Source organism: Vulpes lagopus, chromosome 5 (assembly GCF_018345385.1).
Source record: "Vulpes lagopus strain Blue_001 chromosome 5, ASM1834538v1, whole genome shotgun sequence".
Taxonomy (NCBI): domain Eukaryota; kingdom Metazoa; phylum Chordata; class Mammalia; order Carnivora; family Canidae; genus Vulpes; species Vulpes lagopus.
The window spans coordinates 40640689-40784867 of NC_054828.1; the positions used below are offsets into that span (position 1 = coordinate 40640689).

Consider the following 144179-nt stretch of genomic DNA (forward strand, 5'->3'; position numbering starts at 1 on the left):
ACAATTTAACAGACTGAATAGCAGAAAAAATTATTTTGAATTGTAATTCAAAAATGTATAGCTAAATTGATCCTTGCCCCCGATAATGAACCCACAGTGTGAAGAACTATTTTGGTGAAAGCAGAAGGAGTTTTCTCTTCTACCAATGTCCAATGCTTCCCAACAGCCACTGCATAAAAGGAATGCTCAGATGCTTTAAAAAATTTGGCAAATTGAGCTACCTTATCTCTCAATGTAGCCCAGGGTTAGGGATTAGTTACAGTCATTAAAATTGGAAAAACTCCTTATTTCAATATCTCAGTTTTATGGATAAAGAAACCAAGGGCCTCAAAAGCTAAGTCTCACAGTGGTTAAGGTTAGAAATGGTTCATTTATTCTACATTAAATTCTTAAGTGCTGGAAAGGATTACCATAGAAGTTGCTCAATAAATGTTTGCTGCTGAATAAAAATGACTCTGAAGATGAATTTGTCTTGTAATTCCCATCTTTGGGAGCTGGTTTAAATCAGTGATTCTCATAGAGGAGGGGAGGAGGGAGTCATGTGTAGTTCGGAAACAAAGCAGGTCTTTGTCTTACTGCTTTGGTTTGTTTTTAGTGAAGATGTTTACTTTATTTTGAATTTCAAATTACATTAAAAAGAGAACAGGAGATTTTTATGTTTACTGAGGATGGTTGTACCTGTAAGGGAACTCATGTGTAAGCTTCCCAAAGTTCTTTCCAGGATTTTGCTTCTGTGAATGAAAAAAAAAATTTTTTTTATCACTTGCTATTTTTTTTTTTAGTTAAAAATGAAACTAAAAATGAGTGATTTAGGCTCATTTTTAGTGGATGAATTGAATCAATGTCCTTTTTGATGGGTAAGCCAAAAAGGAATTACAGGTGGAAACAACATATCAAATTATGTCTCTCAATGCATGAATGTGGGACAGGGAAACTGAAGGACTCCATAAAAAATCTGCTTTTTGCCCCTTTTCCTGCTTCTATTCTTATTAGGACCTACACCTCTATTTACATATGCCTCGAATGCAAATAGTATATAGCAGTTGATGATTTCTTTAGATAACATCTAAAGAAGGACCACGTGAGAATGACCAAATGAAGCCATCATATGCATATTACAGACCACCATTGTAGCTAGATATCTCAACACCAAGACCCCCTGCTTCCAAGGAATGACACCTTGGCCCTTGTCTTTGTTCTAACTGGTTCCTGGATGCCTGAGAGGACACATACACCAAACCACAATCCTTAATAAAAACCACCAAACTCCAAGCAAAGACCAGACTCCCTCCTTTCCTAAGTCTCCAAGACACTCCATGTATATCTGCTCTGAATCTTCAGTAAACTCTGCTCTCACTTCCTGCTGGCTCATGTTTGATTTCCATCCTGTGCAAAGCCAAAGACCCTCTTGGCTGGTTCTGCAGGACCTCTTCTGGGTCCTTGTACTCCACCTGCCAGCATCAAATGGATAAAGTGTGATATGTTTACAATATGGAATATTATTCAGTCATAAAAGGAAGTGAAGTACTGATCCATGCTACTACATGGCTGAACCTTGAAAATATCATGCTAAGTGAAAGAAGCCAGATACAAAAGGGTACCTATCATATGACTCTATTTATATGAAATGTCCAGAATAGGAAAATCCAGATACAGAAACTAAATTAGTGGTAACTCCTGTAAGGGCTTGTGGGTTGGGGTATGAGGAGTTGATACTAATGGATATGGGGTTTATAATGGGTATGGGACTAGATAGTGTTGATACTTGCATACAAGTATTCATGTGGACAGAGTGATAGGAATGTACTCAACAGTCCAGCTGTGTCGTGGCTGGCTGTTTTCTCTGCTTCCTTGTGTGACTCTTGATTAGATCTGTTGCCTCATTATGTTTCAATGCTCCTTTAACAAAAGCCCATCCTCTGTTCACACAAGAAGTTTGTGTTTTGTTTCTTGATTTCTTCTGAGCTTTCTTTTTGATAATTGCTGAACATTTAGTCAACTCTTTGAGAAACACTTGTTTCAGGGTCGAAGGTGCCTGGGTGTCAGAAGTTATTTCTATGTGCTTTTAAACTTGACGTAAGAGAAAATTGGCTGCACACCTTTTTGTGGCATGATTTTGGCAGGTTTTTGTTTCCTTTTCTCCTAGATTATCTATTAGAAAAAAATCAAATGGTCATTCTTGCTCTGGCAGCTATAACTAATTTTTTCCCAGAAAGAATTATATTGGCTGTTATTGGTTACACTTAAAAAAACTTCCAAAGATAGAGTGATCCTCTAAAAGAATATTTTTATTTAAAAATATAACACATCAAAGTGAAGCAGTTACAGTTTAAACAAATAAGACATAAAACCTTTTCTTTGAATTCAGAGGGAGGGCAACTTGCTTTAGTTCACAGTCACTCTGGATGCCAAGAATAAGAACTGTTCCCATTTTTTTCCTCTGTGAGCATCAGTTATTAAGATGAGAAATTTTAGTTATAAGTGAAGTTTTAGAGTTTTAATTTTATTCAGTAACTAAAGCTTTTTCAGTACAATACCTTTTCTTCATTTTGTTCTGCATCTTGAGGAAGACCTGAATTCAGTGATGTTCTTACCTTTACTGAGTGTTATAGACTGAATGTCTGTGTCCTTCCCAAATTCAAATTCATATGCTGAAATCCTGACTTCCAATGTGGTAGCATTATGGAGTTGAGGCCTTTGAGAGGTAATTATATCATGTGGATGGAGTCCTCATGAATGAGATAGTGCTCTTATAAAAGGGACTGACTCCAAGAGAGCTCTCTCACGCTCTCTCTACCATGTGAAGATATGAGTCTGCAACCCAGAGGACAGCTCTCACCAGAATGTGACCATGCTGGCACTTTGATCTAAGACTTCCAGCCTCCAAGATGTAAGAAATAAATTTCTGTTGCTTATAAGCCACCTTGTCTATGGTACTTTATTATAGCAGCTTGAACTGATGAAGACACTGAATTTGCTTCTTCAGGTCAACTCCAATATAGTTTAAAAAGAATTTGTTTTCTCATCTCCTCTCTGTAGATTTCTCAATATAAGAATCACTCTATGGATACCTTATTCACTTTGGGAATTTTGCTTACTTTTTTGTTTACATTCATAATAAAAAATTTCAGACAAAATTTAAAATATTCAACAGAAACCAGCATATTATACAATAATTATTTATTACTAAGTAATAAACAACTGTGTTAAGACTGCTTATGAAAATAAAACCAACACAAATATGGTAGATCCTCATTTTCTAAAGAAATATATCTTTATTGACTTTTTCCATTTTCTTACAAAGCAGTTAAAAAATTCATTCTTGAACTTGCATGCTGTTCAATGTTATGATGGTTGCCTCCTTATAAGACTGCCAGTGGAGCTGTAGTAAGTTTCCTTAAGCACCACAGAAGATAATCATTGCTTTGTCCCACTTTTACAGAAAAGAATCCAAGTTTCATTGGATAGAGTATGCTTAGCTCTCTTGAAGAAAACCAGTTTAGTGGATTAATGTCTAATTTACATACAGTAATAAAGACAAACTTTGAATCTTTACAGATTAAATGCCCACTTTATACCATGGTGTAACTGTTTGAATTACTGATGAGTGTACAGCATATAGATGTAGATGTACTAGATACGTCTATAAATAAAATAGTGCTTTATGGTAACAATATTCTTTGGCTGATTTAAATGCCTATACTGGACTCTTTTAAAAGACTAAAATGCAAATGGCCCCACTATTATTGTCAATCTTAACACTGAGCTTGTGCGGAAGGTTCCTATACTGTTGACTGTTAGCATCTCCAGGTCCACGATATATTCTCTTGGTCCTGATAGCGATTTCACAAGCACAAGCATTGCACTTACAGGACTTGTTTGCTAAAATAAAAGAAAAAAAGAGGGAGGGAGAGAATAATTTTCCTTGAATTGGAGTTTCTATTATTTGTGAGTATACCTAGTCTTATAAGAATTAGGGGAAGAATTTTGAGGGTAGGATAAAAGTCACTACTTAATTCCTTCTTGGTTTCAACCTTTCTTGGTTCTTTTCCCTTTGTGCAAACATAGTCATTAGTTCCAAGTTACAGAGACCTGCTTTTTTGATAGTTCTGTGTTTTCGGTTCATCCCTCTCTGTTAATGTTTCTCTTCACTTTTACTGAGTAGTACCAGCCTTTACAGAGACTGTAGTTCAGGTGAGAATTTGATAATTTTTGAACTGGTAAACAAAGTTATCATCTTTCACTTCTTCTTAGCATTATGCATTTGTTTACATTCTAGTACATGAAGAGACAATGTGAATAGTTCATTTCAATGGAACACAGCAAACGCTAAGATACATGAGGTTATGTAGTGTATGTACAAAGATACATAAGGGTGAAAAATATGGGGAAAAAGAAGAGGGACCTTGAAGCATTGAGGGGAGGCTTTGGATTTCTGAGGAGAGTCACCAAAGATGACTGGAAGTTTTGTAAAGAAGTATGTTCAGAACTGGATGTAGTTTCATTTTGATGAAGAATGTTATGGGTGCTGGAGAGTAGAGGAAAATGAGTTGGAGGGGCAGGTTAGGAGATGTGTGAATCTGAATGCCAGAGGAAAGCAGGGGGTAGAGACAGTGGGTTAGGATTTAGCAATCACTTCAGTGGGTGGACATTAAACCAAGGGAGAGAATGTATATGTGATAAGACTGGATTTGGGAGAGGCTAATATCTAAGGAGTGGGCAGAGGAGAAGCCATTGAGGGAAGATGAGAAGAAACAGATGATTAATTGGGAAACAGAATGGCCAGCAGTATCCAATGGCATAGTGAGGCTGAGAGAGACTGGAAATGAAAAATGCCCTCTGGATTTAGCAGTATAGATGTCATTGCCTTTTCAGAGCAACTCCAGTAGGGTAATGGGAACAGAAGATAGAAGGGTGACTAGGAAGTGAGAAAGCAGAGATTGTGTTTATAGGCTGTGCTTTAAGAACATTGGGTTGGGAGAAGAGAGAGAGAGCAACATCTAGAAGGAGGCAAGTTGAATACCTAAGAGGTAGATACAAGTTTGATGAAACAAGGTTCTAGAAGAGATGGATGGAAGGATATAGGTGGTAGATTAGCTTTGATTGACAGAAGTAAAACCTCATCTTTGGAAAAACTCAAGGGAGAAGGTAAGAAGGAGGATACATGAACTTAAATTTGTAGGGGGTGAGTGGGAAGTTCAGGTAATTCATGTCTGTTGGCTTCAGTGGTTTCAGAAGAGACCCTACTGAAAAAGAAGGGTCCAAATTGAAAAGATCTCCAAACTGAACTTAACTTCCTCTCTACACTGGCTCTATCTTCCCCATATTAATTAATGGCACCACCACCATTTACTGTTGCTCAAGAGAGACACTTATCTTTGGTGCCTCCTCGTCCTCCATTTCCCCATAGCAAATAACTCACCAAGTCATGTAGTTCTTCCTGTATCTTCATCAATTTGTCTGCTGTTTTTGGACTCACTGCTACTAGTGTAATACCACATTCTCTTGAACTACTAACTGGTCTTTTCATTTCCATTCCTGTCCCACTCTTATCCAGGCTCTGCAGTATACCAGGCACTCTCATTTTAACATGAAAATCTAATAGCAACTCCTCTACCTGAAACCTTAATATCTCTGTAAGGCATTCTGTGATCTAGGCCCTGCTCATCTCTCTAGGTTCCTCTCAAGCCACTTCACTGGCAGCACTTGGAGTTTCAGACCAACTGGACTGCTTTTTATTCCTTCTATTTGCTGGTCTTTAATTGTTAGTCTTCAGCTTAAGTTCACTTCTTTCAGAGGCTTCTAGATCACTCCTATCTTCTTAGCAGCTGACTTGGTAGGCACTCATGAGCACTTGCAACTCTCTATTGTAATATTCAGCATACTTGTGAGCACTTGCTTAGTGCCTTGACCATGAGCTCCACTGGGGCAGGAATTGGCTTGGGTTTTTTTTTTTTTTTAATTTTTACTTATTTATGATAGTCACACACAGAGAGAGAGAGAGAGGCAGAGATACAGGCAGAGGGAGAAGCAGGCTCCATGCACCGGGAGCCCGACGTGGGATTCGATCCCGGGTCTCCGGGATCGCGCCCTGGGCCAAAAGCAGGCGCCAAACCGCTGCGCCACCCAGGGATCCCTTGGCTTGGTTTTATTCACTGCTGTGTCTCCAGGACCCAGCATGGTGCTTGTCCCTTGAAGGTAATAGTAATCCCTTGAAGGCATTAGTTGAATTCATTCATTCATTTAAAAAATATTTTTTGAGCATCTGCTAGGTGCCAGGTATATTCCTTTTGCTGAGCATAGAAGAGTGGACAGACAGGTAAAGTCTGCTTTCATTACACCTGCACTGTAGACCACACATATAGACAAATGAATACTACGCAAAGTGGTGATAAGGGCTATTAAGAAAATAGCCTCAATAAAGTATAGGTATTGGGTGGCATGGGTGGGGAGAATGGTATTCTACCTACAATTTTATGCACTACTTCTATTACAATATGCCCTCTTTTCTAAGGATGAAAGTTTTCTCAGTATTCTCCCAAAAGGAATATAAATAAAAACCTGTATGCTACAGATCCTTCAAAGATCAGGTCCAGTATCATGACCATCAAGAAACATTAGAGTTTATTTATTTATTCATGAGAGACGTAGAGAGAGAGAGAGAGAGAGAGGCAGAGACATAGAGGGGCTCCCCTGGGGAGCCTGGTGTAGAACTCAATCATAGGATCTTGGGATCACAACCTGAGCCAAAGGCAGATGCTCAACCACTGAGCCACCCAGGTGCCCAAGATACATTCTTTAACTGTTCCAGTCAACATTAATTCTTTGATGTCTTGTATCATGGAATTGAATATAAAATTGCTTCTCTTTTCCCTTCCTAGGTGTTAACTTTTGCCACATGTAATATTTCAAGCCTTTAAAATAAGGAAGTATGTATTACATGCACCTGGTATGGGGCTGAGCATACAGTAGGTGCAATATTAAGGCCTGATGACTGATTCTTATGCATCAAATGTCCTCTACAAAAATGGATTTTTCAGTAGAGAAATTTTGTAGGATTCAACCTAATTACTTCTTGAATTATATGATAAGAAGTAATCTTAAAATGACTTTTTATTGGGCACTGGGTGGCTCAGTTGCTTAAGCAACTGCCTTCACCTCAGGTCATGATCCCAGGGTCCTAGGATTCAGCCCCACATCAGGCTCTCTGCTTCTCCTTCTCCCCTGCTGTGCTCTCTCTCTCTCTCTCTCTCTCTCACTATTTCTCTCTTGAATAAATAAATAAAATCTTTAAAAAAATGACTTTATTTCAAATAGTTTTTGTTTCAAATAATTTAATAATCAACTCTGGGATTATAAAAATTGCTAATGTTTTATATCATTCATGGAAAAAAGAGATTTTACTTGAGAAAAACACTGAGAATTTATATTTGAAAATATCAAGTCGATAAATGTACTGATATGAATCATAAAACTTTTAAAGTGCTATGTTTATTGCAAGGAAAATAACATGCTGGAACTTTGCTTAACTCTTGATTATGTTAGAAATTTTATTTTCTTAAATTATAGCTAAAAGATCAAAGTGGAAAACTATTTTTAAGAAAGATTTTGAGATGAACCTATTTTATTGCCATGGGTTACAAATAATGTTATTTATTTGGGCTAGAATGATTAAATTGGTATTATCTTAACTGTGTGAAATGCATTTAGAGTAAACTTCTTACAAATATCTAGCATATCTCAAATTTGAAGCATCTAATGTTAGAGAAGTTTATTCTTAGCTATTAGAAAAAAAGAACAATAATAGATTTTGGGTTGGATTTCTCTCTTCAGAAGTCGGTCATGAGAAATTAATCATTTCTAATTTATTGGCAAAGAAACAGAATCACAAAATTCTGGAGTTGGAAGGGAACTTAATATATCAAAGAATGGGATAAACATGTAAACATTAAAAATCTGTAAACTTTACCACAAGGATGAATTTCCCAATTTACTTTTCATGTTCTTAAAATGAAATACTGACTTTAAAATCTGATTAAAAATGGAGAGTGCCCAAAGGAGTTTTGAGAAAATTGTAACTGGATGAATAACATCCTTAGCGTGAAACAGTTACCGGAACCCTGCAAACTGCTTGGTGGGGTGCCATCATTTGCACATGAAGTGGTGAGCCTTATTTAAAATATGTCAGAATTTTCACCTAAAATGAACTTGCTGAGATTTTGCCTGGAAGGCTGAGGCACCAAAGTTAGGGAGATCTGCTTGGAAGCCCTTGGGGGGATGAGGGGCTACTAAGAGCCAGTTTAAAGGAAGAGAAGCAGGGGCACAGGGAAGCAAAGACTACCATAAGAAAGGAGAAACCATGAAGAAAGAAATAGCAGAATTCAGAGAAAGATTTCAATATCGGCATGAAAGAAATGGAAAACATAAAGATGACCTCACACTGTCTGCCTGGAAGTTTGCAAGAATGGTACAACTACTGGCCCTTTTGGTGCAAAAAGATGGGGGCCCTTTAGGGACTTCCGGGTTTCAGTTTTGGTGTGAATGTAAATGATCTTGCAGATGTACCAACAAGGAATTTATGGTTCTTGAAAAGCTCTCCAGGAATTATTTTTTCTATGTACAATCAAGTAACCAGCACTGATTTGTGGTATCTATTTGGAGTGTGTGTAAGCTTTTGTTTTGCTGGTCACACATGGTCACACACAACTGCATTAGTCTTCAACTTGGTATCTGAGTGACTTTAGAGAAGCTACTAAATCTGAGTCTCACTGTTCCGTATAAATGGAGATGAAATAGTAGTATCTTTCTGACAATGCTACCAAGAAGATTAAATGAGATAATGCACTCAGGAAGACTTACACAATGCTTGCCCATAAAAACTCCTTAAATGTTAGCTTTCCTTCTAAGTGAATACTGCCAAACCACAGCAAACTTGCGCCTGTCCCAACAGCTACAGCTGCCCACAGGGTACTACTCACTCTTAGGTAGAACTCTCCATTTTCATTTCCAGATTTAATCCGAAAAGTATTGATAGTATTGGCATAAATGGTTGTGGCCTGTATCTGGAAGATGTCTGATGGCACAGACCTATCAGATCGGATGCTCATGTACTTGTAGACTATAGACTGGGGAAGTTCTCGGCACACCGCACTTGAGACTGGGCAAACACATCGGCTGCAGAGAAAAACAAAAGTATTTCCCAGTTTATCGTGGTAAGACCAGAAAGTTCTCACTTTCAAAAGCTCTGATTTTTTCTTACTTCTCTGATGTTAAGACATAGGGATCTTGACAAGGATTTCGTGGGTAACAACGGAAGCCGCCATGATAATTCCAACACATTTCATCTTCCCGACATTCATTTGTGGTCTCACACTCATTTATATCTGTAAACACATAGGGTCAAAGAATTTACTGATCTGAGCAAATCATATAACACTTCATAGCTTCACTTCTGCTGTGCTTCCTCTGGACAGTGTAATCTACTCCCAGGGGATCAAGTCTCCACTTGCATGCCGTGCTTACCAAAACCATACCTGTAGGCTGTAACTCTCTTGGAAGCTCCCCAGCCAGAGTCAAATGCTCCCCGCATTGGTTTTGCTTGCTGCTTTCCCAGCCTAGAAGACCCTCACGACCCAACCATGAAAATCCCATCCCAACCACAAAAATCCCATCTAATCAGCACACTTCAAGGCCAATTGAGATTCTTCTTCCTTCCTGCAGGCTTCTAACCCTCTAGGCAGAATTAATTCTGCTTCTAATCTTCTAGTGCACGTATCCATCTCTTATTTAATTCCATTTTATTTTATAATTAACTGTTGCCATATCTATATTCTTAACTAAATTACAACTCCCCAAGGGCAAGGATTGGTGTCTTTCATGTTTATATAAGCACAGTCAATGGCTAACATTTGGCTTTGAATTCAACAGATGAACAATAGGTGGTTGATAAAAATATCATGAAATGACACATACTAATAATCTGTCTGGAATGACTCAGCTACATCTGTCCTCAATTAAATGCAATGAACTTAGGTCCTACTCAGTTTTGTGTCTAAAAGCACATTTAACTTAGCCCAGATCCCTATATGCCTCTTACCTTGCAAATTTGAATCTGCCTGAATCTGTTCCACCTTGGATGGCATAGCTATTTAGAAATAGTGTGGAAGAAGGGGAACTGAAGAAGGGGAATTAAAGAAGGGGCTGTGGTGAGAGGCAAGCCAGGAAAAGGCAGTGCAAGGAAGCCAAAAGGGGAGAGAGTCCCAGAAAACGAGGGCTGTGCTGGACAAGGACTGATTTTGGATCTGGGAATAATGAGCCTCCAGATGACATCTGAGAGAACACTTTCACTAGAGAGCCATTATATTTACTACTAGAACAAACAATGAAAATTATATTAAGATTCACATCCCTAGCTATGTCTACCTCCCTTTACATTTGAACAATGATTTAGATTTTATCCATTATAACCGTTTCCTGAATCCTTCTACCTAATAACCAGACATTTTCATTCATTAATTTACTCATTCCAGTTTATTTTAACCCTTCTATTAGCTTATAAACCCCTTGAGGGCAGGACTATAGTATCCATCTTTAAATCCCTTTATCACCTAGCATTAATACACTTGGGGGCACCTGGCTTTTAAGAAATATTAAAATGAACTAAGTTGCTTTTCACATAAATCATGCAGACATGGACAAGAAAGATTATCTCTGCTTGACATGGAGGAAAAACAAGTAAGGGTTAAGTAAGTGGCCCAAGTTCATACAGGTAGTCATAGGCATCTTTCCACTGTGAGGTACTACATCCCCTAAATGAGAATACTTTTATGCCTTGTCTTTGGAGGAAAAAATTTTTATTTTAGATTCCAAACTGGCCAAAGCCATCTGGAACCCAAGAGGAGACTAGAGAAGTTTCCAAGAGTTTCCAAGAGTCAGTTATACGAAGTGTCTTCTTTTGGACTGGCTATGGCTAAAGAACGAATTTAGATTTCTTAGAAGAAATCATAATTGACTTGTCCTTTCAATATTCTTCTCTTTTCTGAAAAATAAATATGCTGTTTAGCTACAAGGAAAACTAGGACTGGTTTGTTATATGGAGACCAAGAATGACAACAGGAAACTTTATGTAATAATTTCATTTATTACTTTCATTAATTTAGAGCCTAATGTAATCAACACCTTAATCATTCTGGAATGTTTTTCAGGAATTATTAATAGTATTAAAATATTTGATGAATGTGTGTATGTATATTCTCTCTCTCTGTTTCTCTGTCTCTTTCCTACTCTCTAGCCTCCCCCACCCCACTCAAACACAGAGAGTTTTCATTTTTGCAAGGTTGTGGAAATGAGAACAGTTATTTCATCCCGAAAATAAGCCTTTGATTAATAAGCCTTACTCCAAACTCTTTCAGTTTTACTTTAGTCTATATGGACAAGGTTGGGAAGAGATAGTTTTAGTGGAGAAAACTAATTGCTTTGTACTTTAAAAGAATGCTAAGCCTCTCTCTTAAAAAATGTTTTGGCTTAACCAAACATTCTGGAGCTGCATATCTTCAAGATATAACACTCTTGATTTTTCAAGAGTGCAATACTAGTATATTTGCAATACTAGTATATTTTTCACCTTAAATTGTAACAGATATATTTCCATACAAATAGAGTAGGTAGGTAAACTCTCCCTGTATGTTAATTTGCCTCTGTCTTTTGCTGAGCACCAAATATATTTATGATAAAAAACACAGACACATTTATTTGAAGGACTCCAGGGAAATTAGTTAAGATATCCCACTGGCTAACATTTTCCTCCATGTAATATTCATGTTAAAAGTCTCAGGCTTCAGAAAGTAAAATCATTGGAATGCAATGTTTTTCCACAATTAATATTAGAGTCTCTAGTAACTTTCCTGGAAAGGGGTATAAAGGTGTTCATTGTGCAATGAATGGCATTCTGATTATGTTCATACTTAGTGGTTGGAATCTAGTTGAATGATCATATGCATACCGTAAAAATCCCAGGTCCTGGGTGTTCCTCTGAGTTAATATTCTATAAAATCATGATATAGACTGAGAAGCCCTACTGTATCCTTGCCCTGATCTTTTTCCTTTCTCAAAGGATTTTACTGCCCTTGTATGTCCTTTCTTAGTTCTGATTAAAGAGGACTCTTTAGAGCAGATTTGCTACTAGTCACTTATATTGCTAAGTAAATTTTATGAAAACATCTTGGATAGTAAGGCTTTATTGTTTACAAGTAATTTTTATGTATGTTATCAATTTCATGCTCACAACTCCCTTTTCCAAATGAGAAAGCTGAAGTTTAGAGATGTTTGATATTATTTAAGACTGTAGAGATAGAAGGCAGTACAACCCAAACAAATTTTCTGTCTTCAAGTTCAGTCATTTTTTCCCACTCACTGTTTTATGCAAAGGCAAGTATCTATACTAGCTTTTCGAGGATTATGTATACTTTTGGCTTTATCTGAACAGACTTCTCTGTTAAAGAAATTTGAAACTACATGTAGCATTGGAGATGTGTAAGTATGAAGATCACCTGAATGTTTATTTTAAAACTGGACCCTAGGATATTAGCTATTTTTGTTTTTTTTCTGCTTAAGAATTCAAGCACATTTTAATATACTTGAGGCTGATTTTTCTCAGCACATTTAGGTTTATAATCTTGGTATTTTAGAGGATATGAGACTGATTTGAGGTTTGCCTACCCCACATGTTAAGTTTATTCCCTAGACTCAAACTCATGGTGAAATATTTTAATAATTGAATCTTTGGGGCAGGTGATTAGAAGATGTACATCATAGAGATTGAGTAGGCTATATAGAAGATATCAATATTTTATTAAAATTATTTACATCTTAAGAGCAAAAATTACTTTCAATCTAAAAAAAGTCAGTGCTAACTGAATAATACCTTTTTTATGAGATGAGCATATTACATGATGAACAAGGGAAAAAGGAGCTCAAATTATATATTTAAGAGGGAAAAATGAAAGTCCACGGTAGAGAATCCTGTAACTTTCTCCCTGCTTTTCCTGGTTAAAAACAAACACTTAACAGATATGAAAACAATAAACTTACCCTGACATGTTCTACTTCTCACCACTTGGTATCCCTGGGGGCACATACACGAGAACTTCCCAGGTTCATTGACACACTGATACTGACACAGGTAGCTTGAGGTTCTGCATTCATCAATGTCTGTTCAATCAGACAAGAGTAGGTACACAGAGTTGAAAAACTTACAGGTCACTACTTTGACAATATTTCTGAAGATAAGGTAAAAGGGTAAAAATACTGCAAACTCTAAACCAGAAATATAGGGTGCTTGGTGGCTCAGTTGGTTAAGCATCTGCCATCGGCTCAGGTCATGATCTCAGGGTTCTGGGATCTGAGCCTCCAGTCCAGGCTTCCTGCTCAGTGAGGAGTATGCTTCTCCCTCTTCATCTGCCCCTCCCCCTTACGTGTGCTCTCACTCTTTCTCTCCCCATCTCAAATAAATAAATAAAAAAACCTTAAACAAAATAAAACAGAAATATAAAACTTTGTAAGAACCTGGAGGGAAAATTCTACAATATCAGCTCATTTCCTCCAGAACTCCACCACACAGTTTTTCTGACTATCAGTTTTACTCAATGATTGCTGAGAGTCTGGAGAATCTTGGACTTAACCATACTGACTGAGCAGACTGAATGAATTGGGAGTTCAGGGAAAGAATGCTTTGCATTTCTCAATGGTGATGTCCTTATAGTTTGCTCAGAAGAACAGAGGTAGCTGTCCAGAACCAGCCCCTTTTGGTTTTGAGCACAGTGGCATGATATGAGGCCTCTCTGGGTGGGGTATGACCTTTGTGGCTTTAAGTAAAGCTGGAAAGAAGTCAGAGACATCAAGTGTCAATGGCATTCCCCTCAGGATGTCGTATGCCTTAGAATTGCACAGTGGAACATGCACAGGCAATGGACTCTGAAGGTCATCCTTCCAATTAAGTGGCCCTCTTTTTACTCATGTGGAAAGTGAAACGCAGGCAACTTAAAGAAATGTGTCCAAGTCACACAGTGGCGGGAATGAGACTAGAGGACAGGTCTCTTGGTTTATATTCTAATGTTTCTGACATGTGATTAGCTCTTTCCAAATTTAAATGTGCATACCAGTCACCTGGGATTCTTGTTAAATGCAGCATCTGACTCAGTAGGTCTGGTCTGGGGCCTGAGATCTGTATTTCTCACAAGTAGAGACAAGGATGTGTCAACGCTGCTGGCCATCACATCACTTTGAGAAGCAAGACACTAGAACACCCCTTCTAATTATTATACCCAGCCTACATCTACTATTTCAGTTATTTTGTTCCTTCTCCTTTCTCTTGATAACATACTAAAAAGAAAATACTATAATTGAACTTAATTAACTGTATTTTAAAATAGAATTTGCATGGAGAAAAAAATTGTTTTCATAAACAGGTACGTAATTGGATAAAGCAACAGTAATTATACAGATTGAACTGTTGTTACAAATTATTTGGAAAATATTTTACCTTCACAGTTGAGCCTGTCACTGCTCAGCTCATATCCTTGATTGCACTGACAGATAAATGAACCGAGAATGTTGTAGCATTGCTGAGCACATTGATTGCTAGCATCACATTCATTTATATCTGAAAGGAAATATTATATACATTTATATATCTATGTCTTTAAACATATCCTTGCTCCTTTGTACCTATGCCATTTAATGATAAGTGAATAATTCCTGGGTTGGATTCTTCGCCCTGCAGAAGCTCACTGGAGAACATCCATTCAGGTTTCATATTTATTGGAGTGACTTCAAACATCTGTCATGCACTTCTTTTAGAAATACCAGAATATTTCTTTCTGGGAATGACAGTTAGTTTTGTGTTTGATGAATCTTTCCAAAAGAATTTAATGATTCTAATAAATATACATTCCAGTATCTATTTTCTTTTATTGTTGTTCAGATGCAAAGTGCCAAGTCTATAAATAATTGATATAAGACATTCATACTGATACGGTCTCTCAGCATGCTGTGGTGAAGATTTATCTGTGCTATTTATTACTTTTTAAATGGGTTCTGTTAAATTCCATTACAATTATAACATAAGCCGTTGAGACCCATACAGAGTTTTGCAATGCTCTAAGGCACTGAAAATATTGTGAAAAGGCATTTTTCCCGCACTAGATTCTTTCCATGTCATGCCAATCTTAAAATTGTGGGCCGTGACACTGCATTCTGAAAGGGGAGAAGAAGCATGTAAAAATCAGATGCACTCTCAGTGGAAAGTTTATGTACTTGAACTTACAGTAATCTACTGGCACCTTCAGCATTTATATCACATACTGTTGACTAATTGGTGTGTGTGTATCCATTGATCTGTAGTTTTTTTTATATTTTTGATAGACTCACAGAGGAGGACTAACACCATGGTTAATAAAGTTTTCCATTCACATCTTGATGTGTTTTAAGAGGCAGATTGGTTATTGTCTTTATAGCTTTATGCAGGGAAGATAAAGGAGACCAGTCCACTCAAGAGCACAGAAAACTGGAAATACTGCAATGCGCCCTGACATTTTTTGTGAAGACAGAAATCAGTTAGGATGGCAGTCCGCCCAGAGCTTACCTACACAGGTATAGTTGTTTGCAGCCAGCTGAAACCCAGGACTGCACTGGCAATAAAATGATCCTGGTGTGTTCACGCATCTTTGGTGGCAATATGGAGGAATGGTGCATTCGTCTATGTCTGGGTTGTCAGGCACACACACAAAGAAAACCAAGTTATTGGCTATTCAGAGCTGGTAGCTCTTTAGTTCTCAGCAGAACATTATCTAGAAAACCTAGCCAGAGAAAAATCTCATTTTAAAAGGCATTCTGTCTCTCTCTTTTTAAATTAGGGTAAATATTCTTTTAAAAACAAGCTTTGGTTTGCATTCTGCAGTTGAGTGAGATGTTAAAAACAAAGACTTCATAAAGCTGGTTGAGTGGGTTGAGATTTAAAGACAGAAAAGTAATTAAGACTATTTCACATAGATATGAGAATATATATGTCAGTTCTGGGATCCAAAAGGTTATCTGTAATGACAGAAGTAAAAAAGCACTATGGAAGAACTGATTGATGTAGCATAAAACTAAGAGAAAGGAGGTGTGGTCTACTGCTCAGCTGCTGACGTTGCCCAAGTCACATAAACGCTTGGTATCTTGATTATTTCTTTTGTAAAATTTGGATACTAATGCTTGCTATGTGTATCTTATGAAGTTTCCATGAGAATCAAATGAAAGAACACTGTGAAAGGAATAGGATGCTAAACAAATTACCTCTTGAGACTGCCCTCTGACACTCTGATGAAGTGTTCCAGGCTGTGTTCTTCTCAGATAAATATTTCCAACTATAAAATGGTCAGTTGAGAACTTGCGGAGTAGGATTAACATCTTAGAAGCATAGTAAAATTTCATTAACTCTACACTTTGCGACAATGCTAACATGACGTGTGTAATTAAAAAATAACAATTATTAATGTACAATATGAGACTGTACACTGTACAATAGAAGACTGTACAATATAAGACTGACCCTTATGGTAAAAAACAAAAACAAAACAATACTTTATGTTGAGTTCTTCTGTCTAAAACTGTGGGAAGTGGTAGGCTCAAGTGGCCTCAGGATAACCTGAGATGAATCTTTGTTCTGGCAATTACTAGCATGGTCTTCTCAGAGCTTCAATTTTCTCTTCTGTAAGTGATAATACAACAATGTGGTAGACTTGTTGGGAGGATACCATGAAATTATAGGCAAATTTCCTTGCAAAAAACAGGTAAAAATAAATGGCAGCTGTTATTAATAGGCTGCAAAATATATTTGATTTCACTTGAATACTGAAATCAAAGGTAATGGCATTGACATGGCTTTCCACCTCATTTATTTGAAGTGTCTGCTCAAATGTCACCTCAGGGAGGCCATCTCTGTCCATCCATATAAAATGGCTTCTTCTGTCCCATCTGTCACCTTTTCCTGCTTTCTATTTTTTGTGGCCATTGACACTCCTTGATATTGTGTTATGTGTTTATTTGCTTCTTGTCTGTCTCCCTCACTATAAAGCATGGCAAATAAGACCTGTCTTCTCTTCAGATGAAAGTAGAGTATTTTTGTCGGTTCATTGCTATGTGCTTAATGCCTGGAACAGGGTCTGGCATAGTAGGTGCTCGATAAACATTAGTTGAATGTGTGTGCAGACTTCATATTGATTAAGAGCAATTTTAGCATAGCTCATCCTGTACCCAGTATTATAGCGAGGGACCCCTACTGACAGCTAATTTGTAAAAATAGTCCCTCCTAATAGCTCCATGAGGGACATGATTCTGTAAAATATGTTTGCTCACCATGAAGGCCCAGCACTTAGAACAGTATCTGGTGCACCATCATGGTGTACCAGCACTTAGAACAGTGTCAGTAAATACTTGATAAATAAATCATGCATGTCTTCTCAATCAGTGAATACCCACTGAATCACTGTTATTTGCAAGCATTGTGTTTGGCACTATAGTCTTATAATGATGATAAATACATACTTTATACTCTGTCTAGCATGAAGAATGGCACGGAAACATATTATTGCAAGGAATGGTAAGATCAACAGTAGAAAGCTGTACAAGGGACAGACAGAGCACCATTCTACTCAAGTGGCCTGCTGACCACTGTTGGTTCATGGACTATTTGGAACAGCCTGCTATAAATAAGTATAGAAGTTGAGAATATGTGTTTAGGAATAGCAATTTGGTGTTGCTACAACATTTTTTATTATACTTTTAGTAGTATTGATCTACAATAGACTGGAAATTAAAAAAAAAAAAACACTCATCAAGGTTTGAGAAGTAGTGATGCAGAGGAGGGAGGAACTAATCATATCTGGGTAAATCATGGAAGACTTCCCAGAGGAAGTGACCCTGAACTGGGATTTGGAAATTGAATAGGAGTTTGCCAGGGCAAACATGTTTTTGGTGCTAAAAGAGCTTAGGTAGAGGCAATAAGGTGTGACATTGCATGATGTTTGTGCGGAACTTTAGTAGACAAGGCTGCAGTATAATATTTTTGCAGGAAGAATGGTGTTGGTACAACAGAACTGGACAAGGATCTGATGGAGGAAGACCTTATATGCTCTGCTGGCAAATGTGGGTGAGGGGAACAGCAGAGAAGCCCCATGATTAGATCTGGATTTAAGAATGTTTCCTGCTACCAGATCCTATAGGGCTATAATCACACATTTTATTCCCTTTAATTGTTCCCATAGTAAGTTGAGTTGGTTCTTTCTCTTTACCTTTTATAGCCTCAATTGTTTATTTTCCTGACTAATCCATTGGGCAAAACTTTGGTGCCTGTCCAGTTTTCCACACAATCTTCTAAATCACAGTTTTAGTCACACAAACCCTGGGCCTTCCTCAGAGGCTGGGCACTCACCCCAGCACCTGGGCACAGCCCCATGGCGGGCAGAACCGGGTCCTCAAGGAGCTCAGTGTGTTGACATCTCGATGTCAAGAGCTAACATTCTCAGGCGAAAATTAATTCTAGCTTCCTATCCCCATGTTCCTATCCCCTCTGTTCTAAAGAGAAAATAAGGACTCTTCACTGATGTATGTTAAACGGTAGTATGTAAATCACCATGAATATCACATGAATACAACTGACACAGGGATTCAATTAGGACGTTTTATTCCTAGTGCTGGACCCCATGACAGAACCTGGAACACATTTACTTTTTACTGTTTACTTATTCGCCAGTCAGCCTCTTCATACTGTGTTCTTCCTGCCAATTGAAAAAAAAAAAATGCACGGAGCATCTACTTGGCAGGCACTTTTTCAGGTTCCGGAGAGACAGCAGTGACACAAATCAGACCTGGCTCCTGTCCTCAGGTAGCTCAAGTAGAGCTCTCAAGTAGAGGCACACGCTATACTTGGCTTTGCCTTTCCAGCACTGCACCCACTTGCAACACACCGAATGTTTAGTACACGTCTGTTAACTCATCACACAATAATAGCACACAGCTATTCCGTGCAATACTTGCCTCAGCTCGGAGCACTCCCACACATGAGCTCCTGAGTATGTAAGTCATTTGTCTAAAGCCTCAAAATGAGTTAGGAGCAGAGTTGGGATTTGAACTTCATTCATGTGCCCTATAAGCTATGCTATTTTATGAACCAGTGAATGAAGGTCACATCGTCAATGTTTTGGTGCTGTGGCCACCAAACAGCTAATTTAAAATTATTTCCTTGGTTGCTTTTGTGGTCTCATTCATACTCCAAATTTCTGCTTCTGCTTAGTCTAACATGGAACCAACATTTTGAAATCCAGAACGTGCTCACCCTTTAAGGTTAGCTCTTTCTTATTAATGTGGAAAATGGTTCAGTAGTCAATGACAGAACAAGCAGTTGGAGTTATCATTCTCCAAATAAATATGAATGCTTTGCTTTGAATGACGGGTTTAAACAAGTAAGAGGTTTAGGATAGAATTTTGCTTACTGCTCTGCTGTACTTACCTACGCACTGGTCTCCCCGCTTCTGGTACCCCTGGGGGCACTGACAGGCAAAGGAGCCTCGTAAATTGATGCACACTTGGTCGGCTCTACAGTTGTGGGTCCCTGCAGTGCACTCGTCTATGTCTGGTAAAGACAGCCGGCACAAAGTTTGAGTTGGTTGTGCAGATGTTACTATTTCCTCCATTTAAAAAAACCCCGAAGAAGTGTAGCTGACGCATAAATGACATAAGTTTCAGGTGCACAACATAGTGGTTAGACAACACTATACGTTACGTTATATTCACAGCAAGTCTAGCTACCATCTGTTACCATACAATGATACTATTGCAGTATTATTAACTATATTCCCTATGTTGAATTGCCATCATACTTTTTTAAAAAAAGATTTTATTTATTTATTTAACAGAGAGAGAGAGAGAGAGAGAGAGAGCATGAGAGAGACAGAGTAAGCAGGAGGAGTAGCATAGGGAGAAGCAGGCTCCCCACTGAGCAGGAGCCTGATGTGGGGCTCCATTCCAGTACCCTGAGATCGTGACCTGAGCTGAAGGCAGACACTTAACTGACTGAGCCACAGAGGTGCCCCATCATACTTTTTAAAAAGAAATAAAGTTTTCACTTTATTAAAGCAATACTCTGTAATATTATATTAGAAATGTTTAAAATGATAAATGATTTCAAACATTTGGAAAATAATTTCATAGATGCCAGTGTGTACGACTCAGATTTAACACATGCTAACATTAGCCATGTTTGCCTTGGCTCACTTTATTTTCAGAAATAAAACATTCGAGACATAACTAAAGCTTTACTGTATTCTTATCTTTTTATCTGCTCACCTACCACTGTCCTGGTGGGTGTGAATCCTTCCCTGAAAGGTTTTTATACTTTAATTATATAGATATGCATCCATTAGAATATACAGTGTTGTGTTGCATGCTTTAAAGCATAAATAAATTGTATAATACTTGCTTTTTCTACACAATATGTTGCATTTGAGATCATTTACATTGACAAGTCTATAAAGAACTGTCCAGTAACCAGGTATAAATCAAACTTTAATACTATGTATTTCTTGTTGCCTTTTAATTAAACTTTAATTGCAGGGGTGCCTGGGTGGCTCAGTTGGTTGAGCATCTGACTCTTGATTTCGGTTCAGGTCATCATCTCAGGATCATGGAATCTGTGTAAGGCTTCCACGCTCCGTGTGGAGTCTGCTTGAGATTCTCTTGCCCTCTCCCTCTGCGGCTCCCTCCACAGCATGCTCATGCACATGCTCTTTCTCTCCCTCAAATAAATAAATCTTAAAAAAAAAAAAACCCTTTCATTGCAAATTTCAAAATGCAAAGGATTCAACTTGATGATATTTCTCTAGGAGAGATAGATTGGTGTAGTTTAAAATACATATTTTCCCAAAGCATTTCATATCAGTTTAAAAAGATATTTTCCCAAAGCGATTCTTTAATTTACTAAATGTGCCCAAAGGAGTAGTAGACTATAATTTTAGAAAAGTAAAAAATGCTCATCACAATATAATGAATCTGTTATAATGAGTTTCTTTGGAATAAAAGGTGATATGAATTTATGCATGTGCATTTATATTACGGTGATTTATAAGTGAAATTTAATTTTGCCTTTTCAACATTACCTTCGCATTCAATAACTCTCTCACATTACGAAGTTAAGTAGGTGAGTTAAGAAGATGAAAGGATTATGTGATTTTGGCATTCTTCAACAACGGAAGGGTCTAAGCTTTGTTAAAAAAATATCATCAAACTTGGAATTCCTAGATGACAAATTTTGCATAAAAACTAAGACAGGCTTAGGGAACCTTAGATCATCAATGTGGTAAAACCAGGGTGGTGCTTTGGAACAAACAGTGGGCTAAAATTCAATACAAAAGATGAGCCATCAGTAATTAGAAGGTATTTCTCAATTCCTGCCTTCCTTTAAAGAAGCTCAGAGAGTGGCTTCTGCTGCTTTTCGCTCTATTTTCAGGGAGAACTGCTGTACTCACACTACCAGTGTAAGAATGTGGGAGATTCCTGTGGTAAGAGTTGTCCTCTGATACTGGATTTGAACGATAACAGACATTTTTCCCAAAAGAAAGAGAGAGGGGAGGTGAAAAATACTTTAGGGATGTATGGCCATTTATTGGATAATACCCTATAAAAGCATCTACCTGATTCTTTGAACCTGGTTTTAAAGTTTTGGTGAACTTTTTTTTGTTACTGTTTTTTATTTTTGTTTTGTAATCCACCGTCATCATCATCATCATCATCATTTTCAAATCAGTGATTCTAACTCTGTCCTTTGTAAGGTACCATGCAGAGGCGCCACGATCTTTTTTTGAAATTATCTGGTCTTTTTTCTGTCTTTTATTATATTCTCATACGCACTTGATGAAAACATTTCTACTGGGGTTTCTTTCAGAGCTTTATGACTCGCTAATGCAGAAATGACAGCAGAATTCCTATTGTTTTATGTCAAGAGCATCTGCCAGCATTTGCAGTGATAACAGCCCTGAGAGATACCGAAATGTGAGATTCAGATGTGGCAAGTTTCCTCAGTGCATGCTGGCAAAAGATCAAGGACTGGGGCTGTCTGCTGCATTTTCTAAGGGAGGCCTCACCAGTGACTGTGGCTTTTCTTTCTGAGACCTCTCTGCAAACTGCCTCCACCCCATTGCATTCCCTATATCCTACAGTTTCCTTCCTACTTTCTCATTCAGTTCTAAGGCTCTTTGATAAATAAGCCAATATTTCCAGTGGACTTAATATATCAATTAAATAGATTTTAAACATAAAAATTGTGCTACCTGGACCTACTCCTTCTTAAGAACCAGGTTCATTTACCTTCTGAAAAGGATTATTGAATAAAAATATTCGGTGAGTTAAAATAACTTAATAATTTTAAAAAATCACTGCCTTCACTGTCACTATATTCTTTTCCTTTCTCTATCAACAACAACAACAACCAACAAAACCGCAATAGCACTCACTGCACCTAACACCGATGGATGATATTTTTAACACACTTTGTACATACTTGAACTCACTTTAATTTTTGGATGGGAAACTTCCTGAAATTCAATAAAATACAACTTCATGAAATCCCCTTCAAGAAATTATTCCAAAGAAGTTGAGCATGTGCTTTGTCATATACCTGGAGCTGGATCTTCTAGGATATGAACTGACTACATTTTCATTGAGAGCTTCTCTAAATCAAGTTGAGAATATTTGTCCTCTCCTTTGCTCTTAGCAGTTTATCTAATAACACATAGACAAATAGGGTTTCTTTGTATTATCTTCGATTATACTGTCAATTCATACCATTACTTAAGTGACACAATTTTATTATTTAAAAGTTGCCCTTTGAGACCCTGTTATTATTTATTCATAGAGCATATGCCATATGAGAAAGTCATGTAAGAATTGTTATGCCTTGTTAAAGTCTTTTACAGTTTATTCTTACAGGATTTTATTTCTAAGTAATCTCTACACCCAAGATAGGGCTCAAACCCATAACCCAGAGATCAGGAGTCGCTTGTCCCACCAACTGAGCTAGCCAGGCACCTCTGCACTCTTCCTTTCTACTTGTATGCATTTCTGTTTGTCTTAAATATCAGAGAGTTAACGTGATGAGTCACTAAAACATACATCTATGTCAGAGACTTGAAGCAGAATATACATTCCTGTGCTGGTGTACCAGAAGACCTCGTTTTCCCAGGCTTTTCGTTTAGAAAAGGCTTCTGTGGTAGGAATATCCTGAGTGGCAAAAGCACTGCCTTATTCATAAGGAAACAACTCAGGTCAGTCATGATTTCCCTGGTAATCTAGGAAAAAGTACTCCAGGGAGAGGAGTTTTTGTTTTGCTTTTAAACTATAATTTATCCTCGACAGTGAAGCTCACTAGGTTCTTAAGCAATCAGTTAACACCTTCCCTGGGCCCTGGGCCCAAGCACATTGAGGATGGGGTCTACATCTCACTTTTTTTCTGTATTCCTAATGCCTAGCAGAGTACATGAAACAGTGGGTTTTCAATAAATGTTTGTTCGATAAATGGATGAGTGAATGATAATCGTGTGCTGGGAACTGATGCCTAGAGTTTGAGGGAAGTAGGATCAGTGTTTTGTCTTATGGAACTAATCATTTACAAGAAAGAGTAACAGGAAATATGTGAGAAACAGTAAAACGAGCACGATGTCAGCACATGGAAACTGTAGGAAAGCAATGGTGTTGAGAGGTGCAGAAACTAGGAGGCATAAGGCAGCAGCAGAGGTGGGTGGCTGTGGAAGGTGTGCCAGGCCAGGGGAGTTTTGAGCTGCATTTTGAAGAAGGTGAGGAGGCTCTTTCTAGGCAGGAGGCAGGCTGCATTAGAAAGCATCCAATAAAACCAATGTGGTCTGCAGGACAGCTGGAGTCAGCATGACTGGAGGGGCTGTGTGTGAGGAGCCTGCTGCAGTGCCTGCTTGAAGGTGCTCATAAAGTGGTAGCTCAAGTCATAAGCAGGGCCTTAAAGGTGGGATTGGAATTTGAATTGGACACCACGGGGAGCAGCTCTGAACTATGCAGACACAGCCTAATGTAAACATAGCCAAAGAACAAAATAATAGAGTGTGCTTCCTAAAATATCACAACACGTAAATCAACTCACATTTCATCATTCTAATGCATTAAGAATAGCTAAGGGCAGTATTTGGTGATTCCCTCATTTTTCAAAAATGTGCCCACACTCTCCCTCCTAGTGATTTATACTGTTGTAGGTCCCTTTCTTGCTGACTTTGGCACCATCATTGCTTCAAATAATGCAGTCTGATCTTTGCTCAGCTCTCACTCCTAGCCTCTTTATCACGCTGACCCGCAGTCTATGGAACCACATATTTGGTTTCCTCTCAAAAGTTAATGGAGGTGACTGTGTCCACATCTCTGTGGTGTCCATTAAGTCCCTGCTTAGGCCCTCATTCTCTATGTTTTTGGCTCCTTCCCGTCATTCTGACTCATATTTCCCAAACCCCTGACTCATGCTGCTTTCTCTCTCTTATGCAACATTTTAATCTCTGCAATGTTCTTTTCATAATTTGATAACTTACCACGACATGGACATTCAGTGTGTTTTCATGGGCAAACATTTTCTGTACCTTAAATGCTTTAGATTACCATTTAGACTTCGCTGCTTTAGGTTTAAGGAATAGTTCAGAACTACTTTGGAATAAGCCACCACTGACCAGGGAGGAGAACACCGTGAATAGAAGGAAGGGACTGAAATGATTTTGCATCTGTCACTGCCCAGGTGATCTAGGACCACGACATCAATTCTTTTCTCTCTGTTTCTCCGTCTGTAAAATAGACTGTTCATCCTTAATGACACAAAGATTTTTTTTTAAAGTTCAGAATCTTCAAAATATATCTTTTTGTCTCTAGACTGTAAATCCTTAGAGTAAAATATCCGCATCTTTACTAGGTCTGTGGGGAGCACTGTGCATGCTTTGTGAATATTACTTGGTGCTGTCCTTTGAGGTCCTGTGGTTAAAGCAAAGGCAGTGGTTAAATTCAAGTCGCTGCTATTTCTTCATCTGTGTGGATTTACATTCTTATATCTTCTGCAACCATACGAATTTAATCTCATAAATGGAGTAAAGTAGAAAAAAAGAGGTCAAGGATTCATGTTTGCTGTGAGAAGGAGCTACTTTATTCCTAGCCACTTTCCTTCCCTCCTCCCACCTATCTACCCTCCTTCTTTCCTTTCTTTCTTCCTTTTCTTAACAACTTAGATAGATAGCCATCTGTTCAGAATAATTGGTCCTAATCCTTTCTCATGACAGGATGGTAAATTAGTTCTCAGCACCTTTTCTATTTACTCTATAAAACTTTTCAAATAAAAAGGGCTCATTGGGTAAGTATCTTATTGTTATTTTGGGTCTTCATCTTATTTTTCAGTACAATCCTGGAAAGTGGGCGCTATCTCAACAAGTGCTGAGAGCATTGCTGTTTTACTATTGCTTCATCCATTCATGGCTCCTATTAATGATAATCTGAGTATTCAAGACATTAAATTATGTTGCTTAAATTTTGATTAAGAAAGAGGTGTGTGATATTTTATATAACCATACACAAATTTGTTAAAATTCTAAAATTAACTGGTGTAAAAATAGGTAAATGCTTAGCAATATTTAAACATCTATTATTTGGTTAGAAAATTAGATCAGTGAGCCTCTGATTTCATCCTGATAACAGCTCAGTGGAATAAGTAGTCACATCATGCACAATTTGTGGATGAGGCAGGAGGATGTCACTGAAGTGTAGATTTGTGAGGTAACCTGCCTAAGGTCACCCAGAGTAGAAATTCAAACCCCAGATTTCCATTTTTGTCCCTGCAATTTTGGTCTCCAGAAAGACTTATTTCCTAAGAACTCTGGATAGCAGGCCTTTAATTATAGTTTTATATGTATATGTATATATATTTAATTTTTCTTAGAAGTAAAAAGAGGGTCGTTCATCTGTAGTGCCTAGATTCCTCCCTTGTGTCTTTCTTCTACATTAGAATAACATTCATAGCTCTCCAAGTCTTCTGTTTCCCTCCCTAGTCCTTAGCCAATTATCAACAATTTTTGTCAAAGACTTTCTATTTCCCTTGCTGCTTCTTTCATAGTACTGGAATCAGATTTATCTGGGCTAAATGCCCAGTTCTAGTTAGCTTTTCACCCTTCTGAAATTATCAGCTAGAATTCGCCCAAGCTAAGCAGTTCTCGTGGAGAAAATAAATACTGATATTAAGTAACAAAAGAGAACTGTCTTCATCTATGGCCAGCACTAGATTTATAGTTCTAGATTCTTATCTGTTCTGGCAAAACAGATTGTTAATAATTTGGTGTGCTTTAAATGATAAACAAAAATATCACCAAAATCAACAAATATCAGCCTCACTGATAGTTCATTTCTTTGTTTTATAAAGTGGTGAATCAAGTGTTCTGGAAGTCCTTGTCATTGCACTGTGTTCTATCAGAACCTTGAAATATGCTGTTCTCATATGGAAAAATTATGCTACATGTACGGAGTTGCTTTTCCAGCAATGATGACTGATTTGCGCTGCAAATTGACCTTTTCTCACCCAGTCTCCTCTGTGGCTAGTGGGGTTCATCTGCAAGACGATGGGATGAGGTTAGACATGCAGTTCATGAACATGGGGAGAAAACCAAGTGGCACACATGACCAGTTCAATTTGTGACTCATCTGTACTACACACAGACCAAATGAACCAACTGCTCATAGGCTAAAACAGAACAAGCAAGGGAACAAAGGCCTTACTTATTCTTCAGCTCTTTTTGCAACTGGCAAAGTGAAGCTTATTGTTTTCAGAATATTAAGGAAAAACATTTTCTACTGATAAATGATTGCTAATCATCAGGAGTGTTCTCTGGCATCTCTTGAGTATGTCATTCCCAGCTAAACTTCCTTTTTTTGCTTCTTAAACTTAATTATCCATTAAAAACATGTTTGGGAAAAGATGACTCTGGTATTTGGAGTGATATTACAACTAGTCATCAATCCACAACCTTGTGGAGGTAAAAAAACTGTATTTTGTAATAAGTAGCACCATTAATCTTTGCTTTAGAGTGGCTCAATACCAGGAATTAAAGATGGTCTGTGTGAAAGTTCAAGCCCAGTCTATACAAGCTGGAGACCAGCTTCAAACTGGATGGCTTTCAGAGGAATTATGATCCCATCTGATTATGGGATGCCTCTGAACTGACATTTTAATAACTGTAGTTTCCTGGTGCCCTACCTCTTTACCTCGATCCTCTCGATCACCTTCCATCCCTAGCTCTAGATCAAATCCCCGGAGTGCAATGAACTGAATGGAGACTACATTCAGCTGAGTCCACCAGGCCTTGCCTAAGCACTGTGACTTGATTCCTGGCCCCCTCCGTGAGCCTTGCAGCCAGATTAGTCAGTCTCCCTAGCCCAAAGCACACACATTCTTGGCTTACTCCTTCAGGCCAATCATCGCTTGAGGTCGCACAAGCCCCTGGCTATGGCAATGCCAATTATAACAAGCATGGCTTGGTGACCTCCTAATTGTATGAAACCAATTACATTAAACTTGTTGTTCATTCAACAATAAACAGCTTTTGTGCCCACTAAATTGGGGCATACTACTAAATTTGCTGAGTGTAATTTGGCAATACTTCTCCAAATCATTAACTGCTTAAGGCTTTTTAAATAAAGCATATCTTTGTGCTTCTTGCCTTCAGAGCATGTTACTTTCTTGTGTATATTTTCCTACCCATTTCATTACATCTTACTTATGATGTTTCTGCACAATGTTTCCCCATATGCCTCAGGGCCCTTATGTTTTTCTGAATTCCAAATGAAGCAGAGAGGTAGGATGAAGGAGGGGTGGAACTCACCAAATTTGCACTAAATTCCTTTCTCTTTTTGATTCAAAATTCCAGCACAATGAAAAGCAATGAAAGGATAAATATGTGAGTAAATCTAAATGAATAGTGACTGTATAAAACAATAATAGGAAGGTCTTTGGGGATTTATAACATATTTGGGATTTATAACATATTTGGGATTTATAAAATATTTATAATTAAAATACACGAGAATAATAAGTTGGAAGGAGGGTAAATAGAGTTTGAAGATCCTTGCATTGTCAGGGAAGAGGTAAAACTACTAATTTATTTTAGACTTTGATAAATCAAATATGCATATTAAAATACCCCTACGGGAAAGCTAAAGGAATAGTAAAAGCATCTAATACAGGGGAGAAATGGAATAATACAAAATGGTCCATTATTTTAGAGAGAAGGCAAGAGAGGAAAGAAAAGGAAACTAAAATGTGCAGAACAAATAGAAGGCAAATAGTAAAAGGGTAGTTTAAACCTAATCATAGCAATAGTTGCATTAATGTAAGCAGACTGAAAGATCTTACTAAAAACCGAAATTCTCAGGTTGATTATAAAAACAAAACCTAAATATGCTGTTTCAAGAGAAACAATTTAAATATAAGGATGAAAAGAAAAGATAGGTTGAAGGAAAAAAGATGAAAAATGTACTATGCCAGCACTTATTAAAAGAAAGTTGGCTTTGCAATATTAGTATCAGACAAAGTTGACTTTAAGGGAAAAAAAGATTACTAAAGAATAAAAAATACTATGTAACAAAAGTTTTGGTTTATCAGGAAAATGCAGAAATTCAGAATTTAACTGCATTTAATCACACAGCCTCCATATAGATAGACAAAGCACAAATAGGTAAAACTAGAGGGAGAATGAATACACACAATTACACTAAGAGATTTTAACATACTTCTCTTAGTAACTAAATGAACAAACATACATTTTCAGAAATGAATAGAAAATATGAATAACAGATGACAAACTTTGACCTACTTGATATAACATGGAACACGGGACAGAATACATATCCTATTCAAGCATTGCGAGAATGTTAAAAGAAAAGGATTATATGCTGGCCTTAAGGAAAGTCTAAATACATGTCAAAAATTACAATATATGGATTTTTGTTCCCTCACTACAATGCAAATGTGATGGAAAAGACAGCAATTACCACAATGAAACTAGAAAAATCCCCCTTTTTTTGGGAAAAGAAGATGTACACTTCCAAACAACTCATGGGTTAAAGAAGATAAAACTGAAATTTGAGACTATATCAAACTGAATGAAAATGAAAATATCACATATGAAACCTTTTTGGGGAAAAAAGGGCCAGCCCTTCAGAAGGTTGATAACCCCTCCTTCTCTCTTTACATCTCCTTCTCTTTGCCCCCACTCTATTCAATTTAAGAGAGAAGAAAATACAAATAAGATTTGTATCTGAGATAGTCTGTTATGAAAGTGAACTTTAGGGTTTTGAAGGGCCACTTAGAGAAGAGAAAAGTCTTGATCGTATCTTTCCAAGGGCAGAACTAGAATAAAAGGGTAGAAATTTAAGGAAGGCAGATTTTAGTTCAGTCTGAGAGAGGAACATGGTTACTAGACACTTTAATATATTAGGAAGTAGTGAGGTTCCTATTATCAGAAATATGCAAGTGGTGCAATGTGGATCTCCATAGTGGGTGGGGATTTGACCAGTTATCTGTGTTTAAAAATGGTGTTAAGGCACTGCATACAAACATGGCAAAATGTTAACGATTTTAGAATCTGGATGGTGGGTGTTCCATATTCATTGTACTGTGCACTCTACTCTGAGTTTGAAAATGTTAAAGAACTGAAAAACAGGGCCCTTGGGTGGCTCAGTTGGTTGAGGGTCTGACTCTTGGTTTTGGCCCAGGTCACCATCTCAGGGTCTTGAGATCAAGCCCCAAGTTGTGCTCAGCCCAGAGTCACCTTGTCCCTCTCCCTCTGCACCTCCACTAGCTCTTTCTCTCTCTCTCTCTCTGTCTTTCTCTTTGTTGAATAACTAAAATATTTAAAAAATTGAAAAATAGAAGCCACATCGACCTGAATATAGAAAGTTGTAAGGATTCAACAACATTGAATGAATATCTGTGCCTTCTCTCATTTGACACAGGACATACATACATATATCTTTGTTGAGTTGCCATGTTGACATTGATGCTTTCATAATTTATCCTCTAATATCTGAAAACCTTGCTCTATGATAAAGTATTGCCAGGAAATATCTCATCTTAAACAGTTATTTATTTTATCCCTCTTCCTTGAGCAATGTGGCAGTTAAAACCCAGACTTATTATTCCTTGTCCTGTATGAATGTTTTTTCAGGAAGGTAGGCTCTACAGCTTTCTAAGGCATAAGATTATTCAGTGACTAAAATGTTAAATTTGAACAACTATTGGCTTATGTCCAAATGCTTCATATACTATTAAACTTTTTTTTTCTGTAACCATCTGCATTCTGTGAACCTTCTTTTTTTGTTTTTTTTTTTTACATTTTTAAAAAATTTAAATTCAATTTGCCAACATATAGTATAACACCCAGTGCTCATCCCATCCAGTGTCATCCTCAGTGACCATCACCCAGTTATCCCATTCCCCCCACCCCCCTCCCCTTCTGCAACCCTTTGTTTCCCAGAGTTACCAACTTCTTTTTTTTTTTTCCAACTTCTTTTTTTACTTTAATTTATGTCTCTTTAGGTTTCTGTAACCCTTGGGATTTGGCATTTACAGAAACACCATTATTTCAATTGTCCTCAAAGGACTAAACTTACAAATCAGGAGTGGGAATTATCCTTAACAATTAGAGTATTGCCTTAGAATCACAAAAAAATCCCTGCTTTCCTCTTTAAGAAAGAGGGCTTTGACTGCAAATTTATTTGCTACTTCAATCTGTTAAGCATTTTTATAAGCTGTATCTTCTCATTCTTTACATTTCTGATGCCTGTATTGAAGGATTTTGGAAGTGTCAAATGTGATGTGGTTTGGAAATGTCAAGTCTTTATGTGGACTCATATGAATATGTATCTACATTTATGAACCTTAGGGGTGTAGGTAATTAGAATATTCTTAAAATAGTTGTGTAAAAATCAATGATAGTCCATATTTTAGCAATTTCCTCCTCAGTTTCACTCTCAGTTCTTAAAACATTTTTTCTAGAGTTATACAATCTCAATTTATTTATTTTTTTAAAAAGATTTATACATTTATTCATGAGAGACAGAGAGAGACTTTTTCTAGAGTTATACAATCTCAATTAATTAATTAATTAAAGATTTATTCATTTATTCATGAGACACAGAGAGAGAGAGAGAGACAGAGAGAGAGAGACAGAGAAGCAGGCTCCACGCAGGGAGCCCGATGCGGGATTTGATTCTGGGACTCCAGGACCACGCCCCGGGCCGAAGGCAGGGGCTAAACCACTGAGCCACCCAGGGATCCCTACAACCTCAATTTAACTACAAGGTTTAAGACAGGGAAATTCAGAATGCTGGCTTACTTAATAGTGGGGTAGCTGACATATACCATTAAACTAAGTGAGATTTGACTTTTTGGTTTTGTTTCAAATTGATACTATAGTTGTCACTTTTTCCCAAGTTATTCATGAATTATCATGCATGTTTGAATTTAACTTGCTTATAACTTGTGCTGACATATATAGGCTATGGGATAACCTCCTGTCTATGTGAAGGCACTTTCAGTGCTGTGAAGTAATAGCATTCAAATAACTCCCATGAGTTCAAGGTACCTAAAGGCAATAGAGAACTAAAGAAAATATTGTTCAATAAAACTATTGAGCCTATGAGTGTTTCAATCCTACAGATTTCTCAGGCTAGCATATATAAAATAGTCTTTGGACTTTTAAATGAATTTGGGGCATTTTACCTTACATTTCCATCAGAGACAAAATTATGTTTGGACTATATATTCTCCGTGTTTGCTTCAGCAGCACATATACTGAAATTAGAATGATACAGAGAAGATTAGCAGGGCCCCTGTGCAAGGATGACTGGTAAATTTGTGGACTGTATGTCCTTTGAGATCTCTTTCAGTTTTTTTTAAAAGTTTTTATTTATTTATTCATGAGAAACACAGAGAGAGAGGCAAAGACATAGGCAGAGGGAGAAGAAAGCTCCTTGCAAGGAGTGTGATGCGGCACTTGATCCCAGGACCCTGGGATCGTGACCTGAGAAGGCAGATGCTCAACCACTGAGCGACCCAGGCATCCCAAAATCTCTTTCAGTTTTAAAAATCTGAAATTAAGGTTCATTTTACTGAATTCCTGGATTCTGTTGTAAAAAATATTCATTTTCCAGCTCTTACCTCTTTTGCCTTCTCTACCTTAAAATATTGGATCCTGGGAAACCTGAACAAATATGCTCTTGTTTTTTTGGGGACCATGATCATAGGTCTCTATTTCTCCCCCACCCTCCTTTTTTTCATGTTTCAGCAGTGGCTTCTGATTTGTAGAATCAAAGGAGGGTCTAAAAATGGGCTCATCTTTCAGGATTAAATGGCTCTGTTAGCAGAGTGAGATGATTAGAAAGTTCTCTTAAATGTTTAAATGCACTACTGTGTACCTGTAAAGTTACATACTTTCAGGAATTTAGACTTGCTTAATGTCTATTTGGCAGCATGAACTCTGAAAAAAATCTCATGGGGAAACACGCCCAATACATGGTTTCTCTGTCTATAGAGTACAAAGGGAGATGGACCTGTTCCAGTCATACAGTTGATATGTTAAAGGTAGATGCTAAGCTAAGTCAGTTTTTAAGGGAATTTCTTGGCATGCATAAACACAGAAGAAAAAAAAGACTATGTTCTTAGATCTGTATAGATATAGATATATATAGATCTAAGAACATATACATATATATATATTTTTAAAATTTTTATTTATTTATGATAGTCACAGAGAGAGAGAGAGAGAGAGGCAGAGACAGGCAGAGGGAGAAGCAGGCTCCATGCACCGGAGCCCGACGTGGGATTCGATCCCGGGTCTCCAGGATCGCACCCTGGGCCAAAGGCACGCGCTAAACCACTGCACCACCCAGGGGTCCCTATATATTTTTTTTTAATTGGTTACTGCATGGAACACATCCGTAGAGTCTATCATATTCCAAGTTTTCATTTTAGAAGAAAATGGAAAAATTGAGCAATTCATATTGTTAATTTTAAAATTAGCCTGGAATTATTTTTCCCTAGAAATGTAATAATTTGTTTATGGAAACCTTTAAATGAAAATCTTTGGCTTCAGGCATGTATGTGGTTAATGTGGATGACTGTGAGGCTGCCAGATAGGTAGGACCCATCAACTAAGGATCTCTTTCAGGGCTTTCACAATGACAACAATCATACTATTTTCTTACTTCATAAGATTTTTTAATTCTAAATTATTTTATTCGAGATCGTTTCTTTAGTTGCTTGTGCTAGCTTTTTTAAAACCTTATTACTCCAAGAATTTATTATTCCAAGAATGAGAGTTTATGGGAGGACTTGTTGATTTTTTTAGAAAGTCTGAGAACCAGAGAATAAATTTTTTTCTTACGTAACTTGAGACAGAATGATATGAAATATGACTGAGACAGAAGAGTGGGTAAGATCACAGGTTTTAGCATAAAATAAGTCTCAGTTTGAATCCAAGAAACACCACATTTTAGGTGTGTGTTCAGGTCAAGTTATTTAATTTTTCCAAGTTTCAATGACAAAATCTGTCAAGTAGGGATAATACCTATTTCATACTGTTATTGTGAGTACTAATTGAAATAACACACCCCTCAAATGGTATCTGGTTGACACTAAGTGCTCAATAAATTGTACTTAACATTGTGACATGGCTATGAGTTGGTGTAAATCAGGTTGGTACTACTATTGTCTACAGACTGAAGGAAGCAAAAAACTGCAGAAAGTCAGGGCTTTTAATATATTTTGCTATGCACTTGTATATAATTACACATCCTGTCTTTGCTTCCTTATTCAGTGTCATATTTTGAATGTGGTCGGTTATGACTGAAATCCAATCGGGAAGATCATCACAGCCTTGAATGACTTCCCTTCCTTTGGCATATTCCAGATGAACAGATAGGAGAATAGGCAAAACCAGCCTTTCTTTCTTAAAGCTATTTCTCATTAGGGAAATTGCAAACATTCAAACAAGAGAGATACAAAAGCAAAGAAATACCTAGCAACTTTTGCATTTCACAGTATTTTGTGATATGAAAGGACAGTTAATGGCTATAGGACCCCCTTCACAGCAATGGAGGGTTAAGGTTTATAAAGACTACTTAGCAAACATAGCTTTAATTGGAGCTCTAGGGATGCCTAAGTGGCTCAGCGGTTGAGTGTCTGTTCGGCTCAGGATGTGATCCCAGGGTCCAAATGAGTCCCACATTGGCGGGCTACAGCAAGGAGCTGGTTTCTCCTCCTTCTGCCTGTTTCTCTCCTTCTGTGTCTTTCATGAATAAATCAATAAAATCTTTAAAAAAAATAACTGGAGCTCTAATTAGAACCTATATGTAACTCTGAGAAAGAACTTCTGTGAACAAGTTCCAACTATGAAAAATCTATGAAAATATAAATTTTCAGCAGCAATTTTTATTATATTGGCCATGTCAAGGACATTGGGGTCATCATCTTTCAAGGCAGGGATGAAGTTATAAATCAGACCTAAAGAACAGATGGGGAATATTTTCAAATGTAGTGGAAACAACCGCATGTAAAAAGTCAGCACAAGTATTTCTGGTTGTTTATTCATAAGGACAAGACTCTAAAGTGAAAACATCGATGTCTGACTTTTCAAATTAGCAGGATTCTCTACAAAACATAACAGTGATCTACATAATCATTTGTGGTTGATGAAGCATCTGATCAATCATATCATACAGGAGAGTCTGATGTGGAGCCAATTTTTGTTTTGTAATGCTATGCTAGTGATATGGCAAAACCATGGCATATTAGAAAATATTCTTTAGAAATACTAATTTTGGTTTTCTCCAAAAGCTAAATGACCTATAGCTTTCATTATAGCTATAGGCAAATTATGTACGTGGATATGACAAACTCCTATTTCCAGATTAAGGCTTGGACAGATAAAATTAAGAAAAAAATAAAAGAATTTATTTTCATTATAGCTATAGGCAAATTATGTACGTGGATATGACAAACTCTTATTTCCAGATTAAGGCTTTGACAGATAAAATTAAGAAAAAAATAAAAGAATTTAAAGCATGAGGTAAAAGAATATGCTGATGGTGACAGTGTGACAATCCAGCAGACGGCTAGGCTAACTTCCTTCTGTCATCTTCTTACTTATTCTTTCTCTATCCTGCATTTCTGACTCCTTCCCCTTTAAATACTCAATTTTGCATTTGCCCTTCCTCAGTTTCATCCTGATTAGGCAGACCGTTCTTCTAACTTGAGAGCTCCGACTGCTGCCACATCTGAGGTAGTGTTAGGACATCTCCCGCTGGTTGTAGGTCTTGGGCACTGCTGCTTTAGCAATGGTTGGTGAGTGCTCTGGCCCAGTGCTGTGACTCTCCAGTGCACCCTTTGGGAGCTCAGCAGGGTGCCCTTGCCATCTTTATCTCCTCAGTGCAGGTAGGCTGCTGTCCAGGCCCCCTGAACTCCCTACACCTGCAGCTAGTCTCATCACTACTCACCTAGATGTTGATAAAATGCAGAAGGTCTATAAGATTATTTTGAGCCTCACTGCAGCATATTAGGTGGTTTTAATATAAAAACTAGCCTTTTCCTTAGATTCCAATTTGCCAATGTACTTTTTTTTTTTTTTTAAAGATTTCATATATGTCTTTGAGAGAGAGAGGGAGAGAGTGCATGTGGGCAAAGGGGCAGGGGCAAAGAGGCAAATTCCTCTCTGAGCATAGAGCCTGATGCGATTCCACTCCTCTCCACACCCCCACACCCCATGATCATGACCTGAGAGGAAACAAGAGTCAGTCGCTCAGCAGGCTGTACCACCCAGGTGCCCCTTATCAATGCATTCCTGTATGATCCTCTGCATCAGCCAGGCTACATATTGCCATGTGTAAGACACATGTTGCTACCTCTAACTTTGTCCATGAGCCTCTCCCTAACCCCTCTACTTTAACAGGACAGTTTCCTTTTCAAGATTCAGCTCACACCTACCTTCTTTATGCTTCTTTTCCTAAGTTCCTTTGGTCAGTGTAAGATCACTACAGAAAGCAGCTTATCCAGCTGACTTTGGGACAGATGTAATCTTGTTAAGAAAGAGCAGTAGCAGCAAGTTTGCTATCTCTAGAAAGTCAATTGCTTTTGAGAGGTGTTGAATAACTCCTCCTATCTTCCTCCTAAGTAGAGCCATCTTAAGGGTAAAGGTGTGCCCCTGGCACTTTATCTGATTCAGGGTCTGAAACAAGTTTTGATCCAACTACTGATTTCTGGCATTCTTCATTAGGAAACCATCTTCTGGATTACCCTATATACACATCAGTGGCCTATATAAATTTTATGGCCCTAATGTGTTGAAGGTACCAACTGAGCTCTCTATTGGATTTGATGCATAAATTCTGGCACCATTATATTACAACATTGCAAAACATAATAAATAATACTCAATGCTTCCATAGTATTTATACAATTGTTATTACATTTTTTTTTTACAAGACTAAGGGATGCCGTGCCAAGTAAGGTGAATGTACAGAACTTCTCATAGCTTCTGCAAAGGCCGAGTTAAATTTTACTTTCAAATTAGTCTTCCAATAAGTTTTAGTATAAACTTTAAGATGGAACAAACCCCAAGCAGTAAAAATCCTTTAAGAGTTACAGTTATATTCTAGGTGGATAAAATCATAATGGCCTAGAACAATGCACTGAATGCCAAGTGGATTTTTAATGCTGAGGTTTTTTGTTTATTTTATTTTTATTTTATTTTATTTTATTTATTCATGAGAGACACACACAGAGAGAGAAGCAGAGACACAGGCAGAGGGAGAAGCAGGCTCCGTGCAGGGAGCCTGATGTAGGACTCGATCCCAGGACTCCAGGATCATGCCCTTGGCTGAAGGTGGCGCTAAACCGCTGAGTCATCCAGGCTGCCCAATGCTAATGTTTGTAACTTTTCTTTGAGCTAAGATGTTTTCCCCACTGCATTTTATTTGGTTAAAATGTGAGCTGTGCTATTTTTAGAAATTTATACTTAATTTGCCTTTGTAGCATTGTTATATGTGGAGAATAAAACCTGTCCTAATTACTTACAAGGAAGTTAGGATTCAGAAATGTTTTGAAAGTAAATGATGTTTCCCTCCTCCGTGAGTGAAAAGAGTGGACTTCATTTGGATTTGGAGAAGTTTCATATTTGCATAGGATTTCTTTCACTTAGTGCAGATGAAAACTCATGTCACTTTCACTACCTTCAGGATGAAAGCCAAAGTTTTTAATGTGACATGCAAGGCCCTTATGATTTGATGCTTGCTTATCACCACGTACTACACACTGAATCACTGAATTGTACAGAATACTTGTTTCCTTTTTCTGTCTCTTACTTAGGACCTTAGCAAATGCTGTTCTCCAGGCATGGTACATTCCTTCTCCTCTCCTTCCCTTCCCCCAATTTGTTAAGGCCAATTCCTACAACTTCCTTAAACTGAAGCCTGGTGTCACCTTTTCTGGAAAGTCTTTAAAATGAGATTCAAAATGCCACATTGTAATTACTGCCCACTCACTCCTAGGCTGTGAGCTTTTCAGGGTAGGCACTATAAGTTCTTTTATTTTTATATTCTCAGCACCTACTATGCTTTGTACACAATAGTTCCTCAACACAGGCTTGTTGAATTATCTTAGAGTTAATAGGATGTTTGGTCTGTGGTCTTGTGCCATCTCCCAAACTGTAATTAACAAAGCAAATGTTAAAATTTTCTTTCCCCAACTCATTCCCAAATCCAGTATAAAAGAATAAAGTAAATTTAGGCAACTAATGCATCATCTCCAGAAGACCCCACTTCTGGGAGAAATACAGGCATGACTATTGCTTATGAAGTTAGAATTGAAACTTAAATAGGGTAATAAACAGAACATGTGTTTTACCTTTGCAAAATTCTAGCTCTTGGGAAGTCTTAACACACAGACACACACACACACACACACACACACACACACAGTATCACAACTAAGTGAAGTGAGATCTAAATCCAGCTAAAATTCCTTTGGATTATATCATAAGGTAAACTATATATTCTTAGGATTTTAAATTCTTGCTTTATCCACTTAGCAGTTCAGCTTTACCCTCAATCCCAAACAACACTCCCAAATCCCTCCTTCCATTTTTGTATTCTATTTAAATTCTTATTTTTAATGAAGGTAATTGTTAACTAGGAAATTCATTTCCCCTAGCCATACTGGGAGAACTTTTTGCTCTCCTCTATTTATAATGAGATTATTTCTTCGTTCATGCTTATATGCAAAATGGATGGTAGGGAACTTATAAGGGAGAGAGTGGGCCTATGGATAATTACCTTTTGCCATAATTTCCTGTAATTCCAAAAACCTTGTTTTAATCAGGGCATGACTCTGCTTAGGTTATGCTCATTGCATTTCACAGCATCTCAGCCTTAGCCATATTAGAATAAGAGCAACTGCTGTTAAAGGTCTATGTTCAGACGTAGTTTATGGTTAGAGACTTGCTCTGTATTCCTACAGCCATATATTATGACTAATAAACATTCTACAGTTTAATGGATGTGAGCAGAGGCAGAAAGGCTGATTGTTCAGAAGATCATTTAAGGGCTTATTTAGCTCCTAATTGGTTATTTCATGGGGCATAGGAGCTGAAATTACACCAAAATATTATTAATTGACTATTTGATGTTTTCCTTTGTAATACCTATGAATAAATATATTGTTAAACAATATTATAAACTGTTTACCCTACTTGGAGTGGAACTTGTTTAGAATCATCTTTGACTCTGGATTTGACTCATCACTTACATGCAAAATAGTGAATATGTCTGTTAGAAATGGTGTTAAACAAATTATTATGATCCTGAAAATAGTCCTTGGGGATAAAAGTCTTTATACTAGTCAGCATTGTTATCATATGTATAGTACTTGAAAATTAATGCAATTCTTTTTTGAGGAACTCACTCATTTACAAGAAGTAAGATCTACTCTCATCTCCCATCCCAGTCCTATTAAGATGATTTAACACATTTAACCATATGTGTATACTTATTTCCCCCCCTCATCCAACAACTATCTGGAGGTAGCATTTTTATTATGTCACTCTTTGCTCAAAATCTTTCACAAGTTATGACATCACTAAATCTAAACGGCTTAACCGAGAATTCAGGATTCATAGAAACTGTCCCTCCAATGATTTTTCTTGTTTCCGGCAGTCCCCACAATAGCCCCCCCCTTTCCTTTACCCCAAACAGCAACAAGATATTGTCACTATTATTCTGTGTATAGGGCATCCACCCAGCAAAGCCTGCCCTTTCTCTTCTCAGGATTATTTATATCCAGTTCAACCTTCATGACCCAGATTACATTCACTGCTTCTGAAAAGCCCATGATGGCCCCGGATTGTAGCAAGCAGTCCTTCCGCTGGACTCTACCACTGCTTTTACCATTGACTTCGTGGGGACTGAGGCTCTTGACTAAAGTTTTGTTGACCTGAATTGTTAAACTGAATTATTTGCATGATTTAATGTTTTTTAAATCCAACCTTACTTTACCTCTTCAGATAGCCTGAAAAGTCCTTGCAAGAAAGGTGGTATGTCTAGGCATCTAGTATAGTTTGATTACATAATAAATGAATACACTGATGCATGAATCGATGAATAAATGACTTAAAATTGAACAAATGAATGCATGAATGGTGCAGATGTCAGAGTAGACACGAGAAGCTATAACCTAAATTTAAATGAACAATTTGGGGTCTGATGAGGGAAGGGTGGAGTTCTTTAAAGCCAAGGCTCATGATATCTAACTGATCCTTTAATGCTTACAGGGCTAAAAGTAGTGGTTCCAGCAAGAATGGCCAGAAACAGGCTCTTTTAGTTCCGTAATCTTTCAGTTGAGCCCTGCGCATTTGGGAATTTAAGACCAACATGAAGTTATGGTGATAACTTGGCCAAGCAATATCCCCCTTTCCTTTCCTTCTACCCAAGGAGGGATTGTGACCTCATTCTCTGGGAAGGGGACTCTCCTCCAAAGCATTCAAAGACCATCTCTCTGAAAAATTAAGTGAAATCCAAAATGGGGGCAGTATAGAACCAATCTTACTCAGAGAGCATACATGAGTTCTGGGGGTTAAAGTCATTGCTGAGTTTTATATATATATTTTTTCTTTTAAACCTTTGAAAAAAGAGATCAACTCTGGTTTCAGTTTAATTTAAAAAAAAAAAAAACCCTACATGGCCACTTCTTCAAATTTGTTCCAGATGGATTTAGTCATAGAATGATTGATTATCCACTCAGTGTGAGCTATGTGGTTAAGCTCAGAAACCTACAACAAACTGGTTTGGAGCTGTGTTTCATGGTAAATGGCAGAGAGGATAATCCTTAAGCTGTCATTTTAGAGTTAGTGATGAGGAAAGAGGAATTTAGTGGGGCTACTTATGTCAAGAGAATGTATTAGCAAATGGATGGTTGAATATGAAGAAATCTTATGAGCGTAAAGCTTTTTTTTTTCCTCTCTGGCCTTTCCTCTCTGGTAAGGGGAACCAGATCTGACTGACAGCCTCCTTGAAGCTTCCCCAGCTTTCACTGCCTGCTCCCAGGACCAAACCCACCTCCCCAGGATGCTACAGGCCTGAGGCCAGAGGCTAGCCTCTACCTGGTTGCTAAAGCACCCATTTATCCTCTATCCATCCTCTCAACAGGCCCACAGAGGATTTTATCATTGGCATCAGAGACACCTGGACAAATCTGGAAACTGATTCTGGGGAGAGTGAACCAAAGAGAAAATGTACTGCATTCCACACAGAGCTGTATCCTGCACTTTAAAAAGCAATTTAAAACATTTGGTACCTTTTCATTTTAAGAAAAAAAAAACCCTGCACTTCCTTTGGATTTTAATTACTCCTTTTAATAGCTACATCAGCCTTTTATCTATTCTTTCCACTGGGTTTACAATTTAGCTACTAGAATATTCTTTTAGGAGAGATTGGATGTGGCTGGTGGCTTTCCCTACATGCACCATTTGATTTTACAGGTTCTCCTATATGTTGTTCAATTTTTTGGTTTCCATCTTCTCTGATTTTTCTGTTTTTTCTCATATATCTTTTCTCTTTTTTCTTTCCCTTAGAGGGCTCTTCTACATTATTATTGTCTTCTTGTTGAAAAACAAGCCACTATCCTGCCTCCTTATCAAGATACCTACTCCTTAGAGTCCTAAGAAAATCCATGTTGGATTTTATGATTTCTGAATTTTTAAGTCTAACCTATTTATTGTAATCTTAGGTTATGCTCAGCACGGTCTCCTAGTAGATTTTTGAGGTAAAAGAAAAAGATGTAAACAAGTGTAAACATAAAAATGATGGTTCTAGGTACAGGCTTTTGACTAGGCTGAAGGAACAAAAATGTGACCAAAACAGAACAGAGGTTTCTATGGGAGAGGTGGAGAACATTTTCTACAATTCCCTAACACACACACACACACAAATATCACAGATGTCTAGGACAAAAGTTAACATGAAGCAAGAAGGATGTTTATTAAATTTATTTTATGTAACAGGCATGTAGGTATATGTTAATCTGCAAGAATTAAGGTAGTTCTTCTGTTTGCTCGTTTTATTTTGCAAAACTTTTGCAAAAAGTTTTTATTTCAGGGATATTGTTTATAGAGTAGATGAAAGGAGTTTTTAATTACAAAGTTTCAAAATCAAAGGATATAGTCATAATTATTTAGGAATGGTTTTGGAGAGGATGGATAGCGTTTCAGAAGTTCCAAGTCCATGAAGGAGAGAAGGGTACATTCATTCAGAAGAAGCTGTCAGAAGAGTGAGGTTCTTCTTACAGACAGTACTTCGCCTATTTCAACCACACCCATCAGGCTTGTATCTGAATGAGTCATCCAGTCTCCTGCACTGCTGGGAAGGTGGGTACATTTTGCTTTTTAACTCCTATTTTACTTTTTGAAACCATTTGAAATTCTAGACTTAACTCTAAAGGTTTGGTTGGAATCAATGGAGGGGGAATTTTCATTATGGATTGTGGTAGGCAGCTTCTTACATAGCTCCCAATGATTCCTGACTCCTGGCATTCATGCTGTTGAATGTAGACTGGATGTTGTGACTTGTTTCTAATGAGCAGAATATGAGAAAAGTGATGGGTTGTTGCTTCCATGATTAAGTCACAAGACCGTGACTTCAATCTTAGTAGCATTCTCTCTCTTGTTTGTTTACCATGTTGTGAGATGGACTGTGAAAAGATGTATGTAGCAAGGAGTTGAAGGAGGAAGAACTCGTGACCAACAGAGGTAGGAAATAAATCCTGCCAACAACCACTAGTGAGGGAGCTAGAAAGTGGATCTTTCCCAGTGAAACCTAGAGATGACTTTGGCCTTGTGAAAGACCCTAAGCCAGGAGACCCAGCTAAGTCACATCTTGATTCCCGACCCAGAAAAAATGTGAGATAATAAAGGTTTGTTGTTCTAAGCTGTTAAGTTTTAGGGTAATTTGTCATGTGGCAACAGATAACTAGCGTGTAGACTTCCTTATGGTTTCTATGTGATGGATAATAATGCATATGCTCAGCAAAGACTGGTTACTATGGTTGTAAACCTGGTTTGAGTCTGAGGCTGAGAAAAATCTCCAAATGTGAAATGAACAGACTTATAGAACTGAAAGATTTTTCTTTAGTGAAAGATACTTAGGAAGGCAGGAAATCTTAATTCAAAATCAAGAATATAACACAGAGCCTTTAACAGTAGTGTTGCACCTTCACAGGTTACGGCAGTTTCTATTAAAACATGTAAAAAGGATATTTACTGTGCACCAAAATAAAAATAACTCCTTTCTCTGCTAGGATTAAAGTGGAGTCCTGGGCTGTACGTGAACCACAATAATTATCCCTGTCAGGGCCTGGGGAAAAGACCGTGGTGATCTAGCTTTAAAGCTTCAGTGATTTGGTCCAGACTTTTAAAAAACAACCAGTACTAGGTGTGAACTGTTTTGTCAATAAAGCTTCACGTCATTAGAACTGTCTGGTTTTTTGTTTCTGAGTCATTAATGCTATTATAATCACAGAATGCACCTGCATTCTTCCCAGGGCAGATTTTAACTTGCTCTGGTATGTTTTCTTGATAAAAATGCCACCTGAAAGGTGCAGAAAAACACCTATCAATAGAAGCAGTCTAAATGCCAGACATGTATCAATCAAGAGCCATATAGCTACAATACTTTGAAAGCTTATAACCTAGACAAAGTGCCCTCTGCTTACCTCTCTTTTACTTTCTTTCTCATTCTTTTAAAATTGTTTTGAAAAAAGGCTGGGAAGGACAACTTCTTAATTTTAACAGCTGAGAAAACTGAGGCCCAGAGAGGTTAACTGGCTTAATTCAGTGAGAGTCACTTAGAGGAAGACCCAGATGGGAACCTTTGTCTCTTGCTGAGTTTCCTGGGGTTTCTGCCATTCTTTGCTGCCAAAGACTACTTTCTGGGATCCTCCTGAGCATTCAAGCATAAAAACATTCCACCACAGGAGAAAATTCTATTAATTAGTAAGCAAAGGAAACATCTATGTATTACAGCTGTAGCTGTTACAAATGAATTTACATGGGAGAAATTGAGTACTAACCAGAAGAAAAAAATATCTTTTTGAAAAAACAAGCAAACAAAATCCCACCTCATGCAAATTATCCAAATTATACTGCATTTTGCTAAAGGCAGAAAACAGAGGATGAAGAATCACTAGGCATATCAGCTTCCTGATGGGAAGCACAAAGTGTCAACTACTGGAAAACAGACTCTGTTATATCCACAAAATCTGGGGGCTTTGTAGAAATGTGAAATCTCAGGTCTCATCCCAGACCTACTGAATCAGAATCTCCCTTTTAATAGGATCCCCAGGTAATTCGTGGTGCATTAAAATTTGAGAAGCACTAGCCTATCACACATAGCATATAGAAGATTCTCAAAAACATAATAGACAATTGAATTGCAAATTTAAAGACTCCACTAGCCAATTTTATAGAAACAGTAAAACTGATTTATTCAGAGTCACCTTCCCATTTTTCTTCATCAGTTTTCTTTTTGAGGAAAGTATGTATTTATATGTATGAACACAAGTAGGAAGTCGGTAATTGTAATACTATTTTATGAGAAACTTCAGTAGAACCTATTTTCAATTAGGGTAGTCTACACTTGCTCTTTGTCCTTGAAGCTCCTATCTTGTTCTCCTTTTCTCTCTCTTCCACTTCCATTCTACCTCTCTTTTTTTCTGTCCCTTATTCTTCTTACAGCTGCTCCTGACTCCCAGGGTGAGAGGAGACTCCTGGAAGGGAAGGATATGGCTCAGCTGTTTGCCCTATCTTGCTTTTTTTTCCTCCACAAATGTGTGAATATGGTCCTGGCCTCTACCCTAACAGGTTTGCTGCATTTTTTTTTCCCTAGATGACTGATTTTCATACTGAGTGGTATGTGGTGGTGGTAGGTAGTGTTGCGGGAGGGTGTCACTGTTCCTTCACTCTCTCAGCAGAGGATTCAGGAAAGTCCCATAAGAGGCTCACCATTCCATCCTAATAAATATTTGGTATATATATATATATATATATATTTGCAATCAGTCAATGAATAAGCAACACTTAAGTCCTGAATTTTTGGCAACTGCAGTTACTCAGTTGTGATCTTTGTGGATCATAGGTTCACCTAAGAGAATAGAGAAGTTTTCTTCTCCTTTAAGGAAAAATGGTATTTTTTTTCCTGCTGAGTAGTAGAACTGACATACCAGTGATGTGTCATCTATTAGAAGAATTTGTAAATGTAGCTCTCTAAATCAAGTGCGAAGGTGTGGTCTGATCTTGAATCTGCATTGACTCTTCCTAACTTGAGGATTCCATTAACTAGCAGGTAGTTTTACCTACTTCTCAGGACCTTTATTTGATCTTTTTAGCTCTTGAGAAAATTCAAAACCCTACTCATATTTAATCAAATAATTCATGCAATCTTCCTTTTTGATGTCTTCCTTATTTTCTCGTCACTATAAACTGTTCCCTTAACATGAGATCAGAAACTGTATTTTTCCAAGAAAAACCATGTTTTGGTTTGGTAATCTGTCTACCCCTGACTTTGAGATTATAACCAGATTTTCCAACAATTCTTTAAAACTTTCTATTAGGACTCTATATTGTTTGTGGCTCGGTTTTTACAATGATAACCAAATAGCCCGAGATCTTCTAATAGAGCGATATTCTGATGGTCTATTTGGGGTATTAACCATCTGTGACAGCTTGGCTAATTGAAAACTATGGCTCTGGCATGCTTACACAATCCATTTTTACGCTTAAATTGAAAAATCAATGAGAAGATTTTTTTTTAGTTTACTTAGAGTTGAACTCTAATTTACAATGGTTTTGTTATTTAACATTTTTTTTTGAATGAGCTATTCACCAAATAATCTTTCCTGGTATTTCAGAACTATCATTAGCTGCTTAAATTGCACCATGATTAAGTTTCCTTCTTTCATATAGCTTTTTTTTTTTTTAATCATTAGCTTTTTATTTATTTTTCAATCACTAAAGAAGGGAGGTAATGCAATTGAAATTCAGAACAAAGCACTGCATCTTTACCAGCTTGTGCAGAAGGATTTTTCTTTTTTTTCTCTGGCTACCTTCCTGGATTAGGGTTCTACTGATACACCAGGTCATGAACTATTTTTACAAAAAGGACCCACAGCTTTTACTGGGATGTTTAATCATGAATGACTGGAATTTTCTGTCTTGGTTGTTGAGTAGACTTTTATTCTGGGTTACCTCCTGACTATGTAATTTTCCAAAGTCTGAAGAATGAAAGGGCATGGGGATTCAGTGTCAGGCCCAAATAATCTGTTTTTTAAATCCATTCTATGAGGGTCTATCTGCAAAGTTTATTTTATTAAAAATTCCATTCTCATTGTAGAATGCTGAGATGGCCACATCCTAACACATTTACTTCTATTTTGTTGACCCTGTCTCTACTCCATCTAACAAAATTACTAGTTGATTAAATAATGCAGTAGCTGTCCAAGGTGTTCTGTTCTCCTATGATAGGTAAACACATGAAGTTTCCAGCGTTGGTTTTCCAGAAATAATGAGAGAGTAACGGAATCATGTTAGAAGCTTTATTGGCTTCCATCAGTTTAATTTGGATACATGTTACTTTCCTACCAAAAAGGATTGTGCATCATACATATCTGTGCATGTGTATGGGTGTGAACCTGAGTAGGTGTGTGTGTGCATACACGCGTGTGAGCAAGAATAAATGTAATCTAGGCAAGAAAGGGGGTGTTGAGCCTACAGAGGCAGATTTCTGAGGTGTCTTTTAACAACTTCTTTGTCTTTTTCTCTTTTTGGTGAGGTGTCTTGTGATATCACAAACTGCTCAGGAAAGAACATGGATGGATAAGGAGAGAAAACCATCTTATATAACCTTCTCTCTTCAGGCCTCAAATTATGAAATGTGGTGATTAGAAAAAAATTCATCAGTGGGCTTAGTAAAGTTAAATGATGCCAGATACCTCAACAGCTCCTGCATTTTAAGAGAATAATTAGAGCTGAACTAATTCTCTAAGAGGCTTCTGAATTGATTGAATAGCAGACTCCACAAAACAGACATACTGCTCTTCATAATTTTGGTAATTAATACTGAATAAAAGTTTTGTAATTTTTGGTAAAAAGCTTATTTTTTAACCAACATTTGGTTAAAAATACTGAGATATTTAAGTTTTTTATTGAATAGTAAAAAATGTCAACTACAACTTAGTGGCATACTCATTTGTGAATGTATGTATGACAGGAGAGCTCTGCTGCAAAACCTTTGCACATCAATTCACTACTGAACAAAAAAAAAATCTTCCTTAATCCATATTGTGATAGACCCTGGTATCCAGGGAGGACACTGAATAGAACCCCATGAGTTATTTCCCATTTTGGATCATGTTCTATACCTCCACTCAAGGGACTAGGAGTAGATTCCTTATAGTACGCAAAGCTGTTTAAGGTGCAAAACTTATTTCATTACAGTTGCTGGAACTTTTTGGGATTTAACTATATTCACAAAAGTAGTTCCAGTTCCCATCATGGTTCTTATTTGAGTTGGACATACATAAAAGCTATACACACAGCTTTTATGGTTATCTCTGTTTCCGTTCCCTACTTCACACTCTTATTTCATCCACAGTTTAAGTATAAGCTAGTTATTAGCTCCCAAGGAGCCCTCAGTAAGCTGGGTTCTTTCTTCTGGGGCCCCTGGGATCCATGGATTTCCTTTTCACTTCCCAAGCAATTCAGCTCTTCCTTCCTTGAGACCAGTTCAGAACTGTATTTCTTTCTTTCTTTTTTTTTTTTTTTTTTTAAGATTTCATTTATTTATTTATTCATGAGAGACACATAGAGAGAGAGGCACAGACACAGGCAGAGGGAGAAGGAGGCTCCATGCAGGGAGCCTGACACAGGACTCCATCCCAGATCACCAGGATCACACCCTGGGCTGAAGGCAGCGCTAAACCACCTGGGCTGCCCAAGAACTGTATTTCTTTAAGTCACCTACACTCAACTAAGTGACTTTCCTGGATTTGACCCTTCAGCATTTGAATTTCTGGCTGGTAGTTGAGGAAAACAACCAACATAGATTGCTCTGAACCGTTCTTCCTTTCTTATTCTTATTTTAGAGAGCATTATCAAGTGCCTTGAATTTATTCACAATATCAGAGAGTTTACATAAATATTTTCCAGCCTTATGATTCTGTTACTTCAAATATCAGAAATATTAACATTTCCCCCAAACAACTGTATTTTCATTATTCACCATTAGATTTCTGAGGAATTACATATTTGATACTAAGAAGTATCTTAGGATACCTGTATCATTCACTGGTGATACTTTTGCAGTTTGTGATGCACTCCTTGTGATGTCCTTCTTTGCTGGACTGTTGTCGGTTTCCTTTATTGCTTCTTTGATAACTGAAAGCTCAATGATGCCAAGTTCCCTTAGGACAATGACCACTCCTTCCTTCCTCTTTGATTCTATCAAAGTGCCTCACAATAGAAAGTGGTCCTCAAACTTGGTTGAATTTATTGAGCACTAACTGAATGGTTACCCTTGACTAGTACAGATACACAACAATTTGAAAAGCAGTTCAAGGTTTAAGAACTGATTTTGTCCAAATCTCAAGTTTTTCAGTCTATTTAGTACACATTTACATAACATTGATTCACTGTCTCTCCCTCCTTTGAATCTGTGGTCATATGAAATGGACAGCAATAGGTGATCCGTGCTGCTGCCAGTATCTTACCACTCAGCTTCCTTTCATGTCATTTCTTCACTTCATCTCTATTAAATGTTTACTAATCAGTTAGGTTCAAGCTACAAGCCTGAAATTGTAGCTAAATGCTTGCAATGACAGCTGTGGTTTTCTGCCAATATTTGAATGCAGTTTTCTTGATCAGTTTTGTTTTTTGAGTGTGCAATTTGCAGTTACCTCCTGGAAAAAAGAAGCATGCTAATGGATTTCAGATGTGGCGTGAATTACTTATTTGTACGTTCGTGCAAAATCAAACACATTTGGGACAAATTTTGTTTACTCTTTGGTTTCAAAGACTAGAATTGTGCCAGTAATTCAGCAAGTGTGAAGGCAATCCCTACAAATGGGGCAACTTGTTGATTTCAGAGAATACAGTTTTAGACTTTCTGCTAGAGACAGAAATAATGAGCCAGTATCAGTGCACATTCCTAAAGTTACCCAGCCTTGCAATTCTACTCTCATCTGCTTCTTTTTTGCTGCTATGGGGAGACGGAAATCCATTCCACAGAAGAAGTGTTAACTAGTTTTAACAAGAATCTCGTCTTTGATGAGAAGGAAATCTTTGATCAAGTTTAAATTTAACAGAAGACACTATGGGAACACTCTTCTAATATCTGATGATTTCACAGAATCTAAATAAATTGAGATGTCAGCTGAGCATCTGGTATTAGAAGGATCTCCTATCACTTTGGTAAATGAAAGATGCTTTAAGACCAAAGTCAGAGTCAATCTCCTCTTTTGTGACTCTGCATGAACTTCACCTCCAAACAGCATTAACTCATGTCATCAGTTCATGCTGTGAGCATATGGAGATGCTTATAGAAGGTATGAGTATCTCTTAGCACCAACCATTACCATAGCCAGAGCAGAACTTAGAGTTTCACCTGACAATTTAAGGACTGTTACGGTATTTTGCATTTGCAGGTTTTTTTTTTTTTAAGATTTTATTTATTCATTTGGGAGAGAGAGCAGGAGTAGGGGCAGAGGGAGAGGGAGAAGTAGACTCCCTGCTGAGCAAAGAGCCTGCTGTGGGGGCTCAATCCCAAAGTCCTGGGATCATGACCAGAGCTGAAGGCAGATACTTAACTGACCGAGCCACCCAGGTGCTCCAGCAATTGCAGGTTTTATAGAAAGATGCAAGCAAGATCTCGTTTCCTACTTTAGACACTTCCTTTCACTCTAGTTTGCACATATCATACCCTACTAACTAGGACTCATGACCACTCATGTTTAGGAATCAGAGTGCTAATGATGACAATAAGAAAGATGAGAGAAGTAAAATAGAAATATTATCATTTTTAAAAAGATATTATTTATTTATTCATTAGAGACACACATACACACACACACACACACACACACAGAGAGAGAGAGAGAGAGAGAGAGAGAGAGGCAGAGACACAGGCAGAGGGAACAGTAGGTTCCATGCAGGGAGTCTGATGTGGGACTCGATCCTGGGACTCCAGGATCACGCCCTGTGCCGAAAGCAGGCACTAAACTGCTGAGCCCCCCAGGGATCCCCAAAATAGAAATATTATATCCTAGGAACAGAATATATATTTTTGATGATTTGTCTTTCCTACTTCACATTTCCCATGTAAAGTATTATGACCCTACCCTCTGATTTTTGTAGCTGAATGCAATTTTCTGATGTTAAGATTAAGTTGGGGCATTGGTTCTCAAACTTGAGCACACATCAAAATCATAGGTTTGTTAAAACACAGATTGCTGAGTGCCATCCCCATAGCTTCTGATTCAGTAGGTCTGACAGAAACCAGGAATTAGCATTTCTGATAAATTACTGGATGATGCTAATGCTTCTGGTCTAGGGATTACACTTTGGAAGACATTGACTTAGGTAATTATACAGCATAGTCTTTTGTTGCAGAAGTGTGATCATACTTTCATCCTTTCACCTCAAATAGTTGCCGTTCAATTTTTACGAAGTAATTTTAAGGACACTTATGAGTGTGCATGAATCAGGTACATATACATATTGTTCACAAATGTATATTAGAAATAAATATTTTTTAAAGATTTATTTGAGAGACAGCAAGTGCACATGTGCGTGTGAGGAAGAGGGGAGGAGCAGAGGGAGAGAGTCTCAAGCAGATTCCCCACTGAGCCTGGAGCTAGAAGTGGGGCTTGATCTCATAAACCTGAGATCATGACCTCGGCTCAAACCAAGAGTCAGAGGCTTAATCAACTTACTCACTCAAGTGCCCCTACTAGACTTATCTTAATTAACTAGATATTCAGTGACTATAGTTTTTGGAAAAGTAAATTATGAAGCTATGCTAGATTTTTCAAGAGAAAATCAATTAACTTCTATTGCACTGCACCAGCTTATTGTAAAAAGTAATTAAATTATCCTTATAAACTCAATTTCTATCCATTTATATGGCTTTTGAGAATTTTTAGATACTCAAAGGCAATTAACAACTAAAAACAATGAAAAGCAGTAAGCAGGCTAAATACCTACTTTACTTTCTGCTTGAAGTATTCGTTTCTGTTAATATCATATTTTACTCAATTATAGTCTTCCTTTTGCAAAATATGTATTTTCTGAGATCAGAGTTTTTCACTGGGTTGTATAATTATACGTAACAAAAATTATGCATTTCCTCACAAAACTAAGCAAAGCAATGAGAAACCCTAATGACACTAGTGAGGATAAAAAAAAAGGGTAGTGTTTGAAAGCTGTTTTGTTATGACAATGCGAGGTATGCTAAGCCACTTGATTACACTATAATTTATAAATCCTCGTTTGGATATGAGATCATTTATGTTTCAAATGAAAGAAATCAAAGAAAGACGTCCCTAGCATCTGAGAATCTGTACATGTTAGTTCAAGTTTCTCCTTTTTAAAGTATATGTATAGATAATAACTTCTTTCCTTTTCAAAATAATATTTTAGTTATCCTTATGTTTATAAAGAAATGTGCAAAAGATAATAGGTGATCTCCAACAGTGTAGAGCTATTTAAACCCTGAGCATAATTTTTTTTCCTTTAGGCCTTAAAAAAAGGCAATTTTTTCTTTTTAGCTTTTTAGTTGCTCCTGCATCACAGACAATAGTAATAAAAATAAAATCATTTAAGATACAGCTAAAATTTTTTTTAACTTGACAAAATTTTATAGATGAAGCATGGTATTTAATTTGGCAGTGTAGAACATTTTTTTCACCAGCAGAAATGTGGGAAAGTGAGTTACCTATGGTATGATATGTATCTAAGTATGTAGGTGCTAATGTCTAGGTCCTCTGCACATGCAAAGTCTAGAACAATGTGGAATCCAGTTTATTGACAAGCTGGCAAGTGGGATCCTGATAACAGCAAAGAAAGACTTTGTCCAGGTACTTAACAATCAGTGAAGTTTGGTTTTTGAAAGTTTAAAACAAATTGGAAAGAATTATTTCACTGGGCAAACAATGCCCTAACCTGAAAAAATGGCTTTAACGTTGAGACTTTCTCACTCTTGACTGGGAGGTGCAAGAGATTTGGTTATTGCGGGTGTGCTAGAGTGATCAACCATCCCATTTGCTTAGGACCGAGGAATTTCTCAGAATGTGGGGCTTTCAGTTTTCAAGCCAGGATAGTCTTGGGTAAACAGAGACTGTCAGAAGGTTGTGTATTCACATCTCTCAATTATACCTTACATAATACAAGCCAGGTACTACACTTGGCTTGGCTCCATAATCGGCTTCATTAGGCATTTGTATCAAGTTGATTTTTTGATGTTGGAGTTTCTTTGGCAAATTAGTAATGATATCTGTAAATCCTGACTGATTTTAGTAATGGCTTAGTTATTAGCTATACAAAATACCCTATGTTTAACTGTTTGAAAGTTAAATTAAGTAAACAAATTTCTTCACATTGGGCAATTGATGCTCTTACTTGCCAGTTCCCAAATGATTTTTTTTTACTACAAGAATGAGGCTTTTAGAAAGTTATATATTATTTTAAAAATTCCTTTCTTAATTTGAACTAGTGATTTCTAAATCCATTACTTTTGAGGAAGATCAACAGAAACTTGCAATAAAGTTGTAGAAAAATAAAGTGACCCATCAATGCGTTATAATATATTCCCCATTCACTCAGCTCCCTTTTGGAGCAGATTAAGGTCTGTTGTCTTTTTTGTAGGTGATAGCTCCTATCATTAGAGGAACAATTTCTAAAACTTTGTTTATACATGACTCCAGGTATGTGACAATAAAATGATATTCACATAGTTTTATAGCTGCCAAGGATGGTGTCTGTCATTTGAAATTCTCAGTGCAAATTGCTCCCCCCAGCATTATCCATGGTTGGCAAAAATTCTCTGAAAAAAATTGCTCAGTGTGAATTGATATTTGGATATTATGTTGCTTTTTAAATCTCTTGCTTTTGCACAAAATTGAAAAACTATAGACAAATACATGAAAAGGAATAAAAAATATCATGTTTCACTGAATGTTAAAACACAGAGAGTTGGTCAGGGTTGTGAGATAGAACCCAAGTCAGGCTCAGCGGAAAGTCTGCTTGAGATTCTCTCTCTGCCTCTCCCCACCATATAAATAAATAAATAAATAAATAAATAAATAAATAAATAAATCTTTAAAAAATATATTTATAAAAGGAACTACTCTTAAAATATCTACTGGTATTTAAATTATTAGGCACCATCCATAACTGGTAATAATGTGTTCAAAGGTACAATTGACTTTAACACTGAAGGACAGTACAGATTTCAGCCATTACATTAAAAAAATGCCCTCAGCTTTAGATTATATAATGATAAACTGTACCTGTTGAAAAATATATGTGGAAAAAAGAAATTATTTTAATACAAATATGACTCATCTGTAGACATTCATTTATTCTGATCCAGCAACCATGGTAAATGTGTTTGGATTACTGGGCATAGTATGAAACATTTAAAAGGGAGTGGAGATCTTTATTAAAACAGAAGGCTCTTCAAACTCCACAATGATGTCAGAAATATAGGTCCTTGGAGCACATTATTGTTTTAAGCAGAGGTCCCTGCACTTTCACATTGGTTATAAAACATTATTTTGTGCTGCTGGCCTGGAATGAGAATGTCATACATCTGCAGGCAATTAGAAGAAGCTGGACTGCATGTTTGATTAGCTCAATAATAAACGGGCACAAGTGTGACTCCACTTATGTTAGTCAGATTCCCTAGACAGATTATCCTGTTGTTATCATATGAAATAACCCCCTTTTATCAACAATTAAGTAAATCCACATTTATGGGCACTTTGCAAAATTGTGAGGTGGGAAGAAGTCCAACTTAAGCCTTAAGTCATCCAAAAAACTTTTAACCCTGCTTTCAATGATACCGACCCCAACCCCAAGTTTATAGAAATTGGTTGAATTGTGTAGAACAGTTGGGTTAGAAATACCCTTGTGTGTACACAATCAGTAAGTATGTGTTTAGCATCTATCATAAGCAAGGCATTTAATAGTTTTAGCTTATAAGTAAAGAAAAAAATCTCATAAAAGTAAGAATTACAAATGTTTTAATCTGTGAAATATAACTTTGTCTAAAGTCTAAATCTTTTTAAGAAAAATTAAATAGGATTTCATTTTTATTATTCATCTTTTATTACACAGTTTCTACTGTAACCAATGAATGTTGTAAGTCTTGAATATGCTCTGTCCTGGAACTTCTTCATTCAGTTCTAGGCATTGTTCTTGAATTCAACCACAATTGTCAGTGATAGACTATAAGCCACTTTGGGAAATGACCCATTCATTTATCTGTTTTTTTTTTCTCTCTTAAGTACCATTAAAATATACATTTTAAGCATGAAAAATAATTCAGCATATAAAAGTCAATACTTAAAAAGATTTCAGCATAGATTTCCAGTTTCAGAAAAATACCACCAAACCATCTATTCCAACCATATATTTAAATAACACAATTAAAAGTTGCTATCTTAAATAAACTGAAGATAACTTCCTATCGATATTCATTCAAACACATACGTAAAGTAACCTCATAAGGCTATCTCCTTGACATAATCCTTAAATTAGATATTGGAGTATCAAGCAGATGCTGAAGCATTCATCATCAATATTGGAATTCTGACTCATGACAGTAACACGAAACAGATGCTGATATGATGCACCCTCTGAAAAGTGACACCATCACAGCATGGGTTAGCTCTTGATGTGGGGTACTTAAAAATTTGAACACAAAATACAAAATAATTAAAGTCAGGGCATGATAGGTGTCCTTCATTCATAAGCCATTTGAAATCTATCTCCTACAGAAGATAAAACTCAACACTGGTGAATAAAGGGCAGCATATCAGAGAAACAGAAGATGCTTCCTTTACTTAGGTGATCCTGATTCAACCCCTTAGTATTGAGGGAGGAAAGTGCTCTCTTCCTCACTTATGCACGGGTAGAAGGTAAGATCTGGACCCTTTCTATGGGCCAGTGTGTACCAGGCACCTGTGGTGTCATATGGGATCTACTCTGTCAGCCTCTGGTGGTGAAAAAAGGAGTCGGGGGCTCCTATGGCCCATTTCAGTAACAAGCTCCACACTAGGCAGATCTGAAAGGGTTTGCTAAATAGGAAAAGGGAAACAAAATCTCTAAGCACAGTCTAGTTAGTTAATATCCTACACATCTTCAAAGCCCAAGATTCTTATCATTTTGCTAGCATGAGTCTACAGCTGTTTCTAGAATACACAGTGATGTGTACTCCTTGTGAAAATAAACAGAAAAGTCCAAGCAGATGGTGCCATGGTGCAAGTGATACAAGCGAAATGTACTCAGATGAGGACTTAACAAGATATAAATGTGAGTAGGGGGAGATTCCTGCAAAGGTAACAAGAAACAGAAATCCCGTTTCTTTATCCCTCAGCGAGAAAAATAAATTAGTGGCAAGTTCAATGAAAAGAAAGTTTGAGAACCCAAAGGTGGACATTTATGGAGTAGCTTGACAGCACAATTTCAAATTCCAAATGAATAACCTGACTGCTCCTTCTGATGCCTGGGTTTGGAGGCTAGTTCTGCTCTCCCCACCTGTGTGGGCCCTGGTGCTCACACTTGGCTGTCTGCTGGAACCACTGTGAGGAGCTTTAAAAAATACCAGTGCCCAGAACTCACCCCTAGAGACCGTTATTTAATGGGGCTGGGGTGTGGCTTGGAGATGGAGAAATTTAGAAGCTCCCAAGTGGCTGCAGATAGATAAGTGCAGCTAAGGTTGACAATCACTGATGACCTCTCTGAGCCACCGCTTCCTCATTTATAAAATGAGGACCATACAGGCAGCAACCATCTTTTAGGATTTTTGCAATGATTAAATGATAACTCAGGCAAAGCACTCAGCACAACCGTGAGATGTGGGAAGCTTCTCAGTAAAGGTGTTATCATCCTCACCCCGAGGTGCACTGGGATCAGAACATTCTCGGTAACATAAATCATGCTTACCTTGGCACACGTTATGCTCACTCTGTTCGTAGCCCGTTGCACACTGGATCCGGTGAGAAGGGTTGGAGGGGATGCGCTGAGGGTCAGCTGGGTTCCGCCGGATGACAAAATTATTTCGGCCAGTCTGCACTTCAGGGCCTGCCACGGCGGCAGCACTGGCAACGAAGCCGCCACCGGGCATCACCCCGCTGGTGGCCATGCCACTGGCTGCCACGCCCCCGGCACCTGTCCCAGACGTGGCGGCTGCATTGGCTGCTGCACCCACGCCCTCTGCTGCAGGTGTTTCTTGTTGAGGTTGTTCATTATTGACAATAATCTGGGCTGTTTTAGGAAGGCAGAGGTATCCTCCGTAGTGGTTGACACATTTCATCCCACCTTTGCAAGCGTCTGGGACAATGTCACATTCATCAATATCTGTGGTCAGCAATAAAATAAATCAGGAATCTTCTCAGAGGGAAATCTGAACATGTAAAAATATGTTCATGCCTTTTTGGTAGAATACAAACAGGACAGGAGGAGTGACATGAGATGGAGACAGAGAGCTATGTTCAGGTGGGAAGTCTTTGAAGTTGGCTCACCTTTGCACTGCTGTCTTACAGGATCCCACTCATAGCCATCTGTGCATTGCTGTGAAGAAAACATCAAAGATGGGACCAGGAGACAGTTAATTGGCGTATCCACTTTCTAAGAAGTCACTCTAAAAGCTGCATTCTATGGCAACAATTTTTGCTCTAGAGTCCTAGATAGATGATGAGATGGATAGTTTAATGTTCTCGTGGTTCCTTCCTTCCTTCCTTCCTTCCTTCCTTCCTTCCTTCCTTCCTTCCTTCCTTCCTTCCTTTCTTCCCACCTTTTCTCCCTTCTTCCTTCCTTCGGACAAAGCTGTGCACTGGACCACTTCAGGGTTCCCTTCTCAATCACCAGCTGCCTTAACACTTGTGTTGTATTTGGTACAGTTGCCCGTCACCATCTCAGAATTCTTTTCTCTGACTCAATACTGATCTTCTCTAAACTCTCTGAATGTCCTTTTTGCTTTATTTGCCCTTCTCCCACATTATACATTTTAGGAAAAAAAAAATTCAACCAAGTCCCTTTTTTCAGCCCTTGACCATTCCTTTCCTCTCTTAATTCTGTTGGAGCATTCTAGCACCTGCCTTTCCTTATTCCTATTCAGCTGAGTCTCGAGCCTCCTACTCACACCCTGGCCTGCCTCCTAGCTTCAGTTGCTACAGGTCCTTTCTAGTTCACTCACTGAACAAACCATCTGCTGAGTACCTTTTCCTACAAGGCACCATTCTGTTCCCTGGGTATGCAAAGGTCATGAAGGCCTTGTCCTCATCCTCAAGTGGCTCACAGATCAGAAGAGGAGACAGAGAGGTAGACAAGTTGGAGTAAGATGTCAGGTGCTGTGACACAAGCATGCATGTAGAAGGAGTGATGGACTCTGTCCAGGGCTGTGTGGAGGTATAACAGGGTGCAAGAGAAGGCTTCATGAGAGAGGCCACAAGTGAATTGGGCCTTACAGGCTCTTCCCAGGGAAATGTGGGAATTCTAGGATGAGGGACCATGTGAGCAAAGGTGTAACATTGCATAAGAGAGAAGGGGTTGCAAATAGTCTGGGTGGAGGGATGCAGTTAGAGGGACAGGCAGGAATCAATTCCTACCTTGAATGTCCATGAACGTAGACCCAAAGGATCAGATTCTGTAGGTGTAGGTAGGAGGCTTGGAATCTGAATTCCTAACAAGCATCCCAGGTGATTCTAACACAGGTTGCCTACAGGCTACTTCTTGAGAAACGCGGCTATAGGTGATGAAGCCCCAGAATAGTTTTTTTAATTGATTATTTTGTCCCTAAAGCATTTTTAAGGAAAATATTTGACCAGATGCAGATTTGAGGAAGATGCTTCACGAAAGATTGAGCAAAAAGTAGAGTGAACAAATACACTTGAATCCTTTTAATAGAGCTGAGAGTTGCTTACACACACAACAGATGCTTGGCAAGTATACAGCTGAATGGAGACGGGGAGCTCAGTTTAAATATTTTAGCGATATATCTGAAACTTCTCAGGGTGGAAACTAAACTCACTTTATCTCCTAGGCTAATTCTTTCTAGTTTCTCCCATTTGTCCAAGGCACTACTACCTTTCTTGGGACCCCGGATTATAATCCTAACACCCACACTGACTTTTCCAATTGTGTTCCTTCAAGCTCTGCTGACTTTGTGTCCATGTCTATATCTACCACACCGGTGTAAGCCTTCCTGGCTTCAAGCATGGCCAAGGCTGCTTGGGTGTCCTCCATGTCTCTGTGCCCCACACACAGCCTCCACAGCAATCTTTCTTGCTCTCTTGATTATGTTACTCCTACATTTAAGAGCTCACATTGCTTGCAGACCTCTCAACTCCCACTTCTGTCATCTTCAGGTTCCCCGCACTACCTAGCTCCAGCCCATCTAACCTGGTCATCTCCTCAATGTGTCTCGGTTATTTTTACCTCTAGACTTTGATCATGACACTTTCTCTGATTGAGGTGCCCCTTTAGCCTTTCTGGATTAGTCTGACATCATTACTTCTTTCAAGATTCAGCCTAGAACTCGACTTTTCCCCAATCCAGTACTGACATTAATTATTTACTTGCTTTTCTATCTCTTTAGCAACTTGTATAGTATGTATGATTTGTACTTGCTTAGGAACTTTGTAGTTCTCAACAGTATTTTCCCGGGGCAAATTCCCTGAGGTGAAGGTCTGAGTTTTCTTAGTAAACAAACTTAAATTTTGCTGGTGGTAAGAAATGCTTATGTACATGGCAGCTACTTGGCAAGGAAATGGCTGAATGGACCCTAACTTTAAAATGGAAGGGGAATATGAGGCTGTCTTATGGATATGAGCTCAATCTTCCAAAAAGTATCTTTCAGGCCAGGCACAATGACAGTTCACTTTGAATAATCTGTATGCTAGCTAGCTAGAGAAAATATGCAGATAGTTTTAGGTATTTAGTTCCAGTACATTTAATATAGGCCTGTTATTAAACAAGCATAGGCTGAGTTTAGCTTCACCACTTGCTGGCTGTGTAGCCTTCAGCAAGTTAGATGCTCTCTTTGATATTCAGTTCTGCTATTGATGAAAGGAAGATGATACCACTTACCTCATACTTTGCTGTGAAAATGAAAGGAGCTAATGTCTCCACAATGGGGTACTCACAAAGTAGTTACATCTTATTCTTTAACCATGAATTATAGGTCATACCCAGTTGAAGAGAAAACAGACCTAATTTTAGAACAAAAAGGATGTCATATCTGGAAAATCTGCTATAATAATAATGAATCCTAGTTAGTGGTCTAAAACTATAGTGTTTAATGCACAGTGACCTTTCTCTGCTAAAGATGAATGTGATTTAGTTGATGAACTAAGACAGGCAATTCTAAAAGCAATAAAATATTTTATTGGATAAATATAAAAATGGGTAGTTAATTTAATTTTATCTAAGAAGGTAGTAAGTTTAGCCTGAATAATAAAACATTCTCATTTGAAGATAAACAACACATGTATTCATTTCTCATGCTTTATTTATCTTCAGCAAAGGAAGCAACTATATTTATCATTAAGTTAACAAAATATTTATGTGAAGCCCGATTTGATTTATAGTTGATCTGAACAACAACAAGGAACATTTTCCAGATGAATATTAACATTCTAGGGATAATAGGATACCGAAAAGTGAGATAATGTTTATTACCAGTAATTGACATTAGCTCACTTTTAGGAGTTTTATTTTCAAAAATTTTTCACATTCTTTTGAGTAGGATTACTTAATTTTAAATTGGGAGCAAGTAGAAAAATATGTTTTTCATATTCTGATCGAGGACAAATGTCACTTGCCTCACAACACCGGTTAAAGACTAGAAAACACAAAACAAAAACGAACAAACAAAAGAAAACACAAAGCAGAGGTGCAAACAAACTCACTGGAAGTGAGATAAGTACTGTCACCTGTTTTCGCCACATCCATTCCTGATAATAGGATGGGTCCGATGAGTTTTCAATATTTTATTAACATTGCTTATTTCCATGCAATCAACTAATTAATCAAATATTACTTGGAAATAATCAGATGCAATTAATTAAAAATTGCAAATTAATTAGAAAATGCAAAACCAAATTTCACACAATGCATTTTATTTTATTTTTAAATTTTTAAAAAGATTTTATTTATTCATGAGAGACACCGAGAGAGAGGCAGAGAAATAGGCAGAGAAGCAGGGAGAAGCAGACTCCATGCAGGGAGCCCGAAATGGGACTCGATCCCAGGACTCCAGGACCATGCCTTGGGCAGAAGGCAGGTGCTAAACCACTGAGCCACTCAGGGATCCCCCACACAATGTATTTTAAGACCACGTTAGCCAATACTGCATCCTGGTAGCACGTAAATTTTACCTGAAGGGCATTTATATGAATTATCAGTTATACCATAATTGAATATATAGCCTTTATAAGTTTAATAAAGGCCATTTACATGAGAACATAAGTCACATACACAAATGAGGTATGTGCTTTTGTAGTGTATGTTTTTTTCTTTTTTTTTAAGGTTTTATTTATTTATGCATGAGAGACACAGAGAGGCAGAGACACAGGCAGAGGGAGAAGCAGGCTCCATGCAGGGAGTCTGTTGCAGGACTTGATCCCCATCCGGAAGGGCCAGTATCATGCCCTGGGCCGAAGGAAGGCACTAAATGGCTGAGCCACTCAAGGATCCCCTGTAGTGTATGTTCTTATTTGACTTGTCTTACTCTGCAAGTTTTGGTTTTATCTGCATGTATATAGGAATCCAGGCTTTCCAATTCCTATCCTCATTCATTTATTAAATGTGTTGGAAACATGTAGCTTACTTTAGTTCTTGTTTTTAAAGGGTCTCCTTTTTGAGTCTTGCAGAAATCATTAAGTTTCAGTCCCTATCTCAATTGGTGATCTAAAAGAACTTTTGGAGGGACCACGAGTGATTTAAACAAATCTTAAATGTGAAGCCTACTAAAGCGTTGTTTAATTTATTACCCTCTACAGCCTACAGCCCACATACACTGGCAGGAATGGATAAAGTCCCCCTTGTGTCACAGAATCCCGCTGAACCACACTTATCTCAAATTCCATCGCCCCTTACCGTGTATGTGATGGTTTCTTCGGTGTCCTGTGACTTGACCAGCGCCAGAGTCAGCATAGTTAGGAAAAGGGCTTTCAACATCGTGAATCTCAAAGAAAACAAAGGACAAACTGATGCTTAGTATCTGCTGCTGGAGAAATAACAAAACCGTAGCTGTGCAGAAACAAGCAAGGAAGGGCAGGACGGAGAGGCGGAGGTTCCCTCATACCCAGTTTCCAATCTACTTTCTCATTCCCCCCCTCTCCCCCCCTCCCAACCTTCCCTGGGCCAAATGAGGCAGCAAAGCCTGTAAACCGGCTGCAGAATTACATTTCACTTTGCTCCGTCCAGCTGCGCTGAACATATACAAAGGATATTCAGCGGGTATTTTATACTGCACCTTCACAACAGGCTCCAGCAAGGGGGTGGAAGGGAAAGAATTTCAAAGGAGATGGTGCATGTGCGTGTGCATGTGTGTATGAGAGACAGAGACACAGACACACACGCACACACACCGAGGAGGTGGAGGGGCAAGCCTCGGAGTCCTTGAAATATTAGGGCTCTCCCGTGTGCTCACCTCCGGCTCGAGAAGTTCCTCGCACAGCTCAGCAAAAATACCCATGAACCGGTATGAATTACCCTGGCTTCAAACTTTTTTTTTTTTTTTTTTTTAACAAAACTCAAAGGGCAACCTCCTCCCCTAGTGGAATACCTGCCCTGCGGGGTTCCTTCTCACACCCCCCAGAACAAACTCCCAAATGGGCATTTCTGCGCGCAGCTCTGTGCGGAAGCCCCAGGTTGCGCGGAGGAGCAGCCCGGAGCGCCCGCTCGCCCCCGCCACCCCCCGGGGGGGCTTTTTAGTCCCTCCGGTACCCGACACGCCGCCTGCAGGCTCGGGCTGCTCCGGGTCAGAGCCCGAGGCGGTGGTGCGCAGCGGGGTGCAGGCGGCGGCCTGGCGCCCCCGGGGGGTGGGGGGAGCTCCCCGTGCTTGCAGCGAGATCCGGGCTGCAGCCCCGGAGCGCCGCGCTCGCGTGCAGCCAGCGGCCCTGGAATCCAGGTGCGGCTCGAGGCTCGGAACCTGGGAGCCGGCGGCCGGCCCGGCGCGCACCCCCGTGCCCATCCCGGCAGCTGTCACCCGGGCTCGCCCGCGCCCACACACGGTCCCGGACGCGCACCTCCGCCGCCCTCCCCGCCCGGGGGCCCCGCACGCCCGGGCAGCGCCCCCCCCCCCCGCGTCCCCGCGCGCGCCCGGGGCTCCTACCTGCGCGGCCGCGCTGCTCTGCGGGCCGGGGCGGCGGCGGGAGAGCGCGGGGGAGCGCAGCCCGGTGGGTCCGGACGGGCGAGGTCTGGCGGCGGCCGCGGCGGCGGGACCAGGAGGAGGAGGAGGAGGAGGAGAAGGGGAGGGCAGGGGGAGGGCGGAGGGGGGCGGGGAGGGAGCTGAGGGAGGCGCGAGGCCCGAGCCCGGCGCCGCAGGCCCCGCGGGGAGCGCTCTGCGCAGCCGGGTGCGCGCCCCCTCCCAGGGCCCGGCCGAGGATGGCACCGGAGGTCTTGGGTTCGAATCAGCCTTGCTGACGCTCCAGCCTTCCAGACAGTGTCCGGCGCCGTGCTGGGGACAGGGGACACGTCTCTCCAAAGAGAGAGACAGAGACAGCCGCTCAGGGTCCTGAGAAATTGCTTAAACTTTTTTTTTTTTTTTTTTCCCCAATAAGCGGATCCTAGGACAGTGGATTAACCGCATTCATTGAACCGGTTCTTTTGCCCTTTCTTTCAAACGCTTTATTTATTGGTTTTATTTATTTATTTTTATTTTTTTTAATTTATGATAGTCACACAGAGAAAGAGAGAGACAGAGGCAGAGACACAGGCAGAGGGAGAAGCAGGCTCCATGCACCGGGAGCCCGATGTGGGATTCGATCCCGGGTCTCCAGGATCGCGCCCTGGGCCAAAGGCAGGCGCCAAACCGCTGCGCCACCCAGGGATCCCCTATTTATTGGTTTTATTATTTGAGGTCTGCTTCCTCAAATGTAGGAAAAAAGAGAATCCGTTCATTCAACAAACGTTCTTGACCTACTATGTGCTAGGAGGGGCAATGAGCCAGGGATAGCTCAGGCTAACGACTGTGAGGTCAGCTTTGTTTTGGGGCTCACAAGCCTCTCCTGTCGGTGGGCCCTTTTTCTTACCTGCTGCTTCTCTTCTCTCCACCGGTTTGCTCGCGGGAGTACCCCAGGACTGGTTATTGAAAGTTGGGCATTTCACTTTCACCTTTCATACTAATGGTGGAATTTCCAGAATCTGGAGAGAGAGAGAGAGAGAGAGAGAGGGAGAGAGAATTCTGGCTTCTTCAAATCATACCACACAGATTGCTGTTATCTCTGAAGGCTCCAACTCTACAGTCAGATTAATAGTTTGCTTCCAACTCAGTCATATCTTCTAGGAAGCAAACAGCCAAATACAGCTTCATGAATGAGACAATGTGCCAACTGAAGGTGCTAAGGACTTTGACCTGGAATGAGATACAGAGAGGGTGGGAGAGAGAGGATCAGCTCCTTTCCCTTTTCTGCTGGCCACCAGGGAAGAAGGTGGTAGACACTGCAAGACAGAGAGGCTGTTTGTTGGGTGGAGGCCTCTCTCCTTATCTCTGGGGTATGCAGTGGGTTGTTTAGACCTTGCCAGATTGGTTGCAAGCCATACAATATTGGGCAAGATCAAAGGAGCTTCATGGCCCTGAACCTTACATAAGTATGTGGGATTTTGCTAATAGTATTGAAGATTTTTTAAATTTCATTTTTATTTTATTTTTTTAGTGTTGAAGATTTTTACCACCAAAATTCAAATAAGTTTGTGTTCCTAGTCATTAATGACCTCCAAACTTTTTTTAAAAGAGAGAAAGAGAGAGAAGAACTTTGTCTTTGTATAGTAAAAAAAAATCTACCCAGACACTTTCTTCTAATTTTTTAAAAAATTCTATCCTCAGCACTAGCCCCTGAAAAAGTGGGTTGAAACTCTCAAATTTCTATCTCCAACCTGGAACTCTTCCTGCCTGAATATCCAACTGTTGACGTTGTTATCTTCATCTGTACACCTAATGGGCATTTCAGACTTAGGTCTGCTGAGTCTCACTCTCCCAGCCTTCTCCATCCACCTGCTTCACCATCTCAATTAACAGCAATTTCAGTTTTTTCAGTTTTCTCAGCTCCAAGATCGGGAGTCACCCTTGATTTCTCTTTTTTTTCATACACCTTGCATTCAGTTCTTCAGAAAATTCTCTTGGCTCCATCTTCAAAATATATCCACTCTCCATCTCTTCTTTTGTTAACACCCTGGTCTGAGCAACCAGCATCTTCCACATGGATTATTACAGTAACCTCCTAACTGGTCTCCCTGCAGTTTTTTTTTTCTCAGCAGAAATTCATATAGGTGGATCCTAGAGTATGTACTCTTTCATATCTGGCTTCCCTCACTTAGCATGCTTTTGAGATGTATCCTTATGTCAGAAATCCACTCCTTTTTATTGCTGATGCTATTTCAATATATGAATATACCCTGACTTTTTTTTTTTTACCTGTTCACTTGTTGATAAATATTTGGACTGTTTATGAATAAAGCTGTCATGGACATTCATGTAGAAATTTTTGTGTGGATGCATGGTTTCCTTTCTTTTAGGTAAATACTTAGGAGAGGAACTACTGGGCTATGTGGTAAGGATATGTTTAACTTTAAAAGAAAGTGCCAAAGTGTTTCCCAAAGTGACTGTACCATTTTACATTCCTACCAGCAACATGTGAGATTCCATTTGCTCCACATCCTTGCCAATACCTGGTATTGTCAGTCATTTATAGAGTTAGCTGTTATGGTGGGTAAATAAGTAACATCTCATTAGTGGTTTTATTTTACACTGATCTCATTTTTAATTATATTAAGCATTTTAAAATTTCTTTATTGTCCATCAATATATCTTCTTTTGTGAATATCTCATTAAATTAAAAAAAAATTTTTTTTGAGAAGAAGGGTAGGGGGTAAGGGAAGAGGCAGGGAGAGAATCTTAAGCAGGCTCTATGCCCAGCGAGGAGCCTGACATGGGGCTCAATCTCATGACCCTGAGATCATGACCTGAGCTGAAATCAAGAGTCACTTACCCAAATGAGCCACTCAGGCACCCCATCCTTCCTATTTCTGATGATAGGGTATTTCTTTACTAGTTGAAAATAGTGAAATTGTTAATGGCATTCTTGGGCTACTGATTCAGGGGTAGTCTATTGTCCCACTTCAAATTAATCAGAACTCAAAGGAAGTACTTCATTTCCAGATTTAGGGGAAAGGCTTTCAAAGCTTACAGTAGAGGGGAGCAATAGAGCTCTTTGCTTCAGTCACCACTGGCAACCATATTACCACCTGGAGGTAAGCCAGCCTGATCTGGAAGGTGGTACAATCTGTGAATGGCCCACACATGGATGGAACCTACGTCCTTGATAGATTTTTCATGGGGCTGACTGGTCCTAGGAACCATGATACTTTTAGACGTTCTCCACAATGTTTTATTTTCTTATAAAGTCAGAGGAAAAAAATTTCATCCAGTCTGAATTAAATGTCTTAATACAATTGCAGTCTATGAAATACATTTTTTTTTTTTTTTTAAGTGGAGGAAGAGGTCCATGAAGGCAAAAGTGCCCAGGGATCATGAAAGTCATAATGTGGCCCTGATTGTTGCACTTCCAAATCAGGCAATGTGGACTCTGTTCTACCTCTACACTCCAGTCTTGTGAGGTAATATATTTTCTAATGGTCCAAGTCAGGTGTTCAGTTACTTGCAGAAGAAAATGTACTCACTGCTAGCGTGAGGAAGCCTCCTACTCTGGAAGTTCTGGCCCTTGTGATGTGCTATGCTTGCGTCCTGCACTCCAGAGTAGAAGGCTCTGAGTGTTTCTTGGGAGAGGCTGTTGGGAGAGATTCCCAGCCTGCTCTGTCCTTGGGCAAGCTGAGTGTTCCAGCCACTTCTGCTTGGATCAGCTTGTGAGTTCCTCCCCACCATCCCCTGGCATTTTTGTATGTGTGTGCGATTTTTAAAGATTTAAGACTTGAACGCTCCCTTTAATTCAAGAAGGCAACTCTGGCCTCTCTTCATATGATCTGAAAAGTAACCAGTGACTAATTTTCATAAGGAGGCCCTCTGCTTCCTAGTTTGCCGACTATTACACTATATGTATTGCAAAGAAGAGTTTATATTACATGTTCTTTAATATTTCCCTTTTTAAAAATTCCCTGAGAATAATTAGAAGTTTCAGGGACCCACAGACTCGTTAATTAATTGAGTCATGGAGTCAACAAATCCTGTGGTTAAAACCTGATTAAGAATATTCACTGAGGGATCCCTGGGTGGCGCAGCGGTTTGGCGCCTGCCTTTGGCCCAGGGCTTGATCCTGGAGACCCGGGATCAAATCCCACGTCGGGCTCCCGGTGCATGGAGCCTGCTTCTCCCTCTGCCTGTGTCTCTCTCTCTCTCTCTCTCTCTCTCTCTCTCTCTGTGACTATCATAAATAAATTAAAAAAAAAAAAAGAATATTCACTGATGTGTGGGCAATTGAAGACAGTGAAATCTGTAAAAAACAAAGAAAAACAACATTAAACAAAAACCAAAATGAACTCAACAAAAAAGGCAGCAAAGATGAAACAGTTACATAGGGCTTAATAGCAGGGTAATCAATTCACCCCAATTTGTCCAGGACTTTTCCAGTTTTTGCACTGACAGTTCTGTGTCTTGGGAAAGTCCTCAGTTCTACACAAATTCAAAGGTTTGTGTAGTGAGGAAAAAAAAATAGGACAGGTAGCCAGGAGTTCTTGCCTGGACTTTGCTATGCTCTAGCTACATAACCATGGCAGTTACTCAACTTCTTTGAAACAGAACTGCACAAATGTTGACCAGGGTAACAACATTTATAACTGTAGTTATTATATTTACCTGATTTTTTTTACCTTGTTTTTGCTGGTTCCTCATCTATTCCCTCTTTTTCTGGTAATAATATCCTGACTTTCCTTGGGAAACCAACCCTTATAGTGATAGGCCATGACCAGGTCTGCCCACAGAATGCCACTAAGTATACAAAAAGAGAAAACTCATAGGTCCTAAAAATAAGGGGGAATGGCCCAGTGCCAGTACAACAAGAATGTCAAAGCCCAAAACCTGTTTATCAGGCCTACTAATGCGGCACAATTATTGTCTTCTTGTTTCCATATGCTGATAAGAATGAGGATACAAAGAACACAGGCCCATCATTCCATGTTTCTTTGACTGGAAGGAGCCCATTCTACATGGGATGTCAAAGCTGTAGACCAGCATCTGAGCTATAAGGCAGGGGGAGAGCTGAGGCCTACTCCCTGAGTCCTTATTTCATTATATCCTTTGCTGGCTGACTCTTTCTTTCTTTCTTTCTTTCTTTCATGATTTTATTTATTTATTTATTTATTTATTTATTTATTTATTTATTTATGATAGACACAGAGAGGGAGAGAGGCAGAGACATAGGTAGAGGGAGAAGTAGGCTCCATGCAGGAAGCCTGATGTGAAACTCGAGGATCACACCCTGAGCCAACGGCAGATACCCAACTGCTGAGCCACCCAGGCATCCCGCTGGCTGATTCTTTCCATCCCTGAATCCAGACACCGTGATTTGGTCTAGAGTATTTCCAATCCAGATGATTTGCATGGAGCTTATTTTTCCTCTGACTCTATAGGTAAGCATGTGAGCCAGGCTCTGCTAGTCATAACATCAAATCTCCTATATCCACAGTTATTGGGTCAGAATTGATAAATACACCTGAAGACAACCCTTACTGAAGGGTCAGTGGGCATAAGAATAGAATTCTGGAGAGTCTGGGTTCAAGTCCTGACTGCCACTCCCTGGTTGTATGAACCTGGGAAAGTTACTTAAGCTCTCTGGGCTTCAGTTTTCTCTTATAGAAAATGGGGATAATGGTGATTCCTATCTTGCAGAATTTTTATGAGTATTAAATAAGAAATTGCACATAAAGCCCTTAGTATAGTTCCTTGCACATAGTTATTGCTGCTGTTGTTATTATTAATCCCAAGGACCTATCACTCAGGGGTCTGTGCCATGAGCTTATAGATCAGATTCACTGTACAATAAGTTAAAAGAAGTTACTAAGGTTGAAAATTATCTTCATATTTTTGTTTGTAACCGTTTGTAGTTTATGGGATATTTAGAAGAAGCAGGGTCTGGACACTTAATCTACTCCAGTTTTATGACTGAGTCATGGAAATGTGTGGCCTCATACTGAGAAATGTCCTGAGGTGACAATATTTTGGGAATAAGTGACTCTGAGATACCTAATATTCTGAATTTTGAATGGCTAAAAATTATATTTCTTTACTGATAATAAACAGCAATAGCTAACAGTTATGTATTCTTTATGCTGTATCAGGAACTATAGTAAGCAGTTTATATGTGTTAACTCAGCAGCACTATTATTATGCATATTTTATTAAAAAGGAAATTAAGGCACAGAGCAGTTTAGTAACTTGCCCTAGTCATATAGCTAGTGAACAGTAGAGTAGTGGTTCAAAAGCAAACCGTTTGGTGCCAAAGCCAATGCCATAAATGCTCTTTTATGTCACTTCCTCCCTACCATCAACTGAACTTAGGGCTGCAGGGACAGAGCATAAGTATGGATTATTTCTTCAATGTAATGCAACTACAGAGATCCAACCTAGAGTCATAGATTGCGCAGACCGCAATTAGAGATTGCAATAAATTCACTTTGTTAAATTGCTATGAGCTCAAGGGAATCTGAGATTTTCAAGATTTGAAGATCTGTTTGGTGGGGGGAAAGTTACAATTTCAGAAGAGATTCACAGATGTCGATGACCATGCGTTGTGCTCTAAGTCTCATAAAATATGCTTTAATCTATGTCTGAATCAAACACGTCCTGTCAGTGTGGCTCAGTTCTAACAGTGGCTGACTAAAGTACAGGCAAACTGTGCCTAGCAAGAACCCACAGTGAGTATCCCTGACATTCTAGAGACTGAGACATGAATTTTAGAATTAGCCTACAACTTCTGGCCATGTAGCCAAACCAGACAATATTTGGGTCCAGTGGTTTGCAAAAGTGTATTTCTTTATGAAGCTATTGAAAGAGAATCCAATACTGAAGCCAGAATTGGCTGTATAAGCCTTTGACTTTTGTAGAAAGAGTTCATTTGTTAAATACTAGTATTCTTAGTGACATGATAAAAATTGATCTCTGCCTAATGATAGCCCTGTAACATGCCCTTTCAAGAGTAATGTTGATTAAGTTATTTATTTTCTTGAGCTGCTTTCAAACTGATGTTTAAAAATTCAATATTTTTGAATAGCTAGGTTTACTGTTCCTATTTGTGAAAATATTCTCATGGTGAATACACATATGGATTTCTGATATACTTCCCATTATTGAAAATAAGTTCTTGGAAGAGATAGCTTCTAATACACTTTTTTAGTGCTAAAATTCCTTGATTCTAGCTTGTCTTTTGGAGTCCACACCAGGCCAAGAGAAAAGACTAATGTAAGTGGTCTTTCAGCAAATACTAAGTCTATTCTAATACACTCATTCGACACACACATACACAAACTGTTATAAACTTGTACACAGAAAATAATGTGTATTTATTAAATTGATTGCTATAATATCCCCCAAACATTAAGCCATGTGACTGATGGCTTGTGCTTTAGAAGAGAACTCATTGAAATACATGGAAGTTGGATTGCAGCTCTGGCCCCAGAAAATATTGGCAAATTTGAGTTTATGTGACATTAATTTGCCTCAAGTATGTCATTGGTGAGTTCTTTATTTTAGTGAGTGCCAGATGTATTCTTCTTCAGAATGTATTTGGTGAAATGCTCTTCCTGAATGCCAAACCGACATGAGAAAACTTTCAGTCATCTGGAGCTTGTAAATTGTTCTGAAATTTCTGGAATTTTATTGAAGGCTTGATTTCATCATAGAGCAGAGAATACCTTGGATGAATTAAAAGCAAATCAATCAGAAATGATTGGAACCAGTAATTAAAATTTCCTTGGAGAAATAAAATATATGATGTAAATCCACTGCCTTGCAAAAAAGATTGCTTTCTAACAAGTTATCAGATCTTACAGAGCAACTTCAGATGCTGACACAGATGTGAAACTTTATTTTGTTTTCAGCTACAAGTTCCTCCCTCTCCTTTCAAACTTAGCTTTTCCGGAAACTTCATTTGGCTAATCAAGACTGATGGGGTTTCAAGATGATTGCATTATGGAGCATAAAATTAGAAAAGAAATACCCCCTGTAAATTAGTAATTTGATTTCAATATGTAATTTAAAGAACAGGATCATTACTCTCCCACTTTTGCCAGTTTGGAATCTTTACATAATATTTTGTTGACTTTTAGAATTTCTATGTTCTACTTTCCAACTTTATTTTACCTTTGTGAATTATTTTTCCCTTACTCTAGATTTTTATTAAAATAGAAAATCCTCCTTATGTGTCCTTTTGTGAATACTTAATCTTCTATCTTGATACGGATCACAGATAACAAAGTGGGTTTTGACATCTCTTTGAAAATATTTAAATTAACTTTTTAGGAAGCAGTGGTTCAAACAACATTGAAAGGTTCCCACTGAAATCTAGAATTTAAAAAATGTGTAATAATGTTAGAAATACATATTTTGTTTTTTCCCATTAATATGTCATATCCTATACAAATGGAACTGCTGAGACCAAAGCCTAAAATGGAATGGACATTGTTTTGTCTCTGCCTTTTGAGGAATTTTAAGGCATAAATTATTTTGGTTAACTATCTTTAACTTCTTTCTCAGTATAGAATGTGGAAAGGCAAAAAAACGCCAAACCCTTTCTACTTGGGATTTATAGTATGCTGCTCACACAAAAAAATATAGGGAATGACATATCTGACTTTTATTGTTGATTAAATAGGGCAAATGTGGAAACTCTATTCAAGGTAAGAGGTTGAAAGTTTACATATCCACAAGGGAGATATCACAGGAATATTACTTAGATTTAAGTATTTTTTTAACTCTGTTCAAACAGATGCTTCAACTGTAGATGGTTTTTAAAAGGACCAAAACTTATAAAACATGAATTTGTTCAACTCAGTTGGAAGAATGGCAGGATCAGAAAGGACTTTCCAATCTGATTTAAGATCGATGTATTCAATATCATGGTGAAAAGGAAATGGATGGAAAAGGGGATCTTTGCAACCATCTGTTCCAACTCTTTTGTGAAACTTGGAGCTCAGATGACTTGTTCAAGTTAACCCTAGTTCGTGGCAGAGCCAAAGACTAGAACCAGGTGTCTTGATTCCTCGTCTTGGGAGTGTTCCACCTCCCTGCATTATCTCTTTATTTTCAGCCTTATTTGTCTATTTGACGTAATCTTCATTATCATCATCTATCCATACAACACAAATTGAGCATTTGACTGAGGTATGTTTCTAGGCCTAGTGAACTGTTGGGTGGAGCTAACACATACATGTTCAGAATGAAATGAGTATTTTCTCTCTTTTCAGCCAGGCTGTGATCTTGAAGGCAGGGATTGTGTTTGTCCATCTCCTTCCCAGCCCACATTGCACATATATGCTCTATGAAGCTTTATGCAGAATACATTTGGCCTCAGTAAATTTCTCCAGCTGTCTTTATCCTATGAACTCTTGTCTGTTTTGATTTCTGTCCCATTGTCTCCTACTAGGAGTCCTTCTCTCTAGTACCCTCTCTGGACTGACCATTCATTTCAAATTGACTTTGATTTTGGTGTCTTTCTTGGAGACTACCTTTTATATTATTTATGTTTAACACTATGCTTCTAGGGCAAGTGACCTACATTTCTGCCCCTACTGCAAACTCCTGGGACACTGTCCTCATCCCACCATAGTGCCCAGGCCCCATTTGTCTGGCAATTGAAAGTGATAGTCTTTATCTTTGTATTGCTGAAGAAATAAGGATAGCCTGGGACTTGGTAGATTTTCAATAGATGTTTGTGGAATGAACAGTAAAGACACTTCATTGCATCATATTTGTCCTTATCTTCATCTTTTTATTGAACATTTAGCTTGGAGAGATGATGTTAAGTACCCTGTGTGATGTAAAATGGTCATGGTTCATTTGATCCCATTCAGATACATAAATAGAACTTACTCTTAGTCTTGAACTTCAAGATAGTTGGTTTTAAATACTTGGAAAATTCTACAAATACCTGGTTATTTTTCTCCCTCTTTGTATTGTAAAGACTTAGTTTGATTATAAGTTTGTGCTGTATTAAGGGATTATTTTCTCTTCTCTAATCAGTGAAGATTGTGCTATAAACCCTAGTTGAGTTTCTATTCCTTAGTCTTCTTTTATTTTTTTATTTATTTAAAAAATATTCTATTTATTTTGAGAGAAAGAGTGAAAGCATGAACAGAGGGAAGGGCAGAGAGAGAGAGAGGGAGAAGTAAACTCCTTGCTGAGCAGAGAGCAAGATGGGGTGGCAGGGGTGGGGGTGGGGAGACTCAATCTAAGCCAAAGGCAGATGCCCAACCAACTGAGCTATCCAGGTGCCCCACTTAGTCTTCATTTAAATATTTTCAGAAATTCTGAGTTGGAGCTAACTAATACTTAACAATTTAAAAATAATGTGTGTGTGTGTGTGTGGGGGGACACCTGGGTGGCTCATTTGGTTAGGCACCAGCTTCTGATTTTGGCTCAGGTCATGATCTCAGGTTGTGAGATCAAGCCCTGCATCAGGCTCTGCACTGGACATGGAGCCTACTTGAAATTCTTTGTCTCTCACCCTCTCCCTCTGCCTCTCCCCACCTCCCCACTGCTCACACACTCTCTCTGAAGAGAAAAGAAAAATGTGTTAACCAGTTTCATTTTAGAAAACAAAATGTATTTTTCTTTTGCAGAATTATATTAAAGGAGATAACAATGAGTTTAAAAATGATTAGAAGCTTCTTTTCCAGTGATTTGCTAACATTTCAACATGAATTTATTATGTTTTGAACATTCTGTAGTTTCCTTCTTTCAAATGACTCTCTTAAATAATAGTATTTGTTTTTTTCTGTTTTTAAATGTAATATATGCTCAATGTAGACATTTTACAAAATATACGAAAATATGAAGATGTACATTAAAGTCATCCATAATAAAATGACTTAACTGTCATATAAAGAGATCCAGTTAACATTTTGTTGTATTTCCTTCCAGATTTGTTTATATATATATTTACTCAGTCTTCCTTGATTTTTCTCTCCTCCCATATTCATTCTAAGTATATATGGAAATATAGACAATGGTGTTATTTTGAAGCATATACATTATACATATGGTACCAAGGGTTATATATTATTTTTTCTTTATCAACATTTTGTTTTAGACATTTCTCAACTATTCAATGCTTTATAAAGCTTATCTTTTATCTTCTTTATGAGCAATCTCTAGACCTAGGTTCTAGTCATTACTGAACTGGACTATCGTAATTTCCTGGATAATAATCGCACTCCACTTTCATAGGTTCAAAATCTGTCTTTCACAGGAAAATTATCCCTTCTATTTTATGACAAGTACAGATTGGTAAATACTTGTCTACACTCTAGCAGCACCATGTGTATTTCCCTTTTCATTACACTGACGTACAGTCTATGATTGCCATGGGCATATACATCTGTGTGTCTGTTTCCCCTCTGGGATCCAAGCTCCTTGAGAGGTCAGGCCATGTTAATTTTTATATTCTCAGCACTCAGCAGAGTGGCTTTAGTTGGTGCTCCATGTGTGTTTATTAAAGAAAAATGAAGAAAAGGAGGCCCAGAGACATTACATGGTCCCAGTGAGCAGGTTTAGTTTAGGCCTCTTTCCTGGACAGGGCTGATCTTAGGTTCTTTGTTACTGAAGTTACTGCAGACCACAGCAGGCCTATATTGAGAATAATAATTTGTTTTCTGGCCTTTATGTCTTTTTTTTACTGCAGGACCTTCAGTCTCAAAGTCTTTCCTCCTGGGAAGTTCAGCTCTGAGGGTGGTGGTCCCGCATAGGCTCATAAATGTGTCCTTCTCACTTCTGCTGTTAGCTGAGAGCTGCTGAGCCTGCAAAAATGGCATAACTCTCGTGGGAATGCTGCAGCCTAAGGCATTCTATTGGGCTTTGAAGTTTCCATGGTTGGGTTGGAACCTTCAAGGTCTCCAAAGTGAACTGTTTTCTGGAGCTTTCAATGCTCTGACACTGCCCTGCACCCATGCAGAAGTAAAGGAAATGTCTCTTTCTTCCTTTTGAGCTACATTTTATCACATGGGCACCAAAGTGGCATTGCACTGGACATCAATATTTACACAATCAATAACAGAAACAGTATCTTAGGTCTATTCTCTCATCAGTACCTTTTCTTAGGAGTCAGTGTGTGAGGCTTTGGCCAATAGGAAAAATCTGGGTGATGGTATGATACTAAAAACACGCTGCTACCCTCTTTTCTTCCTCCCCAGCAACTGTGTCTTTGTTGTTGAATCGAGTCTCCAGGAGGCTTCTCAGTCTCCCAGTGCAAATCATCTTCTAGGAGGCCCACCCTCCCAGTTCACCAGACAAACTCATATGTTTCAAAGAAGAACATGGCTTATGTATCTCTACATCAAATTATACTTTGATCTGCAAGGGTGATCTGTAGATCGATAGAAGATAATGAAGGATAATGAAGATGAAAAGGATTTTGAACATCCAGCACAGACTGAAGAACTTTTGAAACTTCTTAATTCTAGATTTCTTTTGGATTTTCCTTGAAAAGTTTTACTATTCTTGCTACATATTGGCTCTTACTGGTATGCCTAATTACTATTACTTTTTTTCTCTTCCCTGTAGCATCTGTTATGTGTCTTTCTTCCCTAGAATCTTTTCGCCCCCTCCTTTATTTTTCTCCTAGCTGCTGAGGAAAGCCAGATTTCTTAAACCAACATCATTGCATTGACATAAAATAGGTAACAACTGGGTCACAGACAATAAGGGTACCATTGTCCCTTTCATTCTTCTTTTTCTATAATAGCTTTGAAACTGGAGTTGAGCAAGTTAATAATTAATTTAAATAAAATAAAACATTTCAGAGTCTAGATTTCAGCCTGTGGATCATTTTTTAGACCCTTCTTATTTCCATATTCTCCTATTTATCAAAATCTTGCAACATTAAATAGGCACTAGATCTTTAATTCTTTGACTTCCTATGCCAGTTTTGTTCTTTTATGATTGTACTTCAGAGCTACAAGTTTAATCTTATTCTATTCTATAGGTTAAAAAATTTACCTAACAAAAGACACACAAACACATTTAATAGCAGAGATGGATCTGGAATTCTGGTTTCTTGATTCTTATCCTGTATAATATTCATCCTTTGATTCATTCTTAAGGACTTTTTGAATGCCTGCTATGTTCCAGGCCCTGGGTCAAGTGTCAGGGTTACAAAGAAGAAAGCTCAGTCTTTGGTCTATCCTAATTTGGAAGGAAAGAAAGATAATGCTTAATCCTTCCTAGAGGAGTCAAAGATATTTTTGAGACACACAATATACATTTATAAGGTACTTATCCAGGTCTGAGAAATAGTTTATAACAGAATAAAATTATAAATGCATAGTTTTGAGGCAAGAGTTAAGAGATTCAGATTTTTTTCAGTAATAAGCTACTGTCAAATATATATTACAACTGAATCTAAGCTCTACAGGGGCAAGGGCTGTTTCTGTCTGTCCACTTCTGTGTCAATGCTTGCCATTAAATAGATTCTCAAAAAAAAATGTGTTGGATGAATTATTGAATGAATAGTTAGTTTTTTCTTGGAATCTGTGGTTTAGTTGAAAAATCTCACAGAACACCATAAGGATATTATCAAGAATATGTCTTCCTTCCTTCCACCTTCTGCTAAAGAGTAACTGGCTTCAAAAAAAAAAAAAAAAGAGTAACTGGCTTCCACAAATGTTTATCATCTTCCTTTTGCAACTCTGTTTTGCTGCTACCTTTTTTTTATTATATCAAAAAAGCTTAAGAGATTGTTTGTTTAATAGACCTTAGAAATACCGTAGAGTTAATCTGAGTATGTTTTAGTCTTTCCAAGTAGATTTCTTAAAATGCAAATTTGTAAAAGTTTATGTCTTTTTCTTTTGATTTCCTACTTTGTCTGGACAACAGTGAGATTTTAAAGCACATAGAATGTTCAAGACATGCCCAAACTCAAAACTCCTCTCCAAATGAAAGTGAATGTGTATTTCCATTATTTGTGAGTGTTAATACATTAAGTTTGACTGGCTTCCAATCTGTGCAAATAATGTTTATGTGAGAAAACTCCTAGTTATGTATTTGAAACTGATTAACAAACTATGTACTAAGTTCCCAATACTAAGCACTGGGATTACCACAACACCTCTAAGGATATTATAGTCTAGAGGAGTGTCAAACACCTAAATAGGCAATTATAACAAAATGTAATGGGGCAGCATAGAGAGGTCAAGGAAGAGGCAACTCATCCCATCTTGGGAGGCCATGGAAGGCTTGCTTTGGAAGGAGAGACATCTCAGGGGAGTCCTGGAGAATAAATTGAGTTAACCAAGGTAAGGAAGGAAAATAGCCCTTCACAAAGGCTCAGGGAGCCTCCAGGGAAGTAGTAAACAGATTATCTGACTGGGGTAGAGAGAGTAAAGTGGGAAGTTGAAGCTGAAGAGATAAACTGGGGTTAGATTATGAGACCTTTTTTTTCCCCCAGACTAGGCAATTGGGACTATTTGGTACTATGTAAATGGGTTTCAAGTATATTTGTCTTGAACTGGTAAGTGTTGACTGGATTTAGAAATAGAATTTATATTCAACCTTGAAGAGAGCAGTTAACAGGAATGGATGGGAGTGGAAATCAGAATGCAACAGGTTGAAGAATGGCTAAAAAATGATGGTGTAGAGACAGTGGTTGCTATCAAGAAGTTAATTCAATTTATGAAACAGTGAAAGTTTGTATGCCATTAAATGCATAGAATTAGTATGGAATTTTAGGTTGGTTACAATAAGAGAGGATAGGATTACTATCATGTATCTTTCTTGATGTATGCTAATTTTATTTTCCAAGAGTACTATGAAGAAAATAATGTTAGGTGATAAAAATGTTTCCTCCAAAAAGAAGTTTTAATGAACAAGGTTAATGTTTCTACTGAAGAATTATGGTGCATATGAAATCTGAGAAGTTTCTACAAAGTTTTGTTTCATAGTGACTGAGAGAATTTAAAATAGATTATATTGTGTGTGGAATCTAATTTTTGAAAACTTGAGCTCATAGATACAGAGAACAGATTAGTGGTTGTCAGAGGCAGGGGTGGGTAGTAGGTGAAATGAGTGAAGGTTATCAAAGGTTCAAAGTTCCAGCTATAAAATAAATAAGATATGGGGATTTAATGTATAGCAAGGTGATTGTAGCTAATAATACTGTATTGCATATTTTAAAGTAGCTTAGATAGTCACTTAAAAGTTCTCATTACAAGAAAAACATTTCGTAACTATAAAATGGTGATGGATGTAAACTAGACTTATTATGCTTACCCTTTAGCAATATATACAAATATCACGCTGTTATGTTGTACATCTAAACCTTATATAATCTCAAAAATTTTTTTTTTGAATTAGTCTCCATACCCAGCATGGAGTCCAACAGGAGGCATGAACTCATGACCTTGAGACCAAGAACTGATCTGAGATCAAGTGTAGGATGCTTAATGACTTTGCCACCCAGGCACCGCTAATCTCAAATAATTTTTGAGTAGTTATGGCTACAAATAAAACAGTTAACAAGAATTTAACTTTTGAAAATAAATTATTCACTTTATATAACAGACATTCTTGGCATTATATAAGAATTCTTGACATTGGTTGTAGAATTTCTTTGGCTCTTTTATACATGTAAAATTATTTTATTTATAAGACTTCCTTGTTCATAATATTATAGAAAGCAGTCTACCTGTACTGTTAAGAATCATGCTGCCTACCTTTCAATAAAAACTACTTTTCAGGCTATAGCATTAAGAATTAAGCCCATAGATGATACTTCTGTTCTTGAAACTCTTATCAAGGGTCGATTTACCATGAAGTTAATGAGACTTCCGAGCCCCCTCACTTACACAGCCTCCTACCTAATTCTGGATTTCCAATTCCTAAGATCTTACACCTAATTTTGTGTTTATAATTTCAGATTCTTTTTCTTAAAGAGGGCCCTCAAATTATATAAGTCTCAAACCAAGAAAAACCTGGGTCTTCTTTGATTTATCTATAATAGATAATCTCTAGAAAAAGAATCTCAGTGTAGGTATTTAAAGCTTCTACTTTGAACATTATCAAGAAATTAGGAGAATAGGCTACTGGAGGGAGAAACATGCATACTTAAATTTTAAGCAAATGTCAACGAGTAGAGAATATTCTTGGAAACTAACAAAGCAAAACATTTCTACAAAGAAGTCATTTTATGTTATTTTTGTGTGGCTTTGCTATCTAGTAAGAGTTCACAATTTTAGGGGTCACTGTGAACTAGGCTCAAATTAATCTACACAGCAGACTGGGAGGTAGGGTCTGTTTCTGTTTGCATTGCACAAAGATGAGGAGACTGAGGCCTACAGAGCTGAGGCTCATCTGGGTGTGTCCATTAAGAAAGTGCATAATTTAGCTGTATATTGTTCAAATGTTCAATACATTCAAGTGGTTCAAGTGGTGAGGTTTTTCTGTTTCATACCTGAACAAAGTTCACTCTTCAAAGAAAAATATATCTAAAGACAAATGCCCTGGTCATAAAGGTACTATTAGGAGCCATGGCTGGCTCAGGGCAAATCCATGACCACACAGGAAAAGGGACCCCAAGCATGTGTCTCGTCAAGAGTAAATTTTGACATGTTAGCCATAAATGATGGTTTATTGCTTTGGTATATTTTAGATGGTTGTTTTACCTGAGGGATTTTATTAATTTTCCACCCCAGGGATGCCTGGGTGGCTCAGTGATTGAGTGTCTGACTTTGGCTCAGGGCATGATCCCGGAGTTTCAGGATCGAGTCCCAAATCAGGTTCCCTGCATGGAGCCTACTTCTCCCTCTGCCTATGTCTCTGCCTTCTCTCTGTGTCTCTCATGAATAAATAAATAAAATCTTAAAAAATTTTTTCCACCCTGAGAGAGCATTAGACAACTCAAAAACCACTGGTTGTCCATAATCAGAATTTTGTTGGAGCATTTGAATGGCTATCAGGAAAATGACTTTTTAAGAAAGGAGAGGTAAAGTATTGTCTTCTGACAAAATAAAATGAAGGAGATGGGCCTAAATTACCTATGGCTATGGGAAAAAGAGACATTCAATAAAACATTCAATAAAAATATCCTGAATAGTTTGTATATGATGCAGATGCCAGTTGTTGCACAACAGCCTAAGATCTATTTTGTCACTAAAATACTTAGGTGATGGGGTGCCTAGGTAGCTTAGTCAGTTAAGTGACTGACTTGGTTTGTCTTAGGTCCTGATCTCAGGGTCACGGGATTGAGTCCCCTATCAAGTTCTGCACTCAGCGGGGAGTCTGTTTGGGATTAGCTCCCCCTGCCCTTACCCCCACTCCCACATGCACAAGTGCACACACATACACTCTCTCTCAAATAAATCTTAAAAAACAAAACCCAAAAAACTTCAATGTGAATGGGGCTTGTGGTAGACATAGCCAGAGTCATCTATGCCAAAGTCATCCATGAGTACCTGAAGTACCTGAATGGGTCATCCCATTTTTGTACCCAGCTGTCAAAGCATTTATATTACCAAAATGGGGTCATGTTATCCCATAGAGCCAAATGTATGTTTAATTGAATCCTCCTGTGGTGATTGTGTTTTCAGGCTGATCCCTGGTCTTCAGAATTCTTTCTAGAAGCCTGGAAAGGGTTTCATTGTTTATTACAGGTTTTTCCCGGACTATTAAGGCTTCCCTTACTTTCCTCCCAGTCCGGCAATATTTTACTTTTAAGGAGCACCTGGTACTCCAAGCATAGTGTATTTTTATGTCTCAAATCTAAAATCTGGTTTTTAGAAAAAACAAACAACTGAGATTTCTTCGTTTTAGTAACATTTTTAGGGTCTTTGTATTTGGTAAATTACAAAAAAAGAAAGAAAGAAAGGAAGAAAGAAAGAAAAAAAGAAAGAAAGAATGAAAAGAAATCTGTTAGAAATTTACCAAATCATTTTATAGCCAAAAGAGCTGCTTCTGAATGTTACATGTAACCTGAATAGCTGACAGATTTATCCTTTCAATAACCTCCCACTCCTGCCCTTCTAACCCCCTACCTACTAATTTTGTCTTATTTAGTCATGAATAAATAACATTTATGATTACAGTATGTGATGGCTCTTGGGAACTGTGAGATGCTCTCAACTGGAATTTAAATTTCTACAAGCAATAATCCAATTTGTCAGATTTTGGGATCTTAGCCATGTATACTTAGCATTATTCAATCACCGAGTCATATCTCTAGGAAAGAGCAGGTCTCACCACATAAATTTAGCCTCTGAATGAAAGCCAGCGTGAGTTAAACAGACACAACTAATTGGGTCTTCACTGCAAAGAACTGTAAAGAACACTTATTAGTAAGTTGTGGCTAATTGTTCATTATCTGATAGAGAACTCCTTATTGGGAAGATGTTTTGCTATGAAAATAGAAAATATATGAGTTAGGGGTACTTTTTGGGAGGTAATCATTGGGAAATTTAAATCATGTTTTAAATATAACAGACATCTTGGAATTTTGATGCTGGGGAAGCAAATTCTAAATGAAATTTAAGATATTTTTGGACTGATCAAGTTTGTCTTCTAATTATAGCATGGTTTCGTTTGTTTAGCAAAAAGCTACCAACACTTGCATGAAAGTTAGAACTGAATGATTTTAGGTGGAATTTAAACCACCTGTTGCCCTGAATTTTTTACTCCCTCATTTCCTCTTTCATACATACACGGTTATTTAGAGAATGGGTAAAAATCAGGATTTATCTTTAATTTCTAAAGCTTTTGTAGGGTCCTAGTAGAAATGCCACCTCAGTAGGTAGCTTTTTGGATTGAATATATTTTCTCTAGGCAAGTATGAAATATGGGTTGTAATTTTTAGTTATTTGTTGATGTAGGCCAAATTCCAAACAATGAACTAGAGGTAAAAGTCCGTAAGTCCTATTATGAATCCCCATGGTCCCTTAGGTTCCTTTCATTTTTCATCTCATTACATTATTAATTGTATAATGTCAGGGGATAAATGTCTATAATGGAAGCACAAAGAATAAACAATTTATAACTTAGAAAATTCTTCATTTTAGATGTAGAGTTCTCATATTTAATGTATGCATACCATTATTGAACTCTAAATAACTTTTCTTTTGTTAAATTTCTGCAGATTTTTTTTCATTTTCCCCCTGATATTGGATTTTAATTTTTATGACTTCTTTACTCTTCTTTATATTAAATTTGTGGACACATCCAATATGGCATTTAAAAATGATTTCACTTGTGACTTCTACCATGTTCCATAGTTGGATAGTCTTGTATTGGATTCCACAGTACTTCTTGAGCTTCAGTGTGTCCCTTTGGAAAGTGTTGGATTCACCATAAAGGAAAAGGTGAAGTTTTAAAAAGTGGCGATGGTATTATCTCTGGTGCTGTTTACACACCAAAATATTTTTCTAAATATTACATTTAAAATATTTTTCTCTTGAAGTTATTCATTATATGTGACTGTTATACAAAATAAGAAAATGATAGGCAAAGAGACATAAATTAAGATCACCTCAAATCCTATCTCTGTTACTCAGAGGTAACAAGTGTTAGTATTTTTGTTTGGATGTGTTTTAAATCCTTCAGTGTCTTTCCATTCATACACAAACATATATAAGTGTATATAATGGGGTCATACTATGCCTACTTCTAGCACAAATGTTTTTTCCCATCTAATATGAATATAGACACATTTTCCTGTCCACGATTAGGTATTTATGCTATTATCTAGTGGTTGTTTAATGTATTATTGTAGATTGCTGTAATTTATTTAGCAATAATAATAATTAGCTAGTTGCCAATTATTAGACATTTAAATTGCTTCCAAATTCATATTGTCATAAAGAGTTTTCCAACCAGTGAATTTATACATAGATGTTGTGCTTTTGACTGATTATTTTTTTAGGATGAATTTTTAGAAGCATCGTTCCTGGGTCACTGAGTAAGCACACATTAAGGCTTTTTGATATCTTTGCTAAATTGTTTCCTAGAAATATTACAACAATATATAGTCCATCCTGTTAATATGAGTGATCTTTTATCCCATACTATCCCTTTCTTCTTAGTCTTTGGCATTCTCACTGTTGAAAGTGACGTCACATGGTTGCTCTGATTTCTGTTTCATTGATTACTAGTGAGGCTGAATACCTTCAATATATTTACTTGTACAACTATGATCTCTTAAAATGGGTTGTCTGTTTCAGTGTCTAGCTTATTTTTCTACCTGTAGGGTTTAAAAATGCAATGACTTTATTTGATATGACACAAGATTTTAAAAGTTTTATCATTTACCTTTTAATATTTGTGATATTTTTGATATACAATTTAAACCTTTAAGTTTTATCTTAAAAATTAAATATTTGTACAAGAGAACATGTAAATACCATACCATAGTGTTTGAACAGCAATAATAATAAACTCTGTACTCACATCCCAGTAAGGACAGTACATTTCCAAAACTCCTATAGAATTACATTTCCCCTTCTTTCAGAGACAACCAATTTCCTTAAATTTTGACTTCTTTTCTTTATAGTTTTGTCACATATGAGTAATTTCTAATAATATATTATTTAATTTTGTGTATTTTTGAATGGATATAGCTAGAGTCATACTTTATGAATTCTTTTGTGATACCCTTTATTTATTTTTTTGACTAAATGTAACCCATTGAAAATCACCCATACAGAGTCATCCTTTTTGATGCTTGTAAGGTATTCCATCATGTAGCCATATCACCATTTATTGATTCATTCTGTTATTTCCAGTTTTTTTGTTATAAAACAAAAATGCTACCATAAACCTTTTGTACCTATCTCCTGGTACTTATGTGCAAAAAAAGTGTATTCTTAGTATTGGAATTGTTGGCTTGAAGGATAGGCATATTTTCTGCTTTAAGAAAACCCAAATTGTCTTCCAAAGGATTCATACCATTTTGTATTCACACCAGCAGTATTTAAATTTCTCTTGTTCCACATTATTAGGAATAATATCACCAGTGGCTATAGTTTCCATTGTAATTTTTTCATTTCTCCAATTTCTGCTGAAGTGAGCATCTTTTTCATGTTTATTGGTCATTCATGGATGGCTCTTCTGAGAAAAGCTTTTTTATGTCTTTTGACCATTTTTCTGTTGAGTTGTCTGTTTTTGCTTCTCTTTCTTTTTTCTTTCTTTCTCTTTTCCTTTCTTTTCTTTTATTCTAAGGTGTTCTTTATATATTCTGGATATTAATCTTAAGTTAGCTTTATTTATGAAAGAATGCCCTCTTTCAGCTTGTGACTTATTTTTTCCACTTCCTTTTATGATATTTTTTGGTGTCATAATTTAATTCATCAGGCTTTACTTTCATGATTTGTACTTTGTTATTTCTTGTTTAAATCTTTTTTCTACTCTGAGGATATAAAGATATTCATCTATTTTTTCCTGAAAGATAATGGTTTGTTTTTCATATTTATATTCCTTTACACATCTGATATTGGTTTTTGTGAGTAGTTTCATGTTGTGTGGTAGGTTGTTTTATTGTTCTCAGTTTTTCACCCCTCCCCATATTCTCTTTGGCATGTGGTTTCAAGTTGCTCCCACAAAGTTAGAAGTTATTTCCCCAATGCTTGAGTTGGGATCAGTCACCTGGCTTGTTTTGGCCAATATAATGAGCAGAAGAGACATCAGTTTCAAGCCTAGGCCTTAAGAGGCCTTGTGTGTTTCTGCTTCTTCTATTGCTATGAGAAAAACATGTCTAGGTTTGTTGCTAGTCCCAAGAGAAAGAAAGCTATCCTAACTGAGCAAGCTGAGCCCAGTTGATTTCAATAGAATTCCAAAGAACTGAGACTTGTCAGTGATAATAAACCATCACTACTTTAAGCCACTGGGTTTAAGGTGGTTAGTTCTGTAACACTAGTTAACTGATAAAGGTGCTGATTCAATTTCATTTTTTTTTTTTTTCTGGATGAAAACCAATTGTTTCTCTTTTCATTATATAAGGTCATGTCTCTAGTTTTTTGGTTTTCTTCTGGTTAGTATTTGCCTATTATGTTTTTTTCCCATATTTTTCCCTTATTGATTAGCTATCTCTCTCTCTCTCTTTTTTTTTTAAATTCTAGTCTAACAATTTTCTTCTTTGAAGGAGAAAACAGCCATTTTTATTTATAGTGATTATTGTGATTTTGAATTCATCTCTACCATCTTAACTTTCATTTTCCTTTTGTCTTATCTTTTCTATGTTCTTTTTTCTCCCCTTTGCCTTCTTTGGGACTGGTTTGTTATGCTATTTTGTTCATTTTACTTTTTCTTCTAGTTTTTAATTATATGTACCATTTCTATTAATTTTGCGGTTATCTTAAAATTTTTAGCATGCATATTTATCTTAAAAATATTCAAAGATAATCACTCTCTTCATCCTCTTGAATATTATATGGACTTGAGAACATTTTAACTTTGATATCCATACTTTGTACTATTGTTTGCTTTTATTTTTGTTCTGTATTTTTAAAATGCCACACATTAGACATTAGTATCATTGTATCCAATTTCTATTTAATTTGCCAACATGTTTACTTTCTCTCAGTATTTCCTTCTGTATTCAGACCTTACTTCAGGGCTTTGTCTTAGAGTAGTTCCTTTAGAAATTCCTTTTGTATCTGCCAGTGATAAACTTTCTCCATTTTTGTTTGTCTGAAAATGTCATTATGCTCATCTTGAAAGATACTTTTGTTGTGTATATAATTCTAGGTGGAGAGCTATTATTATCTAACATGTTGAAGGTATTATTTTCATAATCTTCTGGCTTCCGTGATTACTCTCAAGATGTTAGCTGTCATTTTAGTTGTTCACTTGTACATAATCTTTCTTTTATGTCTAACTTCTTCTAAGACCTCTTTAATTCAGGTATGTGGCAGTTCCTTGTGATGTGTCTAGATAAGGATTTATTTACACTGCATTGGTGTAATTCTTGAATATGAAGATTTATATCTTCTCATAATTCTAGCAATCTCTGGCATCTTCTCGTTGCCTTTATTATCTTCTTTGGCTGTCCTTTTAAACATATTTCTATCTTTTTCTTTCCTTCAAGTTTCTTGATGTCTCCTTTATACAGTTGATCTCTTTGCTGCATATTAGTACTCAGATTTATGTTCTGATTTACTGTTCTTTCTTCAGCTTTATCTAATTTGATGATTAATCCGACAATTAAGTTTCTAGTCTTAGAAACTTAAGAAACTCTAGTTTCTTAATTATTATAGTTTTCATTGCTAGAAGTAACATTGCATTTTTTAAAAGCCTGTCCATTTTTTATAGTCTTTTATTTCTTCATAATTTTCAGTACTTTTAAAAACACATTAAACTCACATTTAAAAAAATCCAATATATTATCATTCCAACACTCCAATTTTCTTAGTCTGATTGAATGGCTTGGTTTTTCTGCTGACTCTTTTTTTATGGTGACTTGGTTCCTTATGTGTTTTGGGATTTTTGTTTGTAAACTCATAATTATTGAAACTCTGTGGGAAGCCTATGAGGCCTGGGTTAAAAGTATCTTCTGTAAAGAGAATTTTCATTTGCTTCTGTAAACCAATTAGGTGCTATGAAATCAAAGCTACTTTGGCCTAATTTAATTTTTTCCCAGTCCTCATAGATAATGTGAGGTCTGTTACCAAACCAAAATGAAAGTTGACTTAAGGTTTAGTTTTTAGATATTCTCATCTTCTTTTCCAGAATCCAGAATCCAGAGCCCTTCTTCTGTGGGGCAGGAGTAACGGTTTTATTTTGTTTGTTTTTTTCAGTTTATCTTTTTCACTGAGAATATCTCCTTTCATGATTTCAGCTTTGTGGAAGTATCTTAATTTTAATTTCTGTTTTGAATTGACCCTGTTTCCTGTTTCTCATTAAAATTGAAATCTTCAAACTACTAGAAATCAGAAGTGGCCCCAAGAAACTGTGTACTTTAGTGCTTAATTATCTTTTTGGGTTCTAGCTATTAAGTAATTTTTGCCTCTGAAGAATTCCCTTATTTTCTTCCTTTTAAGCTACACTTCTAAAAGGTCTTAAAAATATTTTATTCTGAATGTTTTGGTGCCCTGTACAGAAGCATTCTTTGGGGCATACCATATTGCTGGGATTATAAATCTAGAAATTTAAATATTTGATGTAGTTAAATCTATCAATATTTTCTTTACTGGGTTTTGGTTTTGGTGTTAAACTTAGGAAGTCCTGTTCCACTTCAAGAATATTCAAACATGCACATATATTTTCATTTTATAATTTCATAGTTTCATGTTTTAAATGCTTAAATATTTATTTAGAATTTATCATGATCAAACACGAGAAGTAGAAATCTAGGTTTATTTTTTTTTCAGACAGTTAACTTGTCCCAAAATCTAGGTAATTTATCAAAACATAAAAACATGAAATAATTAAGGCTGAAGTAATTATTGCCAATCAAAAGGGTTTGTGTTGAATAGAAGTTACAAGCGTATGTATTAGCTGCATAATATGGAAAAAAATTATGAAAATGACTGCTTTTGTATTTTTTAAAGTTTCTTAATTTCCTTTGTACTCTTGCAAAGAGAATGGACTTTTACATCCTTGATTTTAGTTGCCAATGCCTACGGTGGAAGATATCTTTTTTTCACAAAAATTCCCAGGATACTATAAGATGGGGCATTAAAATAGGAAAACCTGCAGAATTAAAGATTTTTGCTGACCTCATGTATACATTTGTTTTTCTGAAATCAGAATCTTGCTTATATTGAATTTCTCCTTTGTGACATGATTTTTTAAAAAAATTTTTATTTATGATAGTCACACAGAGAGAGAGAGAGAGGCAGAGACACAGGCAGAGGGAGAAGCAGGCTCCATGCACCGGGAGCCTGTCGTGGGATTCGATCCCGGGTCTCCAGGATCGTGCCCTGGGCTAAAGGCAGGCGCCAAACCGCTGCGCCACCCAGGGATCCCCCTTTTTGTGACATGATTATTGGTGATCTAGTAGAGAATTAAAAACAGACACGTTAATTTGGAAGGGAAAATCGGAACTTGAGAGAGGTGTGTGGATAACTTCTGTAGAAGAATCTTAGGCTCTTTTTCATAGATTAAATTGTGCTTTTTAGTCAAGCTTCCCTGTATCTATTAAAACATTTCCATGCAAACTAGAAATTCACTGTTCTGTGAGACTCGAATTATGAACATAATCTCAGTCATTCAGCAGCTATTTGTTGACCCTTCAAAATCTCATTTTGGGTTTTGTGTAGGGTACAAAAAGACTTCACCCCTTATTTATTTATAATGTAGAATAGTAGGCCATTTTTATTAATAGAACATATGAGTTAGTCACATTTTTTTCATAAAGTCAAATAATAGGAGTACATTTGAAACCAAAAGTATGTGGAAGAGACTTTGAGTCTCTTTGGTGCTTCCAGATTTTATAGTCTTTGCCACTTACCATCGGAGCATTGGCTGTTAGTGGCCTGTGGTTAGAGATGAACAAGGCTGTTTAGAATTGAATCAGAATTACTTTTTGATGTATTTGAAATTACTTTATGGACTACATTACTTTTTTGATGTGTTAGAAGTTGCTTGTTTACTTGTTATTTTTTTCCTCACAAAAGGGAAGTTATGCAGTTCTAGACAACATTTGTGACATATACTACAGTATCCAAAGCAGTGTTAGGAACATAGTAGGTATTCAATAATCACCTGTAAATTAACTGAAAAGGGAGCATAGGAAAACATCACCCTCTTTGTTTTAACATTCTTGTTTATTGCATCCTAGATAAATGACAGTTTATTGTAGGGAGAAAAACAGAACCTGATGGAATCTAGGAAAGGGAGGGTTGTCCAGCAGGTCAGGAAATTTGAACCCGTTGTCAAGAGTTCTGAATGTTTTTCCTGTTGAATGTTATGAGGTGCTTACCCATCATTAATTTTAGTTTGTTTTTATGTGAGCTTAAACTTTGAGTGATTTCTTGACTAGTGCTTTTTTATTTAACATCAGTTTTTTTAATGATTTGCATTTTGTTTCACAACAGTTGCCTAAAATATCCTTGAAAAAGGAGGGCTGTGTTCACCTTTAATACTTAAAAATCACTTGGAGGCAGTTCAATTGAGCATGAGTATGTGTTTGCAAGAAAGTAAAACATAACCAGAATGAGTAACCTCTGTTCTCTGAGGCTTATTGCATATCATTTATGCTTGAAAAAACAGAGTGAATTTATTTGTTTTAATGTCCAAAAACTTTGACCCAAGAGTTAAAAAGAGCTAGCTGACCAGTACAGTAAAAATAGCTGCAAACTTACTTTTTAACTGGGGTGATATTTAACCTCACATCTCTTTATCACAGAACATGTTGAAAACAGTTTGAAATAATTTTCTAGTGTTAGAGGCACATTTAGAATATCTACTCTGGTAATATAAAGTGTAGGTTGGCCAAATCATCTGAATAACGCAGGTTGCCAAACCCACCCTGGAGATAAAGGAGAGTTATTTTTTTAGTTTAAATTATCCAAATAGCTTATCTTTATAATCCCAAGACACTCAGTAATTGCTCAATCTTCATCGGATCCCTGCTGCCTTGTGGACAGAGTTATATTAATAATATGAAAGGATTTCAGGAAATAGTATGTCAGGAATCAGCAGTGAAAGGCTCATTTTACTTTAAAAATGTTGTTTTTAAATTAAAAATGATACATAATAATTGAGTTAAACCTGAAGAAATCCTGATTAATTTCTTCAAATAGCTATATTTTATTGATTAATCCTCAGAGATTTTGCTCTGTTGTTTTCTATTTTCTCTCAAGGAGTGGGTGGATCTTTGCTTGATTTGATGTTCTCTCTCAGGCCACTAATAAAGGCAGGCCTCTTTTCCCAGAAGATTTTTTTTTTTTTTTTTTTTACTATCTCTCTAGAAAAATGCTGATGACAATATCTCTTTTATTACCCTTAATACTGGGCCTCTTCATGCTTCCTCAATTCAACAGAACAGTCAATTATTTAAGATTTAATGAATGATTTTGGGTCAAACAAGGTCTTTTTCCCTCCTGCCAGTCTAATTTTATAGCTGTCAGAATAACTTAGAAGGCACAACAGAAAATATGAAAATCACACATTTAGTGATTTCTTTTAGACTCTGAGTTTGATAATAGAGAAAGTGATGTTGATAAAATGAGCTTTCAACAATTAAACACTTTTGTCCTTGGTATTATGGGGTATAAAAGCTTAAGATGTGTTACTATCAACAACTCACAGTCTGGATGAAGTGGTCACATTTACATCTGAGCATTTGGCAATTAAAAAATGGCATAAGACATAGAACGTCTGCATGTGAAAATAAGCAGTTCAAACAGCAAGTACTGTGAGTGCTTCTTCTGGAGGTTAAGTATCAGTAGACTTATGACTTAGCCAGTGGAGTCACATCTCACTTGGGGGTTTGGTGCCAAACAAAATTAATACCTGATATAAAAGCTATGTGAAGTCCGTATTTTCGAAAGTCTCTTAAATCGCTCATAAATTTCAATCGTCACAAATACGAGCCACATTGGATACTGACACATGCCTTCTCTTAGCAAGTTGTGTTCAGTTAGTGTTTCATTTATTGTACAAACAGGTAGCTGGAGAACCTGTCTCAAGTTTATATTCAACCCCCCAAATCAGCCTCAGCATCATGAGCTGCTTGTACTGTGAGGGGTGCATGGAAGGTGCATCTGACTGACTCGGTGTCTCTCGCTCCTTTATCAGAATCAGTGGCAGAATTTTCCACCCTTTATGGCTCTTTTTCTCTCACTCTCTCCTTCCAATCAAGCCTCTAGGGTTACTTTACACAAGTTAAATGTGTATATGATATGTTCTACTGTATATAAGTTACACAGACTCTTGCCAACTCTTCCTCTCGCTAAAATTTGTGTGGCATAGTTAGCCTCGTATATTATTTTTTCATGATTATATTTGTAAGATTGAGGCTCTCTTATTCAGGACTTTTGTATTCTCCTCTATCATTTTCCTATTTCTTCCTTCTCATCCTTTTAGTTTCATGGGAGGAAATATACCCTACCTTTCCATAAGCTGAAAACACTACCCATCCTGTGTCCCAGTCATTTCCTCTAAAATTACACCCCCTAAAAGATTGACCAATCAGCAAATATTAAGGAATGGCTACTACGATGCAAGTACTGGACTAAGATTTGGAAAACACACTTTGAAGTGCAGCGGGGAGGAAAGCTCAAAGCACCATGTTGTAAATGTCAAGCCAGTGATACAGAAGGTAAGTGGTGTGGCCATTCGGAGGAGGGAGACACTCACTACCTGGAGTGAAAAAGTCTTCGAAAGAGCTGAGACTGAGTCAAGCCTGGAATCTTGAGTAGGATTCACACAAGCAGAGGGCAAAGTGCACTCATAGCCACATTCATTTAGACCTAGATAAATGAGTACTACCTGGTACTAATCCTCTGTGAGCTCATAGTCTAGTGATGGAGACAGACAAGTAAAAACATAAATTTCAACATAATGTGGTAAACGTGCTCATCGAGGGATTGGAACAAAGTCCTGTGAGGGCACAGGGACTCAGTTAGATTCTGATGGGAAGGAAGAAAGGAGGAGCTATTTGAATTGCACTTTAAAGGTAGGTAGGGGGCTTCTCAGGGTACAGAAGGAAGAAAGGCACATCAAATCAAAGAAAGCTCTCCTCCTGGGCATGGATCTAGAAAGGAAAAGATGTCACCTGGCAGTGATAAAAGACTGGGGGTAAGGGTTGTCGGACTTGGGGAAGCAGGTGATGAAACATCTTTTATGACAAGGGGAGGACTTCTGTTTCATCTGGAAGGATAAAGGGAGTTAAAAGAGAGTTGTGAGTCACAGCATGACATTATAAGATTTTGTTTCCCATAAAAAAATGCATTAAGCCTATGGCAGGGAGACCAGCTGAGATCGAAAGCTACACAAGGGTGAGGTCGTGTTTATCCCGTTGGTATGCCTATCATTATCACATGTTCTATAATATTTCACTGAGGTAAACTTTTTGATAGCCTGAATACTCTAAGGAAAGATTGAGAGCCCAGACTCAGGCCTTAGCAGTAGAAGTGGAAAGAAGAGGTCAATTTTGAGTGATGTATGTGTGATGGAATCTGTAGGACCTATTTGATCAGATGTGGTGGGAGGTGATTAGAAAGAAGGGAAAGTTGGGGATAATGCCAAGGCTTTTCACTTCAGAGACCAGATGGATTTATCATGAATTAAAGTGTAAACCACAGGAGGCACCATGGGTTCTCTTTTGGAAGTGGACATGTTTTGTTTAAAGGACCTGTGGATTTCTCATTCAACCATATCCAGTGGGCAATGGGAAATACAGGCTTGGGAAGTTGGGTTGAGATTGAAGCTGGGAATACAGCTTCATGAACAGAGATTAGAGAAATTGGAAGTAGAGGGGACCACATTGGAATGGTCACTGTCTGAGGAAAGGTTCAGGATTGTCTTGGCTTGAGTGGTGTACCCCCAAAATTCATGTCAACCTGGAATTTTAGAATGCAACCTTATTTGGAAATAAGATCTTGGGTTTTAAAAAATATTTCATTTATTTATTATTTAGAGAGAGAGCACATGCAAGTGTGGGTAGGGGCAGAGGGAAAGGAAGAGAGAGAATCTCAAGCAGACTCCACACTGAGTGCAGAGCTGATGTGGGACTTGATCCCATGACCCTGAGATTATGACCTGAGCTGAAACCAAGAGTCAATGCTTAACCAACTGAGGTACCCAGGCGCCTTAGGATCTTTTTTGATGTAACAGGTTAAGATGAAGTTATAGTGGACTAGGTTGGGCCCTGATACAATGATTGGTGTCATTTCAAAAAGAAAAACAGAAACAGAGACAGCGGAGAATGCCATGTGAAGACAGAAGCAGAGATTGGAGTAATGCCCATGTAAACCAAGGAATGCCAAAGAGTGCCAGGAACTACCAGATGCTCACAAGAGCTAAGGAAGGATCCTCCTCTTGAGCCTGCAGAGAGGACATGGCCCTGATATCACCTTGCTTTCAGACTTCCAGCCTCCAGAATTGTAAGAGAGTATAATTATATTGTTTTCAGTTTCCCAGTTTGTGGCACTTTGTCATAATAGTCCTAGGAGACTAATACAAAGACTAGGGATGGATCCTGGAACCTGACATTTGAGGGTAGCTGAGGAGGAGGACCTGTGAAAGAGGCAGAGAAGAAACTGTCCCAGAGGGAGGAAGAGCCACATGAGCACAGGTGTGCCTAAGTGCAAGCATCATTTGATCAGAAGGGCAACTTGTGATGAGGGATGGTTTAGAGATAGGGTCACACAGGTACTTAGAACCAGTCTGTGGGGGCACTTCTGTGCCAGATGCAGGCATGTGGTCAACCTGAGACCACTGCGGGCAGGCAGGGAGCCGAATGGTCTGGGCTGTTTCCACGTCTCTGATCTGTCTCTCAGGGCTAGCCTTTCTCTCTCTTGCTTCCAAATTTATACAGGTCTCTCCTTTTCTATAAAGGACAGAACAAATGACCTTGGATCTAACCAGCCACCCCCTTTCATCTCTCTTTGCACTCACTGCCTCCATTTCCTCACCACTCCCCCTTGGGCATTTGATTCTCTCTTTAGTTTTCTGATTAGACTTTAACTTGTTAAGTCCAGTGACTTTTTCCTTCTCATTTTCCTTAACTTTCCCTGCATTGCTGCTGTGTTAACATTTCTGATCTTCTCTGCCTTCTTAAAAGTTTCTCTTCCTATGAATTCTCTGCTGCTATATTATTCCACTTCTTAAATTACATCTTGGTCTCCCCAGGGTTCTTTCTTCCTGCTGCTGCATAACGTGAACTAGATAATTCTTTTGGTTTAACCATGACTTCTGTGATTCCCTTCCTCCCTCCTACAGTCAATTTATATCACTATTCATTGAATGAATTAATTATGAGTTAATTCAATAATATTAATGCCATCAAAATCCCTTCTCCACATCTGACCTCCCTCAGGCCTAATCTAATTTTGGTCAGGAATATTGAGCATTCACTCTAATCTGTGTCTGTTTAGAGTCCTTCTTATTTTACTTAAAATGTTCCCTTAAGGAATTCATTGAAGAAAATTTGGAGAATATAAAAAAGGTAAAAGGAGAAAAAAATTACCCCATCTTTTCATTTTTTTACATGTAGAGATTTATTGTTTATTTTTATAAGCATAGTTAAAAGCAAGTGTTTTATATATGTATGTGCATATCTGCAACATGTTCGTCTTCTGCTTTTTTAAAAAAGATTTTATTTATTTATTCATGAGAGACAGAGAGAGAGAAAGAGAGAGACAGAGAGGGAGAAAGGCAGAGACACAGGCAGAGGGAGAAGCAGGCTCCATGCAGGGAGCCCGATGTGGGACTCGATCCCAGGACTCCAGGATCACACTCTGGGCTGAAGGCAGGCGATAAACCACTGAGCCACCAGGGATCCCCAGTTTTCTGCTTTTAAATTTAATATTATAATATAAGCATTTTCATTTCATTACTGTTCACAAATATTTCTTTGGCTGCATAGTATTCTGTTGAGAGGTTATATTAATTTTTCCTTAACAATTTTCTTTTTTTCTTTTCTGAACATAGAAGTGTTTTCTTTCTTTCTTTCTTTTTTTTACATTTTTTATTTAAATTCAGTTTAGTTGACAAATAGTGTAATACTAGTTTCAGGGGAAGAATTTAGTGATTTTTCAGTTGCGTATAACACCCAGTGCTCATCACATCAAATGCCCTCCTTAATGCCATCCTCCATCCTCCAGTTACCCCATTCCCCCATCTACCTCCCCTCCAGCAACCCTCAGTTTGTGTTCCTATAGTTAAGAGTCTTTTAGGATTTGCCTCCCTCTCTGTTTTTATTTCATCTTATTTTTCCTTCCCTTCCCCTAAGTTCATCTGTTTTTCCTGAATCATTTTCTTAAGTTCAACATACAAGTTGTTTCTATGTTTTTGTATCATAGATAATGCTGTAGTAAATATCTTTGTGCACAAAGCTTTACATTAGCCTAGATCTTTTTTAATGATAAGTTCCCCAAAATGGACTTTTAGGATCCAAGGTATAAATATATTGTTGAGTTACTTGTGAGAGAGTTTTGTCAACTTGCACACAGCAATCTAGAAAAGTACCTACTTACCACAGCCCTGCTAAAATGTTTAAATTTTTTGCTCTCTAAGTAATTGACTCTTTTCCTCCAAGAACACTGGTGGTGTGTCTCAGTGAATAAACCTACAATTCTGATATATTTTTGTGATATATGCGTTTAAGGACTGATAGTAGAAACTAAGCTGATGACAAGGGTTCGCCTTTCACTAACAAAAGCATGTTTACTTGAAGAGCAGAATTTCAGAAAAAGAAAGACCTGAGAAGAGAATTTGATATCGTTTTAGAGGCAGTCTCTTTGAATCTGTGGGACAGTATTTTGGCTTGAATTTCTCTGTAATTCCTCTGCAGAAAAGAAAATATTCTTAATTTCTTAACTTTAAGCAGAAAAGCAATTCCAACAGAGAGGGAGTAGCTTTCTCTCTGCAGATATGGCACTCACATATCCTTATAGAAAACGTCTTCCCACAGGCACGTACAGATGAACATTTCTGATTTGCCTGTTACCTGCAAATGAAGTGATTATGTAGCAAAACTTTTATGAGAGAAGCATATATTATCCTAATGTAGGTATGTGCAACTAGTACATAGGGTCAGTCCAAAACATTAATTAAATTCTTGCTAGTTTATACAGACCATAGTGTGAGCTCATGGAAGAGATGTTTATGTGTTTGCAGAGTTCTTTCAAAGTGTCTGAGATCTGATACATTACATAAAACAATCCATGTCTTACCAACTCGGATTTCTGAAATCACTTTTTCATGATCTCTGGTTTCTGAAACGAATAAAAGAGAGACTTATAGGTGCTTGATACCACACAACTGGTATGTTCTGTGCTTGCAACTTTTGGAAAAATCAAACCACTATTAATATGTTGAAAGCTAAATTTTGTAGAATGTTAAACATTCATGAAAGGAATGATGAAAGAAAGGATAGGTTTCCTGCCAGCATTGCGGTCAGCAGCAGTGTTCTGGCCTGATTACTTAAGCCCATGTTTTTCCTAAATCAGTCATGAATCAGTAATTATCAAGTTTTGCAATACTAGGCCATTCTCTTGAGAATAGCAAATGATTTGTAATGTTAAGTTGATAGCTTTTTTTTTTTTTTAAAAAAAAGAAATAATTTGGCTCCTTCTGGTGGGTTTCCCTGGGCACTGGACAGAACCCCTATTGATTTAATGGGGCTTTGTCTCTGGAAGCTTTGTAGATTGATCTTCCCTATACGATCAAATAGCACATATTTGCTTTCTTTCCCCACAAAAATAAGAATGCTGCTGGTGTGTGGTGTGTTGGTTTCACTTCCATTCATTTGGCTTAACTATTTAAACCACAATTGAGTCCCAAAAGGAAAAAAAAAAAAGCCACAAGTCAAAATTCAGGAATCAAGGTTTTTGTTTTATTTAGTTTCTTCTCGCATGTTTTGTGATGGCCTGTTGATGACTATTTTCTTCAGCTATAAGATGTTCTCTTTTGCGCACTGGGATCTTAAAGTTGGAAGGGACTCCATGAAAGTTTTCTTATTCACTCTTTTCCTTTGTGAAGTTCAGAGGAGTCAAACTGTCTCAGTCACAGAGCCTAGAATTGGTTAAATAGGGATCCAAATGTGGACATTTTCTCTTACTTGATACTGCATCCACCAACATGCCGACATCAATGCAATTAGCTTATTTAGATGTGCGAAACCTGGAACCCAATGAGCCACACTTTGCCATTTGTTTTGATGTGCCCTATGACACAGGATTTTAAACAGCTGTTTCTTGGTTTCCAGGACCCTCGTGCCATTGCTTCTCTTTTACACCTACCATCCTCTGACTGTATATTCTACCCAGACTTATTCTATAAGTCTTTATAACTTAGCTTTGTCCATCCCCTGCTTATTTCTCTTTGGAGATACTCTCTCTTCCTGGGCACATCTTTGGCAACACCTTTGCGTGGACGTTCTCAAGAATTTTAATGCCTTAATGTCCAGGAGGGCCTCTCAGCATGGGGGCCAAGGAAGTCTGAATCAGATGAGCCTTTCAGAGTACTCTAGAATCCTCCATCTGTTTTCTCCTAGGGGCTACAGCTTTAGTTCTTGTGTTAGCCTTTGTTTGGGATGCTTCTTGTCTGATAGCCATTATCTCCTTAAAGTACCAATGAATTTTGGCATCCTGAGGCCTTCTCAGATACTCTTGGAGTTTGGTCAGGCTCTTGGTAGAAGCTATATAGTTCCATTTTCTCTTTCCTCACCACCAGTCGGTCAGGGCACTGGTACCCTGAATGAGGTTAACCCGTGGCTAATCTGCAACATTGTGACTGTTCCACAGCAAGCGTTCCCAGATTCGTGGAGCTGCAGAAGTTCACACAATCACAGGATTGGAAGGGAGCCTACTGGTCACTGAATGCTTGAGTCACCTCTACAAATCACTGCCAACTAATTATCTAGCCTGACGGGAAACTTATTACCTCCCAAGGCGGTTCATTCTAATTCGGACAGCTCCGACTGGTGGGAAATTCTTTCTCATACCTCTTCAGTGGGGATGTGTTTCTTGTATTGAGTAAAACAGAATTCCTATTAATTAGGCCCCCCAGAGACTTTCCAGAGTTGACTTAACCTAATACCTTTGGGAGGAAAACTTATGTGCATTTACAGAACCTGGTGGATGCTGCCTTGTGAAATTCAGAATGCAGCCTTACATCATCAACAGACCTATAGTGGGCATTTAATATAAAACACTTGTTGAACTAAACTGAATTATTCTCTGAAGAAAGCAGTGATGGCTAGGAGTATAGAGCTTACAGTATGCGTCATTCTTTTGGCAGCTACTGCCTTGGGCTCTTAGTTATTTTGTAGCATGAATCTTGCCTATACAGCTAGTTAAACTCCTAGGGGTATGGACCTCTGTATTGTGTATAGTCTCTAACAAGCTTTACTCATGACCTAGCATTCAGCTAGTGTTTTGCAAGAAAGTGAAAGTGTAAGAATTACTCCTTCTGTCACTGAATTGCTTTTCTTTCTGGCCCCAGATGATGAGTGGTGGTAGGGGTGGTGGTGGTGGTGTGTGGGTATGTGTTGGCAGGAGCCCAGGGCCAATTTTGTCTTATTGAAGGTTTTATAACTAATCTCCCAACAGAAACAAGTTTCCCCAGACCATTCTACAAAAACCTGTTCCTTTTCTGTCTCTGACAGTGCTACAACATTAGCAGAGCTACATTGGGGTTAAGTTGATACTTGGGTGTTGGTCTGGCGGCGTGACAATCACATACCAGGAACACCCTTTTCCACTCATCTGTCTGGTGCACACTTCCTCATTCTTCAGGCCTCATCAGGAGTATCTCTTTGTGGAACCTTCCTTATCTACTCAGGCAGAGGGATGACCTTTTCTTTCTTGTCCTTGCTGCACTGTGGACAGTCCTCTATTTTTACACATGCTGTGCTGTATATATATTATGTGCTTCTACCACTTTCTCCTTTGTTATTTTGTGAACTTCTGGAAAAAGGGGACTGAATCTCATTTCTTTTTGTCTCCCTGTGCCAAGAGCAGTGACTAGTTCAAAGTGGGGAGATAATTAATATTTTTGAAGGAATGGCTATTAAAATAAATGAATTGTTTGTGGGGACTTGGGAAATGCATTCTCAAGTGCTAGAGAACCTATTTACAAACAAAGTTTGGAACATAGCAGCGTTTGAGGTTGGGCATCACTTGCCCTGTTTGTTACTCACAGGGCTCTGCCCATGATAAGCAATGACTAAACAGCATCCTTTCAGTTAACAGTATTGACAGTAGTGCAGTCTGGGATAAGCCATGAGTGAATCAGGAGCAAAGCAAGGCAGGCTCGATGATATAAACCACTATAGATGTCCTGAGGGAGCACAGGGACAAGTAGAACATGGTATCCCCTTGGTCTGGCAACCAAGAACATATAAGGTGAACAGTTGGCTCTAGGGAGTCTGTTGGAATCAGTGACAAATCACTGATTTGTCAAATAAAGGAGTAGGAGGAGTTGAGGAAGAGGTGACTGGCCGGAGGGTCGAATGCTAATTGGTCCCCTAGAATCAGAGAATCTGTCAGCAGGTAAGAGTGTATGTGTATTTATGAAGGGAATATTGGCAAGAGCTTGGCAGAGCTCTAAACCTAGGGGAACACTGGCATAAAGACTTTTATCATTTGTTCAGCAATATGTGCTGAATATTTGTGTCCTCTCAAATTTAACATTGAAACGTCATCCCTGGTGAGGCAGTACTTGGAGGTGGAGCTTTTTGGGGAGGTGCTTTTGTCATGAGGATGGTCCTCATGAGTGGGATTAACATCCATAGAAAAGAGATCCCACGTGAGGACACAGTAGAAAGCCCTCTATGAATCAGGAAGTACATGGTCACTGGACACTAAATCTGCCAGTGCTTTAATCTTGGATTTCCCAAGCTTCAGAACTATGAGAAATGGATTTCTATTGTTTATAAGCCACCTGGTTTAAAATAGTTTGTTACAGCAGCCTGAGTGGATTAAGAATATGCTTCCAAGAGGAGGTGAATTCCAGATCTGGTTGTCAGCAGGGAAAGAAGGAAGGTGCCTAATTGTTAGCATCGGGACACATGATCAGGGTTGGACTAACTGCTGGGAAATATGTGAATTCCTTATTATGGGGCTGGAGCTCTCCTAAATGTCTTCTGTTTCCAGTCAGACTATATCCTAGAGACAGGATGGGGCAGAGCTTCCAGGGCCAAATATACCTGCTGTGGCAAGAAGGTCTGCAGGCTGGGTACCGACGAGGGCCGGACAAATGTCTCTTGACTGATAGAACTCCATATAACCTATAATTAACAATTAAATCATTAAATATCGTTTATTGGCTACGCCAAATGTTGGCACTACATAGCAGAGAGCAAGAAACACTGATTTTAATATCCTGCACTTGAAAAATACTCCATACTTACCAAAATACTTTCACATTTCACTATTTCACGAGGCTCCAAAATTCTTTGATATTGGTTGGGATGGTGTTATACCCACTCTTTGGGTGGGTAACAGTTTAAATGAATCATCTTACTCCTGGTCAGCTAGTGGCAGGGGCAGAACTGGAACTACGAGCTCCCCGTTGCTAAGTCACTGCTCTTTTCCTTGTGCCACTGCTTTGCTCCAGTGATGCTGTGACATCTCTTAAAGGACCATGTTCACTGAGAATTCATTCCAGGTTTAACTAATTTCTGGGAAACAGGACCCAGCTTGGTCTGAGCATTCAGGAGGATATTTTCGGCAATAATCGTGAACCCAAGTATTGTTTAAGATGCTTGCTTTAGGGACCCCTGGGTGGCTCAGTGGTTGAGCATCTGCCTTTGGCTCAGGGCGTGATCCTGGGGTCCTGGAGCCGAGTCCTGCATCAGGCTCACCACAGGGAACCCACTTCTCCCTCTGCCTGTGTCTCTGCCTCTCATGAATAAATAAATAAAATCTTTTTAAGAAAGTTACTTGCTTTAAGAAATATGCTTTAATTCTGATTAAGTGGGTTCTTTAAAGGAGGTCTCCTTAAATGTACTGAGGCAAATTAAGCACTATCAGAGATTTTTTTTAAGAAATCAGTTTCTGGTAAAAAATGTTCCCATTTTTTTGTGATTTCACCATGCTGCTGCATTACTGAGTTCTTATGATATTCAAAATAATATTCTAAGGTTTGAGAATATGGCAACAGACAAGAGACAGTTTCCGTTGTCATAGGGCTGTGTCCTAGTTAGGGAGAGGGTGTTTGAGGAGGAAATTTACAGAAACCAAGTGAAATATAAAATATGTCGGATGTTGATAAATGCTGGAGAGAAAAGTACAGCAGGGAATGGGGACAGGATATGTGGGAATTGGGAAGGGTTGAAATTTAAAATAGGATGGTTAGGGAAAGCCCCACAAAAAAACTTGAAGGAAATACATATCTGTGTACAAATTCAAAGTAGTAGACATCAAAACTAGTAATTATTAGTACACACATGCATATGCACACATGTGCACACACATGCACATACAACAACCTAACATTTACTTTTCAAATTAACCCCCAAATCTATTCATCTAAAAAAGTGAAATAAATTTGACTTTATGTTTTTGTAGAACTATAATGACACGGAACTTAGCTATCACTAATCTCTGCTTTTTGTTTGCAGACCTCCCACTGTTTAGCTCAGTGATAAAATTCCACAATAAATTTTGACTTGAAAGATTTCAGGATATCACAAAAATGAGAATGACGAATGAAGGCTATGAGATGAGGCAAATATTTGGCAAATCCTGTAAAGCACTTAGAACAAGCTTTATTAAGTGTAGGGGAATCAGATGATTATTACTGTTTTTATTTTTATCTGAGGTCAAACATAATTAAAATAAAACCTCTTCTGTGGGTTTCCAAATTAGTCTAACGATTTATTGGTCTCCAAAGATCTTTGTAGACGGTCATCTTGGCACAAAGTTCTAAAAGAGGGCTCTCTAGATCTGGAAAGAAGTTGGAAAATAATTTGTTTAAAAACAAAACAAAACAAATCCCGAGAAACACCATGAGAGAATATTCTGTGACATATTAAGGATTCGGTTGAAAGGTGCTATCAGTGATCTATGGCAGGCTGGGCCTTGAAATGTCCAGTTTGTCTTCGTTTGGGACTGCAAAGATCAAGGAGGAAATGTTGTAGCTGCCCTCTTGTGGCCAGATTGGAGGGTTTTTGTCTCTCTCAATACTTGCAGAAGGGATATCAAGCCTCACTCTCCAACCCCTAAGCTATTCATGAAATAATGTAACATATTAAAACATTTCAAGTTTTCAGATGGGCTCAACAGATCTTTCCCCAAAAGCAAAACCCTTGCAAGTCAGTCAATGCATTTTTCGGTGGAGCAAAACTCCTGGCTATTGATAGATTAAAATTGCGGCTCCTTCCTCAAGGGGAAGTCATGGGCAATTCCTGGCGACTATTAAAGATGAAATTTTCAAGTTTACAAGTACTTTTTTGGGAGTTACAGAGGTAGATATAAGAAATAACAAGAAAGGCTTTGGCACCTCTCAACTGGATAATCAAGGCTAAGTCGCTTAACCTGAGAGCTTAGACCTCAGTTTCCTCATGTGAGCAAAAGAGTTCAAAAAATATCATATATTTTCATACATATTCAAAGAAATATCCCCATTAGCTCTAGAACTCTGTGAATATGTGAGTTGATGAATGCGGCAAACTACTTTTCAGGCCCTGGAATTTCTTTCAGGTTAAGTGGCTTTATGGTTGGTGAACTGAAGAGCCACGGGGAAATTGTATGATGAAACATTTGAAAATTGCAGAGCTACAGAGAGGTTTATAGAGCTGCCCCATTGGGCTTGTGAGAATTTTTCAGTTTATCCATATAAATGCTGAATTTATTAAGTATCTTCTATGTGCTGTGCATTATTCTAGGTGCAAGTAATACAACAGTGATAGAAAATAGGAGTACCATTGTCTTTAAGGACTTATTGTTTGAAAAAAATTCCATCATTTTAATGTATCTCTACATAGTTTGCTTTTATGTTCATATAGTTCTGAAAATAATAAGAGGACTTAACCTTAAACTTTACCTCCAAAGATTTTCTAAGTGAGATTGGCTCAAAGCTTAACAAAACTCCCAGTAAGCTTGGGCAAGAACTGGTTCCAGAATCAAAACTTAAAGGTAGGGGGAAGTGTCCCTTTCGGTGAAGCTTCTAGTGAAGAGGTACCTGGTTGTGCTTTGATCATTCTGAAAACTGTTTTTTATGGTTATTTTTTTTTAACAAAAAAAAGGAATTTCTAACAGATCCCATATCTTTTCAGAAAATGCTTTTTCTATGTCCTGTTTTCACATTTATGCCATGCTAAATGTGAATGGATTAATGGAATCCATTAATGGAATGGATTAATTCCATTAATTCCATTTAATTAACCAGGAATGGTTAAGTAAAAAGCAAGATTGTATTTTACGTGATTCATAATTTTATTTAAATTTTTTTGTTTTATCAGGATAAGATTATTTTCCTTGTTTTTTTTTCCCCCTCTTCAAGTCCTTGTGCATGCTCTGATGTTAAGAGAAATCACCGTAAATTTTGAAATATTGTTTTGGATGTGAGAAATCTTAAGCTATACATTACTAATATCAAAGTTGACTTATGTTATTAGTTATAAGGATATACACATATGTGTTATGACCAGGTTACAGGGTCCTGATAGAGATGATTATTTCAGATTACAATTAATTCTGGGAGGACCTCTTGATGATAGAGATTTTTTTTCCTGTTGCCTTGGTATTTTCGGAATATCTTACACATCATCTACTATATGTGTCTTTGTTAAGTTAGAGTCTGGTTAGATAGAACATTTGAACTCTATTCAACTTGGCAGTGTAAAGAGCCTGGAGTCCAATGATTTGTCTTTAGGGCGGTGTTTGGGGAATAACAAAATATTTCAGAATCATTAAGGGTATCAAGAGGGAATTTGGGAGTGGTTGAAATGCTTTGTGTACTTCTAAGAAAGCAGGATGGGAGAGATTAGAGGAGGAAAATCGTTTTAAAAATTTCATTTAGTGATTTGTAAATATAATAAGCATTACTGCAGGTTCTTAATAAAATAAAATGATTATAAACTGGTAAAAAGATGAAGTTTATTCTGATCTCAGTTTAATAAAACTGGGTTTAATAAAACTGAGAAGGTAAAACAAAAACCAATTCAGATGTTACAAAGACAGAGTCATTGGTGACTAATATTAGAGCTCCCTCTTGGGCAAAGATATATCTTTTAGGAAGACTTTTAAATACAGGGTGTGTGATATCATTTTGGTACAAATGGTAATACCATAGATCACTTCTTTAAACAGGACTTTTAGGTTGATAGGCTGTGAGGAAGGTAGTATGAAGTCTTAGAGTATAGACTAGGTTCAGATATGCTGGGTCAGCTGGCTACATGGTCTTGGATAACTTTTTGGTCTCAGTTTCTTTCCTTGTAAATTGAAGTGATTCCTCTTCTCTCATAGGCTTATTACAGAAAGGCTCTATGCTTCCCCTCTCCACATTTTTCCAGGTTTCTAGGAGAGTTTTGCTATGTATCTGTCTATTCTCCAAGATCATGCCAATCACCAAACCCTAAAATGCTAAAAGAAGAAAAAATGGTTTAGAAGTTGTTGCTTGAATTAGGTAGTACATGAAGATTTAAACTACCTTGTCTATCTATGCCAAACAAATAAGGATGTTTTTAACATTGAAGGCAAATGGTTCTTAGTCCCATAGGCTAAAAGGAAACCTGCATTTTTTGCTCTTTGTTTAGGTGTGGAAATGAGGAGAGGAACAGTAGGGGTTTATGAGTCTTGTACATATGACTTGAAAGCTGAGCCAAGCATATATAAGTGGTTGTGATTTGAACATAGTTGTTGATTGCTTTTTACTCAGACTTCTTTCCTGCATTCATTTGTTCCTTCAAATCATTCAAACGTTTTGACCATTGGGTGTGCAATATTGAACATAGTTCTCATGTCTTTATGGACAAAGCTATGTTTAGAGCACTGCCTAATTCTGGATCAAAAGCTCAAATGCGTGTGCAGGTTAGAAGTGAAGCAGGGCCTACCTAATACCACTGTGAGCACCAATGACTGTACTGAATTGGAGAATACATGTTTAGTCCAGAGAATAGCCATCAGTCAGTGGCTGATTGCTACAAGGGTGTGGGCTGTATATTGCTAGATATTCCAATTAAAAAAATATTTTGTTAATTTTTTTATTTGAGAGAGAGAACAGGGGGAGGGGAAGGGACAAGCAGACTCTGCTCTGAGCATGGAGCCCATCATGGGGCCAATCCCACCACCCTGAGATCATGACCCAAGCTGGAATTGAGTGAGCTTCTAACCAACTGAGCCACGCAGGTGTCCCAAGATCTTCCAAAAATTTTTGAAAGAAGTCAGAAATGCAGGCTTTTAAGTGGACTCTCTTGATTTTTAAATTGATGTCAACCAAACAGAACCCATTATCTGAGGACTGCCACTATGTATTCTCAGATTCCAGCTGTGGTTAGCTCCTTTCTCATGATATGCCTTTCTGATAGCATGATGGTTAAGAACTTGATAACCCAGATACGAATTATAGTGTGTATGACCTTGGCAAGTTACTTGGCATCTCTGTGCCTTAGTTTCCTCATTTATGAAATGGAGATGATAATAATAGTGCTTATCTTATAGGGATTTGGGGGAAGAATCAAATGAGTTAAAATGTTTAAGTGCTTAGAATGGTACTTGGGATGTAGCAGGTGATATAGAAGTATTTAATATTAATACCTCTTTCAGATCCTCCATTTAAGAGGCCATATCCCTCTTCCTGTGAGGTCTGGGAAGAGAGGAGGAAAAAGAAAAGGGAAATAAGCCTTTATTGTTTACTAAGAATTATGCCAGGTGCTTTGTATGACATTTTCTCATTTAATCTTCATGCAGACTCTTGAAATGGGTTTAATTCCCATTTTATAGTACAGAGAACTGAGACTCTATGAGACTCAGTAGCTTGTCCAAGGCAGAGTTGGGATTTGGACTTATGTGGATCTGATTCCAAAGCTCATCATTTTATACCAGAAAGCTTACCATTCTTGACCTAGGGAGATTTGTGAATTTGATGCCTGACTGGACCTCCTTCATAAAGAGTTTTAAGAGAAATTGCCTTCTAAATGAATCCTCTTGGGTCCAGATAAACTAGGGAAAACATTGCTATCCATAGACCCACCCACCTCTCCTCAGGGAAGCTTGAGCTCCTTAAGGGCAAGGACTGGGTTTTTGCTCTATATGGAGCTCCTAGTATATTCACTGAGCTCAAATACTTACCAAGAAACGAAAGAGGGACTCAAAGTAGGAGGCTCTCAATCTACAGAGTTTTTGAGGAGTCTGGACTCAAACTGTGGTGACAAATAATTAATTAATTATTGCACTAAAAGCCCCCTGGACATTATAGAACCTTTACCTCCCTTCCCAGCAGGTTTCCTTCTGGTGTTAATGAATAGAATCAGAGTGGATGGGCAGAGTGGAGGTGTGTGTGAAGGGAAGGAAGAAGGGAGGAAGAAAAGAAGGAAAGTGGGAAATCTGCCTGTTTAGATAAAAAGAACTGGGGTGTGAAAGGCAAAAGCCATCAAGCAAACTTCCTGTCAGCTGCACGCAATGATCTTAGGCTCCATGAACTTCCCAAACCAGGACAGAATAAAAAATCACACACAACAGTTTCTTTGGAAAGCCCTTTTCACCTCCACATGCTCTGCTGAAAACAGCTTTTGTTTTTGGTAGATGGAATAAAAGAGTATGGGAAGTTTACTTAAAAGAATATCTGCTATTATAAATCACATAAAGTCTTTCCCAATTAGGGCTTAAGTCACATCCATCTACAACTCTGAAGTAGAAAAACATGAACATCTTTCTGCTGGCTAATGATATGTTTTTAAAGGATTTCAATTCCTCTTCCATATGAGAAGTTTGAACATCTACAGTTCATGCTAATCCTTGCCTCATTGACTCAGATGTGTTAGGAGTCAGTGAAATTACAAAAACCACAAACTAAATGATTAATAGTTTTGTTTTCAAGAATCAAGTGGAAAACAAACAGGTCAATAGAACTATAGTTCCCACTCCGTCCCTTGATCACTTTGATCTCTCATTAGAGGGAGGAGACTGTCAGATTTGCTGCACCATCACACTGCTGCTTTTCTTCACTCTAACCAGATGGAATGCCAAGGCTATGAAGGCCGCACTGTCCCACCCCAGGGGTCAGGCAGCCTCACAGATGGGCCTTTGGAGCTAATCCAGATGCAGAGCAACACTGAGCCCATCCATCCAGGGTCAAGCATCCATGTCTGAATGAATGTCCCGCAAGTGCTCTTTAATAGGCTTAATCTGGCAAGTTACTAAACCTCGCTCCATCTCAATTCCCTCACCTGTGAAACAGGAATAATCTGAAAATGAACTTCACAGGTTTGTGATGATTAAATGAGCTTTACTACATGTAAAACACAGCAGTGACTAGCAATGCTCATTAATATTTTTAATATAATAATGTCTTTTAGAGGTAAAAAGACATTCTATTGTTCATAGATGTAGGTGAACGAATTTTTATTGGAAATAACTTCTTTCAAAATGCTCTGACTTTGCAAATGATTTTAAAAAGTCTTTGGTGTGAGATTTGTGTGTGTGTGTGTGTGTGTGTGTGTGTGATTAAGCACCTTTATTCACCACTCTCTGAAAAATAGCTATTTCTATTATAGTCAGACTTTTGTCTCTTTCTGCAAATTATCCAGACTTTCAAAATGGTCTTGTTCCTTGGAGGGAAAAATGGTATAACTATAGAGCAACTCTATGTGGATAAAGCAGTGGTTGAATTAAACACGACTTTTAAAAATCAATGAAAGGCGGGGGGTAAGCTTCACTTTTTAAAGAAGTGACTTTGTTCTATACTGTTTCCCTATACTAGATTTTTTCTCATTTTCACTAAATGGAGTACAAAATTGTCAGGCCAAAATAAAAATTTCACAAAGCTTGGCTTCCTAGTTCATAACACAAGGTATTCTTTTATTGGTAGAATGCATCATTGTCAATTCTCAGGGGCTGTCCTTCAGACATTTTCCTATATCACATTATTGTAGGTGGGAGAACTGACTAGCATTATAGTGACAAAGCAGAATTCAGAATTACACTCTATAGTCACACTTCACTTAAAATATATTCCATCTTCAAAATCTTCCTTTGGTAATGCTGGGATGAGGCAGTATAGTTTAGCAAAAGGCCACAGGCTTTGTCACCAAATAGACTTGTATTTGAATCTCAGATACACCACTTATTACTGGGTTTTGAATGTATTAACTATTCTAATAAATTTATGGAACAAATGGTTTTCAAACTTCAACATTTCCCAGAATCACCTAGAAGGCACGTTAAAACATACACTGTGGACACCACCCCTAGAGTTTCTGGTTCAGTAGGCTTGCTGTTTGGCCTGGGAAGTTGCATTTCTACTTTGTTGCCACATAAATATGGCAATGATGCTGGTCTGAGGACTATACTTTTAGAACCACTAGGATACTTTATGTGTAATAAGTTAGGTTCAGAAGGTTCCAGTTGGGCCAGAGTTTCCATATCTATAAATGGGAAGAATATTGACTTGCAAGATTTTCTGTGAATATTAGAGATATTGTATAGATTCACCCAGCCTTTAATGGGCAGTCAGTAAGTAGAAGATATTCTCTAGAGTCAGACAGCTCTGGATTCAAGTTCAAGGACTGACTGATTGCTGACTGAATGATCCATTGTAAACTCTATAGCCTCTCAAAACATCATTTGTTTGTAAAGTGGATAGTATGGTCTCAATTGTATTCCCCCCAAATCCATATGTTGAAGCCCTAGCCCCAATGTGATGGTATTTGGAGATAGGGTTTTGGGGAGTTAATTAGACTTTGGTTAAGTCATGAGGGGGGGGGAGGGGCCTCATGATGGGATTAGTCTTCTTATAAGAGACTAGAGAGCTTGCTTCCTTTCTCTCTTTCTCTACCATGTGAGTACATGACAAGGAGGTATCCATCTACAAACCAGAAAGAGAGCCCTCATCAAGAATCTAAATAGTTGGCACCTTGATCTTGTTCTTCTCCAGAGCTGTGAGAAGTTCCTGCTATTTAAGCCTATATATTTTGTCATAGCAGCCTAACTTAATGCAGTGGACATAATCCCTACCCTGTAAATTGTGTGTGTGTGTGTGTGTGTGTGTGTGTGTGTATGACTTGGAACAGTGCTGGCTACCTGTAAAAGGAGGCAGATAGTAAGTATTAATGGTATTATTTAATAATTGCAGTCATCATTATGTCCTTGCTTCCAATCCCTTTGCAGGATTTATCCTCATATTAACTTTGCTAAGAACTCCTCAAATCTGATGGTAAACTGATTGATTGCAGGGCATGTGGATGAGATGAGAAGTGTTGAGGGCTAATTCACATCATTGCCTTTCAACTTTGTTGCTACAGATTAATTTCTGTTCCAGCATCTCATCTTTGGACCAGCACATATTAGATAAGAACAACAATGCTATCAACCTTGTTTCTGGGTTCAGCCTATCCATGAGAATAAGGCCTCTCACGTGGCTTATTTTCTGGTGACGATCCTTTTGTCAGAGCACAGTTGTCTCCTGGGTGGTATCTTGCACATGTGTTTTCCATTAAAGTAGCAGCTAAAGAGTGGCAGCTGTGAATCTTTTCTGGCTGGAGCTCATGTTCCGTTTTCTTCTTTTGTAATTAGCCTAGGGTGGAAGTTTTTAGAGGAAGGGAGGGGGAGGCTTCTTTGTGAATTGAAAATTGGACTTCATGCATATGACATTGGTTTAAATTGCTCAAACTTAACTGTGATGAAAACTTTCCCTGGTTCTCCCTCTCTCGTTAAAATTTCCTCATTTATAAGTAGATTCCTCAGGCTTTACATTTCTACAATTTTCAAGCATCTAACTTTATTTAAAACATCATATTAAAGTATTAAAAACTTGATTGAAGCTTTAAAAGTGAAAAGAAAAAAAAGCCAAACGCTTTTGATTTTGGGGGATAATATTTTATCATGGTGAATAATGTTGGAATCACTTAGATATGAATGAACAAGCTATCAGGGGGTCACTTTTAATAGCTTTTTATTATTTTACTTATAAAAAAGGCATTGTGTACCACCACTCTGGAAAAAGTTGGGCAGTTTCTTATAACATCAAACAGACATATACCATGTGACCCAGTAATTACACCCTTAGGTATTTACCCAAGAGAAGTGAAAGCTTATGTTCACAACAAACCTTGTCCTTAGATGCTTCATGCAGTTTTAGTCATAAGTGCCCCAAACTGAGAGTAACTCAACTTCAGTGGGTGAATAAACAAACTGTGATACATTCGTATAGTGGAATACTACTCAGTAGTGAAAAGGAGCAAATTATTAAGACAAGGAACAATTTAGATGAATCTCAAAGGCATTTTTGGTGAGTGACAAGTTACATGAAAAAAGTTATATGATATTTTTTAAAAGATGAAACCATAGTGGCAGAGAAGAGATCAGTGGTTTGCCAGTACTAATTTATAAATTAGCACCAGAGAATTTGGGGGGTGATAGAATTGTTCTATACCCTGCACAGCAGTGGGTGGTTCCATGTCTCTATACATGTAGTAAAATTAATAGAAATATACATCAAAATATGTCAACTTTACTGTGCTAATTAAAAAGAAAAAAGATTGGTGGAGGGAGATAATATGCCTCTTTCAGGAATATAAATGATTGTCCCAGTATGGCATACAGTGAAGTATTTAAGTGTGTGTTGAGTCAAATCTATTATAGAATATCTGTACAGGTAGGAAATGTCACAAAAGGACTTATTTATTTATTTAGAGCACGAGAAGGGGCAGGGGCAGAGGGAGAGGGAGAGAGAATCTTAAGCAGGCTCTGTACTCAGTGCTAGAGCCCAACACAGGGCTTGATCTCACAACCCTGAGATCATGACCTGAGCCAAAATCAAGAGTCAGATGCTTAACTGACTGAGCCACCCAGGTGCCCTACAAAGAGATTTATTTTTGATTATTATGCATAATGGAGAAGGAATGGGTTCATGTATAACAACTAAAAATCCTAAGATAATATAATGAGTTAATAATACTCATAAATTGCTTTTTGAAATCTCCAGTCTTCACCAATTATTAATTTTCTGATCTCCATTGCATTTTCAAAAATGAATTGCATCTGGATTCTGAGATGCTTGAGATGGGAAGTAGTTGGGTCAAAAGTGGGAGTTCACTTTCCTTTATACTGTACATCAGCTATTCATATCCTACCATCTGAAACTAATTTGTTTTGTGTGATTTATTCCATAAAGTTGCTGGAATAAACAATGCATGCACAGCTCCTCAGATGTGTATTCAGCAGGGACTTGCTTGCCTGTGTATGATTTTCAGCTTTCTCAGAGCTTTCAGAAATACCATCCAGCACATGGGATGTCATGCGGGTTCTCGGAGGGACTATGATTTATAAACTCGGGTACTTTCGTGTATGTGTATGTGTTTTTTAAATCTGTGATTGATGCGATATGGGCCATGGTCCCCATTCCCAAAATGTTCCTAAGTCCAGTTCAGTGAGTTAATAATGGAGAACAGACACGTCTGCTCTATGTCTCTGGTCCAAATAAGCAGAACAGGATTGGGATTGTTTAGTCAAATGGATGAGAAGTTACAGCATTGTGGTCTGTCACTTGCCTCCTAAGGAAATGAAAGGTACCTCAGATGGTGCATTTTCCATGGTGGCAGTTACTTGCTGGGTGTGGCCTGACTTCTGTGAAGTGTATGCAAAAGCATTTCACAAAGTTTCTCAAAACCTTCCACCTCCCATTCTTGCTGCCAGGAGCTTTGCTAAGTGATGGTATAATCTAGAGGAATAAGACATAGTCCTTCATATGGACTTCACATATGTCTTCACAGTCCTTATAATGCAAGTGGGTCCTTATCACACTACATGTTCCAAACTACATTTTTCCTCTTTTAAAGAGAGACTATACTAGAGCAGCCAATACGGGTCACATCTAGTACTCTTTCTCCCCCAAACCCACATTTTTGTTTTGTCCCCATAATCCAAGCATTGCTTAAATATTTCCCTTCTGATTCCATATGCCATCATTATCACTTTAAGATAGAGAGTACAAGTAATCACAGAATGTCTTAAGAATGTTCTTGTCAGTTCTAGAAATAAACTTTTGAGTTTCTCCTTTAGTGAAAGGATTCCTTCTTCAGGAATCTTCTGGCTTACACTTGAACTTTGGCATGCAGTTCTCTCTTGCCTTATGTTCTTAGAGGCCATCAGCCCTTAAGGTATTCAAAAGTATTTTGGGGGAAGAAAAAGTATTTTTGGAGTATCTTCTATATAGCACTGTTCTAGGTATTGAAGAAATAAGACAAAGTCATAGGCTTCTAGGATTGAAGAAGAAATAGAATCAATAAGGAGATAAAAATAATTTCAGAGTGTGTGAAATGCTAGGAAGGAAATAAAACATACCATAGAGTGAGTATGTGTATAAAGGTGGGGAGAATGCATTACTTTAGACAACAGATGGTCATGGAAAAACCTCTTTGAAGGGGTCACATTTGAGCTGAGTCTGGAAATAAGCTAGTTATGTAAAGATTGAAAAAAGAACATTCTAGAGCAGGTTGTTTAATCAATTGGGCACTACACTCTTCATGTTTGAGACATGGGGATGGAAATCGCCTCCCTTACTATTTTACTTAATATTCCACTTAGGGAATTGTTTCTTCTCCTTAAAGCCTTGAGCTGGGTGGGTTTGGAGATCCTAGTAACCAAGAGAGTATCCATTTCCTCATATTCACTTTCACCAAGGAACTAAAGTCATAATCTGGTGAAATTGGAAGTTGTTGCAGTTCCTGCTTCTGTAGATGGTCATAGGCCTATGTTGATAATCATAACAGCAATACTATTCCTTACCCTCTTCCAGAACATTGGCTAACCAGAAATTTTTACCAGGTGAGGTGAATCAAATGTTTGTGCCTGCAGGACACAAGTCCTTGGTGGTCTTGTCTTTATTGGGTCACCACTATTTCCATTGACCAGTATTTTTGTGCTCAGGAGTACTATGGGGTGTTCCAATGGATCTCCTGGGTTCCAGACATACTCTTTCTTGCCCTTGTTGTCTAGCAGCAACCCAATTTCCCCTTGGTAATTGGGGCCAATCACCTTGGACAGTACAAGGATGTGCATGTTGGCTTAGTGGTTTAAAAAGCCCCAAGGAAGCTCAGTTTAACATAACTATGTGTGAACATTCGTTGTTTCCTTTCCTTCCCTTTTTCTGCTAATTCATTTGAAGAGCATTGGTGGTGACTAACTTTACAATTTAGGTTTGAGGTAGGTATAACTGAATTAATATTATACCCAGCATCAATAAAATGATTATAGGACCAATTGTGTCAACTGAGTTACGTACCTGGCTTTTTCATACAGATAAGAAGGACAGGAGATGATGTTGAGGAACAAAAGTGATGAATTGTACTGGAAATTTTGCATTTACCTTTCCATATATACTTTCTACTCTTCTGTATGCCAGTAGGCTCACCTCTCAGACTCTATTATCTGGGCTCCTTTGCCTTTTGGCATTCAGGTGAGTTTACCCAACAGGAAACACTAGATGGAGCTCAAAAGGCAGGAGGAGGAAAGAAGTTAGACTATTTTTTCCTGTACTCCCACACCCAACCAGGCTATGATTTGATAGTGGCTTCTCTGTCAGTGGCTCCTTTCTTAGGGCTCCAATTCTGGTGACCACTTACTCTACTTTTGTCCCTTCAGGACTAGGTGAGGTATTGGCTTTCCACTATTGCTACAGTTAAAAGTCCTTGAGTCCTTCAAAGTCTCTGGGCTCTTTAACCCTCACTAGGGTTTTTGTGAAGTCCCTTCAATTACTCTTTAAGGTTCCTGCTGGGATCTTGACTCCTAAATATAGGGAGCAAATTGTGTGACATAAAATTGGGAAGGGTAGACATTATTGCAAAACTATCACCACAATAAGCCTAAGTCATGCCCCTTCCCTTTTTTAAAGAATTACTCCACCTATCCAGGGAGAGACTGTTGAGAAATACACATACACAGAGCAATCATAATAAAGTAATAATTGAATAATTGTTATACTAATGGCTAACATTTGAGTGCTTATTTTATCCCACACACTGTCTTAAGCATTCAAATGCATATTCTTCTCTCATCTTTATAACCTCCTCATGAGGCTATTATTTCCATTTTGCAGATGGGGAAACTGAGGCACAAGAAGTCAAGCCATTTGGCAAATCCCACTAAATAAGTAGTGGAGTATTCTGATTCTAGAGTCTTCACTCTTAACCATTAAGCAGTGTCTCCCTGGGAATAGAAATGGGGATCTAGAGGAGGCTTTTGCAGAAGTATAGGAGAGTGGGGAACCTGGACTATAATGGAAGAAGTGGTGATGATGAGGGTTGTCAGATATGGTCTATATTTGGGATGAGCTGGAGGGAATGACATAGAAAGGAATCAAGGTGAATCCCAACATCATGACTTGAACAACTAGATAGATGTCAGTGCCTTTGCTGAGATGGTGAAGATGGACAAAATGGCAAACTTGTGAGTTCAAAACATAATTTATGTTCTGGTCATGTTAAGGTTGTCCATTCAGATGAGGATGCCAACTACATTAGGGTTCTCCAGAAAAACAGAACCCAAAAAATCTATCAATCTATCTACTTATCTATCCATAGAGAGAGATTTTTTTAAACACTTTTTTTTGTATTATTCATGAGAGACACAGGGAGAGGCAGAGACAGAGGCAGAGGGAGAAGTACTTGATCTCAGGACCCCAGGATCATGCCCTGAGCCGAAGGCAGACGCTCCACTACTGAGCCATCCAGCTGTCCCCAAAGAGAGATTTTTATAAAGAATTGGCTCACATAATTATGAAGACTGAGAAGTCCTTAGATCTGCAGTTGGCGAGCTAAGGATCCAGAAGAACCAATGGTGGAAGTTCCAGTATGAGGGCAGAAAAAGACTGATGTCCCAACTCAAGGTAGTTAGGTAAGAAGAGTTACCTCTTACATTTGAGAAGGTTAGCTTCTTTTTTCTATTCAGGCCTTCAGTTGATTGGATGAAGGCTACTCACTTTAGGGAGGGTAACCTGCTTTACTCAGTCTCCTGCTTCAAGTGTTTATCTCATCTAAAAATATCCTCACAAACACACCCAGAATAATGTTTGACCAAATATGTAGGCACTCTGTAGCCCAGTCAAGTTGACACAAAGAACTCTCACAGTCCACGTTTTGTCAATCTGGCTACCCATGAGCATCTCCTTAATGCACATTTAATCTCCAAATAAATATAATAACAATATTATTATTCCACCTAACATGATAGACCTATCCTGCATATAACCCAAAATGCACAAACCCATTGCACATAAGTAAAGTTTACTTGAGTAAAGTTTACTCTTCTTGATATCCTGTAACTTATGTACTATGATGTAAAAATTAGCAATAGTTCTTATGTTACATGATAAGTAGACAAAAGAGAAAACAAAGATATTTGCCATATATAATATATATACACACATTTATATATTACATATATAAATGTATATATAATATATGACACATATATATAAATGTACATATAAAAATACACATAGACAAATATATTCATAAGAAAATAAGGAGGAAATACTCATGACAATTGCAGTGTTCATTGCTGTAACTAATTATGTGGTTAAGCTCATATGTAGCGCTACTTTCTAGTACCCATTCTGTATTTTCTGCCATCAGGAAGCACCTGAGCTAGTCATGGTTATTTACCTAGTGTATGACTCAAACCTTCATACCTAAAGAGTCTGAGCCATTGGTAGTCTTGCCTAGGTTGCATTATTGTAGTTTTCCATTAACTCAAATCATGGAGTATTTGACACACTAAGATATCTCCTGTATTCCAGACATATTTTCCTTTCCTTCACTGTGGAGTAGCAGCCCAATTTCTCCTTAATAGGATCAATCACCCCAACCAGCCTAGTAATTCTCTTCTTCGCCTGTGATTCAGAGGCATGAGGAATTCAAAGTGGCTGGGCAACAGTCTTCACTTCCAGTTCAATGGAATCATTGTTGTGTCTCTTGGTGGAAGCATTCCTCCCTTCGGAACAAAGACATCTAGGCCAGCAGAGCATAAGGTCATGGGAACAGGAAACAAAAGTTTTGCTAGTGAGTTGCTAGGGGTGATAGTGAGTGGTACCACTCCCATTTCCACCCCTTGATTCCTGGACCCATGAATCCTGACTATGGGAGAAACAACACCATATATGGATGCTGATTTAGAGTGTATACAGCCTTCTGGAGAATCTTGCCCCAATCCTACACAGTATTATTACCAGCTGATGTTGTAACTGAGTCTTCAGAAGGTTATTGCACCATTCTTTCAGGAAAACTGCTTTGGGATGGTGGGGAACACAGTAAGACCACTTAATTCCATAAGCATGCGTCCATTGCTATACTTCTTTTTCTGAGAAATGAATCCCTTACTCAGAAAAAAATGCTTTGCGGCTTAGCATGATGATGGATAAAGCATTCTATAGGTCCACACAGATGGTGGTTTTGGCAGAAGCATTGCATGCAGGGAAGGCAGGCAAATCTATACCCAGAGTAATTGTCTATTCCAGTAAGAACAAAATGCAGCTCCTTTCACGATGGAAATAACCCAATGTAATCAATGTGTCACCAGGTGCTAGCTGATCACCCTAGGGAGTGGTGCCACACTGAGAACTCAGTAGTGACCTGCTGGCAGATAGGGTATTTAGTAGTAGTGATGAATGGAAATCCATGTTGCTTAGCCCATGCAAATCCTCCATTCTTAATACCATGGCTAAGCTACTTTGTTTATGAGCCTGTTGCCTGATAACAAGGGTGGCTGGAGAAAGATGTTGACTGGTACCTACAGAATGGGTATCTAATCCACTTGATTATTCAAATCCCCCTCTGTTGAGGTCACCCTTTGGTGAATACTCACACGAAACACAAATATCTTCATGATTTTTTAGCCCATTCAGAGAGGTCTATTCCTATACCTCTCCCCCAAATTTCCCTGCCACCAGTTTTCTAATCATGTTCCTTCCAAATCCTTGATCATTCAGCCAAATCATTGGCCACAGCCAATGAATCAATATATATTTATACTTATGGCCATTTCTTTCTCCAAGCAAAGTAAGCAATCAGCTAAACTGCTTGAACTTCTGCCCACTGGGAGGGTTACCTTTCATTGCTCTCCTCTGAGCTGTCCCGGAAAGAGACTGTAGTGCTGAAGTAGTCCACTTTTGGGTGATGCCTGCATATCATGCAGAAGAACAATCTGTAAACCAGACCTGAGTTTTTTCTTCCTCTGTTAACTGGTTAGAGGGAACTCCCCATGAGGCCATAGGTGCAGGCTGGGAGAAAAAGGGCAGTGTAGCAGGAAGAGGGACCATGGGCATTTGGGCCACTTCATATAACCTACTTGTGTCTTTAGGGCCTGCTTAGGTTAGATGGCAGATCTACCCCTTCCGTTTGATAATGGAGTACTACCGTGTATGCCCAACTTTATGGCTTGCTGGATCAGATTAATGCTCATTTTTTTTTGCCAGGCATCTCAGATCACCGGTTAACTTAGCGGCCCATGGTAAAGCATTCAGTCTCTAATAACAGTAGCAGGCCAAGATCTATTACTTAAAGGAAAATAGTTATTTAGGGGAGTTGGTAGGGCTTTGAACCAAAATCCTAAGGGCCTGCACTGTGACTTACCTATAGGGATATGCTGAAGGCTTCAAACAATGTACTTTCTGTCACTAATACTCTGAGCACCATTGGATTTGTGGACCATCTGGCCCAAGTGGAAGAGCAGCTTGCACAGCAGCCTTGTCCTATTGCAGAGCCTTCTCTTGTTCTGGTCCCGACTCAAAATGAGCCACTTTTTCAATTACTCAGTAAGGTAAAAAGAGGAATATATTGCTTCCAAAATCCAAAGAGGCCCACTAGGCATTGTGCCTCTGCATTAGTTGTAGGGGGGCCCCAGATACAACAACTTATTCTTCACCTTAGAAGAGCTTTCTTGACATGCTCCATACCAGTGAATTCCTAGAAATTTCACTGAGGTAAAAAGCCCTTGAATTTTTTTCAGATTTTCTACCTCTGGCAAGCAAACGTCTTACCGTTAGGTCTAGAGTACTTGCTACTTATTTACTAGGTTCAATCAGCATAATGTCATCAATGTAATAGGTATGATATCTTTTGGAGGTAAAGGGGATCAAAATCTCTGTGAACTAAATTATATCATAGGGCTGGACAATTGACATATCTCTGAGATAGGACAGTGAAGCAAATTGTTTCTTGTAGTCCCCATTGACAGGTATGGAGAAAAAAATCATTTGCTATATCAATAGCTGCATACTAGGTACCAAGGAATATATTAATTTGCTCGAGCAATGAAACCACATCTGGTAGTACTTGATTAAGCTTACAATAATCCAGTCATTCTTCTAGATCTATCTGTCCTTTGCAAAAGCCAAATGGGCAGAATGAATGGGGATGTGTTGGGAATAACAACTCTTGGCTTCTGTTAGGTCCTTCATGAAGGTACTAATCTCTGCAACTCTTCCAGGTGTGAGGCATTGCTTTTGGTTCACTATTTTTCCTGGTAGATATGGCTTGCTTGCTTGCTTGCTTGCTTTCTTGTTCTTTCTTTCTTCCTCCAGGTGTGAGGTATTGCTTTTGGTCCACTGCTTTTTCTGGTAGATATGGCTTTTTCTTTCTTTCTTTCTTTCTTTCTTTCTTTCTTTCTTTCTTTCTTTCTTTCTTTCTTTCTTTCTTTCTTTTCTTTTCTTTCTTTTCTTCTTTCCTTTTCTTTCTCTTTTTCTTTCTTCTTTCTTCCAGAGTGGCAGACGGAGAGGTAGACTCTTAAGGAGGATCTAGGCCCAGCATGGAGCCAGATATGGGGCTTGATCCCACAACCCTGAGATAATGACCTGAGGTGAAATCAAGAGTGAGATGCTTAACATATTCAGCCACCCAGGGTCCCTAGGTAGATATAATTCTAATGGCTTCTACATAACCTTTCCTACCATAGTAGGCAATTATGGTCAGGTTATTAATGTGAGAATTCTGCTGGTTTCTGAGTATATATGTTCCAATTTTGTGTTCTAAAATACGGGAAATAACCACAGGGGAATAACCACAGGATGGGTTCAGGTACCCGTTGGGCCAACTGTGAGATAGACCTGAGCTAAAATTCCATCAAATACCTGACCTAGGGATCCCTGGGTGGCTCAGCGGTTGAGTGCCTCCCTTTGGCCCAGGGCATGTGATCCTGGAGTCCCGGGATCGAGTCCCACTTTGGGCTCCCAGTATGGAGCCTGCTTCTCCTTCTGCCTGTGTCTCTGCCTCTCTCTCTCTCTCTCTCTCTCTCTCTGTCTCTCATGAATAAATAAATAAAATCTTAAAAAAAAAAAAAAAAAAGACCTGACCTACATAAACTCAGACTCTGATTTGTGGACCACAGTAACATTTTGGTTCTCATGGAATTAGTATCAGTTTAGAGCAGTGTTCATATTCCCTAAAGGTCTAATTATTTCCTTTCCCTAGTGCACAATTACCTTGTTAAAAGTCTGTAGGTTCCTTTGGAAATGGGACCTACTGGGAGAAAGATAAACAGTATAAAATTTTGACAGTGTACTGGGGTCCTTCTTCAAGGGGACCGAGCCTCCCTTCACTCAAGGAGTTCTGGGTCTGTAAACTGGCTCAAGTCTAGGAATTGATTGAGGGTGGTTAATTTTATGATTCAGTTTAGTCTTTTGTTCACTTGACCTAGAACTTTTCTGTTTATACAGATAAGTAAGAATTTAGTAGGCTTCCTATTTTATTTCTAGAACTACCATGATTGACTAGCCAATGCCATAGTCATGAGTTAGACTATTCCTATGGCCCCTTTGAATCTGCTGTCCCTTATGGGAACCATGCCCACCTTGCCTTTGGTGGTTGAGTGCTGCTACCACCCAGGATCCAATTATTCCCCTCATATTTAGGTTCCCCCAATGCAATGGCCTCTGTTCCCACTATAAGATCTGACTTAGTGAGAAGAGCTCTTCAGGGATCTAGGGTTCTCTCATGAATTTATATGTCTTCTGGACCCTCCCTGCGTAGTTGAGCAGGTCCTAAATGACAAGTCCACTCTAATACTCCAATCTCCCTAAGTCTTTGAATCCTTCATTTTACATTTAACCAAGGTAGAGTCTGACATTTCTAACTCACTCATTCTAACTCACTCACTTATTTCTAATTCACTCCTTTTGGTCCATGTTTTAGCTAACCGATCAAACTGTTAGGGCCCTTTCTAACTCTCCATTCTTCAATATTAAATTCAAAATCTCTACTTAGTGAGCTCATATCAATAAATTTGGCCCTGATTCAACTTTATGTTCCTTCCAAAATTATTTCACACTCATATTATCCATTCCCACACCTATTCTCTGAATTTCTATCTATATAAGTTAGAGAACTCAAGAAGTTTTTCTGGATTATAGACACATCCTCATGGGACACATTGTACCTCACCTTTAAGGGCCTGCTGGGGTGAGGGTGAGGGTCTCTTGCGGAGACTCCACATCATCTTACAAGGAAACTACTGCAGTAGAGACCATTAGTTTTCTCAGGAAGTGTAGGGTTAATCCCATCAAGTTGGAGGAAGTGGGGAGGAGGTGGAGAGACCACTTTCACCACAATCACCTCACAATTTAGAGGTTCAATGTCCCCAGCTTTGTCAGGAACTTCCCATCTGTCCCCATTCCAACTTTCAGGATCCCATTCCATCCAATGAATCCAATCCAGAGTTGGATATATTGGTCTGGAGCTTAGGGGAACAGTTAGAGCTAGAAATACAAATTTGCGATTCTTTTGCATGTGGATAGTATTTAAAGATATAGGACTGGATTCTAAAACCTCCCACCCTCCCCCACCCCAGGAATGACTGTAGATAAAGGCCTGAAGACCTAATTAGTAGTCTTTCTAAAATTTCATATTTAGGTGTGCACTATTGTTCTGAAAAGAAGAATTAAAATGATGATTTCCAGTACAAAAGCCTCCTTTATTCAAATAAATACTAAAAGCCCACTATATGCCAGGAAATTTTCTAGATGCAAGGATACACAGTCCCAGCCTTCAAGCTACCTACATTCTGGTAAGAAAGTCAGAGAATGAAAAAAATCCCAAACAAAAAAATAAAAATACAACAAATGTCAGGTAGTGATAGGTACTATGAAGAAAAATCAAGCTGGGTAAGGGGATAGAAAGTGATGGAAATAAGTGGTTCTACTTATTTTTTTTAAGTTTATTCATTTATTTAAGTACTCTCTACACCCAACGTGGGGCTTGATCTCAACCTCAAAATTAAAAGTCATGTGCTCTTGTGACTGAACCTGCCAGACACCCCTGGAGGTGCTATTTTAAATATGGTAGTTGGCGAAGGCATTCTTGAAGAGACTTGAAGTGAGCTAATTATGTGAGCAGTGGGGAATGGAGTGGCTGGGTATTGTAAACAAGGAAGAATGGAAGGAACTGGAAGAGAATCCAGGGGTCTGATTCTATAGGGTCTTGAGAGTGAGAGGGAAAGGGAGAAGGAAGGGGGAGGAGGGAGGCAAAGGGGAAACTAGAGTGGCCGGAGGAAAGGAGAGGAAAAAAGATAAAAAAGCCAGGAGGGCCGGGGTCTTGCAGTTGGCAACTGTTAGAGAATTGAGATTCAGAACTCCTGAGCAATTATGAGGGCACCAAAAACAAGAGAGGAGATTCCTAGAAGTGTTGCTAAAGCTTATGAATTGCTTTTCCTTTGATGTTCTTTGTCAGATATGACTGGAATTGGGGATTGCTTTTATAATTAGGATAATTAGCCTGTGTAGTACGCCACTGGAACTATACTGTATGGCCATATTTGGGTTGTTTTTAAATTTAATAAACATTAAATTTATGTCTCACATTACCTACTGGAAAGACTATTCAGAGAGCCTGCATAGTACCCTTTTCTCCCTTTGGGGAACTTATTCAGCTGACTGTATGAAAATATATATATATATAACATAGAATATATGGCAAGTAACTTATTAAATTGCTTATGGAATTTATTTAACAAGTATGTACCCACAAAAGTTGTATTGTTGCTTATATACAATATTCTTCAATCCATGTTAAAACATGTCTATTTTAAGACTGTTATTCTTCTGGAAACTCTTGATTTCACACAGAATATTACAAATTAATTTTTAGTCTGCTCCCTTCACTAGTATGTAAAACTAGTATCATTTTGCTCACTCCTATATCACAAATGCCCAGGATAGTAGCTTGCATACAACAGGTGTTCAGCAAATACTTGATAGTGAATTAGTAAGCGAAGTAAAATGAGCTAGCTTGTCAAATTGCTGGAACCCCTCAACTAGAAAGTGCTAGAAGTACAAATGACTTTCTGCTAGTTGAAAGTAGAATTTAATTAACAGGTTATCTTTTATAGTAATTGCTTTGTAGCATTTTTTTCTTTTAATAACATTTATTTTAGTGGTAATAGTGGGAAATAATCCCTATTCGAATAGCAATGCTTATGTAAACCCCATAAGCCTTTAAGTTAAAAACAAAACAAAACAAACAAAAAAAGCAAAGGTAAGAAAATCCAAAATTGTCTATTAATTTTTTCCCAAGTTATAAAAATAATCAGCAGCTTTAGGTTGTTTTGTTGAGTAAATATATTTAGCAAGGAAAGTACCAGTGTTAGAATAGGCACAAACATGAGACTAGATTGACTTCCTTGGCTTCAGTGATAAATCTGTAAAAGGGTAGGCTAAAGATAGGTTTTTTAGCATTTTGGGACCATGTCTCTTAGAAACTTTTCTCTTCAGGGTTAAATTAAAAGTGCTTCTTTTGCTGTATAACCATAAACACATCACAGCACATCTAACATGAGGTGTTCACTGAGGCTTGTTTAGATGCTGAAGGCAATGCATTAGGAACTGATGGTGACCCATTCTTATCCAATCAGTTCCTGATGCAGTATCTGCGACATCAAAAACTCGTAGTAATTATATGAAATATTTATTTCCAAATGCAACAGCTGTGTTCTTTTTGTTCCTACATATAAAATTTGCAATTAGGTAAGCCTTTTTAACATGTGCGATAAAATCAATCCAGCGTCACACTAATGAATAATTTCCCCAGTAATTTCCACACTAATGAAACTGGAAAGTTCACTGATTGCTGTCTGTGTGTCTGTCTTCATTTATCTGAATACCAAGTAGACCTGAGTGTTAAGGTTTCACCATATTTTGAGAGACATTGGAAACCTGATATATATAAGATTCGTGTAGTATAATCATGTTTTTCATAGCAAACCAGTGTGTAACTCTATTTTAAAGAGTATATTTTAAAAATAGCTTTCCTTGGGCAGCCCTGGTGGTGCAGCGGTTTAGCGCCGCCTGCAGCCCAGGGTGTGATCCTGGAGACCAGGGGATCGAGTCCCACGTTGGGCTCCCTGCATGGAGCCTGCTTCTTCCTCTGCCTGTATCTCTGCCTCTCTCTCTGTGTCTCTATGAATAAGTAAATACAATCTTTTTTAAAAAATAGCTTTCCTTAAACTACTTGTTCCTGTTTTTTTAATGACAATTTTGAGAATGTTAAAATCCTAAGGTGGGTGTGAATGAGACAAACTGGTGAGCATTTAATTTCAGATTCTCTGATTAGAATACATTGTATGTACATATTCAAGATAGGCTGATCATGTCTTTAAGTTGTTCTAGAATTCTAGCTCGCTGAAATGATAGAATGAGCAGATATGAGAGGCACAGGACACCAGGAAGAACATAGTGGTCAGATACAGAACTCCAAGAATGTTACTGGTTTCCTACCATATTGATCATTTTGTATATCATTTTTTTTTACGATCTTTTCAGAAAATTCCAATTAGTCCTCTAAAGCTCCCCCAAATATAATGAATGAAGGGCTCTAGTATCATTTAGAAAATCTATCTTTCTATCCAATGGAACTTTTGGTTTACATGGACTATCTTGGACACAAAGGGTAGGAAATAACTGGATAGGGGATTTGGAAGTAGAATAGAAGTGGAGACTACAGAATGGAAACTGGAAAGTTCACTGATTGCTCTTCATCTGTCTTCATTTATCTGAATACCAGGTAGACCTGAGAGTTAAGATTTCACTGTATTTTAATTCTACCAATGGTACAATTTTGGAATACATTAAAATAATCCAGCTTATTATTTATTCTCTTTCTAGAGCTCTTATCTATGAGCTCTAGAATTTGTTATATATTTTATATAATTGAGATAACAGGCATTATTAATTATAATTATTAATTATTAATTATAATTAATTATTTTAACAGGCATTCCCTTAAAGTTTATATGCTTTTCATAGAGAGTATTTCAGTAAAGTGAAAGGACTTGTAAATAGAATGGTCCTGGGAACCTTGAAGACCCCCTTCTCCTCCCTGGAGAAGAAACCCCAGGAGAAGGACCTGAAAAGTCAGCCCATCCTAATATTTCCCTGTAGCTCTCCTTGTCTCTCACGAGTATAGTTTTTGTTTTTATGGGTAAATTTGACAGACTGGGGAAAGAGTTAATAACTCCAGCAGTGGCTGGGAAATTAGTTGGTATTGTGTCATTTGTGAGCTAGAAGGAATGTGATAAGGAAATAAAAATAGGTGAGGAACAGGATCCCTCAAGATTTGATTGTTGCAATTATGCAGTGTGATCTTTATGTAATCTCATTTATCCAGAGTAAAAGAAGTCCGTTTGCCCACATGCCATGATTCTAGGCTTCTACTGGCTATTTGGAGTGCCTAGTATAGGACAGCAATGAATTTTTGAAAGCCCTCAGGACTGGGACATGGTGGCTGGGATGGTTGACTATGGGAATATCATCTGTAATTACAAACTGCTACAAGGAATTGGGTGGGAAAGGAGAGATTCATAGAGATGGGTAAAAGCTCCTATATAGGCCAGTGGTTATCAAGCTTGAACATGCAGCAGAGTTGTCCAGAGGCTTGTTAAAAGACTACTGGGATACACAGAGTTTCTAATTTAATAGATCTGGGATGGGGCCCAAGAATTGGCATTTTTTAACAAGTTCCCTAGTGATACAGCTCAGAGACTATAATTTGAGAACAACTGCTCTAGCCTGGTCCAAGACTCTATGGGCTATTGGAAACAAATGATCCTAACCAGGACTGTGATAAAATGAATGTGATGATCTAGAAGGAAAAAGGGCCAGAATGAAGCACCTACAGAAGTTCAAATTCTAGTAGTTATTGGAGTTTGGGAATGTTGCTCCTCAGACATCATATTACTATAGATCTTTTAGGAGTACATTTGCAACGTCCTGTTTTCATTTCCTTTCACCCCAGAAAAATTATATAATAAAAACTCTTCAGTTCTCTGGATTACTTGAGTTTGGAAATATAGTTAGTTTGCCTGTGGACAGGGCAAAATGATAGTAAAGAAAGACAATTCAGTAATCTTTGGGGCGTTGTATAGGCCAAAGACATCTCTGTAAGAGAGAGCCCTATAGTAGAATTAAGAAGCAGAGGGTTATTTTTTCTAAAGGATCTCCCAGAGGGTTTAGTAGAGAGATCCTCCTGGTATATCCGTTCTAGGTGACAAGAACGTGGGACAGCCAGGTAGCAGAACTTCTCTGTTTCTAGAGTTGATGAAACTCCTCCCTTCTCCCAAGGTTTTCACCATGCTGTTCCCACAACTCCTACCCTTTCTTCAAATCTTGACCTTACCTTCCTTAGATGAGATTTCCCCCATTCTTAGCTCATAGCAGTTAACCTATTTACAGTGGAGGTATTTACATGATTGGCTTAACCACCAACTCTTCTACTAGGGGAGAGACGGTTTGTTTACTGCTGCATTCCCAACTCAAAGCCTGGTACTTCACTGGTTTTAAGTACTTGTTGAGTGAAACATGAAAAGCAGCTGTATCCTATGGGGAGAACTTGAAACCAGGGTTTCTTGAAGATCAAGCATGTTGGCTGAGTTTGGAACCTTCTCCATCTTTACCGGCTCCAGATCATCATGTTCATTGCTAGCAGAGTGTGAGATGCAAGCGCAGCAGTTTTTAAGACTGTGATTTAAGTAATGCCATAACTCCCAAGAGAAAGTGTGTTTTTAAGGAGAAGTTTGGACTTCAAGGATTACTTGAAGAATGGGCTAGATCGTATCCTGGCAAGATTATGGATCTCGAGGGGCTCTAGGTGATATGGGATTGAATCTGTAACCAGGAAAGGTTTCTTTAAACCTCCTCCACCTTGATGGAAGACAGCAGCTCTGGCTTAGATAGGATGGGCAGCTATAGACTTGCTGAGACTTTGCAATCATCAGTGAACCTATAAGCCATTTTTTTGTTTTGTTTTGTTGTTTTATTCTGATTTTTTAATTAATAAACCATTTATTTAGGAGTAGGGTTTGGCAAAGTAAGACAAAGATGGTCTTTCTGGGCATTCAACGACTCTTTATCCTCTAGTAGTATGGCCTGGGGAGGGCCATAGAAAGTTCTAATCTGGATATACATAGAAGACAGACACTATGAAACTGGGGCCCCTTTGTAGGTTGCATGGGGGTGCTGCTAGGATGCCTCTGGTTGCTCTCTGTCAGGGACTTCTTGGTGGCAGATGGAATTTTTATGGGCTGATTTGAGCCTGCCCACATTCCTTACTACCTAATTCAGATGCAGAGGACAATAAAATCCTTTGAAGGCAGAAGAGTGGTTCATCTCGCTAACTTGTTCTCAGTAATGGAATAAATAAAACCTGCTGTCAAGTTGGGCTTCCTCATAGCACTGGGCTCCCTGCAGCAGCTGAAATGCTAGGTCAACCTCCTGAGCCAGCATCGCTAATGGTCTAATGGGGCTGGTAATCTTACTTTGCTTTTTGAGCAAGGACTGAAATGTTGACTTCTAGTACTAAGATAGCTCAGACAAGAGTTTTCTAGGGGAATGAGCTCAGGAGGAGACCTTTGCTCATTTGGAGGAACTGACAGATAGTATGGAAAGCCAGGAAATTGGTTGGAAAAAATCACTGGACCTCTGGACTTCTGTCATTCTGGTAGGCACCAGAGCTGGGTGGTGGTGAGATACCTCAGGGCTGGCAGTCTATAACCAGGGAGGAAGCCAGGGATCTTTAGAGAACACTCAGTATAAGTTTTGGGCAACACAGGTTGATGTGCAGCACATACTGGGACAACTGGTCAAGGAATAATCAGGCAAGATCTAAAGAAGCAGTCTTGGGATGCTGCTTACGTGGTGCCCCAAATAGCTAAGGCTGTAAGAGGCACATGGTCACTGTGGCAAAGTCAAATCTGGGTGTAGAGGTGGGGTCTGACGTGAGCAATGCTTAGAGCTTCAGTGAGTTGGGATCTATGATCAAACAGGAATATGCAGGCTGGGGGATGAAGAGAACATGGTCATCTGTATTGAGCAGGAATAGAATTCAGGTTTAGTGCAACAGCTCAGGATCATAGATTGAGCACACACCTAAGGGGTGGGCCTGCAGACTGGCAATAGCCTCTGCCTGCTTGCTTCCTCTGGCAGAGGGGCCACCGGGCTCCCACTTTGACCTAGGTAGTCTTCACGGTATAGGTAGTGGAAGACTAACAAGGGCCACAATGTAGGTGCTGGCAACTAAGGTGGAGACTTGGTTCCTAGGAGCCCTAACAAGATCTCCAATAGTGAACAAGACATAACCTCCCTACGAAGTCTGGGAAGCCTGTTGTACTGTATGTTTGAACAGTCATAAACTAACCCCTTCTAAACCCCAGTCATAAACTAACCCCTTCTAAACAATATTTTGAATGTCTCATTGACAGAGATGCCAAAGCCAAAGGCTTCCCTTATTTTGATGCTAATTACCAACTGGGTAAACTCTAGAATTTTTAAGCTTTTTTTTTTTTTTTTTTTAAGTCAGATTCTATGTGGCTGAAAACATAGGTGATTTGTTTTTTTCTTAACAGTAATAAAGCTAATCAGTTGCCAAAAGGAGATGGGGCTCCTAATTCCAGAGCCAGTTTTCTTTGCGTTCTTTTATACTAGCTCTCCTCTTAGTAGGAACCTACCTATCTATGGTCCGTGCTGAGGTTTAGTTGTGAGGAGGTTATTTGGAACCCACAGCAAATATTTTTTGTTAGAGTTTATAAATTATGAACTTCCGAGAAAATCCTATTTGATCTATGTGACCTAATAAACAAGTCCTGCTACTTCTCTCATTAAAACTCTTCCACACTTTTCAAGTCATTCACAGTGAAACCCCACATCCTTACCATGGCCCACCCAGCTCTTGCTCCAACTCTAGCGCCTATCAGTTTCTCTCTCACTCCGCTCCACTCCATCTACATAGCCTTTCTGTTGGACTCACAGACACTGATTCTCACCTCCGACTGCACCTTTGAATCTGCTGGGCCTAGGCATTCTGATTTGATTCACCTGTGATGAAGCCCTTGCCATTGGCATTTCTAAAAGCCCTGCTGGTGCCTGTATGTGTAGACAGTACAGCAAACGTCTACAGTACTTACTGCATATGCCAGCATGACAACAAACACAGTTCCTGATACATAGTATGGGCTCGTCTATTTAAAAACTGTCTTATCCTGTTCAATTACATTACATTTTTTCTTTTGAAAAAATGACTTATCTTTTTTGAAAAATTGTCACCAAGAGTTGGAATTGGTCATTTTCTAATGTTGGGGGGGAGCTTATTTCAACAAACAAGAAGATACAGATGAACTTTGGAGAATTTCATAGCTATAAAGGGCCCTAATGAGCCCTGAGGATTAATATGAACCCTCTTCTTACCAGGGACAAGTTATTTCCTGGCTTAACGTTCAGGATTTGTCCTGTTAGTCTGGGAATAACTAGTTCCCAAACTGACTTCCTACTACCCAACATCAATTTCTGGCAAGGAAATCTAATACATCACAATAGCAGAAAGTAATTTAATGAGATAGATGTACAGACTTTTTCTCTTCCTGAAGATACTCAAGGAATAGTTCCTGTGTGTCAGCCAAGACCTTTGAAATAGCATCTTTAATAATTTCTGTTAAGATTAATCTTACATTAATTATAAATTTGCTCTGTCTAGTTTGTTTTGTACTCCTGGGTGAATGAGGAAGAGAACTGGCCTCGATTTTTTAATTCTAAGGAATTACATTTGTTCTCAATCTTTTTCCAGAATATGGTCTTCTGCTCCTGTTTCCAGGGGTCACCAAGAATTAGAGTTAGCTATAGCTCAAAAAAGTCTTTGAGGCCAGAGTCAGAGTTGATTTTAAATTTCACTATCAATTAGGGCGGTTGAATGCAAATGTTCACACATGAGGAAGAGCCATTCGGTGTGATAATCTGGGCAGCTGAAGTTTGAGTAGGGCCTGGCAGATCCATCCTCTCTTGGATTGGTTGGAATTTGACAGAGTAACACCCCAAAAAAGAATGGAAAGAGCTTTCAGAAGAAAACATTTTAAGTTTAGCTTCTAACACCTGAACTTGGTGGTTTGTTGTTTTTGTTTTGTTTTAAAAAAAACAAGGAACCTTGAAGAAATGCTATAAATGGAATGTGAATCCAATAAAGGCAAATTAACTCCCAAGGCTGGTTGTCTTTTCCAGCATAGCAGGACTTCAGAAAAGACTTTATCAAGATTGAAAGAGGTTGAACATGAAATGGTAACCATAGCAGCTTTACTTTTTCTTTTTCATGTAACAGACATTTGGTACTGTAATTTTGGTTGCCTATAAGTCTTTTGATCCATGAGGGCAAGGAAATTGCTCTGTTTAGCATAATCCCAGAGACCACTGTGGGGGATTGTATGAACATCTCACAGTTGCCAGCTGAGATTAAGCCAACTCACAGCCATCCAGGTTAGACCTGCAAGAAGAAGAGAATCATATCAGCAGAGGCACATGGGTGCCTTAGGTAAAAACATGGCGCTGTTCACTGAGCCCATCAGCTGAAGACCTGTGTCTCCTGCTTTTTTCTTTTTTCTTTTTTTCCTGCTTTCTTCTTGATGAGACATTATCAAGCTACTTCTCTCGGTGAATAGAAACCCATTTCCACACATTTCTAGTACATACAACATTGCATATAATGTCCTAATCTTTGCATTTAGAAAGGATTTGTTCTATTTAATCCTTACATAATAAGAAACACAAGAGTATATGTGAGTATAAAAACAATCACTCAAAACCCATTTATAAGCAAACTTTATAAAGAATTTGGGAATACCAAAGCCAACACCCTAAAATAGTTCCTCAGATAAAAAACAAAACACAAAAAAACAAAAAACAAAAAACCCAGCAATTACAGATGTTAAAAAAAAGTAATGACCATATACTCACCAAAGGGGCAGGTGTGACAATGGGGGTCCAGGTCTTCACCTTTTTTAGATAGTAGTTTCTGTGTCCTTCCCTTTGCCCATGCTGCTTTATTCAGCTAAATCTGATTAGGCCATGAACCTCAGCCTTTTCAATTCATTGAATGGGGCTGATCAATCATAGGGATAATGATCAAGAAAGGAGGGAGAGGGAGACTGCAGAGGTTCTCCATCATCTCCTGCGGGGATTCTCAGTTTCAGGGAGCATGAGAAGCATCGGAGGACCTTGTTTCAAATACAGATCCCCAGGATCCAAGTCCAGAATCTGATTCTGTAGGTCTCATTTGGGGCTGGGATTTGCACTTAGGTACAGATTTGCCCCATCTTTTTTTCTACTTTCCCTGCATACTAACCATTTCCTCCCATACACAGTGGACTCCAGTATAACAAACTGCTTGAAGTTCCAAGAATCCAATGAGCTGTATTATGCCTTTGCACATACTTGGGATGGTTTCCTCTTCCTCACTCCCTCCTTGAGCCCTGCCCCACCACACATGCCCACATACACACCTTGTGGGACTGACACACACATTGAATCTAACATCAATATCAGACACTTCTTTCTCTCTTCTCTCTCCCTTCTCTGTGATCCTGTTCAATTTGTACCCTCTCTATTTTGACATCTATTATGCACAGTGGTGTTTTCTTGCTAACATATTGCCTCCTTCATCAAACTATGAACTACTAAATGTAAGGACCACTGTTATACATCTTTATAGTCTCAGCCATACAATTCTCAGTATGGCATCTGGTACTTAAAAGGTACACAATAAAAATTTGTTGAGCTAAAGAAATGTTTGTTGTAGCAAAGAATTATAGATTCCAGCTCATAACTTGTCACTAAATGAGACTTGACAGAACAAGGATAGTGATAATTTGCTTAGTTAGAAAGATGGCTTTTCATGGAGCAAATTCAGGTAGATATAAAGTTACAAAATAATTAAGAAAGAACAAGAGAGGGATGCCTGGGTGGCTCAGTGGTTGAGCATCTGCCTTTGGCTCAGGGCATGACCCCAGTGTCTAGGGATCAAGTCCCGCATCAGGCTCCCTGCAGGGAGCCTGCTTCTGTCTCTGCCTCTCTATGTCTCTCATGAATAAATTAAAAAATCTAAGAAAGAAAGAACAAGAGAATATAATGTGGTTTTTCATATGAACTCCTAAGTAAAAGGCTACTTTTTGAAAAGTAAAAATGTCTTCTCACTGAAATTTAGCATTTAAAATACAGTTCTAAGCCTATTTTCTGGGGTAAAATTGCTCAGAATCAAAAAGAAAATTTTATCCTAAGCAGAAAACAAGGGCCTATCATTTCTCATGTTTTTTTTTTTTTTTTTTTCCTCTAGGGGTTAGGGTAAATCAGATCCAGCCTCAAAGAAACATGCGTGCTGCTTCACTTCTTCTTTTCTCTTAGATTTAATTTTCCTTTCTCCCTAGAAGGCGTATTACTGAAAACTGACTGTAAAGAGACAGCAAAAATAAAGATGTAGTTCTTCTTCCCTCTACTGGAAAACATTAGAAAAAGAAGATCATACATGGAAATACTGTACATTGATGAGGAAAATGAAAGGTTGTGGTGAACCCAAGACAATAGGGTATGTCATGCCCACAACCGCAGTGGAGAAGGCTCTGAAGAGAAAGCATAGACACGTTTGCTGCCCTGCCCCCTTTACCAAGTTGTCGTGATGGGCACTTAAAAGGAAAAAGGAGGGAAACGATAGAAAGTGGCTATGCTAATGTGGCTGGATAATCCATGGGCCAGAAAAACTGAAGAAATAGTAGCAAAGTATCAAGAAATAAGCTTTTTCTAACACTGTTCATCCTATTCAAAGATATTAGGGATATTACCAAAGGAAAGGAGCCTCCAAATCCATAGTAAAGTATTTCTACAGGCATCTTTGGGGGCATTGCAATGTATGCACTTGTGATCTTAATTCTGTAAATTCTTTGATATTACTCTCTATAGATTTGTATTGAGATGTAACAGAAATTTCTATCAGATCATTGGATCTGTTCAGATAGAGGCAATTTTAATATCTCTCTGAAGATCATGTTATTTACTCAAAGTTGGCAGTTTTTAGATACCTTCTGAAAAGTTGAGAGGATTATTCCTCCTGCTGCAAGTTTGACTCGAACATACCATAAGTTGTTGGGAAGCATATGAGATTTGGAGTGAGGTAGACTGGGGTGTGGTTTTTGGTACTATCACTTACTAGTGGGGCACTCCAAGGTGAATCATTTTATTTCTTGGAGACTCAGTTTCTGCATTGTTAATTCTTGGGGGTGAGATTATTAATGACTAAGTGGGATAATATTATGAAAATGTCTACCTAGCACAAAATCTGATACATAGATACTCAATAAATTCTGGTTTTGTTTTAATTTTGTTATCATGTGCCTTGGTTCACTCAATTGCTTTTGTTTTCAAATTTCCAACCTCTAGATTTTAGAAAAGGTGCCCAAATTCCACTCTTATTTTTATGCTTATGTTATTTTCTTTCTTCCTAGTTTTTCCAACCTACTTCTGTACCTTGCTCGAGTTACTGATTTATTCATTGATGTACCAGGGTATTTTAGGGTGTAGGCCTAGAGAGATCTCTATATCTACATTGAGGGGCTTCTGAGTTTGTACGATGTTTATGATTTCTCAGAACCCCATGGTATCCAGAGTTGATATAAACAATTTTGTAATCCAGTGTGCCCTTCTTTCTGGATATGAGCACTCCATCATTTGAGACATGTTTAGAAATCTAATCCTTGGGCAGTCCTGGTGGCTCCACGGTTTAGAGCCACCTTCAGCCCAGGGTGTGATCCTGGAGACCGGGATCGAGTCCCATGTCAGGCTCCCTGCATGGAGCCTGCTTCTCCCTCTGCCCTGTGTCTCTGCCTCTCTCTCTCTCTCTCTCTCTCTCTCTCTCTCTCTCAGTGTCTCTCATGGATAAATAAATAAAAATCTTAAAAAAAAAAAACACTCATGACCAATTCTTTAAAAAAAAAAATCTAATCCTCTCTTAGTCTTCAAGAATTCTGAAAAATCTTAAGTCTTTAGGTACTCAAACTCACACTGGTGCTAGAATAGTACTAATTTTGTTACATTTCAGTATATTTTACAATCCCTCTTTTGGAAATGAACTCAAAAAAAAGGCAGAAAAATCTATAAAAACCAACTCAAAAGGTGCTGATGAGTGAGAGGACTTATAAGAACTCATTCAATGAGACTCTATTCTATATCCCAATTTCCTAGCAGTTGTGAGGAGCACCTGGTCTCCCCAAACAAACTTCCTCTTTCTGATTCCTGGATGAGAATCACTCTCCAGGCAATAGCCTTTTTCAGGTCTGCTTCCTTTTTACCTTGCCTTCTTGTTCTTTATGGGATTGGGACTTTGAATCCCTTGAGGCTTGAAAGACAGCCAAACATTATTTATTATTTTTGTAGCTTTGTAGGCATTCGAAAAATGTTTGGCTTCGAATTGGTTTCAATAAAACAGTTGGCTGCAGTTACAAATGAGCATTTTGGCTGGAATTTTGTTAAATACCAGTTTGAAGCTGAATTTTGGTAAAGCTGCCCTGAATACATCTATCTTTGTCAATGGATTTGTTTGTTTATTAAGTGCATACTTTCTGGATTTTTGTGGGAAGAGAAGGTCAGATAGAGGAGCATGAGGATTAGAAGTGATTACGAATAAAGAAAAGGATTCATGGAGAATGGTGTCTAGAGATAAGGCGTTACGAGAAGGGAGTCTGAGTCATACTGTGCATAAGTGGGTGTCCAGCCCAAAGCCAAAGCCAGAACTGCCATTGAGCTGAGCTTCCCATTGGCATGTTTTCCACATTCTGAATGGTGGAGACATTCTTGAATAGGTAGTCACAATTAATGACAGAGCAGAAGTGTAATTGATATAAAGAATGGTTCCCATAAAAAAAAAGACTTTTTATACTTCTCTAGTTTAAGCTTCTAGAAAGCCTTAAAAAGAAGCCAGCCCTAGTTCAAGGAACACAGTGTATCTTTTACAACTGAAGCCAAGCAGAGGAATAAATGACCTCTTCAAGGAAAGCCATTAGTAGGTTGGATAATGATATTGATATGAGTAACTGGGGAGAAATAAATAAACTAGATGCTATCAGAAGATTAAGGATTGCCTATGTATAATTGGGTGTAAGTCTTAAGACAGTGTATGCCACCTTCCATTTCTTAAAAAAGAGTATTTTAAAGGTCCTCTTTCTGGAGGCTAAAGACAGCAATAGCTAGCTTCAGTGACATGAGGCATTGATCATAACTCAGCAGGGTTGGGGTATGAGTGGCTGAATCAGCTTAAACCTACCTTCTTTTGTAGAGTATACCTATAGTAAAAGAAGGAGGAAAGTTTAGCCTGGAAATTTTTAGGAAAGTGTCTAGAATTCCAGACCTCTGTAGATTTTTGCAACAGAGAAGAAACTTTATAAGTTTGTCACAGTTTTCTAAGGTGATACTTGGTTTGGGATGATGGGGGAGATGCTAAAGGCAACAATCACAAAAGACTTCAATATGATTAATTAGGGTCTTGGAGCCTACAAATTTTTAGGTCTCAAAGACAAAATTCTGGGCAAGATGGTGACAGGGCTGACTTACCCATTGTCTGATCCTTAGAGGCAAGGGCCAGTTTTGAGATATCTTCTATAATTGCAACCCAGTGGCTTCTTGTTGAGGGGTTGAGTGCCATGCCACAATCTGGCAGGATGCACATCCTGCAAGAAGGTGGTTATTTCAGAAGCAAATGCATCTCTATGGTCAATTTAATTGGCAAGTGACCCAGACAAATGGTGTAACCCCTACAAAACTCAGTTTTTTATTTTAAAATAGCATCCCAAATCTATTTTGTACTATTATCAGAGGCTTAAATAGGATTATCTGTGTACAGTGCCTAACAATGCCTGATATAGAATACTCAAAAAATGGTAGCTGCTATTTTGTTATTCTCTCAGCATTACAACAACTTTCACATGTTAAGAATTTAAGTAGACCCTATGGTCATAACAAGCAAAAAACAACCTTAGCTAATCATATTAACAATAACAAAAGCTGCTATTTGATGAGTGATTACCATGTGTCTATTTTACTTAGTATGTATAACTTAGTATCTTATGTAGAGTATTCCATTTGATTTTTACAACAATCCTCGGAAGGATTCTTATAGAATCCAGGAAGGTTCTTATAGAAACTAAATTGAAAATGGGAGAATGTGCTTTTCAATGAAGTTGGAAAGAAACATGGGACTCATTTTCTGGAAGTACAAGTTCCAGAGGTACAGTGAGAAAAAGAACGAGAGCGAGAGTAAGAGGCATGGTCATTTTTAATCCTATGAGACCATCTTGAAGAGGAACCTGAGAAAGCCATAGAGCCAGCACCTGCAAAAGGACAGCTAAATCTTTGTGGTAAGGGTGGCTAGAGAGCACACTGTGAGGGAAAGATGAAGGATACCGTTTTTGCACTGTTTTTGAGATATTAAGATAAGATAAAGACTTATTAGAGAAGACAGGGACCCAGTCAACAGAAGAAATTCCCTGAGGGAAAAAAAAAAGGGGGGTGAGAATATCTGATGAGAGAGAGGCCCTACAATCTCTTGGATTGAGGTTGAAGAGTTAAATCTCTGGGGCAAAAAATGAGGGCTTTTAGGAGTGGGAAAATAAGTACTCTCCTGCGAAATCAATTATTCTGATGTGGGCTTGCATGTGTTTGGGAGGGGATGTCAGGACTCTTTATAAATAGGCATTTCTAAGTTATTTTGTCGAGGTAAATAAACACTTATAGAAAAATGTACAAATCATAAGTGTACAGCTTGATGAATTATCACAAAGTGAACACACCCATGTAACCACCACCCAGGTCAAGAAAGAGAACATTACCATCTTTATAAATATTTACTACTCATCGTTTTCACATGCTTAGTTTCTTAAATGAATGCCTGTCCCTCTAACATAGATATTTAAAGAGAAATGGGGCCAGTTAGGATGTTTTATATATAAAATGAGAAAAGAGAGTTTGCTCTAAAAACAAGTTGAAGAAAACACTTAAAATCCATAAAATTCCATAAAAATGAGATGTTAAAATCTGAATAAAGTATAATTAAAACCTGAAATAAGGGATAATTTGGGTAACCTCCCAAACCATTGGGGCACTGAAAATTAAGTTTCGGAGAGGAGTCTCCACTAGAAAAAGGAATACACTGTCTTCTTTGCCTAAAGCCTTCAAAAACATAACAGCATTTGGCCCTGTTCCAAGCACATGGTGTGCTCAGCAAATATTTGTCAATAATGGTAATGGTGCTAAGTTATAAACTACATGGGATCCCTGGTTTCCTTAAAGCAATCACCTGGGCAAAGAAGTATGCCTTTTAGTTCTTCTGACGCTCCTCCGGGGGCGCCTCGAGGGAAAGAAGAATCTATGAATAAGTGATGATGTGTCTTAACATAACAGTTGAAATGATTCTGCCCTTCACCTCCATCCCTCCCTACAACCAAACACAACTCTGAGTTTTGCAGAGATGAGGGTAGCAGGAAGGAAAGAAAATAAGAGGCAAGATGGTGAGAAGCAAGTATAGGAGGGAAAAACAAAAGGCTGGTTAAAGCCCTCAGGAGAGGTCCCTTTATACTTTCTTTTGCTTTAGGAATTAATGTTGCAACTTGTCATGGCAATTAATTACACTTTTTATTAGATCAGATTTCATTTTGCACTACTTTTATGTTGGTAGGTGATCATTTGTGAGATGAAGGAAATTATTCATGGCTGCCACCAGAGTGGGTGACCACTAAGACAGAAAATTAAAAGGCATCTGTCAAATGGAAAGTTTATCTATTTTTCAGGTATTTTAATATCCTTAATGGGCCCTTCAGTGGAAACTTTACAGAAGACAGAGTTGACAAATGACATGGAAATTTGATGATGAGTAATAAATTGGTAACATTTACCTGTTCATGAGTGCCAATTCAAGCCTGGGCTTACAAAACCCCAAAATGATCCTTTCTGTGCTACAAGTAGACCTTTTTTGATTTATGATGGGGTTATATCCCAATAAACTCACTCTAAGTTGAAAATGCTGTAAGTCAAAAATGCATTTAATACACATAACCTACAGAAAATTGTAGCTCAGCCTCACCTACTTTAAATGTGCTCAGAACACTTACATTAGCAACATTGGGCAAAGTCATCTAACACAAGGCCTATTTTATAATGAAGTGTTGAACATATCCTGTAATGTATTGAATGCTGTAGTGAAATGAAAAACAGAATAGTTGAGTAGGTATTGAATGGTTGTAAGTCTCTTGGTTGTTTACCCTTGTTTATCCTACACCACTGAATATGAGAGAGTATTGTACCATGTATCCTTAACCTGGGAATAGATCAAAATTCAAAGTATGTTTTTTACTAAATGCGTATCAATTTCCCACCACCCTAAGTTTGAAAGATCGTTAGTTGAACCACTGTAAGTCAAGGGCCATCTGTATTAATGATTTGTTTTGCCTTGCTTTTTAGGTTGCCAGCAGACATTAGGAAAGACACCTGTTTCATAATGATGAGTGAATTTGATGGTTTGTGTGTCCTCAGGAATGGGAAGGCATGTGTTTAGCACTTACCCATTAAAGTATGAATAGATGGAGAATTCACATGAAACTTTCTTCCTTGATGCCTACTCGAGCTGGTGAATTAAAACTTAGCAGTTTGGATTTCCAGTCAGCCACTAGGCTTATATGACAAATTGAATAATTCTTTAGGACACTTTCCTAAGAATATACACAGTTCAAGTAGTAACAAGTGTCACATGGTGCAAAGAAAACTGAAGTCTAGTTTTAGGCCTACCACTAACCAGTTATGTGGCTTGGGGGCACTGAACCTGGGCCTTAAAATTGGGCAGTTAAGATGATAGGCTGTGGGGTCGAACAGATCTGGTTGCAGGCCCTTATTAAACCTCCAGGAGCTTCAGTTTCTCATCTGCAGAATGGTACTACTAATAATCTGATTTCATATGAGGTTGTTATAAAGACTAAATGGGACAGTGCATGTGAAATGCCCAGCATACAATCAGTGCTCAATAAATAATAGAGTTGGAATACGTAGTCACTCTTTTCCTTTCTGGAGTTAAAATATTAAGATTCTATGGAAGATAGAGTTTGTAAAGTGTCTGAAGGACTAGATCTGTTAGGAATTTCAGGTTTTGGAGGGGTGGTATTTTGTAGCCAAGCTCTATTTCTGCATAGGCTTTTGGGCACTAGTGTATTTCAATTACATGTTTGTTGAAAATCCTGACATCCATTGAAAGCAAAATGGAGGAAATTTGCTCCCCTGTCAAAAGAAGAAAGACCATGTGAACTTGTCTGGCACAGCCCTTCAAGAAATGGTGTCTCTGGCTTTAAAGATGAGTGGCCTTGGGGTCACTAGAGTGGGGCAAAGGAACATGGCTGGGCCTGGGAGGGAGAGTGACCAGAGTTTTGAGAGAGGCTGATGATAGGGGCAAATTAGTATTTCCAGCAACATCCTTTCTCTTGCAGTTTCCACAGCTCTGGATTTATGATGGGGGAAATAGCAAGAGACCAGGCCATCCCCAAAGCTTGCCCAGTTCACCTCATGTATTATAACAATGTCCTACATTTTTTCAGTTCTTTATCATTGGCAAGTGTTTTCCCTGGCCATGGGAAGTAAACAGGAAAAGAGGATGCATTGTTTTTAAAGATGAGGACATTTAGATGCAGAGGCACAAATTAGGGAGTCAAATATTCCCAGCCCAGATTTGCTAACCTATAGTTCCCTGTTTGTTCTCCATACTATTTTGTCTCCGATGTATAGTTGTGCATGTTGTTTTCTTTCCATTTATGTCTTTCTCAACTTTAGTTTCTTTGCTCACAAAATGGGACTGTTAATAATGCCTTTCTCTTCAGGTTTGTGTGAGGACTAAATTAGAAAATGTGTATAGAGTGTTTCACATTGTTGCTCTCAGACAGTTTGTAGCTCTCCTACTGCCTGGGGGGATGCTAAATTCCTAGCATCACTTTTTATTGTTTCCTCCAATGAACCCCATGTTCTGAAAGATTTGGTATATCAAATTGGTAGTATTGGTTAATAATTTTTCCTTTTTTATTATCACAGACACTTAAAAATACCAATTGGAGTACCTGATCAGCAATTTCATCAATACTGAATTGATTTAATTATAATAAGAGCAAAGAAACCTGGTATTTAGAGAGCCTTTTCACCCTCATCTAAGTAAATGCACTTCTTTCAGGATGTTTGAGGTCTCTGAAACATCTTGCTGTTCTGTACCATCTTTGCAGATTCTGGACATAACTGGGCTCTCACTTGTCAATGAATAAGCCAAATCTTATAATTATAATCTGAGTAACTTGTCATTTTGTGTGTGATCTAATTCAATTTTTGAATGTTACAATTTTTTCCATCACATCATGGGAAACTGGTGTGGTCGAGAAATAATACAAATGAATTCATTATGAATGAAACCGAAGATGAATTTTTGACATGCTACCAGAAGTTACTGATTAACAGGCATACCAGTATTTCAGATACTACATTCTCATATAGAAGAACTAATTTGTGTATCTTATCCATTGTCATTAAAGGCCAACTTTGATTATAATTTTTAATTTGTATTTTTTTTACCTTTCAGCCATACAATTTTTATATTAGAAAGGAATATATTTTTTTAGTATGCAGAAATTAGATCTTTTTTTTTAGCCAAACTTAACTGTTAAGAGGGGAAATTATTGAAGATATTGAAAAAGACAAATTCATATAAACTCATCTCTTATTTTGAAAAGATATATTACATAGAGAACAAGTCTTGAGTCTTTCAGATATTATTGGGTCAGGCTAAAATAATTTCATTGTGAGAGCATTTTCCTTCTCTGTGTGCAGTCTAAGTGCATATTTTGTGCTCTTAGGAATAACTTTCCAAAGCTGTGTGAAGAATGTAGCAATAAAATCTAATAAGAATTATGGCTCATGACTTGAATGATGTCAGTACCCTTTTAATCCTCCCAAACATGAAAACGTTTTCTCCTCCTAAATAAGATTTCTTAACTCTTTATTTCTAAGGAAAATTGCAGAGCTCTGCAATACCATTGGCAAAGTAAGAGTTAAAGAAAGATGTTCCATTCAATTATTAACATTTACGCGTGTTATTAAGATAATCCCCTTAGAAAAGACATGTATCCTACATAGTAATATTTTTGTGAATACATTGTCCAATTTTTTCATATATTACATAACATCAGAAGATTTCTGAGTTCAGTGTTCCAGCAATAATCTTTTGTTTTCTGTAAGCCAGTGGTTCTCAAACTTAAGTGTGAATCATGAGCTTGTTAAAACAGGCATGACTGGGGCTCATCCTCAAAGTTTCTGACTCAGGAGGCCTGGGCGGGGCATGAGAATGTGCATTTCTAATAAGCTCCCAGGTGATGCTGATGCTGTGAGTCTGGGATCACACCTTGCTCTTAACAGCTTTAAGCCCTTTAACCTTCTTATCTTACAGATTAATTCAGTGGGATTCAACCATCATGAGCCCTGTATGTCCCCTTAGTTTAGAAGAAGCCAAAGTTCAGTAAATTATCTATAGTTATTTGGCCAGTCCAGACTTATTACAAGTCAAAGGACTGCATCCAGAAAAGCATAGTTGATGAATGGTTCGATGCTTGAAGATGTCAGACTGCAGAATCTCTACGGGTAAGTGTGTGATTTCTTTAGTGACATCACATTTGCCTGCAGAGATTTTCCAGTCTGTCACTTTTGAAGTTGTACTTAAGATGGAAAAAAGCTGTCTTCTTTCTACAGTGATCTTTCCAGGAAAGCTAGATTTTAAACCTAATTTACCCAAGATCAAAACTGAATGGGAAAATGGAGTTATGGTTGGGGTTCAGATAGGAGAGTGAAGGAGAATGGATACTCTGAATCTGGCACACAGCTCCATGGAGAATGAAGGAAAATAGGAAAAGTGAACCTTCCTCAAACCACAACCAATCTCATTTGCAACAGTGTTTCTGCCACACTGAAATCTTTATGGTCAATCCAAGTAAATATCCTCGAATTTCAAGCAATTTTATCTAATGGTTAGACTTTGCGATTGGGTTTCCCAGTCTTTCTTAATTTACACACATGTCTAACTAGTCACAAAGGGGATGAGTGGAATGAGGAGGTACGCTTCTCACTTGTTTTCTCCATCTCTCTTCTACTTAGGACAGCTGTCTTATAAATGCCATTACCTGCTACTAATTTTTAAAGTGCTGGAATAATACATAATAAGCAATATTTACTTCAGAAGGTCAATAATCTGTGAACATTGTGATATCATTAAGTTTATAACTTTGGGATTTGTTGTTGTTGTTGTTCATTTGTCAGAACATGCTTTTTTCCCACATTAGCTGTAAATTTATTTCAACATCTGACTCCAAAACAGGGACCTTGTGTATTTTGTTCCCTGTTGTATCCCAGCATAAAGAACAGGTCCTGGCACGTAACAGGTACACAGATACTCAACAAACAGTTATTTAATGAATGGACATTAATTTACTTAGTTTTTTCTTTTGTTGTTGTTTGCAAAAGCTTATTTACCATTAGAAAGGCAATAGATATATACATTAAGTCACATTTTATTGATATCAGAGTGAACATATTTAACTTCACACAAGACAAAACCAGAACATTTAAATATCAAAACTCTATCTTGGTAATAAAGAATATTCCTCTAATAAAACATTATAATGGAAGCTTTAAAACTTTTTGCCTTATAGTCTAACAATGCTATATTATGCTTTTCTGGCATGTAGTTTTATTTTAGATGATGAGTTCTTAGTCCTGGATTATATCCAAATTTATGTAATGAGTCACAAAATTAAGTTTGATTTTGTTTACACTGCACAACACAGCATCTTGATTATCTGTTAATCTGCCGTATACACATCCTTTGACCTCAAAATGACTTTAAAAGCATCCTATCAATTGCCTTCTGACTTTTCTAGATAAACCATAAATACAAACTTAACCTTAAATCTCTCATAAGTGTGCAGAGGATATAACAGGTGGCCCTGATCTGATGTGAGTGGAGCTAAATAACGTGTTGAAGTAATTGGAGCTTAGAAAGATAGAAAACATCTGGTTTTAAAAGAGGACATTTCCATCCATTTTACTGCTTTTTAAATAGAGAGCTACATCATTTTGGGTTATGTAGAAAGAAAGGGCTAGTGTTAGGAACTCCATGAACCTCATTCTGATCATCTAAGCTCCAAAGGGTGGGACTAATGTACTCGATTATGGAAGGAGGATAAGGCTTCTTATGCCATTTTTTGTTTTTTCTTTTTGGGCGATGCTTTTTGTTTCCTATGTGTTTGCAAGGCCTGGCTAACAGTATCACTTGTGCTTTTGAAGGAAAATTGATCTTGTGAATGATGGAATCATAGTTGCCATGTCCCTGATTGTTGACATCTTGTTTGTTTCTTTGCTCCGTGAGAAGGCATGGATGGAACATCTTTGGAAGAGCATCATCATTTTAACCGCATAACTAGGCTCTTTAGAGGCAGCCAGCCTATAACACAGGGCTCCCATTAGTTTAAACACTTCCACAGAGAGACCCCTTGATAAATGCAAATATTTTGACATATAAGGATTATCTGACATTAACATATCACAGATGAACTTAGAATACTACATGTACCAGAGATTAAAGGTCTGAAAAAAAAAATCAAACAGTACAGTTATATTTCGAAAGATCAGGAGGCCAAGATCTACCAAGTAGTTCTCAACCTGGACTGCACCTCAGAATCATCTTGGAATCTATGGAATAGACAGGTTGCTGTGCCCCAACCAAGACCTCCTGAACATGAACTTCCCAGATGTGAATTTGAGAAGTCTCTATTTAAAGAAAAAGAACTTTATCTTTTAGAGAACTTCCATGTTCACAGAAAAATTGAGTGAAAAGTTCGGAGTTCCCATGTGCTCCCTATTCCTCCACACTCACAGCCTTCCCTATTATGGACGTCATGCACCACAGTGATACGTACATCCATTGCAATCAATGAACCTGCATTAACACATAATTATCACTCAAAATCCATGGTTTAAATTAGGGTCATTCTTAGTGTTCTATGGTGACATGTATCTGCCTTTGTAGCATCATACAGAATAGTTCCAGTGCCCTAAAAATTCTCTGTGCTCTGTCTTCCATCCATCTCTTCCTCCAACCCTTAATTTTTTTTTTTTAAGGATTGGTTTATTTTATTTTAAATTTTTTTTTTAATTTATTTATGATAGGCACACAGTGTGAGAGAGAGAGGCAGAGACATAGGCAGAGGGAGAAGCAGGCTCCATGCACCGGGAGCCCGACGTGGGATTCGATCCCGGGTCTCCAGGATCGCGCCCTGGGCCAAAGGCAGGCGCCAAACCGCTGCGCCACCCAGGGATCCCTACCCTTAATTTTTTACCCCCTCCATAGTTTTGTCTTTTCCGGAAAGTCATAAGGTTGGAATCATACAGTGTGTAGCCTTTTCAGATTGGCTTCTTTCACTTAGTAATAGGCATTTACTTTTCTTCCATGTTTTCTCATGGCTTGATAGCTCATTTCTTTTTTGTCATTAAACAATATCCCACTGTCTGGATGTGGTACCACAGTTTATCCATTCACCTACTGAAGGACTTTGTGTTTGCTTCAAAGTTTTTGCAATTATGAATAAAACGGCTGTAAACATTTATGTGCAGATTTTTATGTGAACAGAAGTTTTCTGTTTATTTTGGTAAATATTAAGGAGCAAGACTGTTGGATTATATGGTAGGAAGATACTTAGTTTTGCAAACTGCCAAACTGTCTTCCAAAGTGGATGTACCATTTTGCATTCCTACCAGCAATGAATGAGAGTTCCTGAGGCTACACATCTTTGTCAGCATTTAGGGTTGTCAGTGTTTTGGATCCTGACCATTCTAATAGGTATGCAGTAGTCTCTCATTGCTATTTTAATTTATAATTCCTTCATGACATATGATGTTGCACATCTTTTCTTATGCTTACTTGCCATCTGTATATCATCTTTGGTGAGGTGTCTGTTTAGGTCTTTTACCCATTTTATAGTTGAGTTGTTTTATTCCTGTTGAATTTTAAGAATTCCTGGCATATTTTGGGCATTGGACATTTATCAGATGTGTCTTCTGCAAATATTTTCTCCCAGTCCATGGCTTGTCTGCTCATTTTCTTGCAGAATGGAAGTTTTTAATATTAATGAAGTCCAATTTATCAATTATTTCTTTCATGGATTGTGTCTTTGGTCTTGGATCTCAAAAGTTATTACCATACCCAAGGTCACTTAAGTTTTCCCCTATGCTACCTTCTAGGACTTTGTCTATTTTACATTTAGGTGTGTTATCCATTTTGAGTTAATTTTGGTGAAAGGTATAAAGTCTGTGTTTTTGTTGTTGTTTTTGATTGTGGATATCTGGTTGTTCCAGCACCACTATTGGAAAAGACTATCTTTGCTCCATTGTATTGCCTCTGCTTCTTTGTCAAAGCTCAGTTGAGTGTGGGTGTACTTCTGGGCTCTATTCTGTTCCATTTTTTGATTTGTCTATTCTTTCACCAATGCCACACTATTTTGATTACTGTAGCTTTATAAGTCTTTAAGTTGGGTAGTGTCAGTCCTCCAACTTTGTTCTTCTAAAAAATTGACTTGGCTCTTCTGGGTCTTTTACCTCTTCATCTAAAATTTAGAATCTGTTGATATTCACAAAATAGCTTGCTGGGATTTTGATTGGGGTTGTTTTGAATCTATAGAGCAAGTTGGTAAGGACTAGCATCT

General features: G+C 38.1%; 1 protein-coding gene and 1 non-coding gene across 3 annotated transcripts; one reads left to right on the forward strand and one right to left on the reverse strand.

Moving 5' to 3' along the window:
• Window positions 1-2270: 2270 nt before the first annotated feature.
• On the reverse strand, window positions 2271-62408 carry EFEMP1 (EGF containing fibulin extracellular matrix protein 1). Of its 2 annotated transcripts, none has more exons than XM_041755480.1 (11): window positions 62281-62408; window positions 61041-61128; window positions 56465-56513; window positions 55887-56300; window positions 19547-19669; window positions 15641-15760; window positions 14540-14659; window positions 13090-13209; window positions 9260-9383; window positions 8979-9174; window positions 2271-3882 (listed from the first exon to the last, which is right to left on the reverse strand). In XM_041755480.1, exons 2-11 carry the CDS (start codon window positions 61119-61121, stop codon window positions 3721-3723), a joined length of 1509 nt encoding a protein of 502 aa, XP_041611414.1. In that variant the 5' UTR covers window positions 61122-61128; window positions 62281-62408; the 3' UTR covers window positions 2271-3720. The 2 variants fall into 2 exon arrangements, with proteins under 2 accessions (XP_041611414.1, XP_041611415.1); XM_041755481.1 differs by lacking the exon at window positions 62281-62408 and adding an exon at window positions 61597-61617.
• Window positions 31901-32007, forward strand: LOC121492237. Its single transcript, XR_005988147.1, has one exon. It is a non-coding gene; the product is annotated as a U6 spliceosomal RNA (small nuclear RNA).
• Window positions 62409-144179: the final 81771 nt, after the last annotated feature.

Bases quoted from the DNA above. Each gene is read 5' to 3' on its own strand.
- EFEMP1 (XM_041755480.1), bottom strand. From the start codon at position 61,121: ATGTTGAAAGCCCTTTTCCTAACTATGCTGACTCTGGCGCTGGTCAAG. The intron at 13,210-14,539 runs GTAAAATATTTT...CTGATTGAACAG, and splicing joins TGACAGGCTCAACTGTGAAG to ACATTGATGAATGCAGAACC. The intron at 9,384-13,089 runs GTAAGTTTATTG...ATGTGTTTACAG, and splicing joins GAGAAGTAGAACATGTCAGG to ATATAAATGAGTGTGAGACC.